Raw genomic sequence first — 144,179 nt, 5'->3', positions numbered from 1 at the left:
CAATTTCTCATTAAGAGCAGACCAATAATTAAGAAAATTTTGCAAAAAGAGAGAAAAACAAATTTTAATTTTCTACCAGCTTACTTTGGATATTAAAACTCAATCACTTTATTAAATTCATTCCAATCTTAGACCTGACTACACATAAAATTCCTTTCTAAAGATTCCTTTTTAACAAACCTCTTACAACTTTCTCTGCCCATTTTGATTTGTCCCTTGTTCTCTTTCCCATTTAGAAGTTACCAGCTTTAGGACAAAAATCACTTAACAAAGTTTTTACATGAACAAAAACATCTCCATAGATTACACTTTTTCTTACCCCCAAACATATTCTAATTTCCTTATAATTCCTAGTAGCTTTAACCACATATATTATTTACAATTCTTAATCCTTTGAAGCTTTAATTTTTTTGTAAAGATAAAGTTAAAAATTATTAACTGTGTAAGTATTTTGTGGCTTGGCAAACTTATAAATACATTTCATAATTTCTAGAAACATATTCTACTTCATAGTACAAGCTTTTACTGAAGCACAAGACATGTTTACTAATAGAACCAAACATATTTAGTGTGTAATAAGAGGTCAAAAGTAGGTAAACTTAGACTCGTTCAGCAATTAATATTTCAGTATTTTGTCTTAGTTGGAAATGATCTAGACATTCAATTCATTTAATTTAGCTTAGCAAAACTCTAAGGGTACAATTTATCAAAGACATTTAGAAAACTATTTAAGTTGACATAGCAAAAACAATTATTGCTAAAAAAAGTTTACCTAAAAGAATTCTTATCTTATGTCTATTTAATTAATTTGTTCTTAACAATCACTCAGATTACTCATGACAATTTCATAAGATGTTAAAGTAGTGTTAGCCATCATCTTAAATTATTATTATTATTACTGTTTTCTGAGAAATTTTGTAAAAGAGATAACATGAGCTTATTTGACTTTTAGTAAAACCACATAGCATAAAGCTATTATACTTAATGCTGATAACTCTTAAGATATGTCTGTATTAATTAATCCATTAAACCTGAACTAGATTTTACTTACCAAAAATTATCCAAGATCATGTGAATTTGAAAAATATTTGTACTCGTTTTTGTTATATTTTTGAGAATTTTTAGATTGCTTGTTGGAATAAATTAAGTTTACTCCAGATAGCTACAGTCTTTTATTAGTTATGGAGAAGACTTTTAAGTCTTCTTGCCCTTTAAGTGTACTTGCCCTTGATAAACAATTTTAAGGAGACTGTGATTTAGAGTTTGAGCAAGAGAGGGTTTTTTGGTGGTTTTTGTTTAAAAAAACACCTCTTTCCTTTTTTTTCTTTAAATTTAAGTTTCAGGTTCTAACAATTGAGATAATCTGGGCTCAGTCTCAGGCAATGTGGCTGTGTTTACATTTCAGAGGCATGGTAAGATTTATAACTTTAAGGGACAGAGAAAAAAATGTAAATTTTCTTCTGTGAGTTTTGGAGTGTATTTTTCTATTATCATAAGTCTCAGGGTAATTATTATTTTAAAAACTTTTTCTTCTTAAGTACAGGACAATTTTGCTCCAATTATCCTCAACTTTTATAATATCTACAAGAATTTGAGAGGAATAGGTTTCAGGGTTGGTGAAGATAAATGGGCCTTGACTTGTTCCTAAGTTGCATTTCTGGTTTGGTAGAGATTTGGAAGACAAAGATAATTGTTTCTATTAGCTCTTGAATATTGGCTTCTTCCAACTGATCTTTTCCTAATTATTTGTAGGAGGGCCTAAGGAATTGCTGAGGAGATGGGGCAATTTTTAAAATTTTTCTTAAAAAGGGGAATTCACGTTGGATCTTTATTTTAAGTCTAATTTCTGTTATTTCATCTTAATAACGATTCCCTAAGGCTAGCTGTTATACATTATTTTTCCTTTCAATTTGATCCTTCCACAAATACCAATATGACAGCTGTTTATGATGAGAGCTCTCAAAAAGGTAATCTTTTAAATACAGCAAATTTAAAGGATCCATCATCTGGCCATTGAGGAGTAAGACCTTTCATTAATTTCAAATAGTGACTCAAATCAGTAAGGCTTTTTATGGAACGACCCAGAGGTAACTTTTCAGGCTTAGAATAAATCCTTACCATGGATGAAATAAGCATACTTTCAGATGGAGAGGGCACGGATGGTATAGCCCCTATAATGTGAAAATTCATTTCCAAGGATAATCTAAGAAAGCAAAGGCCTTCATTGCACAGGCAGTAAGGGTGGTATAGTGCAAACTGTGTCCCTGGTCTCTCCTGGGAATTTGAGGCACCTCTGATCCCAAACCTACTAATCTGTGACATCAGGCATATGCTGCTGGAATGGGACTTTTCCAACACTTACAAGGTAATGAAGGTTGAAACAACAAAGGCCCCTTATGGACTGGGTGCCCTTAGGACAAACTCCTCTGACAGCTGGCACAACAAGACTAGAGTGTGCTGTTTATGACTTTGTGTCTCAGAACCCCAGTCAATTCAACTGGTTACCAGATGCACCCCAGTAAATACACCATCCAGATGGTGGAGACCAGAGAGAATATTCTCACTGGACAAAAAGCCAAACTCTCAGGACATAGAAAAATACAGAAGGAAAAATCTCATCCAGTTTTTATATAGAGGACTGACAGCAAAGTTTGTCTTAGTAGGCACTGGACTGGAGAGAACTGTTAACTCACCAGTCTGTGAGGCTGTCTCCAACAGCAAGCTTATAGGGCCTATGCCTGTACTCTGCCCTATGGTTCTTTCTTCTTATGAAACATGACTCAGGAGACAGAGACAAAGAAAAACAGTGACTATCTCTGGGAGGAAAGGATTAAGAAAAACTGAGACGAGATTACTCCTTTCCAAAAACCAGATTTTCTATGTCACAAGGATCTTGCTTGATAAGTATTTTCTTCTGCTAATCTAAATTTAGAGATAGAGAAAAGGAGACTCTTAAGCACTTTCCCGCCCACCAGACCTTACAGGCCTGGGAAGTTGAGGAGATAAGAAATTTTACCTTCTGCTGGCCTTTGTCATGTGTCCTAGGATCTCTCAGCTGCAGCAGTCTTGTGGTGGGAAGCAGGGTTTAGCCAGCCTCCTGGTTGTCTTGTCAGCTGTTGAGGAGGAAGAAATGTCCCTGCCAACCTTCTTGAGTTAAAGAAGTAACAAGGTTTATACAGCCTTCTTGACCCTGCATTCCCTATCTCTGGTGCTAATGATGTCTTTCTACCTCCTGGTACAGGGAGGGCACCATTCACATGAGATATTAATTTCCTGCTTTCATGGAGACAGATAGGAAGGTCAGTGTGTCTCTCTTGCATCAGTCATTTCTTCAGTAACATTAATTCAAAGTAATATTCCACTGAGGCATATTTTGGAGCATCCTGCCCTGGGCACCAACAAAGTCAAATGGTTTAGAGAGAAAGCAAGTCCCTTTGTCAGCAGTGACCTGTGCTCATGGTGATTTTTATTCCATCTCCACAATACCACTGGGCTGGGTGCTCAAGAAACAGAGCTGTGAAAACATGGCTCCTGTCTCTTATAATTTATAGTACCAATGTTTCAAAGAAAAACTTTTATTTAGTGCCTCCTTTGTGTTAGACAATAATGCTGGTATATTTTCAAGATATACAAATAATAGAAAGAGACATGTATGGTACTTGAATTGTAGTGAGACATTAATAATTTTCCGCCCCAAAAAATCTTTTTCTTTATACGTATAAGGAAAAAAAAATGTAGATTCATTTTGGATAAGATAAAGAAAATTTATGAAGTGATAAATCTAACCTGAGAAAGTAGAAAAGAACACAGTACACAGGCTCTGAGCATTCTACTCACAGAAAATATTGTCCTGTTCTTTTGCAATATGGACTTGTTCCCCTGTCCCTATGGCTGTCTCTTCCCCTCTCTGTTTCTGCCCCTCTTCTCTCTCTCCCTCACACATACAATTTTCCCCTACAGAAAAACCCATTGACTAAATGCTAATTGGCAGGCACTGTGCTCAAACTGAAGCTACAGTGGTGAGTTAAAAACAGAGATCATTTTTCCATCCTCATCAAACGTATATTCCAAGATGGAGAAAGTGAATACTAACCAAAGAGTCACACAACCATAATATTGCAACCACAACTAACAACCATAACCACGGAGTTAAGCTAAGCAAGCCACTATTGTCAGCTTTCTCTCAACCCTCAGTAGAGTGTGTTCCACTTAAAGGCCTTGAGTAAGTCAATATTCTGTTGAGAAAATCCAGGAAATTTCTCAGTCTTCCACATCTGAAATTGTGCAGTTTGGAATGTCAGGAACAAGAGTGAGGGGAAAGGTCATTCAGTACTGCAGCTAACCAGTTTCTCTCTTTCTGACTGCTGCAATAACCTCCTAGTCTATCCTGTGTTTACTCCCATTCCTCTGGCCTGTTCACAGAGCTGCAGTGGTCCCTTAAAATTTAAGCCTGATTGTGCCACTCTATACTCAAAATCATCCAGTGAATTCAATTTAATTACAATAAATCCAAAGTTCTCACCAAGGCCTCAAAGTCCTTTTTGATCTGTTCTCCCCTTCTCCCATGTCTCTCTTGGCCTCATTCCTACCACTCTCCCCCTTGTTTTCTGTAATCCAGCCAAACTTGCTTCTTCTCCAGCTTTTACTAAAACACTACTAAGTAGACAAACAATTTAATTTAAATTGGGCCAAAAATTTAATAAGACACTTAACCAAAGAAGACACATGAATGGTAAATAAGCAACATTTTAAAATGTTCAGCATTATTAGTCATCAAAGAAAAATTAAAACCACAATGCAAATAACTTCACATCTACTAGAATGACTAAAATTAAAAAGATTGATAGCATCAAATGTTAGTAAGGATGGAGAACAACCAGAAGTCTCATACATTCCTGAAGAAAATGTGAAATGATGTACTACTTTGGAAAACAATTCGGCATTAATACAACCCCCTAATTTCACCCCCTAGGAATTTAAATGAGAAAAATATGTCCACACAAAATTTGTACATGAACGTTCATAGAAACAACTTTATTCATGATTGTGAAACTGAGTAGGATCCTGTGGGGCCTTCCCAGTGACAGACTCCCAGTGTTCCCTGCTTCTTGTTTGTAGAACAAAGCTTTAGTCTCCTAGGCCCCCCTTGATGTCCAAAGAGCAGTTAATGATTATAGAACTGACCAAATTCAGAAACAAAGGAAAAGCAGTCAAGCAAGAAAAGTAACAATAGATTGAAAAACAGTGTTGTCTCTATCCCTTTCTCCTCAAGGGATATAGATAACAGTCTGACACATATCCTTGATGTGGTGCTCCAAGGACAATGGTGCTTCAAGGACAAAGGACAACCCTCTCTGAAAAAGTGTCAGTGTTACACCCCTTATCAGACCCTTAATTGCCCTCCCCACTATGTTGTGATGGTTATGAAATTCCTGAGCCCAGCTGGGCGATGAGACCTGTCCCAAATAAGAAAAGGCATCTTCCCTGTCCCACTGCGACTCTATAGAAGGAAAGTATATGTGCCTCGACCAATTAGTAAAAGAAATTTTCACCTTGAGCATTCCTTTGTTTTCTGGCTATAAAAACTGATCAATAGCACATGTTTGGGGTCCACTCCCCCAGACTACTAGGAAGTCAGCCTGCTGTTCTGGCAGAGACACTCTCCTCTAATAAATTCTATCTTCTTTACATTCTGCCTTGTGTCTGGAAATTCTTTTCCAACCCACGTATGGACCACGACACTTGAGCGTTTTCTGTAGACACTAAGGCTCTCCACCTGATGGAGGATTTGACTACATGCTGATCACAAGCATGTAGGTCCCAGACTGGTTGGAACAAGAAGGCTGATGATTAAGGTTCCCAAAACATCACCCTGTCACTTCTCCACCAACTAATCAAAAGAATGTCCATGAACTGATAATTCACCCTGAGACCCTCACTCCTAATGTTGTCTTTAGAAACACTTGCCCAAAAGTCTTCAGGGAGTTTGGGTCTTTTGAGCATTAGCTGCTTGTTATCCTTGCTTCACATCCTGCAAATAAACACTGTACATTCCTTCACCACAACTGGTATCAGTAGATTGGCTTTGCTCTGCATTGGGTCAGTGAATCTGTGTTTGGTTTGGCAATAATTTTGGCAACCATGAAGGGGCCACCAACCCTAGTGGGCATCTCAACCATAGCACACTGGCCCCTGACCAGTGGCAGCTCATGGATACGACTCAGCAGCTGCTTGAGCACCTTTGTCTCAGAGATGGCCCTGAACACTTGCCACTGAGCAGGCATCATTGGCCCATGGCACTTTTGATTTCTGTGGTAAAGGGAAAAAGATACATGCTTTGCTGGTTGAGATTTCTCTAGTAAGTAGTGGAACTTGTGTGTGATAATACCAGGGTATTCATTCTCTTAGCCATTTGGGTCTGTCCGTGGCTAAACATTTGTTGGGATTTTCCCTTTTGGGCTGAGGATTTTGAAGCCCTGAGAGACTGCATTTGTTTGTTTGTTTGAGATTTTAAGATTACCAGCCATAAACAACTGAGAATGGGTAATCAGAGCTCTGTTTCATCTTATATTCCCTACGGTGTATTTTGCAGAATTGGGAAATTCTTAGCTCTTAGTTTCATGGGCTCATGCCCATGAAAAGGAGAAGGTGATATCTTTCTAAAAATCATGTGGTCACAGTATTCTTTAGGCTCTGGAGAATAATGCCCCAGAAGGGGCACTTTTTGACATTCTAAATCTTGTTTTTGCATATGAAAAAGCTGGCTTGTTAAAAGTATCTCTTCACTCTTCTGACCAGAAGGAAACAAATCTTACTAGGAGGCACTTACATTTTTCTCCCTGTGCCTTTGAAATGTAAATGTTCTACCCTGGGCTCTAATGTACTCTCACTCACTCTTGTCTATACCATTGCCAATTCCTGAGACTGAGGGGGAAAAAGGGAGAAGAGTCCTTTTAAAACTCAGGCAGGAAAACTGTGAGATCTCTGTTTGTCTGGAATGTATGTATGTCCATGTGTACATTATAACTATATCTCTTTTCCTTTGGGTGGTATTATCAAAGTTAGTTTGTAAATGAGCTCTATTTAATTGACTTAAAGGAAATTAAGCACTTACAGAAATTCTCAGAAATATAAAAGAAACTAACTTGAATGAATTTCAGGTTCATGTGATCTGAAAAATATTCAATATTCAATTTGGGATAATGGCTGACTTGGTCTAATGTCTCATAAAGTTTTCTTGGGTAATCTAAACATAATTTTTGAGAACAAGTGAATAAAATAGAAGTAAATGAGACAAGAGTTTTTAGGTGAACTCTGGGAATAATTATGTTTTAGGAATGTCTACTTAAAAATAGATTTTCTGGAAGTTTTAGTAACTTGAAATTTTAGAGTTTAACTAAATTAAGCTAAATGATGAGAATTCATTGAATATCGAGGTCTTTTCCAAATAAAATGATATACTGAACTATTAATTACTAAACATTGGCTTCCTTTTACAGAGAAAGTAAAGATATTTAAGACTATTAATAAATATGTTTGGTGTCACACTGAGACATTTTCCATAAGAAAGTACATATTTTTAGAAATAATAAATAGCATTTATTTATAAATTTGCCAATCTACAGAATGCTAATGTAAAGAACAGCTCATAATTGCTTACTTCTTAATTTTCACTAGGAATTTAGGTTTTTAAGACTTGAGAATTCTAATTAAATATGTAATTAAAGCCACTAGAAATAATGAGAACATTTTCATATACAGGGTAATAGGATGTGTGTTTTCATTAAAAGAAGGTATGAAGAATAGGAATTTATTTTGTTAAAGAAAAAGGAAGTAATTTTGTCTTAAAGCTGGTTATTTCTAAAGAGGAAATAAAATAAAGGGCAAGTTAATATGAATATAGAAAGTTGTAGATTTCTGGGGAAAAAGTAATCTTTAGAAAGAAATTCTATGTGTTGTCAGGACTCACTAAGATTAGAATGAATTTAATTGAGTAAATGAATTTTAAGATTAAAAGTAAACTGGTACAAAAACTTAAAAATTTTTTCTCTCTCTGTTAAGAGAAAAAAGTTTTCTTGGAATATTGATTTGCTTTTGATTACAGATTGTAAATTTTCTTTACCTTTTAAATAATCTGTTATAACTTTCTCTATTTGCTTTTAAAATCTTTCATTGTAACTTTGGTTAAATGGATACACATTGTTTCACAGTGATCTGTAATCCTATTTGACCAAGTGTCTTGAAACTTTTTAACATTTTGGATAAACTTCTCAAGGATAGAATCCTAATGAAAGATATTTTGACCTCTTGATAGTTTTGGGATGTTTCAGAGGACCCCTAAGTCATCTCAAAGAGAGATATCAAACTAATTAGGATTATTTGGTATGTTATGGGAGGCACTGTCAATTGATTAGAGATAAATGTATCTCCAACATTTTAGGTTATACATTTAGATTATACTAAATATCATTAATATAGATATTCTTATGTTATATGAAATTAAATAAAATTTCTAAAATTTGAATATGTCAAATTTGTATGTTACAGAAGTAAACAAATTTTTTTGTGAATTGCATCTTAACCAGCTCTTTAACTGTGTCTTTTTAAGTCTTTTTATCATTCATAGATGCTTTTGCAAAAGTGCTTCATCTTCAGGAAGATTCATACTAAAGACTTTCTGACAAGTGCAGGTTTCTGATAACTTTCAAATCATACCATTGAATTGGGTAAGAAATTAAAGAATTCTAATGGAAATCCCGATGGTTTCATAAAGTTTAAGGCTGCAAACTGTAAACAGCTCAAATGTTCATCATCAAGTGAATGAGTAATTCACATCAGCAATAAAGGGGAATGAAATATTAATATACATAACATGGATGAATCTCAAAACATGCTGAGTGAAAGAAAACAGGAACCAAATACACACTGTTAGATTCTAGTTATGGAAATTTGAGAATGGGAAAACTATAGTCACTGAAAGCAAATCATCATATCACTTTTGTAGGAAGGTGAGGATTGACCACAAAGCAGCCTAAGGAAACTTTCTGGGTAATGGAAATTTTCTGTATCATGATTGTGGTAGTGATTACACAAATGTACATATTTGTCAAAATTTATCTAACTGTGCTATATACACTTAACATGAGTGCTATTAGTTGTATGTAAATTGTACCCCAATAGGGGTGATTAAAAGGAAATATATATTATGTATGACATATAAATATATGTTTACATATATTACATATATATCATGACAATAGAATAAAATATGTTCTTAGTGATTAAATTGCCATTTAGCCAACATCCAGAATGCCAAACATCCTTATTCTTTTCTTGTTTTTCCTTTCTCTAACCTCTCAAAAAGCATCATTTTTAAGTCACATCAACATTGCTGATTAGATTTGCAGTAATTTGAAAACACAGAAGACATTCCTTTTAAAAATATAAACAAAAGCTTCTTTCATCTGCTCTCTAGATCTTTTTATTCTTATGCCACATTCTTTACACCAGTTGACCAATTGAGTTAGGCACTCATTTCCTTTTTCACAAATCTTTGTTGTGTTTCTGCTAGTTCTGCATTAGGGACTATTAAGGAGGAAAACCACTGACACAAAATGGTTTCATTTGTGCTGAAGCCCACGATACCACGCATATATTTAATGCCTAACCTACTTGCAATTTCGACCTTCACCAGAAATGTTATCTTAATTCTGAAATCTGGAATTTTCTGGTCAGCACCAATGTGGTAATCTATCACAGGGTCCCTCTCCATCTCCCCCAAACCAAGAAGAAGAGGCAATCTGCATGATAAACTCAAGGCTTCCCTTCCCTACAAAGAGAAGATAGTACTGGTCCCAAATAACCTTTTTTTCTTTTGCTAATGACTTTCTTGCCCACCCTCCTTTCTATAAAAACCTTCCACTCTGTATAACTTCTCAAAGTGCCCTTCTATTTACTAGATGAGATGCTGCCCAATTCATAAAGCATCAAATAAGGCCAATCAGATTTTCAAATGTACTCAGTTGAACTTTGTTTTTTAACAAGACATGATCTTAAACAAGATAAACATTGCCCCTGTTTTCATCTCAGGTGGCCTCAGCCTGCAGCTGCTTGAAGCAGGATTTTGGTTCCTGGCCAGAGATTGAAGTCAGGCCAGGGCGGTGAAAGCACTAAATCCTAGCCACTAGACCACCAGGGACTAGTGGCCAGTGACAAGTTCCTGGCCTGTCTGCTGTGTAGAAATGAATTTCCACAGACATGGAAAGTAGTGAAACAAGTAAAGTGTTTATTAGGAGGACAAAGAATACATGTGGCTAGACACATGGGTGGGCTCAGAGAGAGAGTTGCGCTCACTTGGTAGTTTGAATCACTTTTATGGGGAATTTCTTCCAGGTTTCCTTTGACCAATCATCTTGCTTTGCCTGGTTCTGAGTCCATATTTGGTATACCTCAGGTTCCTCCCGTGTTCATGTGCATCTCTTAGCCAAGATGGATTCTAGCGAAGAGGCCTATGGGTAGTTGACATCACTTACAATGGGGTGGTGCCCTCTCCCTTTTTGACCTCCAAGGAAGCTTTCTGCACATGTGTAGCTGGGAAGGTCTCCTTGACTACGAGAATGAGGAACATCTAGTCTTTTATCTCTTACCTGTGCAGGGCACAGTCTCCTTTCTCGATTGCACTGTTATTGATATTTTGGAGTTTCTGTCCAGAGGGAATGAACTCCTGCTGCTTACCCTGGGGCCCATCTATCTCCTGCCTCACTTTCACAGAACTCACAATCTGCTATGAGAGACAGTCAGAATATGAGCACACACACACAAATAATTTTAAAGCCCGATAGATTTGAAGTCAATAGAAAAGACATTGAGGGCTTCCCTGGTGGCACAGTGGTTAAGAATCTGCCTGCCAGTGCAGGGGACACGGGTTCAAGCCCTGGTCCAGGAAGATCCCACATATCGTGGAGCAACTAAGTCCGCGAGCCACAACTACGGAGCCTGCATGTTACAACTACTGAAGCCCATGAGCCTAGAGCCCGTGCTGTGCAACAAGAGGAGCCACCACAATTTGAAGCCCTCACACCGCAGCAAAGAGAATCCCCCGCTTGCCACAACTAGAGAAAGCCCACGCGCAGCAACGAAAACCCAATGCAGCCATAAATAAATAAATTAATTTTAAAAAAATTTTAAAAAAGACATTGAAAAAGAAATGGGCCTCCTTTTGATAAGGAAGTCAGAGGTTTCTCTGTAACTTCTTTTGAGAACAATAAGCCATGTCTTTTCCTTCTTCTACATTTTCTCTCCCCACTGCTGACCCCAACAAAATGCTGAAGACAGAATTTGCACTCAATAGATTACTTTTTAAATTGATGTAAAAGTATAAAGTATATTTATGTGCCTTAAAGTATGGAAGGGCATATATTTGGAGCATAAAATCTCAGTACCTGCTGGAAATATCACATAATTGATGAATATAAAACTAATTATATAATAGGGAAATTAAAAAGAAATTTCAGGCTGTGTAGAGACTAAATTAAGAGAACAATAACATATATAATAGCTGAATATTTTGGCATTTGAAATTGGAATTTAAAAAATAGATAAGAGAGGAAGAAATAGGAGTCTTAATTAATAACTGAAGGACAGAGGGGGGATAGGTAGCTTATTTAGCTTATTTCTGCCTTTTTAGTTGCAGAAAATATCAGTTTTGAAACCAGATATGGTTGCAATGTATTAGTTCTGCACAAAGTGCTTGCTAGGATGAGTTTCCCCACACCCACAGTTTGGGGATAGTGCTTTACTCATAACTCATCTTTCATGCATTTGCCTAAATTCTCGTGGAATACAGCTGGACGTGCAGCTCATAAATATGACCTTTGGATGTGTTTTAAACACTACTGAACTCCATTTTAATTTTACATATTAAAGCCTCTGGGCTCTATTTACTCTTTCATTATATAACATTCATTTATCTTATGAAAAACGCTGTGATTCACTGTTGGTCTAGCATTTTTTTTTCACTTATTTGGAAGGTTTTTAGAATCCAAACTGTATTGTTATTTATCTTGGAAAACAGAAACACTTTCGGGAGTCAATTCTCTGAGTCCCAAACCCCTCACCTGACACCCTCTTGTGGTGCTGTGACCTGGGGGGAGGATACAGCAGGATCTGCGGTGGAGAGGCCTAGAGAGCTGAGAGTATTATGGGTCTGGTTTATCTCCAAGATTAGTCAAGCCCCAAATTATAGTGTTGAGGGAGAAACTTTTCACGTAATGAGGTATGGGGAAGTCATTTAGGCTTATACATGGTTCAGTCTAAACTTTGTGTGAACTGAAAGAGCCTGTCAAACACACACAGCACATCTGCTTTAACCATTAAGGAAAAGAAATGTCTGATTCACAAAGAAGGATAAATGACTCCCTTCTTACGATGCCCATGTTAACACCCTCTCGAAGATGAGGTTCCTTTCCCACGTGCCAGCACCCTACTGTCTCACTATATATGTCCTCAATCTGTCTCTTTTGAAATCTTTAAGGAATAGACCCCTGTCATGTTTGATGTATGTTCTTTGTTCTGATAAAGCATAAGACTACCATGCTTCAGTGGAGAAGTTCCTTAGAGCCTTTTGAGGGGCTGCCTCCCAGATTATAGCCCTCAGCTTGGCTCAAATAAAACTATTTTTCTGTTCCTATTATAAATTCTTTATTAGTTCCCTCCACAGTGTGTTATTCCTTATGAAGTCCAGCTGTTCTAGGCTGACACCAAGCCACCCTGAAGCAGCCATCGTGTCTTCATTGACTCTTTCTCACATCTGGGTCCTTGAAGGTTGCTGAGATCACACTTGCTTGTCTGTGTCCATGGAACCCAGGGCAGAGCCCAGGTCCTCCCACCAGGGCCCTGGATTCTGGTACCAAACCCAGGAGAAGGTGTGCTCTAGTGATATCAGCCTCACCTGGCACCAAGACCAAGATTGTCGTGTATTTTTTCCCAGACTTCTTCTGTGGGAAAGGGTTTTGTGACGTTTTGTTTTCCCTAGTTCACCCTAGAGAGATGCAAGGAGGAAGTCTGATGCAGACTTTCCAGCTTACAAACATCTGAGGGCTGTGTCTCAGGTCAGGATCAGTGTTCCCTTTTCCATGGGCATTCAAGTCAGTGAGGCAGCCTGACTTGAGGGCCAGGACTCTGCCTCTGTAGTCCTGGAGTTGATGGCTGAAAGCTGGGGACAAGGTTGCTGAAGTTCTTCCCAAAGGGAATTAAAGGCCAGAAAGCCCTGGTTTCTGCAGGAGTCTGATCATCGCCTGGAATGTATGCCAGTTAACATATAATTTCTTTATCCTATTTATTCATTATTGTTATTTCTCATTGTACTTTGGGACTCAATTTTTTATTGTTATAGAAATCCAATATTTTCAAAGATTCTCCCTCAAGGATTCTAATATTAACATTTTTCATTAAGAGAAATGCCTGTCTATTCCAATCTTTTTTTCCCTCCATTATTTACTGTGTCTTTTCTAGGTCTTGTCCTTGTCTCCTGGGCCACAGTCAGTAATGTCTCCACTTATGTATTCTGAGTGTGTGATCATTTGGTCCAAGGGATTCTGCTGAATGAAGTATAAATTCTGATATCTTTCTCTTGCAAACTTTCAAAACCTACAAATAAAATGAAGATATGGGCAATATAAAATGAAAATATGATTTTCCATTCTTATTAATATCTATCTCTATATTTCAATAGAATTCAATTATTGGCCCCTGGTGACTATATTTTTCAAAAGAATTCCCTAAATAATTACCAGTAATTCACTACTCCAATGTAATGTAGAAGATATTCTTAGTGTATTCTTCAAATTCATGTTGATGGAATGCTCAAGTTCCCTATATCAATTTGAGCTCCTATATTCACTCTGAATAATAAAACTAAGATATGTTTGCTAAAGGTTGTTGAAAAACAACATTTTAGCTTGACATGGATGGTACAAATATAGTATCACTAAGGGTGAAAATTTAGTATATGTCCTGTGGACTACCAGTTTCATGTTCCACAATCACAATCGAACCATTTAAATACAGAATTATTTCCTAATTCTGTTAAATAAATCTCATTATAAATAACAAGCATTTTGAAAGCTTTAAATTTTTAACTATAGCTAATTAATTTGTACCTTTTCTCCTCTATCAACAAAAATTGACTTTCATGGTTAACTCACTTAAAAAATAAAACAGCACAATAGGAAAGAAGTAAAATATCTCCATTGCCTACAATATATAATAATATATATAAATATGTTGATGAAAAAACGTGGGTCTGCTCTCCCATGTGCAGTAAAGCAAATCTACTGACACCAGGTTATGGCGAAGGAAAGTGCAGCATTTATTGCAGGTGCCAGGCAGGGAGTTCAGGTCAGGTAGTGCTCAAAACACCTGAACCCCCTTTCCTGATGGGTTTTATGAAAGCATTTTTAAATACCAGGTGAGAGAGGGGAATCACAGGGTATGTGATCAGCTCCTGCACAATTCTTTGGTTGATGTGAGGTAACAGAGCAGTGTCACAGTGGTTAACATTATCAATCCTCAGGCTCCAGTAAAAGATCTCCTACTTAAAACAGTTTTAAAAGTTAAAAAAAATAAACATTAACTGAGTAGAGGGAAGGTATCCTCAATTTCAGAACAGTGTAAAGTCAGCAAATATCACAACTGGTGCAACCCTTGAAGATACTGATCTTGACTGGTTGCAATTTTTAAGAAAACACATTTGGGTAAAATTAACTCTGCACTTAAAAAAATTGAGTCACAGGTTTTAGGTTTTCTAAATGCTCTAAAAGTACTTATTTTTCCTTTCCAAGAAGGGACTTTCAACCTCCCCCAAAGTAAAAGGGCAGTGCCTCTTGTATTGCTTCTCTCACTGAACACACCGAAGAAAAATGGCATCATGTTGGTGTCTATCTGAATAATGTGCTCAGGGCTCTCCCTGAGTCACTGCATGGTTCTCATTTGCACGTGGGAGCCAATGGGTCTAAGTGCTGGCCACCACAAGATGTGCCACTATGGCATGTGGATTATTTTGAGCTGAAAACAATCAAGGCCCAAAAGACTCAGGAAGAGCCTTTGAACTTCCCCCTTATTGCCTAAAATAATTTAAGACAGGAGGCCTGTCCCAGGAAGAAGCTATCACTAGAGATAAATGTAGTATAATACTAGGTGTGGTAGAACAGGAGGAACATTGAAAAGCCCATTTGATCAAAATCCTCTCTGTGGGGCTTCCCTGGTGGTGCAGTGGTTGAGAGTCCACCTGCCGATGCCGGGGACATGGGTTCGTGCCCCGGTCCGGGAAGATACCACGTGCCGCAGAGCGGCTGGGCCCATGAGCCATGGCTGCTGGGCCTGTGCGTCCGGAGCCTGTGCTCCACAAGGGGAGAGGCCACAAGAGTGAGAGGCACGTGTACTGCAAAAAAAAAAAAAATTCTCTCTCTGTCTCATTGTCTTTGGATGGATCAGCAAACATTTGTTTACCAAACAGTAACTCTTTTTAACTTCCTGTGAATTACCTTACTTCCCCTTGAAATTTCAGACCCAAACGTCCTTCTGATGCCGAAATTTGGCCTCTGTGCACTGGTATGGAATCGAATTCGGGGGCAGAGTTTGGGTGAAGTAGAAAAGAATAGGTTTATTGCATTGCCAGGCAAAGGGGGACACAGCAGGCTAATGCCCTCAAAACTGTGTGTCCCAACCTGGGGGGATTTGGTGAGGAGTTTTATAGCAATGGTTCAAAGTCAGGGTTGCTGATAAGGATTATGGTGTGTTCAGGGCCTGCAATCCTTTAATGTGGCCTCAGGTGGTCTCCTGATGAGCTTCTATGCTTCTCAAGGTTATCAAACTGTGACCTTCTCTCTAGAATGAAGGATGCTTCATCAAGTAGTTAACATCTTCCATTTGTTGGGGGTTTGAGTTCTGTAGAAGAGCTCAGTTATTGTTATATGTTTCCCTTGAGGCAGAACCAGGATCTTGTCCCAAAGCTGCACTATTGTTTCTTGACAGTTCCTCCCTTGTCTCTGCAGCCCCTCCCTTCCCTGATTAGCAACTATTTGACCCTACCCTTTGGAATTCAGGGAAAGTTGTGGAGGCTGAAGCCTAGTCCCTGCAAACAAGAAATGGGGGACACAGAAAGACTTTAGTGCCCAGGAGCGCCACAGGGTCCTGCTCAGTTTCACTTCTCTTTAGTCAAGAATATATATATGTCACCTTTTCTTGCTGTCTTTGGAATTCTTCATACTTACGTGAATTCCCCATGTGCACATAATAATTTAAATTTCTCTTGTTAATCTGCCTTATGTCATTTTCATTGCCCGCCAAGGAGCTAATGTTACCCAAAAACCTGGGTTTGCCTCTTGGTGGGCGTCAAGCTGAAAGGCACAACAAAAACAAAGATTGGGAGAAGAAAGGATTTGTTACTTGCAGCAAGTAAAGAGAACACCGGGGGTCTTTCCCAAAGCAGTGTCTTCCTGAACAGCAAAATGGGGGAATTTTTAAGCTAAGGGTATATGCATATTCATGAAGGGGTTTGGGTGGTCCACAGAGTCCAAGCTTTAGTGGACTGAAGTCATGAGGGTCAGAAAAGGTCAATATCATCATTCCTTATGTTCCCAGTTGATCAGGCTAATCTTTACCATTGAAAGAGAACTGGGAGTCTTTACAATTATCTTTGTTATTGTTACTTCTTTGACCTGAAAACAGTCCTTTGATTCTGCATTATTTTGTTCCCTTAAGATCATTAATTACTGAGACCCTTTCAACGGCAAGCATCCTGGGCAGGCTTAGAATGCAAAACGGCTTAGGCCAAAAATGACTCCTAGATATACATATTATTAAACTTTTGTTTTATTTTCTCCTGTTAATCAGTCTCACGTCAATTTAATTCTTAGACCAGCTCAAAGTGTTACCTGAAACACTTCTTTTGTTGAGCCAAAAGACACAACCAAGCCAAAGGGCAGGAGAAGGAAGGGTTTATTACTTGCAGCAAGTAAGGAGAACAGCAGGGATTTTCCCAAAACGGTGGCTCCTTGAACAGCCAAATTGGGAAAGTTTTAAACTGTCAACTGAAAAAAAAAAAAGCACAAACTGAGAGTTGTGAGTTAAGTTTTATTTGGGGCAAAATGAGGACTATAGCCAAGGAAACAGCCTCTCAGATAGCTCTGAGGAACTGCTCGAAAGAGGTAGGGGGAAGGTCAGCATGTATGTGATTTTGGTGAAGGGGGACACATGTAATCAGGGACACATTTTGGCAGAAATTTGCTGCTAGTCACGAAATGGTGGCTGCTAGTCACAAGGAGCAGATGTCTCCATTAATGATTTTAGTGCTTTTCTAGATATGAGAAGATAAAAGAAACTGGGCTCATAAAATCTTCTGAAAATATTGAACTATCTGAAGGCCTGTTCTGCCAGGTTTTCTCAGAGCATAGACCACCTCATTCCTGATCTCAGTCCTGAATTCCATTCGGGGTGTGTTGAAGGTTGTGAAACAAAATTTATATTTTATGGCAAGACAAGAGAAATGTAAACATAAATTCTTCTCTGCCCTTTGGTCTCCTCTCTCCCCACACTGTGCATTGTGCATCTGCATTATACATTGACCAAACCTCCCCCATAGGCAGGGACACTTGCTCAACCATAAAGAGCAACATTCTCCTAACATCAACAAGACAACTCCCTCCTTAAGAGATAACATTTCTTCTTGACCTTGTAAGGGGTTACATGACCAGCAGGATGGCACTTAGATCTGAATTATGTAAACGTTCAATAAAATGTCATTTGATGTACAGCCCTCTGTCTCAAAAAAAACTTATACACCTCCCTGGGTTTCTAATGGGCAGAACAGTTTTCAGAGTTTTCTGAGATGCTCTTCCCAGGTTATAATCCTCAAATTTGGCTCAAAGAAAAATTTCCAGTTCTCTTTTAGATCAAGTGATTACTTTTTTGTCAAGGTCAGAGACTACAGTGGCTAGTGACTTTATTCTTATAGAACCAGATGGTAAGGAACAATTTTATTTCACAAGATCATTAATTACTGAGATCTGTTCAAGAGCAAGCATCACGACCAGGCTGAGATCACAAATGATTTAGGCTTAAAATGGCTTCTCTTATGTCAAAAAGTTATGTTTGATTCTTTTTCTTTGGGGAACCCCTACTCCATTTGCCTGCAGAAGGGCAGAGGAAAAGTTCTTCCTCTCTGACAGTCTTCATGACTGCCTGGAGAAACAATGATGGACTCAGGAGTTCTTCTCAGCCTCGATGTGCACAGAAATCTTTATGCCTATGGTAAAGGGGCATGGAAAGGAGAGGGTTCTCAATGTGTAGAAGTTCAGATGCTTTCAAAGGCAGGCAATGTGCCCTGCACTATAATGCCTGTTGGGCAGGAAGAAAGTTTCCTGTACCCTTCTAGATTTTTCTGGTTAGTCTAGGAATTAATTGACATGAGACAGATTAAGATTAACAGGAGAAAATCAAACAAAATTTAATAATATGTATACATGGAAGAGACCCAGGAGAACTCAGTAAATCTCCCAAATGGCTGAAATCCTCACCTTAAATACCACTTTCAACTAAAGACAAAGATGTTGGGTGGAGTGGTTTGGGACTTCAAAGGGGAGGAAGGCAATTCTTCCTCGGACCTCATACGTGAAGTCACCCTACCTCAAGGGGAAATTCAGTTTGCAGTACAACTTCAACTAAGGAACAGTTCTTCATGTAACACTGCCGGATATTGGAAGATACACAGGCCCCTCGGCCAACCGAAGGCATTCCTTCATTGAGGCAGTTCGCTAGCCGCAGAACAGCCTGCTTTAAAAAGTTGATTCAGTTTAGGGCACAGTGGGTAGCTTGTGTCTCTTTTACTTGTTAGAAAACACACGTATTTAGGCTGCGTGTCAATCTAGACATGGCGTCTATAGCAAAAAGCCTGGTTTTCCCATTTTGAAAGCTCCATTCTTGCAGCCGGAAAAAACCTGAAAAACACTGTTGTTGCCGTGTTTCTAGTCCCTGCAGGCATGGCTCTGAGAAAAAAAAGAGTTTTCTCAAAAGAAAGAGGGTGCTTCCAGGTCCTGGGTGGGAGCTCTTCCTGCCCTGCTCTAGAGCTAAGGGGAATCTCAACGGGGGCCCTAGCCTCAACGTAAGGTCTTGATTTGGCATCCAGAAGGGTAGGCGTGAAGCAGGTTCCCTGAGGCCTTAGTCGCAGTTCTGCATTCGTTTAACGGCAGTAAGTGTCTAGAGACTCGTGGCCCCGTCGCATCAGCGCCAGTTTCAGGACAAGAACTCTGAGGACCCGCCGGCTCCCATGGGCTTGCTGGGCCACACTCAGACCCGTAGGCCCTTCAGGGTGCCCCAGGGTAGGCCGAGGGAAGGGTAACACACTGCAATCTACCTTGGGGGAGCTAGATGTTGATATTCCAACTACCGAGTTTTTTTTTTTTTTTACAAGAACCCCTAAATATCCTGTGCCCTCCCTTACCTCTTCAGAACAGTCCCTCAGAGCTATCTGAGAGGCTGTCTCCTGACTTAAGTCCTCAGTATGTCCTCCAAATAAAACATAATTTTCAACTTTTAGGTTGTGCATTTTTTTTCAGTCAACATTTAATTGTATGGCTCATGTAGGCACTATGCCTAAATGTAATGGGATGAGCTGTAAATTATTAAAACTAGATAAATTCTGTCAACTCTACCACTAGCTGAGATCAGGCTTTCTTCTCTGGATACTTCTGTCATAGACCTTGGCAGATATGGGGTCTGTGTTGGTCTTAACATTATTCTTAGAATTGTGGGGACTCATTCATTCTTTCAACAAATTTTACTGCTTATATTCTATGTGTCAGTTACAGTTCTGGGTTTTGAAATACAGAAGGCAACACACGAAAATACAAGGCTAAAACGCATTTTCTACCATATTAACTTTTTTCATTCATTAATTCATCCTTAAGTCATTCAACACGCATCTTCTTATTGAATACTGATGAGGGATCAAATGCTATGCTAAACACTGAGTATATAACTGCAAATGAGATGGATAGGCCCTGATTTTGATGTCACTACTATCTTTTGTCGTGCCATATATTGGGACAGCTTCATTATTCCCTTTACCGTAAGTTTTGAGTTTTTTTGCGGTACGCGGGCCTCTCACTGTTGTGGCCTCTCCCGTTGTGGAGCACAGGCTCTGGATGCACAGGATCAGTGGCCATGGCTCATGGGCCCAGCCGCTCCGCAGTATGTGGGATCTTCCCAGACGGGGGCACGAACCCGTGTCCTCTGCATCGGCAGGCAGACTCTCAACCACTGCGCCACCAGGGAAGCCCTACCCTAAGTTTTTATCACAAATTGCTAATGAAAATAAAACTGTTAGTGGAGTTTCAACATGCATAGGTAAATGAGAACAGAGAACTCCCCTTTCGCATGCCCCATTCTCCTCCTTCTAACTCCCTATGTGAACTCACTTTGTGCCAAGTCCAAGAAGATGTGCCCCAATAAGAACCAAGCTGATTTCCTCACACTGACAGGGGCTATTGCTCACTTAGAAGACTTGATGCTTAATTTTGATAAGCAACTAGAAGTCTATGGAGACAACCTATAAAAATGATTTGTCTTGGGAGAAAATACTAAAAAGGGTTAATGTGCTCTTTCACATGTCTAACCTCCTGGGATTAAACCACAGGCACCAAGGTCACCAAGTGTACTTGGCAACAATGAGCTAAAAATGAAAAAAAAAAGAGCATCATACTGTTATTGTATTCATCTTCCCCCAAGGCACTCTCTGATAAACACCACAACCACTAAGGGAATTGAGAACAGCTTCCTTGTGGGGCAGGTTATATATGCATCTTTTTCCAAGAAGTTAAATCATATCCAGCTATCAGCACACCTTACTTAAGGTCATTGTAATGTATGAGATTAAATGTTCCTACCTGATTGGAAAACTTGTTGTCCTCAATTCATTGGCTATACTGGATTATTTTTCTTGGGTCAGACCTTCAGACTTCTACCAGAAATCGTTCCTTTGGGGAAACCAGGCCTTCCCAGAAACTCAGGAAACTGAAATGGAGACAGCAAGAGAGAAGGAAATTATTTGGACATATAGACCTCAATTGTTTGGTTTTAAGTAAACGTCCCAGCAAACATCTTCTAAATGGTATAATAACTTTAGGGAAATTCACAGTTTATAAGTTTGTGTACTCATAAACTGAACATATTATGATAAGAGTACAGGTTGCATTTTGTGTCTTCAACACAAGCAAAGACTTCAAAAAAGTCCCAGTTATCCTTTGTTCATTAAGACACAAAGAGAGGGCAAAAAGGGCAAGTTTCTAAGTCTTTTTCTTTAAAATTTACTTCCTTTCTTCAGTCTTCATCAAGATCTTCAGGAAATTAACTTTACTAAAGTTAATTATTCATAAAATAAACATACGAACCTGCAGAAGACTATCTCACAGGGACCTGTAATGTACAATATCCATCACATACATGCACCATGAGCTTGTCTTTTCTAGCACTGGCATACACAAAACTCTGTGTGTGTGTGTGTGTGTGTGTGTGTGCGCACATGTGTGTCTTTTTTTTTTTGTTATGGAGCCATAGGGAGAAAATAAATCTATTGGCTGCAATTCAGTGATGTAGAAAGATTTAAGGGTAAAGGAAAAGGCTACATCAAGTGAAGCAATAAAGTCATGAGGTTGTGCTTCCATAATAATAACAATAGCAGTCTTCTGTAACCAAGGGAGCAGGCTCCTCAAATTATAGTCACACCTGTTAGACCATCTGCCCATAAATTTCACACTATCATTAATGGAAAACAAATGGCACTGTCTCTCCTTCCCTTTATCCATTGGCCATTCTCATATAAACAATTTTTCCCTTCAAGGTCATGCTCTTTCCTATCTGTTTAAAAATATTAGGATTTAGGAGGAGTGATACATAATGTACCATGCCTTGGTACTTGTACCAGTGATGGCTCTGTAAGGAGCACTGGATTGTTAGGAGGCTATAAATTGAATTCCCCTAGAAGCAGAACCTGAGGCAATAATTTGAATGCAAACTGTTCATCTGGGAGGTGTTTCCAGAAAACTCAGAAGTGGAGTGGGAATTGAGAATGGAGGCATGGAAGGAAGCCAACAGAGGTGCATTACTGAATCAATTACTCCTGCAGGGAACTGCTGCCAGTACTTCAGGGGAGTTCTGTGAAACTCTATAGAACATGTCTCAGAGTTATCCCAAGAATTGGTGAGAAACTTGAAGTACTTATCTTCCAGTCCCCTCTGTCCTTGGTTGAAAGCTACACCCAGATACATTAACTCCTGTACATTTCTGGCCTGCCCTAAGGTGGATAATTGCAGGTGGTAGCATGAGTCTATTAGCATATACTGGAATGATGAGTGCTGGGGAGATATGAGTGGAGCATTTAAACCATCTAATACAGTTGGGGCAGGAGATATTAATTATTGGCTTGCAAGTCCAAATGGTAACCTTAAATTCCTGGGTTAATGGTTTTACTTTGAGGTATTTAAGCATGATGTATGAGTAAAAATTTCCTCTATTAAATCAAGTTGAAGATCCTAAGTCCCTAATCTTCTGGAAAACTGTGGGGATCTTTTTAACAGATTTTTGAAAAGTAACATGATTAAGATTTCAAACTGACCATCCATTCATTCATTCATTCACTCATTCAACAAACATTTATTGAACACCTAAAGTATGCCATGGGTTAAACTAGGCACCAGTGTTACTGTTACTAAAATCATTATTGTGCCATCTAGAAGTCAATGTATTGTGACACTCAAATAAGAAAATCCATAGTTACCGTAAAAATTATTACAGAGTGATATAGGAAGACATGGTAAGACCTTAATTCATGCTGTAGACAATAGTATATGGGGGATATCAGTAGGGTTTCCTGTAGAAGGCAATTGAAATGGATACGTAACATGAAGGAAGGGTGAATTTTTGAGGAAAAGAGAAGATAAATTCATGTTTGCCAGAAAATGAATGGTTAAGGATCAGTCCAGAAATGAGTTCCATTCATAATCAGTATAAGAAATGTCACTGGGGCTTCCCTGGTGGCGCAGTGGTTGAGAGTCCGCCTGCCGATACTGGGGACACGGGTTCGTGCCCCGGTCCGGGAAGATCCCACATGCCGCAGAGCGGCTGAGCCCGTGAGCCATGGCCGCTGACCCTGCACGTCCGGAGCCTGAGCTCTGCAACGGGAGAGGACACAACAGGGAGAGGACAGCGTACCGCAAAAAAAAAAAAAAAAAAAAAAAAAAAGTGCTCACTGGAGTGTAAGAAAAGAAGACAATGGAGAGGGTGGTAGAAGCCAGACCATGAATGGTCCATGTATGTATAGTAAGTGCTATGGTCTAGTCTTTGTGTTCCCCTCCAAATTTATACGTTGAAATCTTAATTTCCGGAGGTGATAGTAGTAGTAGGTGGGGCTTTTGGGAAATGATAAAGGTATTAGTGCTCTTATAAAAGAGACCCCACAGAGCTCCCTAAGCTCTTCTGCCATGTGAGGTTACAATGAGAAGTCTGTGACTCAGAAGAGGGCCCTCATCTGACCATACTGTCACCCTATTCTTGCACTTGCAGCCCCCAGAACTGTGAGAAAAAAAATGCCTGTTGTTTATGAGCCACCCAACCTGCACCATAATCTTACAGCAGCCCAAAAAGAGAAAGAGAGTTTGCATGTGAGATTTTACTCCAAGAATGATGGGAATCCATTGAAGGATTTTAACTGGTAACTTAGAAGAGAGAAAAGTTTCATAACACAATCAGGTATTTTTATAAGAAAAATTTGTTTCATTTTCAGAAAGATCACTCTGGAAATAGTGTGACTAGATTTTTGGAGAAGGGTGATGGCAGTCCCAGATATAGAAAGATGAGTTAGTAGTCCATTAATGTAAGTCGAACAAGAAAGTGGATATAAAACGTGTGAATTTGTGGCTGAGCGTTCTTTTCTTTTAGCACTTGAAAAATGTTATGTCAATGCTTCTGACTCCAGAGTTTTAGACAAGAAATATTCTGTCATTGGAACTGGTGTTTCTGAATAAGTAATGCATCGTTTCTTCCTGTCCACTTTCGAGAATTTTTTTGTCTCTACTTTTCCGAAGTTTAGTTATGACGCATCTTGGCAAGGATATCTTTGCGTTTTTCCTCTTTGGGTTTGTTCAGATTCTTGAATTTGTGTTTATGTCTTCTAAAAAATTGGGAACTTTTTAGTCATGATTTCTTTGAATACTTTGTCAGTCCTACTTGCCCTCTGTTTTCATTCTGGAACTTTGATGATATGAATGTTAGTGCTTTTGTTACTGTTTATAGGTTCTTGAGATCCTGTTGTTTCTCCCATCTTTACCCCTCAGTCTATTTTTCTCTGTACATGCGGTACATTGTATTGATCTCTTCTAAGTTCATGATTCTATGCTTTGTAATCTCCACTCTACTCTTGAGCAAAGTTTTTTGATCGTTGTAGTTTTCAGTTCTACTGTTCTCATTTGTTTTTATTGTTATAGCTTCTAGTTCTTTGTTTCCATTTTCTATTTTTCCCATTTCTGTCAAGGAACACATAATTGCTAATTGAAGCACTTATGTGACAGCTTATTTAAAATCCTTGTCTGATCATTTCAATAAAAGTTTTATCTCAGTGTTGGTGTATGTTTATTGTCTTTTCTCATTTATTCAGTGATTTCCTGGTTCTTGGTGTCATAAGTATTTTTCCATTGTATTCTAAACATTGTGAGTTATTATATGACTCTGTATCCCATTTAATTTTATTATTACTTTTTGAAGGAAGTCATCCTATTTGAGGCATAGTATGAGGACTGGGAGGTTATGTACAGATTTCCATTGGGCCCTACTGACGATACCCCAGCAAAAGTGGGCACTTACATTGTCTCACTGAAGACAGATCAAGTAGAAGTTCAGCTATCCTATTGGCCCTTCTGACGCCTTCCCCCCAATAGTGGAACATTAATATCATTGTGTTGCCTTTTAGTAGGAGTGGAAGTTCATCTCCCCAGTAGATTTCTTGACACAGGGGAGGGGAGAAGTGAAGTGTTTGCTGTCCTTCCTCCCACTTCATTCCTTCTTGTTGATGCCGGGTGTTGGTAGAGGGTCAGCTACGTGCTGGCCCCACTAGCACCAGGGTAAGAGGAAGAGAACTGCCAACTAGCCCTGCTTGTGCCATCTCATTCTGTCTTACTGCCTCAGGATGGTTATGGGGAAACCGCACCCCATTGGGTCTCACTGACATCATGTGTTGGGGGTTAGTGGGGTGCCTACTCTCTCCAACCTGTAACATCCTATTCTTATTGATGTCAGGGAGAGATGGATGCTATGTCCCACCATTGGACCCCACGACTGTGTGAGGGCAGCCCAGTGTTAACAAGCCTGTCAGGCACCCCGTTTTTTGTTTTTTTTTTTTTTTAATAAGTAAATTTATTTATTTATTTGGCTGTGTTGGGTCTTCATTCCTGTGCAAGGGCTTTCTCTAGTTGTGGCGAGCGGGTGCCACTCTTCATCGCGGTGTGCAGGCCTCTCACTGTTGTGGCCTCTCTTGTTGCGGAGCGCAGGCTCAGTAGCTGTGGCTCATGGGCCCAGCTGCTCCGCGGCATGTGGCATCTTCCCAGACCAGGGCTCGAACCTGTGTCCTCTGCATTGGCAGGCAGATTCTCAACCACTGCACCACCAGGGAAGCCCAGGCACCACCTTTTAAAGTCTGTTTGCTAATGGAAAGGGGTGGAGGCTCAGCTCACCACTGGACCACACTGAAACAAACCTGATGGGGAATCAGAGCGCTGACTCTTCTGGAGGGCAGGAGTGGGGTGGTGTGGAAGATCAAATCTTAGCTTGGCCCAACTGAAACGACAGGACATAGGGGACGGTTGCAATATTCCACTGGCACTTGGCTCGAGTAGTGTGTATATTCCACTGGCACTTGGCTCGAGTAGTGTGTATATTATTGCCCAAATGGTCTTCTGTCTTTAGCAACCCCTTTCCTCATACTTTGGCTAGGGGGAACTGGGTTTTGTGTTTTTGTTCTGAAGCTTTTTTGTCTGTTGTTCTGTTGGTGGTTATTGATTGGGGGTTCCTGTAATACCCTCTCCAGGATGTATGGGAAGCAACAGGAAACACAGGGGACTCATCACCATGTTATTCCTCAAGTCCCAAAGTCCCTAGTTAAGTCTGCCGTCTCAATTCCACCTTTCAGCGTCTTCCTATGTTTGTTTGTTGTTATGTTCAGGGTTTTAGTTTTAAGTGGGAGAACCTGGGAGAAATGGGCTACTTCTTCTTCTTGGAAGCAGAGGTCTGGAGGCCTACTGATGTTAAAAAGTACTGCTGACTGTAAATTAATATTTGATGATATACATCTTGCCCTGTAAGAATTACTCTACTAGATGATGTGGCTTCCAAAGTTGCTACAATTTGATTTTCATACTTCTAAAAGCCAAGTGTTTTGCTGGAGTTGAAATTTAAAGATAAGCAAGAGATGAGGCTAAGATGATCTATGTGGTAACAGATTAAAGTTGGAAACATCAATATACATTCATGTTTAGCTTAATATTGCTTCATATTACCTTAATACACATGGTTATGGAGAGAGATACTTATAGATATGTGCGTATACATGGGTCATGTACACACATATTATCTCTTTGCTCTGTCAGCTGAGAAGATCTAGAAGCAATGACATCCGAGCAGGAATTAGCACACCCCACACCCAGATCCTGCTGTCTAATACCGTTCTCCACTAAAAAGACCTAGTTATCCTTGAAGAAATAGCTGATTCTAGGACTGGGGCAGTAAATATACAAGATTTATAGACAAGACCATCTTATAGTGTCAGAAAGTAAGGAAGTTCCAAAAATATATATAGGATGGGGATACCTCAGAGTGGCACAAGAGCCAACTGAAAAGAGTTCACAAGGGTCAGGACTAGAGCAATTTGAGGAACAAAGTAACTAAAGTAGAATTAGATTATAACCCAAAGTATAAAATAAAAATCCATGAGTTCTTCTGATATAAATAAATAATTGGATACATAAATAAATGCAGGAGAATAGATAAATCTCCAGTGCAAAGGAATTCCAAATAGTTTATGTAGTACTCCATCTTAAGCATAACTCCCTATTCTTTAGTTGTGGGCTGAGCATATTGACTTCCTTCCAAAAAAGTACAGTATGAAAAAGGGGAAACAGTAATCTTAGGATGGAGAAACCTGAAAAACACTACCTCAGCCTTGTGATCAAAGTCGACCTCAGCATTCATAATGCATATTCATACTTTGTACACTTGATGTGATCTGACAAAATAACCCTTCTACTCTGTGGTCTTCCTCCCCAAAACACATAATCCCAATATGATCATGAAAAATGCATCAAACAAATTCTAGTAGTGGGCATCCTACAAAACCCTAACTACTCAAAATTGTCAAGGTCATCCAAGGAAAACCCGAGAAGCTATCAAACCCAAGAGGAGCCTAAGGAAACATGGCAACTAAAGGTAATGTGATGTTTTGGATGAAATCCTGGAATAGAAAAGGACATTAGGTAAAGACTAAGGAACTGGACTAATGTATGGACTATAGTAAATTATAATGTATCAATATTTGTTAATTGATTGTAACAATGTAACATACTAATATAAGTGGATCATCATAGAGGGAAATGGGTATAGTGTATATGGAAACACTTTATACTATCTTCTCAATTTTTCTGTAAAATTAAAACACTTCTAAAAAATAAAGTCTATAAAAACGCTGTGTTTTCTTAAGATTATGTCCCTGTATTTCCTAATGAATATGTAAATTTTCTTTACCTTCCTTGATACTGATATTACAGAAAATACTAAGTAAATTTGAAAGAATTTGTAACTCCAATTCAACAAGCAAAAATTCTTGTGTTAACTTTGTGGAAGAACCCACTGAATAAATCAAAGCAAATTGTCTTTAAAGACTGAATTTCTTTTCAGTGTTTAATCTTTTATATTATTAATGCATACCACAAGCAAGATTCTGTTTCAAAGGGCAGAAAACATTGATTGTAGGCAATGTCTAAAGTACAGTGAAATATTAATGCATGATGCTATAACAACTTTAATGTGTTTTATATTTTCAAAATGATGAATTGTTATTTCAGTATTAAAGTATTCACTTTTATACATGTCCTACCCATCTTTTCCCAAGACACCCACAAGGAAATGATACTATCATCTGACATTAGATTCCTCAATTTAAATTGGAGTTTTTGGTAGCTGGGATTGCCAATGGTACTGGAATGTGTGATACTTTTACAAATCCTCTCCATGGCAAAATCTGATCCTCACAAGGTAAATCACAGTAGGTGCCTAAAGCCAAATGACATATTGCTTTGTAGCTAGATTACCAAGCATGTTACTTAGAGACACAATAGAATGTAGAAAAGGCTATTTCTCTTTCTGTCTTTTTCTGCTCAAAGGTCACTCACCATCTTACTTTTTATCAGCCATTTCAGAAGTTTTCCATAAATTTAGACTATATAATGTCACTTAATGTGAATGTAGCTCAACCTTCTGTTTTAGTACAGCTAATCTCACATTATTTTATTGGTGCTAAATATGTAAATCATCAGCAAATTTTTGGACTTAACTTTTTTTTTTTGATGTGGACCACTTTTTAAAGTCTTTATTGAATTTGTTACAATACTGCTTCTGTTTTATGTTTTGGTTTCTTGGCTGTGAGGCATGTGGGACCATACTTCCCCAACTAGGGATTGAACCCACACCCCCTGCATTGGAAGGTGAAGTCTTAACCACTGGACCACCAGGGAAGTCCCTGTACTTAATTTTTTTTTTTTTTTTTGCGGTACGTGGGCCTCTCACTGTTGTGGCTTCTTCCGTTGCGGAGCACAGGCTCCGGACACGCAGGCTCAGCGGCCATGGCTCACGGGCCCAGTCGCTCCGCGGCATGTGGGACCTTCCCGGACCAGGGCACGAACCCATTTCCCCGGCATCGGCAGGCTGACTCTCAATCACTGCGCCACCAGGGAAGCCCCCTGTACTTAACTTTTAAAAATAATTAAAATAAGCTATTCAACACTTTTTTCCTTAAAAAAAAAAAAAAAAAAAAAGCAATTCTCCTTAGGCTGGCCCTGGGCACATATGTGACTCTGCCATTTTTTCCATGGACTATTTTCTTATCTGTTTTACAGTGTCACATTTGTTCTACCTTCTCAAAAAGAAGCATTTAAAAATTCATCTACGCGTTCATGCATTCATACATTTATTAAATAAATCTATTGAACACCTACAGACGGCACAGAAAAAAAGGCAGAAAACTAATCTGGGTTGCACAGAAAGTAATGAACTCAGTTAAAATTTTTGGTGAAAATAGTTGTTAATCTACTGGAAATTACATTTCATTATGGGGACTCACAGACTCCAGGAAAACCAAGACCTAAATAATAATAAAGTAATAAAAGGACTAGCCATTTACTGAGTGCCTGCTTGTACCTGACTCTGAAACTCTAAAATCATTACGGATGTTCTGATGATTGTCTGATATAATTGTAATCTCCATTTTACAGATGAAAATAACAAGGTTCAGAGACATTAGGTTACTTGCCTAAAGTGAAGTGGCTCAGAAACTACAGAACTGGAAATTGAACCTTAGACTTCATAATGCCAAAGTCTGTGCTTTTAATCACAATGTGTGTGTGTGAGAGAGAGATAGATAGAGAGAGAGAGAGAGAGAGAGAGAGAGAGAGAGAGAGAGAGAAAGAGAGAGAATGTGTTTAATAGAGAACCTCTGAGAAATGGCAAGAAAACTGCCAGGTATCCATAAAACAATAATTTAGGAGCTTCTTACTATACAAGTAATTGTTAATGATATGGCTGAACTAAGGATCTCTCACTTTTGAACTAAGACATGAAAAGCTTCCAGAAGTTGAGTCTAAATTTTACACTTACATAAGATACTTCATACAGAATGCTAAAGTATAATAACTAAAGAGCTCTGAAAATACTGGAAGCATTCATATAAGTATGATTTCATAATGTGGATAATAGAGGATTTAAGAAATTGGCAGATGCAACTGCAGACTCATTTGTTATCATTTCTGTGAAGGGCAAGATAAATGAATAAAATGCAAAAAATGAAAAAAGAATGGCTAGCAATTTTAGGTAGTTTGCTTAATCTCCATACTAGGAAAGACTAAGCAAAAAAAAAAAATTCTCGAAATATTATTTTGAAAGCACCTACAAGTGTATATGGCCTTTTTATACCAAATAACTTGGAGTTATGAACTGTCAAATAAGTCTAGTCTTCTCTGATGATAAAATTGCTGACTTTACTTGAAACTATGGAATGAAAAATGAGGTAATAATCAGAAATTCTTAGAAAAGGAGTAGAAAAAACAAAATTATAAGAGTTATGTTAAGAAATATTTTGAAACAAACATAAAATCCCCATTACTGGTACAGAGCTTTTAAAACTTTATTTTGGTTTTAAGTTTTAATAAATATTTATATGTTTACATAATTACTGTCATAAGAAGACACAATTGTAGGTCAATTTTCTTCATTCTTTCTTTATTAAGCATTATTCTATTTTGCTCCATCATCTTGTAATTATAATATAGTAACTGTGTAACTTTCTACTAAGTGGATATTTCCTAAACTGTTTTCCTATTGTTAACAATTAAAGGTGTTTCCAATTTTTTGTTATTGCAAATGACATGACAATGAGCATCTTTATATAATAATTTTCTGGATTATAAATTATTTATTGGCATAAGCTTCCAGAATTAGGGTTAATGTGTAAAAAGCTATTAACATTTTTATCTTGCTAGACATTGCCAAATTACTTGTCAAAAGATGGAACCAAATTATATTGCAAAAATCTTTGCCAACGGAAGACATTATATATAATTTTTGATTTTGCTAAATTAATAAGTTGGAAACCTATGTTCCATTTCTTTGAATTCTTTGATAACAGAGTGCTGCTGGAGGCTGGGAGGGCAGCCATGTCTGTGAAGGCTCCCCAGAGTTGGAGCGGGGAAGTGGAAAAAGGTAAAAAAAAATACTAATTTTATTTAACCTCCATTGTTATCTCTCACTCTCTTCTGCCTCTGTGTAACTTATATCCAGGTAGCTGGAGAAAAATCATGTGGCAGGGCAAATTGATATTCCAATAAATTAATAATCACCAGCTTCAAGTGGATTTTCAAGACTGGAAATATTGCTCTGACTTACAGTAAGCTCTTTCTAATTCTCCTTAAGGACTATTTCCTTAGAAGCTTTACTTAACCTCCATCCTCTCTACTTCCTTCACTCTGAGCTGGTGAGGTGCTTCATAGCTCATTAAGAACACAGAAGTCAGTAAATACTCCACTGCCAAATCCATTAATTCATTAGCATTTGCGTTGATCTTTGTATTCCCTTTTACTACAGGAGTTAAAGTTAAAAGGCCATGTGCACTACAGATAGCATTTCATTTTCCCTCATCTTCTCAAGTACTTCACAGCACTGCATTTTCTACAACCCATCTACTCCTTATGAATGATTCTTGCCAAAATTCAGCCTCATTCTAGACTAGTAACTCCAACTGAAAATGTTAAAAACTATACGTGTAACATGAAAGCCTCCCTCCTCCCCTAATCCCTGCATATCTTCTTTAGCCAATTCATGTCTGAACTTTTCAAAATTGTTATCTTCATATATTGTTTCCATTTCCTCACGTCCCATTTACTCTATAATTTACATCCATCTGACTTCTCTCACTGTAGTCTCACTGCCCACTGTCCTGAAATTTTACTTATGAAGGTCACCAGTGATCCCCATATCAGTATAGCCAATGAATAGTTTTTGTCCTATTTCTAGGCTCTTTCCTTCTTTAAAAAAGAAAAAGAATAAGAAAAACAGAAACCATTTTTTTCTTCTATGCTTTTACACTCTTATCATCTTCTGTCTTGGTATATTTTACTGGCTTTCTGTGTTTAATCTGATTTCTAATATTCCATTAGTTTCCTTTATCTTCAGTGGAATAAACCAGTATATGAAGGATTATTCTCAACAGTTAGTTCTCATAATAACAGTACTAGTAGCAGCAGTCAACACTCTGTGATGCTTATCATGTGCCAGACACTATTCTAAGACACTGTTTAAATCCATATATATATACACACACACATATATATATATATATATATATGAGGTTTTCCTCATAGGCCTATGAAATAAGCCTATTATTATACCCCTGTTACAAATGAGAAAACTGAGGCAATGAGAGGTCAAGGTCACATGATCAGTACTTGGTGAAGCCCCGCCTGAGTTAATGCTGGAACTTTAGAGTAGACAAGTTAATAATGTCTCAGAGATTGGCCTTAAATGTGAGCAGCATTTAATTAATGACTTGTGAAGTATCAGAAAAAAATGGAACATTTTAAATTGATTGGGAACTACTAAGTCATGTATCAGTAACTAAGAATGACTCTTATTGAATGAAATTATTTTTCATTATTCTTTTGAAAGAAGAATATTCTTGTGTTAGTGTTTCACAGTTTTTTTTATTCACATATTTATTCATTTATTAGCCACACATTTCCTACACACCTTCTATGTGCCAGTGTCTGCTGCAAGCCTTGGAAGATTCAGCGGTGAGCAAAAAATTACAAAGTCCTTGCTCTTAAGCAAATGTCCAGTGGTGGAGGAAGACAGAGTAAACATGTAAATAAATTTTGTACAGCGACAGAAATACGACTGGACAATGGGATGGAGAGGCACTGAGGAGGCAGGTCTCTTTGGTCAAGATAGTAGTGGTGGCGTTTGAACCGAGACCTTAATGATCAGAGGGAAATTGGTCTGGGTAGAAGGATTAGCCAATCTAAAGATGGGAGAGCAAGAAGTAGAGCTTGTTGCATCTGAGGGACTGAAAAAGACAACTTTGCCTCGAACCCCATGAAGGTCAGGGAAAGATGTAGTAAGTGACCAGAGCACATGGTCCCTGTGAGCCTGGCTAAGTAGTTGAAAATTTAATCTCTCTACAATAGATAGCCTTTAGAGGTTAGAAGCAGTGCAATAATAGCATCTGATTTGTGCTTTTTGAAAGACTACTTTGACTATTGAGTGTCCTACAAAAGCAAAATACTTGTGTCTCTATGAAGTGCAGATAGTAAAATTTAAAAAGCCCAATGAGCTCATAAGCAGTTGGTTTACTAAGTGTAATCATTTATCTTAACTAGACTTCATTAATATAAGCTTGGTGACCTTGGGGCCCTGGGACATATTAGATTAGGGAAACCCAACTATTTTCAAATAGTGTGATTTGAAAAATTCTCGAAATTGTTGGGGTTCAGGAAGATTATTTTAGTGCTGGGCCTGGATGGGAAGTTTAGAATAAGAAACGAAAGTATGATGGCTGGCTTCCATCTATTCTCCCTTCCTGTGGGAGAAATGATGGTGGGGTGACTACTTTGCTGTTGACCCAATGCTTACATTTCAGAGCTAGTTCAATCCAGTAAATATTTGCTGAACAACTATTATATGTTAGGCACCTTGCTGAAACTGGGAATATAGAGAATAATTAATAATAAAAGCAGGTATTACTAACAAGAGACAGGCACTGTGCTAATGCTAAACATGCACCATCTCAAGTTACATTAATTTACACACTAACCATATAGGGTAGATGCATTTATGATACCATTTTCCGGGTGAGAAATCTAATCCCTTTAAGGGGCTTAAGTTACTTCTCCAAGGTTACACAGCTAGTTAGGGGCATAGGCAGTATTTGGACTCAGGTCTGGTATCAGCACCAATTCTCTTAGCCATTATGCTCTATAAGGACCTTACTTGAGAAGTTCAGGATTATACATATATGAGTACAACAAACCCTAAGACCATCTGGCAAAACTGGCTGCTTGAGAAGTCCTGGATTTATGTAAGATGCTCTTGGAATGGAGAAGATCGTGAAGGAGGGTCCCCAAAACACACTCTCTATACTAAGGGGTAAAAAGAGAGAAAGAAGTAGCCTACAGCAGTATGATATTGAGGACCAAGAAACAGTGTTTCTCTCTTTTGTGAATAGTTATTAAATTATTTCTACTTCAAAATATCAGAAATAAAGCACAGTACTATGGACAGTTTGTGGAGCCACCCTATCTTCGCGTGAATCCTGGCAGGTGTAGAGTTCATAGTATGACCCTGGCACCTAAGTGTAGTTAAGTAAGCTTTCATTTTTCTTTAGCCTTAAAGCAAAGTAGATTTCTGATAGGTATAGTTTAGGAAAGTCTTCAAAGAAAATATTTAAAGTCCACTATCTCAGAGAAAAGCAATTTTGCAAAAGATCTGTCAGCAAAAGCAAGGCCAAACACACCAATTATTTAGTGAGACTTGTATTGTTATATCATTGCTCATGTTGTTTCATTATGCATTTACCTGGAAGAAGGCTTTTAATGTTCAACAATTCTCAAAGAGATAAAGACCCACACTGACGTGTCAGAAAGAGCTGTGCCCCGGAATTAGATCAGTTTAGGTTTGACAACTTACTAGAATTAGGTAACGTTCTTAATCCTTCTGAGCCTGTTTCCTATCTGCAAATAGGGATAACACTATCTATTAGAGAGGGATGTGGTTAAATTAAATGACACATGTAAATGAAATATATCCTTCCAGACTGAGAACATACCTAGTAAATGTTAAGTGATCTGCAAATATTCTGCTTTCTTGAAATGGATGAAACCTGTTATCATGTTCTTAACCAATGGTCTAAATATCAAGACAATATTTAGTTAAAAGTTATATTTGTTCTTTCACTGTCCATCTGCATTTTAACATATTCTAACATATTCTCCTTGATCAACTGTGTCAATATTAGTAATGTTTGTCATTTAAGCTATTATTGTTCATATTTTTAAAATATTTCAATGTGATAAAAGTCATGACTCAAAGGGATGCCTAGCTGGCTTTGTCAAAGATTTATTTGAAGTAAAAATAAAAGACACATTTTTCATTTTCACCAAGTTTTATTGAACAGTGTATTCATTAACTGTATGAACTTTGTGGCCAACCCAATACAGTAGCCAAGACATGGAAACAACCTCAGTGATTTTTGTGGATGAATAGATGAAGAAAATGGGGTGCATACAACCTACTATTATTCAGCCATGATAAAGAAGGAAATCTGGCTATTTGTGACCACATGGGTGGGTTTGGGGGGCATTATGCTAAATGAAATGTCAGACAGAGAAAGATAAATACCTTAGGATCTCATATGTGAAATCTAAACTACTGAACTCATGATAGAAAGAATGGAATGATGGTTGCCAGAGCTGGGGGTTGGAGGTGAGGAAAATGAGTGAAGATGATCAAAAGATAAAAACTTCTAGTTATAAGATAAGTGAGTAATGGTGATGTCATGTACAGCTTGGTCGCTACAGTTAACAATACCGTATTTTCTGTTTGAAAGTTGCTAAGAGAGTAGATCTTGAAAGTTCTCATCACAAAAATAAAATTTGTAATTATGTGAATTAAGGTTAACTAAACTTATTGTTGTAGCATTTCACACTATATATATATATATATATATATATATATATATATATATATATATATATATATATATATATATATATCATCACATTGTACACCTTGGACAGATACAGTATTTTATATCAATTCAATCTCAATAAAACTGGAAAAATCTCATTTATATTTTAGCATAAATATATCAAATGGGTTTCTTGACAAGATGAATAATAACTATAGATAAAAGGAAATAAGATATTGTTGTTGCTGTTGTTTGCTTTTCCAGAGTGCAAAACACTAAAAAGGGGGGAGGTGAGTATGGGCTTGCAGATGCTGCTTCATGGGCCCTAATGCTATGATACAGACACTTAGTCCAGATCTGAAAGAGAACTTGAGTCATTTCAACAAATCTGCAAAACAGTCATGTTCAAACATGAAGAGATATCAGTAAATTCTTTTTCACACTGCAAGAAATCTGCCTTCAGCTTTCAGCAAAACCTCAGTTTTTGGGTTATGAGGGTAACAGTTCTTAAGCAAGCAGTACAATGCTTCCACCAGTGCTTCCTCCCTATGATGAATAAGTTTTCAGTCTCCCCACCAGTGCTCATCCCTTCTCCCCTTAATGTCTTGGCCAAAATTCAACCATCAGCCCAGAAAACTCCTTCCCAGTTTCATTGACTGTACGTGACCACGTTATTTCAATCACCTTGGCACATTTATATTACCTACTTCCTAAGGTAGGTATTATATATATGAGATTTTAAATAAAAGAATGCCTGTAAAGTACTTAATGCTCAACTCCTAGCACAATATGAATATTCTGTAACTGCTGACTAGCATTATTATTATATCATTTACATTAAAACTAATCTGTACTTTCTTTCACACACCCATGTTCTTTGTCCCCAACTGGGGTAAAGGAAATAAATGAACATTTATTGATTATCTACAGTGAGAGTATAGAATGCAGTGTAGGCTATAGAATTAGTGGTGTTCAAGACTGAAACTGACCTGGATTTGAATTCCAGACCTCTCACTTACTTAGACTTTACGACGCCTCAGTTCCCTTACTGATAATTAGAGATCATAGACATTTCAGGGACCACGGTAAGGATTAAAAATATTATAATGTTTGGATCCAGAAAGGGCATTCATTACCTCATTTAATGTAAACTCTTAGATAATCTGATTGAGTTTTGAGAATCTGATAACGGCTCTGCATCCTTTTGCTATTTGCTAACTATTCATAGCATTTTGCATAGAATTCCAGGGCTTTGCTAATATGAAAATCAATCAAAGGCTTTAGTTGGCACAAAGAACTCAGAGAAATTGTTATGGGGCAAGAATTAGAATTCTTCTTGAAATACAGACTATCATCCTGGAGAAGAAAGAACAACATTTTAATGTGGTCACATTTGGGTCAAAACTATGCACTTCCATAATGGTGTTTCTACCAGGTCTTGATCTGACTGGGATTGAAATTTCTGACATTACTGTCCCCATCACAGACTTGAAAACCTGGCAGACAATCAAGTGCAACCTACAGTTAAAGGTCGCTCATCTAAAAAAAAAAAATGGGTATGTTACTACCATTCTGACAAGAGCGTTATGAAGATTAAGAAAAAGCACAAATAAATTCTCCTAACACCTGACAGCCAAGTAATACATTTTTCAGCTCTTTCAATTCTTTTTCCTTCTTACCTGACTTATTTCCTTCCTTGCTCTGAGTTCTCACTGTGTTTCATGTCCCACAATGCTGAAGTCATTGTAATGCTTTTACTCAGAAATCTCATTTAACATTTAGCATAATAAATAAGAAAGCCTAAGAATTGATTGAGGTAAACTGCCATTATTACATCATTCTGATAACCTGATTTGTCCAGAAATGTAACTTTGCGATTCTCCTTTACTTCTAGTTGCTCACCATTCATGGGCACAAATTGAGTGTATATCAGATATATTAAATTCCTGCAAAATTCTCTGTGGTGTGATTTGGGGCTCTCTTTGTGTACTACAGCTTTCCTAAAACTAAACTATTATCATTTCTACTCCTCTTCTGTCTGAAAATCCTCAAAACATAATTTCTAATTAATAGTTATACTAATTGGCATTATAGTCATTCTTTTTGGCTTTTTCTCTGATTATAAGTATCTTCTGACGCTTAAGTCAATCAAATGGGTTCTCTACATATGAGGAAGTTCAAAGGGGAAAGTAGGAGGAGTAGGGTAAGAAGACATTCACACGTAGAATTAGTGGAAGCCTTAGCAGTAACAAAGCTAGTGAAATTAGAGCTCATTAATTAGCAGTCAGGAAAATTTCATCATGTGTTGTCATTAATTGGTCAACTAGGGTAATTAGGCTTACAAACAATAGAAAGCAAAGAATGGAAAATCTATTGCTTCTGCCAGCTTCTCCTGCTTGTTATAAGCGTAATTTTCTCCTAGTTTATGAAACAATAACAGTTTGGTATTAGAATTTAAATGCCATCAATATAAGATATGGAGATATGTGAAGCCTACTAAACTTTCTTCGTAAACTAGTACTATAGCATCATAAATTCCACAGTAGAATGATTTAGTTGAAAGATAAAATTCATGCAGAGTACACTATTTGTTTAAACTTCAAAAGAATCAAAAAGGATTGCTATATCTTGGCACACTCTTCTTTGTAGAATATGTTAGAGCCGGCCTTTTTTTGATTAAGAGCTACTGTTCTGTGGAGAACACTTTTTTCATATTGATAATCATCAGGCAAATCAAGGATCTGACTTCCTTAGAATCAGTAAGAGTTTTTTTCCTCACTTCTTAACAAAGAACAGAACAGCTGATAAGAAAAGTAAAATACCTCTTTTTATTGATGTATAGATGATTTACGATATTATATTAGTTTCAGGTGTACAACATAGTGATTCAATATTTTTATAGATTATACTACATTTAATTATTATAAAATGATGGCTATATTTCCCTGTGCTGAACAATAAAATCCCTCTTTTGTTAAAAAAAATAGCAAATGATGGATGTTAGAAAATTAATTTATTTCCCATGAATAATGATCAATAACTATGGGACACTGGCCCATGTAAATTAAGAGGCTTCTTTTTCCATGTGATTCTGAATACAAAATGTATCCATATTCAGGAATCGTTTTCAAAGTGAATTTTTTTTGGTACCTTAGTAATCATAATGGGTAGTAAGATCAATTTGTTTTAACACTTATGTAGATCAGTGTTGTATATAAAATGATAAAACGTAGGGTCTTTTCACTTTTTAATTTTAAATCTGTATATGAGACAAAGAAAATGAACTGCTTTCTATCATACTGTAGTTTTTGCTCAACTCCTACGACCAAAATCCTTGAAAGAGAGAATTACCTGTTTGTGTCCTTTCAGAACAACCCCTTTGTATACCAGGGCCATAAAAAAACAATAGCCTTGAGAGACCATTCAAGGAAATCATTGTTATTGATTCATCCCTCAAATAGGACCCAATTGAGCAACAAAATGATGCTGAAGTTTATCGTTTCTTCTCAGTGAATTTATAACTCTGGAAGATTTAAATGTCTTTTCCTAGATGACAGAGGTGGCTTCTATACACATACACAATGGACACATACACACAAATAACATCCTGATATCCATTTTACATCTGTAATTCCACTCTGAATTCTCCCTGCCATTAACCAACTCAAATGCCACATTATTCAACTCCTTTCCCTTGCTGGTTGGATTGGGTTCAGGAAACAGGGAGCAATTTTAATGTCCTCTTTAGTAAACCTACACCCTATTTATGAACTAAGAAGAAATAGTTTTGGTTTCTATTTTCTGATATCTTGAGCCTTTCATATGATTGCATCTCTCCAACTATATAGCTTGCAGAATTAGTATTATGACTAGAGAGGCAGAAAACTTTTGCTGCCTAAAAATGTCTTCTCATCTACTAACTGATGGTTGGCACTCAACTCTCATCCCTTTATCTCGGAATCTCATCCCTTTAGCTTAAATCTTTTTTTCCCATTAAAATTCAAATACTGGTTGTGCTTTAAGATCATAGTCATTTTTTCCACAGCCTGAATGATCCAAAAGCAAGTTTTGATGATGTGCAAGAGGGAAGAGAACACATAAGTGTTCTGCAGAGGGTATTAGGGAATAGAGAAGACAGAGCAATAAATAGACTCACAGGGGAAACTCAGAAAGTGGAGCTTGATGAAACAAGCAAACATCACAGTTTTGCTAAGGTCTATTCTAATTAGTTGTTATTTGTGTGTAAAAGTTTGCCTAAAAAGTATAACCTATGAGTGATTTGTGCCCCTGCATATTACGGATGTATAATATAATTCAAACAGTGCAAGGAACACACAGATTACCACATGGTCTCAGCCATGCTCCATTTTGTAGTCTGCCCACTTTGAGCATCAGAAAATGGATTGTAGAAATCTGGTTCATCTTATTTTAAACTTCTCATTCCCCAAATTTGAAATAGTATTTATTTTAAAACTAGGCTCTTTATAAAGGTCGCAAAAACACTATAAAGTATTCATTGAAAAGAACCTAACATTTACTACTGTAGTACATTATGTACAATTTATTGACTATTTCTACTGAATATACATTTATGTATTACATAATCTAACATTTATATTAAGTATAACTATAATATGATTCTTGTGTCAACCTTGACAAAGCTGGTGAAATCCTTTGCTACAAAAATATGTCTCTGCCTTATCTTTTTGTTTCAGTATTAGTTTCCACATTTGCCAGCATGATACTTTTCATTCTACTAAACTAATAGGCCACTTAGTTGAATACTGGATAAAATACAAATTGCAGAGAATTCTTCATTTTTGTTTATAATTTAAAAAATTTCAACTAAAAGTGCAAAGCTTTTATCAATTTCTGTAGCTTGCTCTCTTCCTAAACCTACTTGCTTCTTCCATCAATATTTAAGTTTCTGGTTTTAAATAACTGTGACTCTCCTTTAATGTGTTCTCTGTTAAAGGCTTTCTCTCCCTTTAGAATTGTTAGTAGGAGAAGTGGTATTTTTGTGGGAAGAAAACTGCAACTTCTCTACTACTCAGCTGTCAGGACTATAGAGCTACATCCTCAGTTGTATAATCAAAAACCTGGCCTGGCATCAACTAGTGGGATTAAAAAGACTATGCAAAAAAGCCAGTTGTTTTAAAACATTATGGCTGGTGATATAAATGGCTGCAGCATATTATATCTACACCTGCATGTTTTTAACTTCCAGAAACTAAAAATCAGCTCTGCATCATGCAATCAGCCATGAAGAAAGAAAGAAACAAACAAAAACCCAGTATTGAAAATTTTCTGCCTGATACGTGAATGTATTGGCGAACAAGCCTGCTACTTCTAGTATTTACATAAAGACAGTAGTCAAATAACCAATGAACTAAAACAAACAATTCTTCTGTGAGAAAAAAGAATGATGCTACTTAGAGTTGATGGACATGAACTTTAGGAATTTTAGAGCTGAAAATAATCTTGGAGGCCTCCTTTTAGAGATGAGGAATATGAGGTCTATGGTGGTTAAGTGAATTGTCCATTCCAGAGATGGGACTAGGTTCAAAGTTGAGGTCTTCTGCCAGGATGTTGAGCTTACTCTTTGAACTTGCTGGGTGTTTACATATTGCATCAACAGAGCTTATATGTACTGGATTTTCTTCCATTTACTAATAGAAGCAAGTTAGTGCCTTTACAGGTATTGTAGTATAAAATCAGCCCATTCAGCCAAAAATTAGTCAATCTAGGAGTCCCAAAGAGACAATGCTTTGCAGGCTTTTTCTTTTCTTTTCTTTTCTTTTCCACTGGAAATGGGAATTACATAGATAATGCATGTTTGTGTGTATGTATGTATACATATATATATATATATATATATATATATATACACTTATATCTTGTTCAAATTTAAAAGAATACGATTTTTATAGTCTAATTACGTATGACATAAAAATAAAACATCATTAATCAAATACATTTGCAGTATTTAATTTTGTAAGTAACTTCCTTTCTTTATATATCTATACAGCTTTAAAGATAATGGGATGACACAGAAATATTATTCATTTTCAAGCTAACACTGATAAATAATGTTTTGTAAGTGCCCTAAATTATGTAAAGACTAAAAGTTCCATTGTTCTATCTATTCTATGGAAAGTGGTTAATGTTTAGCTATGAAATAATGTATCAATCTCAGGAAACAATTCTTAGGTTAAAAAACTCATTTTCCCTATGATGTCTTTTCACAAAGATTTAATTCAAAGAATTTGCCTTTGTAAGATCTCCATCACTTTTCACCATTGTTCCCATGCATGTTCCTGTTAAGAGTGCCTGATTCTGTTGCTAAGCAACCTTGCAGTCTTGTTGGTTCATGATGGTGAACTAATGATTATTTAAAATGTGTCTGTTTGGATAGGGTCTTTTAAAGAATATCATGATACTTTTGTGTAAGAGTCTGGGTAAGAGGGTTCTTCATTTCAACTTACAGTTCTACAGGAATATAAGTGATAGAATGATGTTTTCCAGAAGTGTTGGAAGAATGCCAAGAGTACACTAAAAAGCACTAGGTCTTACTTCCTCCCGGTATGCTTTTTTTCTAGAAAAGGGTAAAAGTCAGTCAGATGACAAGTCAAGAAATTTACCAAAGGATTTCAAAGAAATAAGAGGAACATCAATATTCCTTTTATTGACTAGATTAAATTATTATGTTTTTCCTTCTCATCCCAAATTCTTAAGAAAAATTGTCAAGCCATATTATGTTGAAAACCAAGTCCCATGTAAGCGAGACATGGGTATTTGAATTTTATCAGGCTTCCAGATAAAACTAAATTGTTGATTAAATCCTCTCCATCCTGCTTGCTCTTGTCCCAGACATCCCTCTCCAGTTCAGGAATATCCTCCTTTAAACAGCTTATTTAACCATATGGGACTGATGCCAGTAGCCTTAATATTTTCTGTACGGTATACTGGGATATATAAGGGGACTACCATCATATCTCTAGCATGTAGTGAGAGTTGGTAAATAGCATTCCCAGTGTGTATCTGGAAAAACAAAAAGGTTGTTCCTTTAAACAATCTTTTTTGGTGATAAAGCAAAGAATCAAAGGTATTTCATTACTAAAGAATCAGAGAATGTCCTAACTCTAAGAGAAGAGCACTTCTAACGTCATCTCAATATCCATCCAATCCAGAAGCAGAGCTGATGGTGCTACCAAGAGACAGAGTCTCCTTGTGGGGACACCACCTTCAAAAGTTTTGGAAGGTACCCCCAAACATCACCAGTTTTCTTTACACCCTTGCTTGTCTCTAGTATTTAAAGATACATCTGATACTTATTGATTCTATTTATATTTTGAGGGTGATCCCTTCTTAGGGATATCATCTCATATGCAAAGTTAAAAGTATTGATCATTTTTCTCTCCTAAACTTAAACTATTATAATTTATGTTTAAGGCAGCCAAGTTTAATAGCTTTATGACTTGGGGCCATAAAGGTGAGTGTTTAAATCTTGGTTCACTGTTCTGTAGGTGGGGTATGGCCACTCCAGGTATCAGTTTTCTTACTTATAAAATAGGGTTTGCAGTGCTTTCTTCACAGAGAAACGATTAAATTTGATATGCTAACATAGTGTCTACCATATAGTGTACATTAAATGTGAGCCCTGTTTCCTATCTCCACTGGGTGTGGCCAACTTCTAGTTTTCTAGGATTTACTAGAAAATTTCATACCTTCTAGGAATATATGGCTTCTGATCATATTCCCTTACCATCTTCATTTTACTAAACTAAAGGCTCTTAATTTTTTTGTAATTCCCACATTCTTATTTCCTATCTCAGCTACTTTTCTGTTAATTATTTAGAATTCAGTTTATTCTAGCAGGCATTAATTGAGGTAAGGGGAATTACAGTAGGTCCTATGGTTACAAATGTAAACAGGATCCCTGTTTTCAGGTACCTTACAGTCCAATGTCAAGAGTAGTAAACAGACAAAAAATTGCAATTTGACCTGATAAATTCTGTGATATTGGTAAGCCTGTGACAACACAAGTGAAATATCTAAATCAGATTAGGGAGGATGGGAGATTAAAGATAAAGGAGCTTGCCATACTTGTAGGCATTTCTCTAGAGTTGGCAAACATCTGTACCTGTGTTCAAGGTTTAGATTGACCAAGACAGCCTTAACATTCCTTTCAGCTTAATAAAACTTTAGACAGGTTTCTTCCTGACTTATAGGCCCTTGACCTCCCCTTATTTAGAACATTTACTCTAAAAAAACATGCAAATTCTTTTTTCACCCCTTTGACTCGTAAATCTTCTTCTAGTCATCTTGCCAGATTTACAACCCAGGAATGTCTTTCTCACGGACATGGGAGCCATTTTTCGAAATGTAATCATCAAGAAAGATAGCACCACATTCTCTGTGGGAGGGAAAGAGTCTAACTTCAATAAGTGCTGATTAGCAAACACAGATGGCCTAATCACATTAACCAGTCTCCTCCTAATGTCCTCCAGTACCAGTCCACTAGCTCACTCCAGAATTGATAAACTGTCCCACCTTTTGTTTCAGCAGAGTTTAGTCCAATCTCTCTCTCCAACTGCAATAGTTTTCAATAAACTTTCCCTTGCCTGTTTAAGTCTGTCCTTGAACAGGATGCATCCATGTTTTGTACAAGGGGAAAAAACGGATTTTTGCCCAATAATCTACTCACTGATGCCTGGCACTTGGTCAACTTTTGTAATTGCTGATGTAAATAAGTCCATCATGTCAATGTCTAGGGGGAAATGTTTTCAATGGCTCTAAACACTTTGAGCAGTGATAAATGAAATCTCTGAGTTCACCATCTTCTAACTGGAACTAGAATTATTTTTCCAAAAATATATTTCTTTACACTTATGCACAAAATGAGCCTCTGCCTCAAAGAGACTGTGAGTAGGCTCAAGTATCCACTTGTTCTAATAGCTTTATACTCATTCTTTTGGTATTTCAATTATCTCAAGTGTTCAGAATCATGAATAAAGTTGGGAGCAATTCATGATGATGTTAATCAATTATAAATTACTCAACAAGGGCTCCACTTATTATACTCTCCATGAAGCTCTCTAGAGGATCAGCTCAGGTACTGGCCTCAGGCACAGTCTAGATTGAGAGAGGCTTTCAAATAATTGATGGTTTTAGCCAAAATTTTGAATTCTAAAAATGGATGGAAATTTGGAAATTCTAAATCAATCATAGCAAATTACAAATTATCATCAAGAAAGACTGCATAATAAAAATTTCTAAAGGTTACTGTAGAAATTAAGCTTAAATTCAAATTTAATTCTAAGGTAAATAAAACTATGTATTCCGTTTTCTTTCTTCATTATAAAATTTATAAAACCAGAATTTTCCTTCTAATGTGCGCATTTGGTGTACTTGCTTTTTATTTCCAAAAAAAGTTTCCCTAACTTAAGGACATATACAACATAAGGTACCTTAGAATTAAGGAAATATGGGAGAATGATTTTGATTACCTCCTCATGCTACATGAAAATTCATTACTTCAAACTTTCTTGAACAGTTTTTTTAAAAGATGCCAGTTACCTAACTCATACAAACAGCCATATACATATGTACATCTTTCTTGTTGGGGAACAGACTTATATTAGTGTCAATAAGTGGTCATTAAAGTTAATGTGTTCATTTTATATAGTCATAATTTAAGATATAGTAGAAATTCGTTTGAACATGATATATACCTTTTTAAAATATATTAGAGACTTATAGAACCACCTCATAGTGACTATATTTGTCCATTATGAGGTTTAGAATATACTTTACTACTTAAATGAGTTGAGTATGATATTTTATCATTATACCTTTGCTTTTATCATATATCGTGGATGTAGAGTCTTTGGTCAGAAACATACCCTCTATATTATAAAAACATCATTATAGAAAAATGTAGTATTCTTTTAATATATAATTTAACATGAAACTAGGACAGATTTTCAGCAAAAGAAGGGAGCTGCATATAGTTGGCTTTTACTGGCAGGCCTGTTTCTGCCCAGTAATTACCCAGTCTTTACATACATGTTACAGTTCAGTGCTTTGAAGGAAATCCAGCTTTCTTTGCTCTCTGATCTTTTCTTCTCACAAAATACTTAGCAAACACATAGCTATTAGCTCCATAGGAAGTGGTTGTATACATCAGGTATTTTTCACAAGCCCACTTAACCAAGGTACCAAGTAATTTGACTAGAATCCAAACCAAATCAGTTGAAGAGCTAAGTGTGCAAAAAATCCTGTAACACACTAGATTCCAATGAGCCACAGTTTTATTAACACTGCATCACTTAGCAAACTCAGATGGGGTCTTTGGGTCTTTAGGTTGAGTTTCTTTAATTGGCAAATGCTTAAGAGCACACTTTATTGATTGATTGATTGATTGATTAAAGAATCATCTTTTTTAAAATTTATTTATTTTTGGCTGTGTTGGGTCTTCGTTGCTGCACGCGGACTTTCTCTAGTTGCGGGGAGTGGGGGCTACTCTTCGTTGCGGTGCGTGGGCTTCTCATTGCGGTGCCTTCTCTTGTTGCAGAGCACGGGCTCTAGGCACGTGGGCATCACTAGTTGTGGCACACGGGCTCAGTAGTTGTGGTGCATGGGCTTAGTTGCTCCACGGCATGTGGGATCCTCCCGGACCTGGGCTTGAACCTGTGTCCCCCGCATTGACAGGCGGATTCTTAACCACTGCGCCACCAGGGAAGTCCCTAAGAGCCCACTTTAAATGCAGTTACACAATGACATCATGATAAGAAATGCTATAGGAATATAGGCATAGAAAAAGAAAGTAACATCACTCACATATGCCCTGAGCATTTTCTGCTGGAGAAGCTGAACTTCATAATGAGGGTACTAATATATTACATGCTTCTGATAGTAAGTTCTTATCACTTGAGAAATATCATTAAACGTTATATCTCTGCAGCTTAATCCTTCTTAACCTGAAATATACCTTTAGAAATAATATTTTAACAGTTTGAGAAAATTCAGCTATTACATAGCTATTTACCTAAATATTTATGTGAGATAATTATGAAAGCATTCTATTAATAATTTTTTGAAGACATTGTAATAACAATTTAGTCTTAGAATTTTAGAAAAAAATAAACCAATAAAGGTACTTCTTCTGGTTCAAACTGTACAAATGAAAATTCTGAAGCTAAGTAAATTGGGCAAAGTATGTTGCTGTTTCATAAGTTAATGAAAGTAAATTTATTTATTAAATGTTTATTTATTTATATTTTCATGGGTTAATAACACATAAGGTTCATGTGTATAATATTATATTTTGACATTTATATAAACTACAGTGTGCTCACCACCAAAAGATTAGTTGTCAACTGTCATCATATTGTTGACCCCGGCATTGGGTGTCCAGCACTGTAGCTTGCTGGTCGTTGAATGGAGCTGGGTCTTGGTGTTGAGATGGAGATCTCTGGGAGATTTTCGCCATTTGATATTACATGGAGCTGGGAGGTCTCTTGTGGAACAGTGTCCTGAATTTGGCTCTCCTACCTTAGAGGCACAGCACTTACGCCTGGCTGGAGCACCAAGAGCCTTTCATCCACACGGCTCAGAATAAAAGGGAGAAAAAGTGAATGAAAAAAGAAAGAAAGAAAGAAAGAAAGAAAGAGAGAGGAAGGAAGGAAGGAAGAGGATAAAATAAAATAAAATAAAGTAATATAAAATGAAATAAAGTTATTACAATAAAAAATAATTATCAAGGAATCAATTTTCTTTTTAAAGTAAAGAACAAAAATGGACGGACAGAACCCTAGGACAAATGGTGAAAGCAAAGCTTAACAGACAAAATCTCACACAGAAGCATACATACACACTCAGAAAAAGAGGAAAAGGGGAAAAAATAATATATCTTGCTCCCAAAGTCAACTGCCTCAATTTTGGGATGATTTGTTGTCTATTCAGGTATTCCACAGTTGCAGGGTACATCAAGTTGATTGTGGAGATTTAATCCACTGCTCCTGAGGCTGCTGGGAGAGATTTCCCTTTGTCTTCTTTGTTCGCACAGTTCCCGGGGTTCAGCTTTGGATTTGGCCCCGCCTCTGCGTGTAGGTCACCTGAGGGCATCTGTTCCTCGCTCAGACAGGACGGGGTTAAAGGAGCAGATGCTTCGGGGACTCTGGCTCACTCAGGCCGGTGGGAGGGAGCGCTACGGAGTGCAGGGCGAGCCTGCAGCGGCAGAGGCCGGCGTGACGTTGCACCAGCCTGCGGCGTGCCGTGTGTTCTCCCGGGGAAGTTGTTCCTGGATCACGGGACCCTGGCAGTGGCAGGCTGCACAGGCTCCCGGGAGGGGAGGTGTGGATAGTGAGCTGTGCTTTCAAACAGGCTTCTTGGTGGCTGCAGCAGCAGCCTTAGTGTCTCATGCCCGTCTCTGTGGTCCACGCTCTTAGCCGCGGCTCGCGCCCGTCTCTGGAGCTCCTTTAAGGAGCGCTCTTAATCCCCTCTCCTCACGCACCAGGAAACAAAGAGGGAAGAAAAAGTCTCTTGCCTCTTCCACAGGTCCAGACTTTTTCCCAGACTCCCTCCTGGCTAGCCGTGGTGCACTAACCCCTTCAGGCTGTGTTCAGACCGCCAACCCTTGTCATCTCCCTGGGATCCGACTGAAGCCCGAGCCTCAGCTCCCAGCCCCCGCCTGCCCCGGCGGGTGAGCAGACAAGCCTCTCGGGCTGGTGAGTGCTGGTCGGCACCGGTCCTCTGTGCGGGAATCTCTCCGCTTTGCCCTCCACACCCCTGTTGCTGCGCTCTCCTCCGTGGCTCCGAAGCTTTCCCCCTCCGCCAGCCGGAGTCTCTGCCCACGAAGGGGCTTCCTAGTGTGCGGAAACCTTTCCTCCTTCGTGGCTCCCTCCCAGTGGTGCAGGTCTCGTCCCTATTCTTTTGTCTCTGTTTTTTCTTTTGCCCTACCCAGGTACGTGGGGAGTTTCTTGCCTTTTGGGAGGTCTGAAGTCTTCTGCCAGCGATCAGTGGGTGTTCTATAGGAGCAGTTCTAGTAAACTCAGGTAGAATAAAATTTGTTTACATTCATTATTGTAATTAAACCAACACACATTTTAATTAAAATAACAAACTTAAACTAGGTTTTATTTACTGAAGATTATCCCAGATTAACACTTTTGGGTTAGTTTCTATATTTCTGAGAGTTTTAGAAGACCCAATTTTTTCAAGTACTTGACCTTCAACCCAACTAAATAGAGCTCTTTTACAAATTAATTTTGGCAATACCATCCTAAGGTAGAAAAATACCACACATATACAATGTACATATATAGACACACGTACATATATAGACACACATAAACATACAGACAGATGCAAACAGGCCTTATAACTATAGTTTTAAAATTTTAGCTATGATTAAGGTACAGTAATATAAAACTCACGAGTTTATAAATGAACAGGTGGATCCAAATTTTGTTTTGGCAGTTGGAATAAGTGACGTTCACCTGCTCAGATGGCTAAAGCTTTTTATTAATGTTTGTGGAGAGGACATTTAAGATTTTTTTATTTGCCCAATTTCCAATTACCATCCCTCCCCATTTTTCGGATGAGGAACATCTCCCTAAGATTTGCATTTTAGGGAATGGCTGTTGAGTCAATAGAGGAGATGGAGGTAGAAAATCTACATCACAGAGAAAGTATCCAAGTTTTCTCCAAGATGGAGTTTTTCAGGCATATTTGCCTGTTTTCAGAGGTCCAGGGTAATTACTATTTAATTTTTTCTTTTTCTTAAGTGCAAGACAGTTCAGTCTCCAATGTCCTGGTTTTTAACAATATCTACAAGCATTTTGAGATGAATAGGGGAGGTTTGGAGATTGGTAAAATAGGTGGAATTTGATTTGCTTCTAGAGCCACATTTCTGGTTTTTTAGAGGTTTGTAAGACAAAGATTGTTGTTTCCAATTCCCCAAAGACCTGGTTAACAGCCTATCAAGGGACTGATGTGCCCATCCAACTAAACCTGCTTCTTTATATCAGGGAGATTTCCAACTAAGATGAAAATTAAAAGATTTCTAGAGCTTGAGGGTTTAATGCAGTATGCCTTCAAAAAGTCTGTCTAAAGCATTTAAGAAAGACCTTTCTGAGTACCAAATTCAACCTCAGACCAATTCACCTTAGGGAGAAACCTGTACTATTGCTTCTACTAGCCCCTAAACATTGGCCTCCAGGTGACCCATTTCCCGATCATTTGTAGGAGGGCCTGGGAGAACTTCTGGCCATCTGTTTCCTCTGCAGCGGGGAGGTGTTCCTCAGGGGACTGCCTGGCTTGTCTGATAGCTGTAGTATAATCAAGGGTGGGAAGAACATCCCTTAACAGCCAATCTAGGTTGCTGTGAGTGTGGTTGTGAATGGCCACTAAGCTTTCCATTCCTCTCTAAATTTGGTAAGAGGTTCTGAAAGTTGAGGTAAAAGGCTTTATAACTTAGAAGATCTGCTGCTGTTTGGGGGACATGAATTTTTTTGTTGTGGGTCCTGGAAACAACCATAGAGGCATTGCATAGGAAGGCCTAAAGCTGGCAGAGCCTGTTTACAGAGTCCTGGAAAGTGGCAAGGGTCATAAGGGATGGAAAAATGATCCCTACCATCTGTCTCTGGTACTTGTTCTGAATTCAGTTCCTTGCTTTTAGTATTTTAATGCCTAATCTGTATACCCCAGGCCTAGAGGTTAGGCCAGAGTGCTCTCTGTAAATCTTGTAAAGAAAGGGAAGTCAGAACAGGCAACTTGATGTTTAATGGATTTTGGGGGAAGTTGGAGGAATCTGGGGACCTAAGGGAGTTCACTGAGGTGATGGAGTTCGATTTTGAGACGTAGGGTTTAGACCAGAGGCCCAGAGAGCCAAAAGATCTGGAGGGTCAGGGACAGGGAGTTGGGGGTAAAGGAATGTATAAGAGGATGAAAAAGGGGAATTTATGTCAGGTGTAGATGTTATTTTTGTTCTGAGTCTAATTTCTGTTCTCTCGTCTTATTAAGGGAGTCCCTAACAATAGCCATTACACTTAAATATAGCCAATTCGAAGCTCCCATTGTCTGGCAATTGACAGGTAGGATCTTATCTTAATCTCAATATCAAATCAAACCAATAAGACTTTTTATGGCTTAACCATGGATGCAAGAAATGTCCCAAAGGAGACTGCAAACATGCAGCCCTAACAATATCTAGAATGAGACAATGAAGGTTGAGATGACAAAGGCCCCTTGTGACAGACTCCCCTGAGAGCTGGCATAGTCAGACAAAGAGATGCCAGTTGCAAGCCCAGATTGTTACCAGTGATTCTGATCAACTGGCTACCACAGTTGGAATCCCAGTCTTTTCAACTGGAAATGCACATAAGCATAGGTACCTTCCAGGTGGTGGAGACTAGACGTGATATTCTCACTGGTCATAAAGCTAAGCTCTTAAGCATAGAACAACACAAAAGAAAAATTTCCTGCACCTCTTTTTTTTTTTTTCATGTACACATGAATGGCTTCAGCTAAGCCTTGGGTCTCTTGGAGCCAAACTGATAGCTAAGAGGCATGTGCCACTGGATTGGGGATTGTGGTATTTTACCATGTACCTCATAACATGGAAATTTTCTTGAGGTTGGTGGTGACCTAGTCAATTTAACCCATTCATGGCCAACTTATCCTAACCTGGGGGTCTTGGAGTTAGGTTGCAAGTGCTCTAACAGCTTTTAAGTGCTCGACTGTGCCCACCAATTTTGTGGCTTGCTTCTGAAATTCCATTCATCATAGCCTTTACCTCATGTGCACATTAACTCACAGTGCCTGTCTGGTGAGAACTGGGAACTCACCAGTCTGTGAGGCAGGCTCAAATGACAAGCTTATAGGACTTTTGCCTCTGTTATACACTGTGGTTTTCATCCTTATGGCAAATGACACAAAAGACATAAACAAAGAAAAGAAACAGTAGGAAAAGAATCAATAGAAAACAAGAGTACTCATATCAAATTTTTACCAGAGTAGGTGTTCCTAAGGAACAAATTCACCCAAATATTTTCTCCTGCTAATCTAAATTTAGAAAAAGCAAAGGACTCTCACCACCTTCACTTCCATCAGACCCTGCAGGCAGAGATCTGGGAGACTGACATGAGATTTCTTCTTTTGGCTTTTGTCAGAGGTCCCAGGTTCTCTCAGCTGCAGCAGCCAAAGTGAGCAGTGTCCAGCCAGTGAAGGTCGCTTCATGGTTGCCAACTCGAGTGGAAACATTTTCCTACTACCCTTCTAGGTTCTTTGGCTGGTCTAATAATCAAATTGACCTAAGACATTAACAGGAGAAAAACAAATTTAATTTTATATGTATGGGAGTCCCATAAAAATAAGAGCCCCAAAAGGCAGCCAGGGAATTGAAGCTTATATAACATTCTGAGCTAAGGAAAGGGGTAGGGGTCTGGGGGTACAAAGGGAAAGAAGGCCATTCACAGGAAGGAAGAGATGTTTAGAAAACAAAGTTTGCCCTGTTACGCAAGTAAGTCTCTTAGGTAAAAAGTTCTCTCTGGTAATAGCTTTTTTCCTGGTACAGGCTCCCTTTCCAATGTAAATTTAAGCTGTTTAGGGGGAGCTAAAGGGCTTTTCCTGAATCTGATGTATTTTGATTATCTTTCACTCAAAATAGTCCTTATGCCAAAGAGACATCTTTTGGGGTAGAAAAATGTGTTCCCCTTTAATCCTCCTATAATAAAATACAGAGTAACAGGAATAAAAAGAGAATTTTTAAAATAAATTTATTTATTTTATTTTATTTATTTTTGGCCACATTGGGTCTTTGTTGCTGCATGCGGGCTTTCTCTAGTTGTGGTGAGTTGGGGATACTCTTCGTTGCAGTGCGTGGGTTCTCATTGTGGTGGCTTCTCTTGTGGCAGAGCACGGGCTCTAGGCATGCGGTCTTCAGTAGTTGTGGCTCGCAGGCTCTAGAGCGCAGGTTCAGTAGTTGTGGTGCACGGGCTTTGTTGCCCCGCAGCATGTGGCATCTTCCCGGACCAGGGCTCGAACCCATGTGCCCTGCATTGGCAGGTGGATTCTTAACCACTGTGCCACCAGAGAAGTCCCCAAACAGAATTTTAATAGCAGGTATACCTCCTATATACATGGGAGGTACCCAGGAAAACTGAGTATCTCCCCAAAATGGCCCAAGCCACCACCTGAGATACCATCTCCAGCTAAAGACAAAGAAGATGTTTAGTGTGGGGGGGCAGTTATGGGAGGTTACTGGGCAAAGCAGAGTAAATAAAGATATGTTTGTTATGCAGATTTAAGTCATTTTCCTCACTACTGATAAGAGTTTCTAGAGATTTAGAGTCATCCTTCCTGTTCTGATATAGAGGGGGAGACACCCTTACAAATGGAGATTTCCCCTTGTAAATGTCCTTTACAAAAGGGTAACTTCTACTTGGTTTTCTGAGTTTCTCCTGAGTCTGCTCTTTTTTAAAAATAACCAGTCTAAAATAATTCTTATGCCAAAGAGGCATACTTTGGGGTCCCAAATTTTCCTCCACTTTTGTATAATGGATGATAGAATTGAATTAATGTTAATTTTCATAAGTGTGGTAGTGGTGATATGGGTTTGTATCCTCATTACAGGCATAATGAAGTATTTAGAGGTGAAGTATAATATCCTCAGGCTAATATCAGATTGTTTGATAAAAGAGACATAGGTGTGTGTGAGTGTGTGTGTGTGTGTGTGTGTGTCTGTGTTTGGAGAGTGAGAGAGAGAGAGAAAACTGGCATTGTGGTACATTAATAGTTGGTATATTTATTCATTGTACTGGTCTTTCAACATTTCTTTGAGTTTGATACTTTTCTCACAAAAATGCAAAAAATAAAATATGAATTAAAAATTTGGTTTAACTGCTTATAGACATTATCAACTGTATGTGTATTTATGCGATGTTATAGATTTTAATATTTCATCCTTTTTTCCATCAATAATTGTATACCAAAAATCTATGGAACATCAATTTAAAGGAAACACTATAAGTACGAATACCAAAAGTGTTGCGTGTAGTGAGTATCAGCTCATGTTTTTTTGTTATGTATATAGATGATTGTCAATGAATCTATCTGTGGACTCAAGGGACATTCTGATATCAGCATTCAGTTCTCTCCTTGAGTCCATAGAATAAATGTACAAAAATCATAGTTGACTATGACAGAGAGTTTGACTTAGAATAGATTTTCAAGAAAGGCTCACAGTATTTTTAAAGAACAGTAGTAAAATTAATGCTAGAGTAGATTAATGTCTGTGAATTTGGATTTTTTTTCAAGTCTTGAGATATTTCTCTCCAATTCATTTCACGGAATTATTGTATAATGTGTCACCCAAGTAGAACTAACTATAACATATGGATGTTCATACATTATTTCAATTCTGTTTTGTTCTTTTTATACTATGCAATCTCATTATGAGGACACTGCATAATGATAGGTTTTACTCAATCTCACGGTAAGCTTAATATTCTCTTTTCATATTGTGTGCAATATTGCGGTGTGGGGGGGGATACATATTACTTTTAGAAATCATAACCAAATCGGGTATATAGAATGGATTGAAATGGGAATTAAATGATCTGGTTAAAAGTATTCTAGCAAGACCTAGTAACTGGAAAGAAAATATTTTTAATAAAAACGATTATTTTGTAGTTTCATTTTCATTGCTAAAGCATATATTTCACATTTTTATGTTCAAAAAGCTAAAATTTCCATTATTCTTTCTTTCACCTTCCACACTTGAGAAACCTATTTTTCTGTACCTGCGAGTGTCCTACTTTATAATAGTAACGCAAGTGCAATTCTGATAGCATTTATGCTATCATAAAAATTGGCCTTCTACTCTCACCTCTCTTAAAAATTATACTCTTAGATTAATAGATTACCTTCGCATGCTAGATATTTAATAGTCTCCCACCAAAGTTATATATAATTGTGCACCAGTAAGTACTTTAGTCATAAAAGCTTTGGTTCCACCAGTGTTATATGATGTCACTTTCTCTACAGAAACCTTTATTTGCAAAAATAGGTCTACAGGATTCACGTCAGAATCATATTTAGAAAATTCCTCAGTCTACAATTTTCTGTAGTCTAGCACTTTTCTGGAAAGACATCTAACAAAGCAATTTTTACCTAATATACTGATGCTGGTTAATTGTTTCTTTTGTTTCTAATGCTCTTTAAGATAGCTTTCTATTATGGTACATATTTTCACATTTACTAATGTTGAGGTACTCTGTAGCACATAACAGAGTTTATTATAGTGGTTCACTTCTTGGAAGACAATTGTGCTATTTTGTGAGGAGTTTATGTTTAGGATAATGGCTTTAGTTTGCAAAGCTCATTCATGTGAATTATTCATGTCAACACATGTTTAATGTGTACTTACTATGTTCCATATACAAGGTTATGTACTAGAGATAAAAGGAAAAGGAGGAAGTGAGAAGGACTGGCCCAAGGAGGAGGAGAAAGCATGATCTAAGACTCAGGACTTAGTAAAGGACATTGATCCATTACAGTTTTTTTTTAACTTTTACTGTTTACAACTATTCAAACTTAATAAAACAGCACAGAATCACTAGTATATCCAAAACTCAGATTCAAGATGTGATATTTCCCTATTTGATTGGTACCTTGTTTTAGAATAAAATATTAGTGATACACATGAGAGCTCTCAAAGTCCATGGCATTTTCCTTGCTGCTTAGTTACACACTGTCTAAAGTTTGACTATACTCTAGCATCCATATTTTTGTAAATCAAGAATTTGTTTATAGTTAGAAATCCTATTCTACTCTTTTATATTTTGAACTTGCATAAATAATATATTTCCTTTTGTAACTTGCATTTTTCATTCAATGTTATGTTTTTCCCCTCAACAGATTTGGAGTTTATCTATTCTAATTCTAGATTTTTAGTAATTAAAGGTCTAACATTCCTACTTGAGTGATCACAGTCTTATATTTAATAACTCTAACCCTTACAGAAAACAAAATTGATGAGTTTCAAAGCATTGGTTCTGATTGTATTTTATATCATCTCCATGTAATTATCGTCTCTATTTTAATTGTACTTATTTATTATTATTATTATTTTTAGTTTCTAATTTCTTTTATTTTAATATCTATATTGGAGTATAATTGCTTTACAATGGTGTGTTAATTTCTGCTTTATAACAAAGTGAATCAGTTATACATATATATATGTTCCCATATCTCTTCCCTCTTGCATCTCCCTCCCTCCCACCCTCCCTATCCCACCCCTCTAGATGGTCACAAACCACATAGCTGATCTCCCTGTGCTATGCGGCTACTTCCCACTAGCAATCTATGTTACATTTGGTAGTGTATATATGTCCATGCCACTCTCTCACTTTGTCACAGCTTACCCTTCCCCCTCCCCATATCCTCAAGTCCATGCTCTAGTAGGTCTGTGTCTTTATTCCCGTCTTACCACTAGGTTCTTCATGACCTTTCTTTTTTTCTTAGATTCCATATATATGTGTTAGCATACGGTATTTGTTTTTCTCTTTCTGACTTACTTCACTCTGTATGACAGACTCTAGGTCCATCCACCTCACTACAAATAACTCAATTTCGTTTCTTTTTATGGCTGAGTAATATTCCATTGAATTGCACTTTATTTTTGACTTGGCCCCCAAATTAGTCACACAATTACACAGTGCTTAACAGTTAAACTTCTTGGATTTATCTACATGTATATCACTTTCTTTGCTCAGTTTTTTCTTTAATCCCACTTCTTCACGGTGAGTTTAATTCCCTTCAGTAAGAAACCTATTCCTTGGAAGTTTTAGTATTGAAGATCTATAGGTAGAAATTTCTGTCTTTGTCTGAAAATGTCATCTCTTTCATTTTTTAATATGGTTAGTTAAATGTTCTATTCTAGGCTAAGAGTGATTTTTCCATTAGTACTTTAAGGATAGTGCTTTCAGTTATCTTCTGGCATCTATTGTTACTGATGAGAAGATTGCTACAAGTCTCATTGCTCTTTTTATTTGATATTCTTTCTTTCTTCCAAGTTGCTTTGTAGACTTTCCCTTTGCCATTATGTGATGTGGTTTACCAGCTGTTTTTTAGCCTTGGTTCCCCAGAAAGCAGAGCCTCAGGCCAAGAGTTTATGTGCTATTATTTAATTAGAGAGTACAATGCAAGTGAACCGGATTGCAGGGCAAAAGTAGTGAAGCAGGGAAGGATGGCGATTCAATATGAAAATGCATGATCAAGCTGGGATTTGACCTCTGGAAGTTCTGTAAACTGGATCTCAAAATTATGGGGAGGGAATGTGAAGAAAGGAGAAAGAATTCATCCATGGGTTTAGCCTGTGGGAGAACTGAAAGGGTTGCTTTAGGAATATTCTCACCTGCTGGAGTAAGGAGAGGGGTGGAGGATAGATTTGTTGGAATCATGAACACAGTGAGACACTGTCAGATTGTATATATAAGTAGTCTGCCAGTGTTGCACATTCTTTTAATGTGGAACAAAGGAAGGATCAGGCTGAGGTGAGGTATATGATACAGGATATAGTCATATATTTGTTTTCATTTCTTTTACTGGTGACTCCATGCACTTCTTTTATCTGAGGATTTATTTCTAACTTAATCTCTGAGAAGTACTACTTCTTCAAATACTTGTTAAATTCACTCTAATCTCACCTTCTAAAAATATTATTAGATGAATGTGGGTCTTCCGTTTTATCCTTTATTCCTTTATCATTCACATTTTCATTTAACCTCATCATTTCTTCTGGCTTATTTTCAACTTATAAAATTCAAATTCAGTTTTATCAAATATGTTATTTAAACTTTCTATGGGGTTTTGAACTCCAATGAACATACTTTTTCTGCCTTTTTCTGCATCAATTGAGATGATCATGTGGTTTTTCTGTCCTTCATTCTGTTAATGTGGTGTATCACATTGATTGATTTTTGTCTGTTGAACCATTTTACACATAAACCCCACTTGGCCATGATGTATAATCCTTTTAATATGGTGTTCAGTTCATTTTTCTAGTTGGATTATAGCTTATCTTTGAAGGTTCCAGCTTATCCTTGATCTTCTAGCTTCCGATCGTCTCTCATTCCTGTCTGCCAGCCCTACTGACTTCAGGACTGGCACCAAGAGGCAGGGGCAGTGGATTTACATAGACTGCTTAACAAAGCCCCACTATCATGTAAGGTTTAATCACTATAATAAAGTCCTTCTAGTGGTTCTACTTGTCCAACCAAACCTTAATATAGAGTTTATCGAATGTCATTTGATATTCTGATCAAGGAAAAAGGGAGAAAGCCAAGGTATAAAGTATAGGAACAGAAAGAAAAATAACACAAAGGGAAATATATTAAATTTAGGATGATGCACTGAACATAAATATGCTGTAAAAATCTAAAACCTGGATGAAATTGATTATTTCCTAGTAAAATATATACCACCAGAATTGATTCCAGAAGAGTGTGAAAAATAAAAGAGAACCCTTAGAAGACCTTCATTGCTACTTTTGGTGAATTTGTTCACATTTCCATCTGGTTTGGCTTGGAGATCCCACCTCCATATTCTCGTGCTGGGCATGTGACCAAGACCTGGCCAGTTAGAATTCCCTGAACTTGAGGATTTAACAGAAATCCCAAGCTGAGTCAGTCTTTTGTATAAAGGCTGTCTCTTTGCCTGGGTTCAGTAAATTGGTAATATACAAAAATAGAGTTGCGTTTGGTCATTTTTCTTGCCACCCCTTGGAGAAAGGTTTCCCCAAAATAATACAAAACAAAACAAAACAAAACAAACAAAACAAACTGCAGAGGGAAGAATATCCAAGTCAGAGAAACATTTTCTATTTATATCCTTTGGGCCCCCACACTTACCTGTGTCTGAAAGTATCAGCACTTTCAAACTTTGTTGTATTGTGAGTCAATAAATTCCTTTCTAGCCTTTAAACTAATTTGTAAGTGTTCTCTAGAATTACAACTTAAAATTAATACAATGACCATGGCAGCAATTGCATAAGATTTCAAGAAGCTAATTTTCTTGCAAAAATGAAGTTATGGGTATATACTCTTTCAAGTTCACATACTCTGAAACCCTTTCCCTCTTGCTGAATTTTTAAATTGCTTTATATTGGATTTCAAAATACAAAAGAAAATGGGTTCTGCTTCAAGATGTTTGTGAATGTAAGCATACGTAGCCATTACCTTTGCCTCTCAAAAACCTATCATAATAACGGTGAAATCTGAAAGAAAGGGAAGCCCACTACTATAATATGCAAGGAGGGGGCTTCAGCTTCTGAGATATATATGTGCCCAGCAGAACTCCTGAGTAACTCAGGATGGCAAGAGGGAGACATAGACTGAAAGTCTATGTGGGGCAGAGTTACTTCACCTACACCTTTTTCTCCAAACAAAAAGCCTGACAGAAAGGCATTTAACCACCCTCTTACCAATTCTTTCTTTTAAAAAGGAGCCTTTTAAAAAAGATATGTAAAGACTGTTTCCAGGTGATCTATAATGGCCAGTGTGTTTGTTACAGTTCCTGCCAAAGACTTATTCTGTCAACATTTGTATGTGTTTAGAATAGTGGCAGGTCTCCATCTGCTCATGGTAAAACTAAGCCTTTCAGGTTCTTTCCTAGTCCATGAATTATTCCTATTTCTCCCAGGACTCATTTTGCTATTTTTAATATTTATCTTATTCTCTCTTACTTGTCTAGGACTCATTATAATCATTTTCTAGGTACAGGATGGATCCTAGATGAGAAGTTGTATTAGTTGTCTGTTGCTGCATAAAAATTAGTACAAATGTAATGGCTTAAAACAGCTTCCCTTTATTAGCTCACAGTTCTATAGGTTGGGATACTGGCATGGAGTGACTAGGTTCTGTGTTCAAGGTCTTAAATGTCTGAAATCAGCATTTTTAAACCCTTGTCAGATAATTCTAACATCTAATTCATCTCTGTTGGCATCATCTGTCACATCTTATTCAAGCTGTCATGTATCTGGTTCTTGGTATAAGTAGTGATATTTTATTGTCTTTTGGACATTTTGGCTATTATGTTAGGATACTTTGGTCCCTATTTAAAGTGTTTTGTTTTTTTTAATTTTTAGCAGGCATTCACTCTTTATAGGTTTGGCACACATTTCCTGTACTTTTATGGATGGTGGTTCCATGATCACCTAATTTTCTGACCCTTTGTGGTACTCTTATGGTCTGTTTCTCTTGTGCAGGTGGGGTTACCTCTGGTCCCTTCTCATGCTGCTTATGGGGTCTGAAGTAGCTTCCCCAGGATACGGCACTTGGTGCTTCTGGTGAGGGAAGGGAATCTCTGGAACACGTGATGAAGAGTCCTTCCTGGGCCAGGCACTTGTGACAGGGTCTCCCTGGACTGTAAGGAGTGGAGGGTGCTTACCAGGTTGAGAGCTTTCTGTGGAGGGATCTCCATTGCCGGTACCAGCAAGTTGCCTGATGTTTCTGGGGAGGGGAGAGGAGTCTCAGGCCCATCTGAGGAGAGCATTGTCCAGGTGGGAGCTTTTTGTGGTAGGAGCACTTTTGCTGGGACCCTTAGCCACTGATGTGTCTGGGTGGTGAAGGGGGATCTCAGGCCCAGTGGGGAAGGAAAGCACTTTCCCTTGTCACTTAGTGTCATCAGGGCTTCCAATTGTTCGTCCTTGCAGGTTCTGCAAGGCTCGCCTGGTGTTTGGGGGATTCCCATTTGATGTGATGGAGGAAGAGCCTCTTTGAGCCACTTCCTGTTACTAAGTTGGGAGTTAGGAAATGCTGGGCCTGGATCACATTTTTTTGTTGGTAGAGGGTCATAAGGTGCCCTGCCATGAGGCTGTTCATCCATTCTGAGGGTCCCTAGGCAATTCACCTTCTCTAGACCTTTCAGAGATCTCCTTTGGTTGTCTCATATTATTTCCAGGATATATAGTTGTGCATATAAAGGGGGAGCAGGGAGAGGGGAGTATAAAACATCTTATCTGGATTAGAAGTCCTCTCTGTGCCTTTTAAGTGCCCACCTGATTAAGTCAGGCTCACTCTGTATAATCTCCCAATCAACTGTGCTATATATCATAATCTAATAATGGGAATGATATTCCATCACATTCACAGGTCTCATACTCAAGGGGAGGGGCTCCTACAAAGATCATTGGGCATCATCTTAGAATTCTGTCGACCACAGAAGGTGCATGTGAATGTACTGAAGCATTAATTAAGCAATTATCATCCTTTGGAAGGTTTTAATCTGTTAGGATAGTATGAAAGCCAAGTACTGTTATAATTATTCTACTCACTTTAAATGAAGTATATCTGATATCAAAAATACTTCCTAAAAATCAGACTATTCAAACAACTTTCAGAAGTTAATGTAAATTTCAGAGGTTTGATCCAAGCCTTCATTTCTGGCCATGCAGATATCCTCTGTGTGAAAAATATGCTACCTCAAAGATGTTTTCAAAAACTTCACCACCACTCCCCATTTATACGTTGTAGTTATGTGCAAATACTGTGGCTGCCAGCAATTCACAGAGAAAAGAAAGGTCAGTGATGTTGCTGACTTTAACTTTTTAGAGAAGGTGTATACTTAACACTGCCTACATTTGTATAGGTTGCACATTGCACAAAATTTCTGATTATTGCTTTAGGTTATAATACAATGTACTCTCACCTATACCAGGATTGAAAAATTTAAGCAAAATTTTCTGGACTGGCCAATACAACCCCCCAAAAATAGTCTTCAGGCTGAATTAGGAGAAAAGTCCTTCACTATGTTTAGGTTGGAAGGAAGCATGACCTAAATTTTGATTTCAAATACTCGGGGTTTTGGGTGATGGTTTTACTGGGGACAATTAGAATTGAACTATGTAGACATGTTTCCTGAAGCCAAGTTTTACCTTTAAGGCTTTCATATTGCAGCTTGTGAGGCTCCAAGCAGCAATTGGCTACTTTGGGTCATTCACACAAGGATTCAGAGTCATATATAAACCATAAAACCCTTTATAAGAAATCAGAATCTGTTTTAAAAATTAAGTATATGAACTAAACATATATAGAAAGAAATTGAAGCTTGAATATATTGAAGAAGCAAAAATTAAAGACATACCTATAACTGCCCTTTATCCTTAGTTGTTTACAATCACAGCAAATCAAAGTGTGACATGTTTAAGAAAAAGGTAATTAAGTTCTAAGGCTTTGTCATCTTATCACTTTTAAAAATACAAGATCTGAGTAAATGAAAGGAAAATAGAGAGGGTTGTTAAAGAGCTGAGTCATAGAGTGGAATAGAGAACAAGCGGAAGCGGAAGAGGCAAGAAAGCATACACAGGCTGGGTTTGAAGAGAGTTGGGAATGCTGGTTGTGGTAGATGGTCTCTGATTTGCTTACCGGATCTACTCGCTATCCTTCTTAACCCTGCTTCGTGATTCCAGGAGGCTGATCTTTATCAGCTTCATGGACCAGTCTCTCTGTGTCTTCAGGTTGGGTTTGGTTAATATGAACTACTGATAAGTGATTAGAAGTCAGGAGGAAAGAAGGCAAGGGTATTTATTTCCATGATCTGCCCCCTTCCAAACTTTAGGTTGGCAGTGGATGCCATTTTCTAAGGTTACATCTCTTGTTGGGTGGGCTTCTCCTATAACTCGAAGACATTCTGGGTTGCAGGAACTGCTATCTCTCTATGCCCCTTCAAACCTAGTGGTTATAATACTGGTTTCTCACAGCTGCTAGCCGCAGGGTACTTCATCATCTCCTGGTTTCCCTTCATTCTTTACACACTTTAGTCTCTTCATTAAATGCTATTCCATCACTCTTTTAAAGTGTGCCATCAGTTTTTAGCTAGAACTGACTGATACATTGGTAGTGGGGAATAGGAGAAACGTTAAGGTAGTGTTAGGGAGGTGGGATAAACTGCTGTGGATAGAGATAGGAAGAGAAGGGTTTCAAAGCTTTTTATGGCATTCTAGGAATGTAACATGACTTCTTTATGTGAATGACTCTAATGTAGTCTTAAATGGCTTCTTAATTATTGATATTTGGTTGGGTTTCTGTTTCTTTGCATGCACAACCAGGATTGAACAGGGCTAAGAGATGTCTGGGATTTACATGACGAGATAATACTACTAGGATCTATCTAGATTCATTATATCATATTAAGGCATTTCTCCCATGGAATCAGGAACATCCCAACCCAGTGCACATGCTAAGCTTTTATTGAAATTCAGTGAACTGCTATGGTGTGAAATTAATTTTTATTGTCAGTCCCCTGCATCGGCAGGCCGACTCTCAAGCCCTGCGCCACCAGGGAAGCCCTATAACACTTTATATAGCTGAGAATTCAGATCTCAATCAGGATTTTCACTCTCATTGGAATCCACTACTTCCCCACGACAAATCGGACAGGTAGAGTTCTCAGACAGCCAGCGATCAATGCAGTGAATGTGATATTCATGGGAGCAAGGTAGTATGCAAAGCTTGCTGTTTTCTGTGTAGTCTGTAAGGCAAATGCTACAGGCTTTTAGTGCATCATTTTCACCAAAAGATCTTACAGCCAAATTGTCAATCTGTGCTTTGGTGAGTCCTGTAGTTTGGTATATATCATCTTCATTTAAGAGGAAAAACTGTTGCAGATTATGGGGGGACCCAGAGTCACTTTCATCAGACATTATTAGGATAATTTGTCTACCCCCTTGGCTGGTCTCTGATGATAAGTCTGATGATAAGTTTGTTTCTTCACTGCCTTCAAACATCAGTGAGCTAATTCCTGAATTTTCATCACTTGAGCTGGAACCGGAAATAGGACTAGAACTGGAACTAGACATACAATTGGGGCATGAATGACAACTCAGTGTGGAACTTGAATGAGTATCATAGCTAGCATTTGAATCAGAACCAAATATACCACTACTACTACCATTAGATGACTCTAGCCATTCCATGTTTTGACTTGGAGGTGAGACACTATGCTCTAAATTACTGTCAAGGATAATTTGTCTACCCCCTTGGCTGGTCTCTGATGATAAGTATGATGATAAGTTTGTCTCTTCACTGCCTTCAAACATCAGTGAGCTAATTCCTGAATTTTCATCACTTGAGCTGGAACCGGAAATAGGACTAGAACTGGAACTAGACATACAATTGGGGCATGAATGACAAATCAGTGTGGAACTTGAATGGGTATCATAGCTAGCATTTGAATCAGAACCAAATATACCACTACTACTACCATTAGATGACTCTAACCATTCCATGTTTTGACTTGGAGGTGAGACACTATGCTCTAAATTACAGTCAAGGATAATTTGTCGACCCCATTGGTTGGTCTCTGATGATAAGTCTGATGATAAGTTTGTTTCTTCACTGCCTTCAAACATCAGTGAGCTAATTCCTGAATTTTCATCACTTGAGCTGGAACCGGAAATAGGACTAGAACTGGAACTAGACATACAATTGTGGCTTGAATGGCAAATCATTGTGGAACTTGAATGGGTATCATAGCTAGCATTTGAATCAGAACCAAATGTACCACTACTACTACCATTAGGTGACTCTAGCCATTCCATGTTTTGACTTGGAGGTGAGACACTATGCTCTAAATTACTGTCACTGTCCATAAGGTTACTTGAGTTACTAAATTCTGCCATTGTCTGCCTTAACGTGCTCTGAATTGGAACAGATGTTGTATCATTTAATCTAGTATTTAAAGTTCTGCAAACGGGATTTCTAATGGTATTGACATAAGCTCTCACACCTGCCTGCTCAGAATGTGAATACATATGCCTCAGTCCTCGTTCACTTTCAGAAGTGACAGTGTTGTTTGGTGTCTCAGATGTTAACTGAGTTCTACTAGCTCTGCTGTCTCTCTGAGAATATGCTCCAGAATAAACTTGTCCTACTTCAAGATTGAAGGGTATGGTTGGATATATTTCCCACATTCCCCAAGATTCACCACTGCTGGTTGTATCTGGAGAATTTTCTCCATGAACAGCATTCCTTGTTTTGAAGTTTCAATAAGACCGCTATTTTGCAACTCAAATCCAGTCATTTGCTGTGTCAATATTTCTTGGTGCTCAGTTCTAGAAAATCTCGCATTCTCACTTAGCAGAGGCTGCTCAAAATTCTGAGAGGGTATACTATGATTAAGTCTTTGTACAATTTCCCTAAGTGAACGTGGAGGCGACCAACTTTCAATTCTTGCTCTGGTTCTCCGATACTCTGGGCTCCTACTTCTTGCTCTTCGCTGACTTGTGGTAGGTGGGAATTCCATTAATGTTTCAGTTGTATCTTGTTCAGACATAGATGGTCTTGTAAATATTGATTCAGATTGTGGACTTTCCACTTGCCTTTGGCTGTCTTCCATATTTTCTCTTCTGGAAAGTCTTGCAGATGCTACATATTCATTCTCTGCATTTGGACTCCCATTATCAAGGTTAACATTTATTTCTAAACTGAATATGAACTGATCACTTTTAGGATTAATTAGGCTCTCTTCCCTCCAAGATTGGTTTTCTCTTTGTCCACTTGTCATATTTTCAGTTTGTCCAGAACAGTTAAGCCAGTCTATTAGAGAGTCACCACTAGACATGTCATCTGAAGAGTCTCCTCTGTCTGTTAACAAAAAAAATGGGGAGGGTGCATAAAAGAACCACCAAAATTAGAACCATCATAAAATAGCACTCTGAAACTTTGTTTCAAAAACAAACAAAAAATGAGAACTTAAATACTCAGATGTTTTAAACTGATTTCACATTTATAGAGTTAATATTTTATAAACTGCACTGTGTAGATTTATACGTAAAGGTAGAAAAGTTTGGATTCCATCCAAAAAGAGTGAGCTAATCCTAGATAAACTTAGAGAATTTTTTAAAAAGGGAATCCGGAGGAAGTCTATGTTTCAGTATTTCATCATATACACAGCCCTGTGTACCACTGTCGGAGGAATGTCAAGAGACTTTTTTTTCAGTCCACTGTCAAAACACTAATGCAATTAAACAAGGTAAACACCAGTTAAGGTACAATGCTAGTAGTTTAGTTCAGTTTACATTATTGTCTAATTTTCATTAGTCTCCAACATGACTAATTCTAGGCTCTTCACTTATGTGCTTTTGATAATAGATAAGCTGTTTTAAAATATAAGGTTATTGCCCAAACATAAACAAGTTTTATAGGTTTAAAAGTGTTTGCAGTTTGAATACTTCTTAATGTTACCAAGATTTTCAATTGACATTAAATTGAAGGTCAGATCAAATGAATAGACTGAACCTAGCATGGTACATATAAGACCATATTCAAGAGCCAAAGTATTATAGTATCCTCTTCATTAGACAGCAAAATCCTCTACTTCACACTGGGAGGGAGTACACCAGACCTGAGTTTCGAGCAGGGTTTCTCAGCCTTAGCACTATTGACATTTTGGTGCTGGACAATTCTTTGTTTTGGGGAGCTATCCTGTGCATTGTGGGATCTTTGGCAGCATCCCTGGCCTCTGCCCACTAGATGCTAGTAACACCCATGCCTCCCCTGTGACAACCAAAAATATCTCTAGCCATTGCCAAATGTCCCCAGGTGTTGAAGAGAGCACAATTGTCCCCAGTGGAGAATATTTCTGTTTGCTTTTTTTACATGTCTATGTAGAAAAAATAATTCAGGAAGTAGGAGGGACTTTCAGTTGAGGTAGAAAACCAAGAAAAATACAAATAGGTTACTTTGCACTGTTTCCCAATTAAAACAACCCAAATGTGAATCAGGAAGACAAACAAACATACCTTGACATGCTCACCAAAAATCAAGTAAATGCCAGTTCTTTTTATGAGAAGTTACTTACCAAATTAATGTAAGTCACTTCTGTATAATTTACTCTTTACTATTATGAAGTTACTATTTCCTATTATGAAGTTCCTTATTCATCCCATCCGATTCCCTCCAAAAGCAAAATATACCTGTATTTTCATCTGAGTCTTGTGGGGCGTTTTCTTTAATTAGCTGAAGTCTTCTCAGCAACTCTTCTTCCGTACTTTCACCTGGAATGCCTAGAAGATTGTTGTCTCTCATAAGTTCGTAATCTTCTTCACTCAGATTATTTACGAACCTGGAGTAATCTTCTTCCCGAACCAATCGGTCCGTTTGACTTATGTGTTGGGCCGAAACTCCATCTCCTTCATCGTTGGAATCCGAGTTTTCCACCTTAATAAACAAGTGGAAAATTATCTGAAATTCACGACGTGGTGTTGAAATTCACCAGTGGTCGTTTCGTTTTCTTCGCTTTCTACTTCCTGCCAGAGTGTCCGGTTCTGACTCAGTCGGATGACCCTCCGCACAGATTCCTCCCTTCTCCCCGACTCAGTTCTGTGGCCCCTGGTGACGCAAGAGTTGGGAGCCGCCTCTAGCCCAGAACTTGCTAGACGTTGCCTAGGCACCCATTATCTTCCCCGCTGTTACCGAGTAGGGACTGGATTCAGGTTAGGTTTCATTTCATTCAAAACCAGCCAATGTTACTGAGGGTTTATAGTGTACCAAGCACCGTGCTTCACCTCGTTTCACCCACAGGAGCCTATTCTCAGGTTTTCAGGAGGCGTTTTCAGGCTCTGATATGCTCTATTTATTCGTTACATTCCATATGACTGCCTTCTTCAAAATGCCATGCCAAAGTCAGCCTAGTTCAATGCAGCAATTCTCATTTTCAGGTGCCCAGGGACCTCCGCCTTTCCTCCTCATGAATTTCTCAAATCCTAGACTCTCACTAAGAAAGCCCACAATTTTTGATAATTTACCAGGGCCCTGGCTGAGTCTCTTTAGTGTGTCCTCTCTCTTTTAACTGTTAATGGCTTCATCTTGCATTATATGGTCCTTCAGTCTTGTTTCAAACAAACAAGAAACACCAAAACTTTGGCAGGCTTTTCTGCTCAACCAGGGAATTCCTTCTCCACAAAAGCATCAGGTTCATTTTTGTCCTCCTTTCTCATAAATATTATAAATAGTACTTAAGCAAAACTAGCCAGAACATCACAGGAACTTTTAGGACAGATACATAATAGTTACTTTGTCTGCCACAGTGAGTACTGACTTTGCTGATTTTGTCGCATGTATCACCTGAAAGGCTTGGTGAAAATAAAATAACGCTCATTTGCAATGCTATCTGGAGGAGACCTCTAATTCACTCTCAGTACACAGCTTAGAAGTTGAAGGAGCTGTGTAAATTCACAGTTGTTGTTTTGTTCACGGTCCACAGCAGGCTTTCTTGTTTGTTCTCAAGGAGATGGAAGGATGGTAAATTTACTGGTGTGACAGTGAAGAATATAAGTCTATGTCCTGCTTTTGACATTTGTTCCATGCCTCGTTTAACTTAAGCTAGAAAAATCAATCTTTCCCCTCTGAATCAAATCTCAGCAAGTCTTTGGATGAGAACAGAATCCCCTAGACTACCCTGCCTCCTTTATGGACTTCTGAGTGTATTTGTTATCTTTTACTGAAGTTATTCTTTTCACAGGGGAACTCTGTTGTAAACTTGTTTGCTGTGCCTCAATCAAAACTAGCAGTATTATGAAAATTCAGCGTGATTTGTACTCTTGATGCAGGAAACCCTCACAATCGTTAGTGTTCTTGAGAGTGATTGATTCAGTTTAATTCAATTCAATCAATTCAAGTGTCAAGTATGTTTAGCGTTTGTTAAATATCAGTCATATTATCGGATATTAAGATACAAAGATGAGTATATTTAAGAATCTGTTGTCATTAGAGTATAACAAACAATTGAGCTACACAGAGGTAAAATTACAGTTTTGAGGAGAAAGTGATTTGAGTGAGAGAGAAAATCGGTTTCACTGCATTTGGGTTTTAAAGGATGAATAGGAGTTTTCTAAGTGAATGAAAGGGGGAAATATTTTCAAAAGTGAGAACAGCCACTGCTAACACTCGTAAAACAACAAGGATAGTAGATTTTAATTACTAAAAAAAGACATTAGTTAAATTGGCAGAGCAAAGCCAAAAAATGGAGACCTTTATGACATGTTTAGAAGTTGGACTTTATCATTAGTGCAATGGAAAGATGTTGAAGTCTTTAGACAGTTGATGGTCAAATTTGCAATTTAGAAATAATATTGATAGTAGTGTTGAGGATGAATATGAAGGGCAACAGTTCAGATGGGAGGGTCAGAAATAGATAGAGGGCAGCCTAGGCTAGTGATGACAAGGATCTGAATCAGGGCAAAGGAATATGATTAAAATGAAGGACTTTAACAGATCTCTAGGCAGCAGAACTGACTAAACCTAGTAATATGTGGGAAAGAGGGAAAAGTGAGGAGGGGGAATATATGAGGGAAAGGCAGGGATCAGGATTACTTCTGTATTTCTGTCTTTGCTTAGTGGACAGTGGTACCAATAAAAAGTTACACCTGATTCTGAAGTTGTATGGTTTAGCTTAAGAGGGAGCATGATTGCTTATGATTAGAATAGTATGCAAGTTACCTGAAGGTTCAGAAAGTCTTACAGTCTTTCCAAATTTAGGTACAGAAGCACATGAACTAATAGCCCCGGATGTTTGGTGTTCCCTGTAGTTGGCTCTCAGTGTCAATGACTCTAGCTTCCTGAACTATTTGTTCCTGGTTATGTCCCAATTCTGGTGCAAGTAACAGAGTATAAGGATCATCATCCCAGAGACCTACTTATTGACCTTGATTATTTAAATAGAAGCCACCAATATAGCTGTGCTTTACACTTAGTTCTCTCATGTCTTGACTTTCCTTCTGAGTATTGCAGTGTAGGTTCAGTAGTTTTTCCTCTGGATGGCAATATTGCTGCTTTGGCCTTTGTTCTATCCCTTGTCTTGATATCAGAAGTCTTCTGAAGATGTTTTTTCTTCACTTCTCATTTCAGAGATGGGAGGTGCATCAGGAAGTCCGGAGGTTGACTAGAGCATCACTCTAAGTTGAGTTGGAGGGGAAGAGGTTGAAGATGGAAAGTGCTTACTTTCAAACAGAGTCAAGCACTTAAAAATTTGGCCAATCCATTGTTTATGATGTGGTGAAAAAATGGGGTGTGTGTGAGCAGATTTGGCTGTTCTTTTATCCTGGTTGTAATAATGGAGTTTTGTAATCAAGAGTTTTCTTTTACTGACTCTGTCCAAAGAAGCTTCTGAACAGATTCTATGACTCAAAGGGAGACTGAAAATAAACAAGAGATAGCATTCTCCCTGAATATGGGTAAAAGGAGTTCCGTGGCTTTAGAACTGTAAGAAATGATCAAGACATATATTCCAGATACCTATTGCAGTATAACAGACCATTCCAAAACGCAGTGGTAGATACAATAGAAACCATGCTGTTATAGTCAGGACTTTGTGAGCTAAGAATAAAGATAAAGAATACTGGGGATGGCTCATCTCTGCTCCATCATGACTGGGCCTCAGCTGTGGTGGCTTGAATGATTGGAGATAGATTAGACAACTTGACTGGTGCCATATGTCTGGGGCCTTGGTTCTGGCTAAGTTTTCTTTGAGTCACATCTTTTGGTGCTGAAATGTCCAACCAAGATGGCATCTTCATTCACAAATCTGGGGCTTGAGTTGGGCTGCACAGGCTGAAAAATCTGGGGCTGGTTTTCTCTCTGTCTCTGTCTTTCTCCATGAAATTTCTCGGTGTAGTTTTGGAGTCTTAGCAACCTGGATATCTCAAAGTAGTTGAACTCTTACGTAGTGAGTGGCTTCACCCAAAGTAAACATCTCATGAGACTTGGCTGGAATCTGTAAGGCTTCCTATGACTTAACCTCACAAGTGCAAGAACACCTTTGCTCTTGCATTCTGTTGATTGAATAAGCCACTGTATCAGCCCATATTCAAGAAGTGGGACACCACATTCTACCTTTCAATAGAGAGGTAACAAAGATTTTATGGTTATATTTAATGTACTATAGCACATGATGAAAAAAATCTTATAATGATGACTTTTCAGTTGAAGTGGAAATTAATCTCTCCCTCTGTTTTCTGAATTGCATTATTCTCTGGGTAAAAATAAAAAAAGGGAGGACATAAAATCTGAAGTTCTTTGCATTCAGCCTGATTTTAAGGATACCAGATTAAGGATCTTTTTATTATGTAATAGTTTTCCCACATCAGAGACCATTGGTAATATTAAGAGCTATTTACTGAGCAACTGTAATTGCTAGACACTCTGCTTGTGTTTTAACTTATTTGGCCTCAAGCCCCATGCAAGATAGGTATTACTATTCTCAGAGATAAAGGCATGGAGGCTGATGCAAATTAAGTGATTTTCTGAAAGTTACAGTAATAGATAATATGTTTAGATTCAAACAAGGTCTATAGGATGACTCTCCCTGTTTCACTCTACTCTGCTATGTTTAAAGAAAACACAATTTTAGACATCATTACACAAACGTAGTAAAATCTCAGTTAAATGAGATGCTTGAATCATGCTTGATCATTTTCGTGTGCCATTTCAATTCTGCTTTGGAGTTAGTCTAGAATATCTTCGTTTTAACTTAATAAAGAGTAATTTTAAATCAAGAAGGAAACATAATTAAAGCTTGATAAGATATTTCATATTTTTATGTTTTTTTCTTTCCCACCAGAAGGATGGGTTAAAAGCTTGAAAGCATTGATGCAGAAAAATGAATATAAATATGCATGTCTCATGGAATCTACTGGAATTGGTTCTTTGACACAAATACTTGTTTTGAATCTAAACACGAAATTCTTGTTAATTGAAATCACACCCTTTCCACTTACATAGGCTGGACACTAGGAATTAGTTTCATCTCTTCCTTATGCTTACCTCTAATTATGGAAATAAAAATGTATTTATTTAGCAACGTCTCATCCCTCTTATGATTTCCTTTCTTCCCGGTTCTGCTCAGATTTAGACTTTTGATAGCTTTTCTATTAGTGCCGTGTCAGTGGATAGTTTGCTTCTATGCTCTCTAGTTTTGAGCCATTTTACACACTTTCTCTGAGGCATGCTCCAGGTCTGTTATTCACAAGCAAGTTAGTTCATATTTCTGCACATTTGTTTATTTGTAAAGTCTTACATTCTAGATTATTGTAATAAATAAATAAACTTACATATACATAAATAATATTCTGTTTGTTACCTATATAGGTATATTTAAAGATGAATTTTACGGTTCCAAGGATGAAACAGATATCAGGTTTGTTTCTCAAAACAAATGAACACAGAGAACACAAAATGAATAAGCAACACAAAAGCTCACAATATATGAGCAAAACCAAATTAAGCAGGTCTGCCGTATACAGATTCACAGGTTGTGCCCTCTAAAATTCCCAGGGGGCCCCATTCATGTAAAGAAGAAAGTGAATGACACTCCTATAAATATGCAGTGCACCACCTGTACAACTGAACATGCAGACCCTGAAAATGAGCTTTAATGCTATCTTCTGCCTTCCTTCGACCCAGTAGGGAGAAGAGAAGAGGATAATGAACTCAGGGAGAGTAAATAGTTACTTTATTACTTGTTCTTCTCCAGGCCTAGAATTTTATATGCTCCTATTGAAGGGAGGTTGGTGATTTTGTTCAGTAGCCTGCAGTCACAGGGAGGTGCACCGCCTCTTTCACCAAGTATTTACACCAGTAGGTGTAACCACAATGGCAGCGTGTGGTGTGGGTAAAAATGGTCACCTCACATCTCTGTCATGTCGACTCTCCCTTTTATGGTGCTAGTTGGGTGTTGTAGTCGCTCTTATGGAGAGTTATTGAATGGTCAGTCTGGGTTGCCTATTCAAAGAAACTCACCACATTTTCAAATTACATTACAAAAAGGCCCCTACATTTCAGGCATACCATTTTGCTTAAATTCAAACTACTGTACTATAATCAAGTTGCCTCTCTTGCTTAAGTCTCAATATCCACAAACCTCAACAAATTCAATGGACAGTAGGTTGACCAAAGGGTGAAAGTTCTTTAAAAAGTAGCATTTGTATTGGGAGCAGAGTTCGGGTTTCCTTATGGTCGGATTTCCTGGGGCCTCTTTAATATTCAGGCTAAATGCAAGCTCTTATCCACACTATTAGAATGCATCCTCTATCTTCAAACACATTTGACAACTTATTGCATATAGAATAAAGTAAAATGTGTAGTAAGTCCTTACAAAAATCACTCTAGATTTGCCAACATTACTACATTTTCATCTTTCAAACTTCAGTTTAAATGTCACATCCATGGAAAGGTCTTCCTGACCAGTTTATCTAAAATAAAATTGTGCATGTCATGCTCTGTCACAGACGCTTATCTCTTCCTCCAATAAACTGTATACTATAAGAGTAGTGATCTTTATAGCTCAACCTGTGTTTTCCATCTATTCAGTTCCTTAAAGTAGATACTAAATGAATATGTGTTGGAGAGTGAAATAAGTAAAGTAAGGAAGAAAGGCCAGAGGGAGGAAGGGAGGAAGGAAGGGCCTCTGGCAAAGATTCTCTCTCCATCTTTTTTCATTCTGGCTGCTGTAACAAAATGCCACAGACTGGGTAGCTTATAAAAAACAGAACTTTATTTTGTAATGTTATGGAGGCCTGAAGTCCAAATCAAGATAGCAGCATGGTCTCATTCTGGTGAAAGCCCTCTTCCTGATTCATAGCCAGAACCTTCTTGCTGTGTCCTCACATGGTGGAAGGGGGCTACTGAGCTCTCTGGAGCCTCTTTTAAAAGACATTGATCCCATTCATGAAGGAATTTGTGGAATCTAAAAAATACAACCAACAAGTGAATATAACGAGAAAGAAACAGACTTACAGATGTGGTGAACAAACTGGTGGTTACCTGTGTGGAGAGGGAAGGGGAGAGGATAGGGGATTAAGAGGTACAAACTATTATGTATAAAATAAGCTACAAGGATATACTGTACAGCCTAGGGACTATAGCTAATATTTTATGATAACTATAAATGGAGTATAACCTTTAAAAATCGCAAATGACTATATTGTACAGCTGTAGCTTATATTGTATACCAACTATATTTCAATGAAAATAATAATAATAGTCACAAAAAATCTGAAATAAAAGGCATTAATCCCATTCATGAGGGTGCCACCCTCATGACCTAATCACCTTCCAAGGTGATTCCTAGTCACTAGGGTGATTCATTCCCTAGTTCTTATCGAACCTCTCTGCAATATCTATAACCTTCTAGTCCTGTATTAAATACACTGCCCTTCAAGATGGCCTGTAAAACTCCTGTTTGCATAAATATTTGCCATTTTTCACCTTCCTTCTTCCTCTTAGACTCTTAAATAGAACAATGTGTGCACTTGCCTTCTACTAGATTGTAAACTGTAGTGATGCAAGAAGTAGGCATCATTATGTGCCCCTCTAATGCCTAACACCAAATGTTATGCACAGTTAGAAACTCAATAAATACCGGATTAGTTGAACTATGGTCCTACTATATAGTGAAAAATTCAAAGGCTATTGAATTGGATTCTGATCTCCCCCACTCATGAGCTGTGTGACATTGGGTAAGTTATTTAATCTCTCAGTTTTAGTTTCATTATTTGTAAAAGTCAATGATAACTAAATGGGTTGTAGTAAACTTTAGTGACATTCTATGTAAAATAAAGTAAATGTGATACTATATGTAAAGGTGTCTCCTGCTTAAGGTCAGGAATCCATTTGAAAAAATCAAGCCATTTTTGTTAAAATGTAACGAGGAAAAAATTTCCTATTATTTTAATGGAAACCTTTAATATGTTTTATATGTTTGCCCAACAACCCCAACAAATTTCCTGATACACAATGAAACAAAAGAAACAAAAAATTGTTATGATATAGATATTTAAAATCATCATATCCTAATCACCTAATAATTAATATGGTTTTAACAAACATTGCTTTGCAGTAACATGGCCTCTCTTAACCCCAGTAACATCAGAGTTGCACATCCTCTTCTGTGACACTTTGCAGGCTTTTCAAAATGTCTACAGAGGAATCTGAAGTTTTACCCAATGTATTTGGAATGTAACTCAAGATTTTCTCCAACCACTGTGTTCTTATAAAAGTTACCTTGAGTTTGCAGATGCAGATATGTTTTATTGCTGTATAATCACTGGCTGAAGAATATTTGATTGAGAACTAATTAAATTCTCTGTAGTGTAAGTATTAAAGCAAAGAGCTCTTCTAACAGGGAAGTAATACGAGATATTTTGTGTGTTATATCTTCATATAGGATTGCTAAACAGTGTTGTTCTTAATAAATGTTATTTTCTAACTTCCTTCCATTATGAATCAAATTAATTCTAAACCCAAGATTTAAGTTAGTCTTCATTTCTCAAATTCAGTTAAAACATTCATTTTTGGGGTTTTAAGAATTTAATTCAGTTATGCAAAAATATATCTAGGGGTTTATTTTATTTTTTAGTTTTAATTTAATTTAATTTCTTTCTTGAAGTATAGTTCATTTACAATATTGTATAAGTTTCTGGTATACAGCAAAGTGATTCAGTTATATATATATATATATATATATATATATATATATATATATATATATATATATATATATATATATATACACATGTATATTCTTTTTCAGATTCTTTTCCATTATAGGTTATTACAAAATATTGAATATAGTTCCCTATGCTATACAGGAAGTCCTTGTTGGTTATCGATTTTATTTTATTTTATTTTATTTTTATTTTTTATTTTTTTGCAGTATGTGGGCCTCTCACTGTTGTGGCCTCTCCTGTTGTGGATGTGCAGGCTCAGTGGCCACGGCTCACGGGCCCAACCACTCTGCAGCATGTGGGATCCTCCTGGACTGGGGCACGAACCCGTGTCCCCTGCATTGGCAGGCGGACTCCCAACCACTGCGCCACCAGGGAAGCCCTCGATTTTATATGTAGTTGTGTTTATATGTTAATCCCAAACTCCTAATTTATCCCTCACCCCCTTTCCCTTTGCTAACCATAAGTTTGTTTTCTATGTCTGTGGGTCTATTTCTGTTTCATATATAAGTTCATTTGTATAATTTTTTTTAGATTCCACATATAAGTGATATCATATTATATTTGTCTTTCTTTCTTTTTTTTTTTTTTTGTGGTACGCGGGCCTCTCACTGCTCTGTCCTCTCCTGCCGTGGAGCACAGGCTCTGGACGCTCAGGCTCAGCGGTCATGGCTCACGGGCCCAGCCGCTCCACGGCATGTGGGATCCTCCCGGACCAGGGCACGAACCCGTGTCCCCTGCATCGGCAGACGGACTCTCAACCACTGCGCCACCAGGGAAGCCCCTATATTTGTCTTTCTGTGTCTGGCTTACTTCACTTAGTATGATAGGTCCATACATCTTGCTGCAAATGACATTATTTCATTCTTTCTTATGGCTGAGTAATATTCCATTGTGTGTGTATGTGTGTGTGTGTGTGTGTGTGTGTGTGTGTGTGTATATATATATGACACGTTTTCTTTATCCATTCATCTGTTGGTGGGCATTTAGGTTGCTTCCATGTCTTGGCTATTGTAAATAGTTCTACAGTGAACATTGGGGTGCATGTATCTTTTCAAATTATGATTTTCTCCTAGGGCTTTATTGATAATGACATACACTCTAGCCCACCTACCTCACTTGTATTTCCATATATCCTGAGTGAGTCAGTCTCTTTCTTTTGGCTTTTTAAGAAATCTGGATGCTTTCTAGATAATAGTTATCTCCATATGCACATCTGAACCATTTGCATGGCTTCTTTGTAAGTTTATTATTAGGGAAGCTTAGAATAATTTCATAACAACATAGAAAGTGATTGTATACAAACTTTATTTTAACTGTGGACTACCCCCACTCCTACCCCAAATACTCATAGACTGAAAGGTCATCAGAGATGAGCTTGTCTTTGGGAATTGGAGCGTGGAAATCAGAGAAAGGAAGGAAATCACGGAACTACTTCAGTTGGAGATGAAGGAGTGGGTAAATGCCCTATTCTTGGAAAAAAGATGAATTTCCTACTAGAGGAGAAATCTCTTAAAATATTCAGCTGCACCAGTGATTAACTCTGTTGCAAATTTAGTTGCATTTGGCAGGTACTGCAGGGAACAACTAGTGTGTATGCCTTGGCATAGTAAAAAAAAAATTATGTAGACAGAAAGTATATTTCATTTATCTAGTTATTGAATAGCCTGAAATATAGAGCAGTCGAATACTATTTGTAATTTGCGTGAGTGTGTGTGTGTGAGAGAGTGAGCAAAGCTGTGTTTGACACTAACATCCATTTTTCCTGACTTAAGAACAATAGTTTAATAGATAATTGTTGTTTAAAGAACTGATTGATGCCAGACAGGAAGTTCCCCTCATATTGATTATGTGTAAAAATGCCTAGGAGGGCTTGGGACTGACAGAAACCATCAGTAAACTTCAAAACTCAAACGAGAATTTAGTTGACAGCAGGGTGTTCAGTACAGAAAATAGTTTCAGCACTGACACTGTCTTCTAAGGATCAGTATCTATCCATCTGTATAATAGATACCTGTGCGAAAGACAGTGTGGTATGGTGGAATGAAAACTGAACTTGTAATTGGAATATGGGGATTAGGTTCCAGCTGAGTTCTTTCTACTGGTGCTATCTCGGAGAGTTACACCTCTAAGAATAACATTCTTTGTTTTTAAACTATGTCTAAGGATCTTTTGGGCTCTATATTTCTATGAAACTCTGATCCTATTTTATCATTGTAGGGGTACTGTGTGTTGGAAGATAGCTAGATAGATCAATGGATGCATGTATGGGTGGGTGGAAAGATAAGTGAGTACATACACACACATATACATATACATACATATGTATGCACAATATATACATATACAAATATATACTTATATATATAGGACTATATATGTGTGTGTGTAACACCTACAGTTTATTTCCATGCATATGTGTCTACATAGAGTGACATCACAAATTCTGGCCATGGTTTTCCTTTTCATTGGCAAATATGACAATAAATCATCTATCATCTATTATTAAAGAGGTAAGACCTCTTAACAGCAAATGGGTCTTGAAAGAGATTTTAACATTGTGAAAGATACGTTAAAATAATCCACAAATATTCATATGCATGTATTGTGAAAATGCTTCTTAGTGGATACAAATGTAAAAGGTGAATAATAAAAGTATCATGAATTCTTTATTCTTCATCGATAAAGAATTCTAATATTGAAAATTTACTGGGCAGTACTAAATAAGTGAGTATCAGGAGTCTGATCTTGCCAAAATCATAACTTTAACTTTTGATGTATAGTATAAATACTATTAGCAGAAACATATTTTTCTAGCAATGACCTTAATAAAAATAAAGCTCCTGTAAATAACACACAGTGAAATCTACATTTTACTCCATTAATCAACATGTTTAGGTTCATGGGACACTAAAGACCACAGTCATCAATATTACAGAGCATTTTATTAAGTATATATTATGACACCATGAGTGGGTAGACATTTAGATCTGTAGTCTACACAGACTGAGTGCATTTCTGCGGCATAGTTGTCTTTAGTTGAGTGGAACAGGCCCATTGGTGAGAGGTCACAAGTAATCAGCTATCTATATATACTTGGAAGTTTAGAAATAGTTGAGAGTTTATTTATTTATTTTACTTTAAATGTGTACAGTTTATTATATATCAATTATACCTCACTAAAGCTAAATAATTGAGTTTTCTTGGGATTAGAGACAATGTTTTGAGATGGAGAGAGAATTATCTTAGAGAGTAAATGAAGAGTTGGGATAAATGATCATTTTCTCTGGAAGGAAAAGGGTTTATAATAGGAACCCCTAAGAAGGCATATTGAACTGGCCTTATTTAACTTTTTTTTCAAGGGATCAAGATAAGAAGTACCATGGGAGAATTTCCAAATTTGTGCACAGAACTAAGTTCTTCCAGGTAATAAAAATATCATGAAAGTAGGATGAACAGGAGTTGAAATGAGCAGAGGAGCTCTAATGAGAGCAGGGAGAAACAGTTCAGGTAAAATCATTGAAAAACTTCTATGAGATGGAAGCCTCTGAGAACTGATTATCCTGCGGAAGAAAGCCTAAGGACGCCGTTGCCTGAAGGTTCAGTCTAAGATTACGACCAGGAAACCAACACTGACCAAATTTGTTGGACATTATCACAAAGGTTATTGGAAACAAAGTGAAAGGTATTGTCTTACCCTTGGACAAAATAGAAATTTGCTTGAACCTAGAAGTTCTTAGGAAGTTTTGATAAGTACACCTTAAAATACAGAGGGAAGCAAAAACCATCGAGGGAGAGGAGGAACTTCCGTTTGAGAATAGGCAGTTGGAAGAACTCCTCAGTCTGGAAGACACGATGTGGGAGGGAATCTGAATAGCACATGTAACGTGTGTATAGATTATTCACTAAATCTTGAGTTAGCTCTTAAGATTGAGGAGAAGCAGCATTAGGGAAAAATAATGCAAGCTGTCCTCCACATCCTAAGACACGGTACCAACTGAGACTATAAATCTGCAGGTCCAGATTCATTCACAGATGGTAGGCTGATGGGAAGCTGTTAGCCAGAGTTAGGGGCGTAGGGAGCAAATCCCCAACTTCAGATGCTGTAGAGGGTAACGATCTGCCTCTCTCATGCAGGGGGGAGATGGAATTCTCAGCTCAATGCCTCAGGACTCCGGTCCATTATCATGGCTGTTCTAATCTGTTTCTGAAGTGGTCTTTTCTACAGCATTTAAAAAAGTGACTGCATTATCCTGAACATGTTTATCAAGTAACAAATCAGCTGATATAAATGGATAAAGTTGGCTGAAAGCAGGCCAGGATTTCAAAGCCCCTTCGGCATGTCTAGGTTGGGCACACGTCATGGAGCCTAAGAGTTTATTTAGATGGGGAGTCTTAAAAAGCTGCAAATAAAAGTGACGATAAAATCATCAAACTTTAAAGTTGGAAAAAGCCTCATTCTTTTTCAAATGTAAAAAAGCATTAACTGAGTCATTAAATGAGCTTTTAAAAAAGCCTCCTGGCAAGAGAGTGACAGATATAGAACTTTAAACCCATGCCTCTGGGGCCAATGCTCTTTCTATCATAAAATGTTTCTCCCTAACATTTGATGAATCAGAACATACACACACAAACACACACACACATAACGTTAAGACCCAGTGTTCACTCTTCAACTTGCTTTCAACCATATGGAAACTTTATGAATTGAGTCTTTCACATATTATTTCAGAGCAGATAAGCCAAATGCTATTTCTCTCACCTGGCTCCAAGCACTGTTTAGTCTTCTCCAACTGGGTATAATTGTTCACTAGGGATCTCACCTATTGTTCAACACTCAAACTTGTGATGGCCATGCTGTGGACTCCATTGTCTTGAGAGGAAAGCTTACACACCAAAACATTTGGGTGGGTGAAAGGAACACGGGAGAGGAGACTAGAGGAAAGGTATCAGTGAATATGTAGTGAGTTGTTGCTTTTCTACCTTGATTATGCCTGAATGGCTATTTTTATTAACATGAGCTTGCGCTACATGCTTGATGCATGACACACGCAGACTCCCTTAACTTAGAACATAATTGTGGCACATGTATCTCCAGCTACAAATATAGATACCAAAGAGCCTAAGGAGCTCTGAGAGTCATATACCTTCATTTATTTTTTGAGTTTTTCTTTTTGTGTGAGAATTGAATAGAAATAAAAGCTAAAAAAATATCCCTTATTCACCTGGCAATTTCTTTTCATCTTCCTTTTCTCAGGTAACATCTCCTCTAGGAATCCTCCCATACCCAGGAAAAGATAGTTTCTCCTGCTCTTTACAATCAAAACCCCCTGGGCTACCCTTTCTCATATCTTTTATAGCAGAGTGTTGAATTGTGGATTTACTTGTCTGAATCTTCTTTAACCTGTGAGAAAATTGAGTGCAGGGGCTGAATCTTCCAACAGTGTATCTTCCAGTGCCAAGCACAAAAGAGTCAACTAACATGTAGCTTTAAAAAAAAAAGTATCTTGTACATATTGTAAGTGTTCAATACATTTGTACATCAAATACATGAAATAATCAAGGCTAAGAAATATGATAGGAAAAAATTAATGTTAAGGAGGATTTATAAATGAGTAGAAAGGGGATTTTAGGGAAGAAATCATGATTTAAGATTATTAGTTTTTTTAACCTGGTATAGGTTGAGGATTGCTATAGAAGAAAAGGCAGTTCAGTACTTTGAAAATGTGTGAAGTCTATATTCATTAGTTCATCAGCTAAAATAAGGTGGTATGCCCATAGCTGCTCATCTTTCAAATTTTTTCATAAATGTCAACTTGTTGAAACTATTTTTGAAACTAATTTTTCTTTACCTTTTAAATTCTCTTGGAATTAAACGTGGTGATTTACCACTAAGACCTTCAAGATGTATTAATTTATTTAGGCCACCGTAATAAATTTCAGAGAGAGTCTTTGTACAGAGATGCATTTTAAAAACCACAGTTAATCACCCAAAAGTAATTTATAAAGGAATTCAAATTGTAACCATTACTCATAAAAAAAGGTGAAAGGAATTAAATTCATAAAAAGTTGAACATTCTTAAATCTTCATCCCCCTACTCAATTTTCTTGTACTTCAGTGCTGCAGAATCTCTAATACAGAAATCCTCAATTATATCCAGCACTTTTTGGCTTTTCCCTTTTCTTTACAAAACCTCCATTCTTTTCTTTTTCTTTTTTTGAAACATCTTTATTGGAGTATAATTGCTTTACAATGGTGTGTTAGTTTCTGCTGTATAACAAAGTGAATCAGGTATATGTATACATATATCCACATATCCCCTCCCTCTTGCATCTCCCTCCCACCCTCCCTATTCCACCCCTCTAGGTGGTCACAAAGCACCCAGCTGATCTCCCTGTGCTATGCGGCTGCTTCCCACTAGCTCTCTATTTTTTTATATTTGGTAGTGTATATATGTCCATGCTACTCTCTCACATCGTCCCAGCCTAACCTTCCCCCTTCCTTGTGTCTTCAAGTCCATTCTCTATGTCTTTGTGTTTATTCCTGTCCTGCTCCTAGGTTCATCAGAACCTTTTTTTTTTTTAGATTCCATGTATATTTGTTAGCATACAGTATTTGTTTTTCTCTTTCTGACTTACTTCACTCTGTATGACAGACTCTAGGTCCATCCACCTCACTACAAATAACTCAATTTCGTTTCTTTTTATGGCTGAGTAATATTTCATTGTATATATGTGCCACACCTTCTTTATCCATTCATCTGTTGATGGACATTTAGGTTGCTTGCATGTCCTGGCTATTGTAAATAGAGCTGCAATGAACATTGTGGTCCATGACTCTTTTTGAATTATGGCTTTCTCAGGGTATATGCCCAGTAGTGAGATTGCTGGGTCGTATGGTAGTTCTCTTTTTTAGTTTTTTAAGGAACCTCCATACTGTTCTCCATAGTGGCTATACCAATTTACAGTCCCACCAACAGTGTAGGAGGGTTCCCTTTTCTCCACACCCTCTCCAGCATTTATTGTCTGTAGATTTTTTGATGATGGCCATTCTGACCGGTGTGAGGTGATACCTCACTGTAGTTTAGATTTGCATTTCTCTAATGATTAGTGATGCTGAGCATCCTTTCATGTGTTTGTTGGCAATCTGTATGTCTTCTTTGGAGAAATGTCTATTTAGGTCTTCTGCCCATTTTTGGATTGGGTTGTTTGTTTTTTTTTGATATTGAGCTGCGTGAGCTACTTGCAAATTTTGGAGATGAATCCTTTGTCAGTTGCTTCACTCGCAAATATTTTCTCCCATTCTGAGGGTTGTCTTTTCGTCTTGTTTATGGTTTCCATTGCTGTGCAAAAGCCCCATAGCAGTACTGTGAGTGTCACTGAACCAAACTTGGGTCCACTTATCCACATGCAGTAAACCCAATCTACTGACACTGGGTTGTGGTGAAAGAAAGTGCTGTTTTTATTGTAAGGCACCATACAAAGAGTCCGGAACAGCTAGTACTCAAAAAGCCTCATTTTCCTGATGGGTTTCAGCAAAGTGTTTTTAAAGGCAAGGTGAGGGAGGGGAGTCCCAGTGTATGTGATCAGCTTGTGCACAGCTCTCTGTTTGGTTGATGGGGAGGTTACAGGACAGTGTCCCAGGGGTTAAGGTCATCAATTCTTTGGCTCCAGTAGGCCTGTGGGCTATGTGCATATGGTCATTAAGTAGTTAACCTTCCATTTGGTGGGGGTTTTAGCATCTGTAAAGCAGGAAATATGCATCAAATACTGTTATCTATGCACTTCAGAGAGGAGCTAAATTAGAGGATATGGGGGAGGGGTCTATCCTAGGAAGGCCCCATAGGGTCCTCCTCTGTTACATGAGCCCTGATGTTCTTTCCAAAATCCTCTTAAAGTTGAGGACAGACAGATTCGGTTTCCATTTTTTGCTACCAAAAGCATCCTAACTTATACACTTGGCATAAAAATACTCTACTAATTTGGTACCTGCTCAGAGGTCTTGCTTAGGGCTGTACACAACTCCAGCATGTGTCATTCACATTGACATTGTTATAAATGGTACCCCCTGGAGTTGTGGAGTCCCCAGCTTTCATAGTTGTAAAAGGCTGTGCTGCTTTGTATCTGCTCATCTTTCCAGCTCCCCTTCAGTTGTCTTACTTATGTGAGCTACAGTTGAGTCAGTTCCAACTACTTTTGCTCTCCAGAGGAACCATGGTATTACTTGGGTTTTTTGTGATCACTTTGTTCCCAATGCCAAACACAGATTCTTCACAGTTTGTTCATCTGACAAAGTCGTGCTTATTCTTTGATGGTCTTCTCAGATATCACCTTTACTATAAAACTTTTCTTGTCACATTATTTTCCTGCCATAGACCTTAGGCACTCATAGTAAATGACTTTATCAAATGTAAACATAGCACTCTGTGTACATTTCTATCAATGCATCTCATGATGGTTTTATGTTAGTCTTCTGTACTGACCTATGTGCTTTTTGAGCAAACAGATTTTTCTAATTGTGGCCTAGTAGAGGAAACCCTAACACACAGCAGATGCTTAAAGAACTCTCTCTTTGTGGACTGTTTAATGTATTCATTAACACTCACAATTCACTGAATGAACCAAATCATTTAATATTTACAGTTTTCCACAGCAAGATCTTTTTCGACCCACCACCTAGAGTAATGAAAATAAAAACAAAAATAAATAAATGGGACCTAATGAAACTTAAAAGCTTTTGCACAGCAAAGGAAACCATAAACAAAATGAAAAGACACCCTCAGAATGGGAGAAAATAGTTGCAAACAAAGTAACAGACAAGGGATTAATCTCCAAAAGATACAAATAGCTCATTCAGCTCAATATCAAAAAGACAAACAACCCAATCAAAAAATGGGTGGGAGACATAAATAGACATTTCTCCAAAGAAGACATACAGGTGGCCAACAAACACATGAAAAGATGCTCAACATCACTAAGCATTAGAGAAATGCAAATCAAAATGACAGTGAGGTATCACCTCATACCAGTCAGAATGGCCATCATCAAAAAATCTACAGACAATAAATGCTGGAGAGGGTGTGGAGAAAAGGGTACCCTCCAACACTGTTGGTGGAACTGTAAATTGGTACAGCCACTATGGAGGACAGTATGGAGGTTTCTTAAAAAACTAAAGATAGAGCTACCATATGACCTAGCAATCCCACTCCTGGACATATATCCAGAGAAAACCATAATTCGAAAGGATGAATGCACCCCAGTGTTCACTGCAGCACTATTTATAATAGCCAGCACGTGGAAGGAACCTAAATGTCCATCAACAGAAGAATGGATAAAGAAGACGTGGTACATAAATACAATGGAATATTACTCAGCCATAAAAAGGAATGAAATAATGCCATTTGCAGAGATATGGTTGGAGCTAGAGATTGTCATACAGAGTGAAGTAAGTCAGACAGAGAAAAACAAATATTGTATAGTACCATTTATGTGCGGAATCTAGAAAAATGGTAGAGATGAACTTATTTGCAAAGCAGAAATAGAGTCACAGATGTAGAGAACAACCTTACGGTTACCATGGGGGGAAGCAGTGGGTGGGATGAATTGGGAGATTGGGACTGACATATATAACTACTATGTATAAAATAGGTAACTAATGAGAACCTACTATATATCACAGGGAACTCTACTCAGTGCTCTGTGGTGACCTAAATGGGAAGGAAATCTAAAAAAGAGCAGATATATGTATATGTATGACTGATTCACTTTGCTGTACAGCAAGAAACTAACACAACATTGTAAAAGAACTATACTCCAATAAAAATTAATTAAAATTTTTAGAGTTTTCAATCCCCCATTATCACATATATCCAGATGCAGCAATATTTACTTCTTCTATCAGTTGCCAATGTCAACTAAAAAAAACCCAAACAATACCAGCATAGTAAGGAGAAACTTTACTGAAAAGTTTAAGTGCGAGGAGGGGTCAATTGCAATTGGGGGAGGAGAACTATTGCATTAGGGAGAATGCTGTGACCCTACGATCTGCAAGCCTCTCAGTGGTTAATCAAAAGGGGTTTTTCTTCTCTTGAGAGGAAGTAACAAGGGTATTAAGTGTAGGCTGTGGGAAAATGGGATAAAAGAGTAGCTTGAGTGGATGGTAGATCAGAGAATATTTTACCCTGAGCTCAGCCTGTTCTTAGGAGAGATTATATGTTGACTCAGTCTGACAGTGAGTCAGAGTTCTGGAGCCTGGAGGAAGGAGTGAAACTTTACAGTTTGATTAATTAGCAGTTTGTTCCAATTGATTAGTAGGAATAAACACTTCAGATGATAATTTATGAGACCAAAAAAATGGCAATTTGGAATATCTTTGTCTGGCATTGCCATCGGTAAACACGAGGAGGCATCTGTGGTGGTTCTTAGGATTAAGCTGTTTTCCACAACACAAAGGGCAGAGAGATATCTTAACTTTTGCTGTTTTCCAGGATTCGAGGGCTCAGGTAAAATTCCACATTGTCACTAATAATAGTTTTCAGTATTGAAGGACACAATTAGACTATATAAAACTTTATTTTCTTTTCCAGTGGTCATCACACCGCCAAGCAAATGTATCCACTTGTTAAATTTAATTACCTTTTATCTTAGAGAGTTTCCCCAAATTAAATAGGTCGGAAATTTTATAAAGAATCAAATATTGCTTTCCTGTCTGAAAAGTGTGGACTGAGTATCAGAGACTTATCAGATTCCCTTCAAGCTAAAGTCACCTTCATTCACTTGATAAGACTGTAGAGGGCACAATTGGACTGAAACAAAGCTTGAGTGAAAGAGTGTGAGAACTTTATTACACCTAGCTAATACCCAAATGTGTGCTGTCAGTGATTCATATCTGCCTTTCAGAGCAAAGGTTTTTAAAAAAATCTTTTTAAAAGAGGGTTTTCTTATTTGTCACTTTACTTTTTTTTTACTTAATCCTAACAACATTTCATGTGGGAAAATGTGTTTGAAGAGATGGAATTATAAATGAGTCCAGCATTATTGTTATAGTCCCTGTATTAAAGTGTTACTGTAAGCTAAGGCAAGGAAGTCAAAGATAGTAGATTAAGAGAAAACTGCTGGGGAAATGAGCAAGCATTATTAAAAACAAGTGACAGGTTTGTATTACTCTACTGGAAGCAGCATATAGTAGTGGAAAGACTAAGGAATTAGTTGGGCTATCCGTAAGCTATTTGAAGCACAGCTTTTCCAAAGCTAAGTAAAGTTTTCTCTAATCCTCAGCTAATTTGTGGTTTCAAAATCCTGTAGTGTTCTTGATGCAGTTACCACCAAAATGAAGCATGACCTTCTTCCTAATGGTCTACTCCTCTCCTTCCTTGTATTATATGTGCAAAACAAATGACATATACAAACTCTTTATGTTCTCTTTTCACCCTGCTTTCATTCCACATTGCACCAAGATTTTATTTTCCACATCAGTAATGGCTTTATAATTTCCAAATTCAAAGGTTCTTCTTCTATCTCATTTACCTTAAAATCTCAATTGCTTTTGATTTTTTTGCTCCTCACAGATGACTCTTATCTTTTTGCTGTAATTGTGTTGACTATGTACTACCTGTTGCACTTTTCACATATTTAGCAAATCAGTTTGTTACTTTGAGTGCTTCTTTTTGATTTTTCCCATTCCATTATTTTGGGAATTCACCATACTTCTGTATTTTGTGTGCTGGTTCTCCTCTATCAGACTATTGATTCAATTTTATGTTTCCAGCTAAAACTTGTCATTGGATTGGCTATTACCTCAGTGGGAAATGGCTATGGTATCCATGTAATGTACTCTCACTAAAGCCCCAAATTTGTATTGCTAATTGCCTTCTAAATATTCATAAATGGATGTCTTGCTATTCCTTGAAAGATAGCTATTCAAAATCATTTTTCTCTCCAAACCTAGTCCCGCTTTCTGATTTTCTCATTCTTCTATCTTGCCATAGCCTTTAGATAGAAAAAAAATTGAATGTTTTTTCAACTAACACTCTGTAGGCTCCTTGCTATCCTCCTAGGCCAGGTCTTTGGGCCAAGGTAACTAGTCTCTGGATCCATTAGAAAGTCCAAGGGGGCAGAATTTTCTTTATGCTTTATTCATTAATGTAGCCTAATCACAAAAGATGATAACTAGCTCAATTAATATTCATTAATAAATGAATGAGCCCAAATACCCAAAGTTGTTAGGTTCTCCTATTATTTATTTTACTTTAATTACCAGATGAATATTTTTAATACCACTTTTGTATTACTGCTTTTCTGATCAGAAACTTCATTTAGTCTATTTTGTCTCTTTTTTTCTGACTTTTAAGATTGTCCATTTTTCTACTCTAAGGAGGTCCTAAGAAAGTGAATTAGTGTTGTGGGTAAGAGTGAACGTACCGGAGTTAAACAGCCTGAGTTTGATTATTGTTCTTTCATTTACTAACTGGGACAGATATTTAATTTTTCTGTGCCTTGATTTCTACATCTGTAAAATTGAGATAATGATCATTGGATTGATGTTAGGATGAAATAACAGTGTCTCTTAAGCACTCAAACAGTGCCTGGTATTTAATGAATGCTCAATATGCATTATTACTATTATTATTAACATCTACATTTGAAAAGTGTCTGTACAGTCAGTGACATCCAAATGTTTAATACAACATATCCCATCTTTCAAACAAAATTTTACGTGTAATCCCAATAACTTTATGAAATACACAATAAGTGTGGCTTTGATTATTTGTATCCTCCGCTCTTTCATAAACTCATAAGTGTCCTTGACAAAATCCCCAAACTCCAAGAACTACAATTTAAAAACCACTGGTCTCAGTAACTTTTTTTAAAATATTTATTTATTTGGCTGCACTGGGTCTTAGTTGTGTCATGCAAACTACTTAGTTGTGGCATGTGGAATCTTAGTTGCAGCATGTGGACTCTTAGTTGCAGCATGCATGCGGGATCTAGTTCCCTGACCAGGTATTGAACCCGGGCCCCATGCATTGGGAGCACAGAGTCTTACCCACTGGACCACCAGGGAAGTCCCTGGTCTCAGTAACTTTTGATATAAGTATTTATTGATTGACTAAGTCATTTTGAAAACCATTAGATTGTAGAAAGAGCAGGCATTTTAATAATGCATCTATTATATTCCTGTCTCAAATGAGGTTATTGTAAGACAAGGAAGTTATATATGAAAATATTATCTAACACAGACAATTTATATCTATTTTAGTAAATTAATTTAGATCAAAAGAATGAACTTTTTTATAATAAATGAGGGGTAAGTTTGAATTAGAAATCATATTTAAGGAAGCAAAGCATTGTGTTTATATGGTTGTCATATATAGAATAGATTATTTGCCCTTTGAGCATTTGGGGATGACTTAAAACATTATTTGTTTCTGAACTAAGCCTATAAGATGTAAAAACCATTTTCTAAATGATAATATTGATATTAACAATACTTATCCTTTTACTTTCAACTCTGTAAGCTTAGTAAAACTTCAGACTTTATTGATATCCCCATATCTAAAAGATATTTATCTCTACTGCTTAACTGGAAATTTTTGAGAAAAAATTAATTGATGTTATTAAAAGAAAGGTGTCATCTAAAATTACACTGTCTTATTCTTAGAAAGAATTTCCGGAGTAATCCAATGAACATGTGACTAAGAGTCATGTACCCTTAAAGGGGTTGAGAACATGTTGTTCATGAGATATTTTAGTCCCTTCATTTTACAAATGAGAAAACTATGAGCCTGCTTAGCTAAGCAATTTACCAAAGATAGATGATTGCATATTAAATATTAAGAAGTATTAAAATCTCTGTTCTCAATCCAATACTCTTTCCACCATTTGGAAAATTAATCATACAGTCTCAAACATCAAAATATTTTTTCCTGTATCCAAAAGAGAACAGAATGTCATGTTTTAGAATCCAGATGTCATATCAACTTAAAAAGCAACATAAAAAACAATTTTAAAATAAAACTTTGGATTAAGCAGATGATGACTGCTTGATTGTTAGTGGCTTATAGTGGAATATAAAGTAAATCAATAAGCAGAAATACTGCAGTCATCTGTTTTTCTGAATGTCAATAAACAGAGCTGTTCTAAGAAGGATTGAGAAATAGCAAAAGGCTGGTCTTTCTCCAATCTGTGGTTGTCTTTATTGAACTCATTTTCTTTTCTCTTTGCCCTTTTAGGTGCCTCTTATCTCTGTTCTCTCCTTCTCCTACCAAAACTTCTTCTAGGAAACTTATATCAAACTTGTACTGAAATGTAAATGGCTTACAAGCTTTAAGGTGCTGCCTCTCCCAGGGAAGTGTGGGGAGTGAGATTTAAGAGGTTCAAAGAAAGGTAAAGTTATAGAATGTATATCTAAATATGAAATTTTAAGCATCAATGAGGAAGAGAGTAGCAGTTTTAAATTGTAGGAGGACACACTTCCCAGTGATTTTAAAACCATTGTTAATCACCACAAAGAAACAAAAACCAAACAAACAAATATGCAACAAATATAACAGCCAAACACAAAAACAAAAATAAAAAAACCCCAAATTAATGGGACTTGACTATATTGAAACTGAGATTAATATGTGAAGTATTGATTTCTCTAATAAGTTGATTCCCTCAGTCCATGAACATGCTATATCCCTTTATTTAGGTATCCTTTAATTTTTCTCAGTAGTGTTTCATAATTTTGCATATAGAAATCTCCATATCTCTCATTAGATTTATTTTTATGTGTTTCACTTTTTAGATATTACCATCAAGAGCATCGTTTTCTGAATATCCTATTTGTTGTTGGTCTGTACAAATACAATTGATTTTTAAAAATACTGACCTTGGATTCAGCAACCTTGTTAAATTATCTTATTCAAATGGCTTACCTGTAGAATTTGTTTCAAATACCATAATGAATAAAAGATCAATTCTCTAAAACAATGTAATAAATCTAAGATTTCAAACAAACAATAATGTTTTTAAAAATTCATACAGCAAAACTTGACAGGAAAAGAAGAATAAATATGTAAATCCACAATCATCGTGGGAGATTTTTTTTTTTTTTTTTTTTTTTTTTTTTTTTTTTGCGGTACGCGGGCCTCTCACTGTTGTGGCCTCTCCCATTGTGGAGCACAGGCTCCGGACACGCAGGCTCAGCGGCCATGGCTCACGGGCCCAGCCGCTCCATGGCATGTGGGATCTACCCGGAACAGGGCACGAACCCACGTCCCCTGCATCGGCAGGCGGACTCTCAACCACTGCGCCACCAGGGAAGCCCTTTGTGAGAGATTTTAACACAACTCTCTCAGTAGTAGGTAGAACAACCAGCCAAAAGTCCATGGAAGATTTTTAACACAAATACCAAACTTGATCAATTTGAAATATATAAAACGCTCTACGCAACAATGATGGAAATCACACTTTTAACAAGCATATATAGACTGTATTACAAAATTAATTATATGGTTGTACATAAAGCAAGTCTCAACATATTTCAAAGACTGAAATACAATAAAATATGCTTTCTGACCATTGAGATGTTGAATTAGAAATCAGTAACCAAAATTATTTAAAAATAGATCCAAATGTTCAGGAATTAAGCATTTTACTTTAATAATCCACAAAGTAGAAATCACAATTAGCATAAGAAAAGCAAAATTTTAGGTATACTCCCATGGTTTACTATATATGTGTGTACTCTAACACCATCACAGTTTCCCCCACAAGCATATGCACTAACAGAGTTTGTACCCTATTTGTCTAGTTTCCTTTAGGGTCTGATAAGGCCAGTTGAAGATGCTTACTAAATGCTAATTGGTGTATCAGCAGAACTCTTGGTTTTAAGCAACATGATATAACTTAGATAACTTTAAGAAAATGAATTTATTACAATGATATAGAGTAGCTCACAGAATGGTTTGGAGAGTCAGAGAACCGTGGGTGTAAACTATCAGCCAGGAGAAATGTCTAAACTTATTTCATGGTCTGATGTGGTGAAGATGAGATTGCCACTACTGCTGGATTACTGGATTACTCTGCAGATTGTAATGCTGAGCTCACAAACACAGAACGTTAGGTGCTGCTGGAAAGAGGATATTGCTTCCACTAGGGTTCTTTTGTGTGACCAGAATAGATTCTACAATTGCTGTTTTCCACTCTCTCACTGGCAGCTTTTAATTGCAAATCTGGGGCATATGCATCCAACTGATAGAATTCCGTTTTTGTGCTAATGCCCTAGTTTCAGAGGAGGCTGAGAAAATAAGTACTTGAGATCTTTAGCTTCTATGGTGAAAGGTGGATTTGCCTCATAAAGAGGGAGATTCCTAAAACATAGGGAATGGACAAGGTTCATGCAATTTATCTATGACTTTCATGCCAACATGGGTCTTGCCAAGACACTTTGGATAGTCTATTTACTGATCTGTAGGTTCTCTGAGCATGATGTCATTAAAATAGAGGATAAGTGTGATGCCAGAAGGTCAAGGTCCCTATGAGCTAAGCTGTGATATAGAATGAAAAAGTTGAGACAATACAGTGAAATTAATACTGCTGCCTTGTGATTTGCAAGCAAATTGTTCTGATGTTCTCAGCTTTTTAGAGTAAAGGAATAAAAGCATGTGCCTAATCAATAGCTATCAATTACTTAGAAAGCAAAGCAGGTTCCTTAGAACCTTATTGATTTGTTCTAGTGAAGAGACCACATATAGAACAACGGTCTCAATTTGCTGTCTCTAGCTGATCAAATTTATAACAGTCTTCTGTTTTACTCGTGAATACTCTGACTTCTACACTAGACAAATTGAAATTTTAAAAGGGAATATGATAGAAATCACCAACCCTGAATTTGTAAAATCTTCAGTAGTGAAACTAATCACTGTGATTCTCTTAGGGATTTAATCATGCTTTTGACATATTATTATAATAAATAGAGGAAGCTCTTGGGGCTTTTAGTGGGCTCTTCCTAAAAAAATATTATTCCCTGAGACATGCAGCCAAGATGGTGATTCTGCTTGTGGCTGAGTGTACTACTTTAATGATATACTAAGAAACTAATGAAATATTTATGGACATTTGGGGCATCCTACTAGTCCTACTGGGAGGCAGACTTAAGTCGAACTGCCATTTATCATTTAATCTTCATGTCTCCACCCTGACTAGTGGAGAATAGTGGTATTGCAAGTACCAAGAATCAATACATGGAAGGCTAAAGAGGTTGGGATGGGAAAAATTGACTTCCATTTTCTAGGTAACTCTTCTTGGCTAAGTCATTACATGTCTCCAATCATGGCGAAAAAAAGTTACTATATATTGTAAACTTGACTTCTCCTTAGAAAGATGGCAAGTGAGGGTTGGAGTGTCCTTTCTTTATTGGAATCTACCATTATATCCTCATCCCACTACAAAGAAGTCCAGTTGTTTTTCAGTCAATGCCCCACACCAAAATGCCAATTAAACTCTCATAATAAAGCAGTCATCAGAATTAAATGTTTAGAGTTATTCTATCTCAACCTGTGGATGCAAGAAGTAAGACTTTTACCACATTCACAGAAAGTTAATGATATTTGGCATTACCTTGAGCTGGGAATTTAAGACTGGAATATTACATTCTTATTACATTGGTGTATCCTGTTGTCTTTATTTTTAATTTATTTTATTAGTTTATGAAAAGAAATTTTATTGTGGTAAGAAAACAATATGCGATCTACTCTCAGGTGGTATAATACAGCCTCTGGCAACTATCATTCTATTCTTTGTTTCTACGAGTTTGACTAGTTTAGATATCTCATGTAAGTGGAATCATGCAGTATTTGTTCTTCTGTGACTGGCACATTTCACTTAGCATAACGTCTTCAGGTATATCTATGTTACTGCACATGGCAGATTTTCCTTCTTTTTTAAGGCTGGACAATATTCTATTGTATGTATATATTACATTTTAAACAAGTATTCATCCATCAATGGAAATTTAGGTTTTGTCCATATCTTGGCTATCATAAATAATGCTGCAGTGAGCATGGTAGGGCAGAAATATCTTCTAGATTTTGGTTTCAAATCTTTAGACTGTCTACACAGAAGTGGCATTGCTGGGTCATGTGATAATTCTATTTTTAAGGTTTTGAAGACCCTCCATATTATTTTCCGTAGCAACTGTACCATTTTACATTCTTACCAACAGTACACTGTAGTTCCAATTTCTCCACATCCGTACCAATACTTTTTTTTTTTATTTTTATAATATCCATCCTAACAGGTTCGGGATGATATCTCATTGTGTGGTTTTTGTTTGTTTGTTTTTTGGTGGATTTTTTGGTCTGCACTGTGTGGCATGTGGGATCTTAGTTCCCTGTCCAGGGATTGAACCTGAATCCTCAGCAGTGAAAGCACAGAGTCTTAACCACTGGACCACCAGGGAATTCCCTCATTGTGGTTTTGATTTACATTTTCCTGATGATTAGTGATGTCGAGCACCTTTTCATATATCTGTTGACCATTTATATTTCTTCTTTGGAAAAGTGTCTGTTCAAGCCCACTGACCATTTTTAAATTGGGTTATTTGGTTATTGTTTTTTTTTTTTTTGCTATTAAGTCATAGGAGTTTCTTATACATTTTGAATATGAACCCCTTATCTGATACAGGGTTTGCAAATATTTTCTTCTATTCCATAGGCTGCCTTTTCATATTGTTGATTGTTTCCTTTGCTGTTCAGAAGGTTTTTAGTTTGATGTAGTTCTACTTGCCTATTTTTGCTTTGTTGCCTGTGCTTTTGGTGTCATATAGATAGGACATCATTGCCAAAATTAGTGTCAAGGATATTTTCTGCTACGTTTTCTTCTAGGAGTTTTACAGTTTCAGATCTGATGTTTAAGTCTTTAATCCATTTAGAGTTGATTTTTGTGTATGATACAAGAGTCCAGTTTCATTCTTTTGCATGTGGATATCCAATTTCACCAACACCGTTTGTCAGTTCTGAGAAAGAGCAAAGTTGGAGGCATAAGAGTTTCTGATTTCAAAAAATATATTACAAACCTACAGTAGTCAAAACAGCATGGTACTGGCAAAAAGACAGACTAATGGAACAGAATAAAGAGACTAGAAATAAACATATGCATATACAGCCAACTGATCATTGACAAGGGAGCTAAGCATACAATTGGGAAAGGATGCTCTCCCAGTGCCCTTAGAAGTAACCATGACACCCTACAGATTTGGAATACCCAGGGCCTTCGTACTTTTTTAAAAGATAATTTTATTTATTTATTTTTGGCTCCATTGGGTCTTCATTGCTGTGCACGGGCTTTCTCTAGTTGTGGCGAGTGAGGGCTACTCTTCATTGCAGTGTGTGGGCTTCTCATTGCCGTGGCTTCTCTTGTTGTGGAGCACAGGCTCTAGGCTCATAGGCTTCAGTAGTTGTGGCACACAGGCTCAGAAGTTGTGGCTCGTGGGCTTAGTTGCTTCCCAGACCAGGGCTCGAACCCATGTCCCTTGCACTGTCAGGTGGATTCCTAACCACTGCACCACCAGGGAAGTCCCAGGACCTTCATACTTTTGCATGTAAGTTACTACTTGATTTTCCCTAGTCAGGTCACTAGTAGGCTTTAAGTTCCAGGACATTCTAAGGATAATTTTTTCTCAATTTGTTTCTTATTGCCAACTAGAGATTTACTGTCTCCAGTGCCAACCAAGCTAGATAACTGATGGCAATTTCCCCTATATCCTCAATGAGCTGTTGTCTCTGATCTCTCCTGGTATCAATTTTTATGTTAGAGCAATCGGTGACTTACTCTGGTTTAGTTAAGTAGAAAATAAACTATTAAAAAGATATTGGACAGTTTATGGAATCTCTAAATAAAAGATTCAACAACCAGGATTGGTGTTTGGAAGTTTAAACTTATGTCTAGGAATCATGCTGTAGATTTGGTCCAGGGAACAACCTAGTGCAAGAGTCACTGGGCAGAGACACTTCAGCTAGAACTACAAATATCAATGATAGGGGATGCTAAATACAGTAATATGAATCACTGATACATTTGTTCTGGATACTGAAAACAGTGTGTGCTTTCCACTTCCAGAATATATTCTAAGCAGTCTTTTCTTCTTGTCAGTAGCTTCTAGTCCAGTCTCCAGAATGGACATAACTGATTGTCAGAGCTAAGGTCATATGCTAGCCTATGGCTTTAAAGGATACTCAGAGATTAAGTAGGTGGCATTTTCAGTCTGTATAACGAGAGACAGATTCTTCCTCATAAGATGGGGATTTCCATAACTTATATATGGGTTCACACACTGGACAAAAACGAGGAGTAGAACTCTCCATTAGAGTTTATTCATGAATAAATACCACAGAAGTCATAATTTTCTGTACAATAATATTTTGGAAACAAAAATAAGGAAGTTATATACACACACACACATACACACACACATCCATATATGTATATATGGCTGTGTGTGTCTCTATAAATTCTGACTTTATATAAAGTAGGCCTCTGTTTTTTACTGTTACTGTTCTGAATGCAGAATGGGGATCCTTTTAGTTACAAAGAGGAAAATGAAAACTTTTTTCTGAACTAAACTACATGAAATGTGAACATGAAGATTAACACCATCTCTGAGGCAGGAACCTCAAAATTATACTCCTTCTCAATCAATGCTATTGTCAGTTCTTAGTTTTATTAATTATTAAAGGAAAATATATATCCAAGACATTCCTGCAAATAAATATTTTAGAATATGTCTGGCTTTTCCTGTACAGTGAAAACATTTTTATAATATGAAATGTAAGAACAGATATTTTTCCAACATAAGTTCTCGTTGCATGTTCTCACATATTATAACCATATATAATTACTGTTAAGTGAAAAGCCTGAATTAGATGAGTAAATTGTTACAGCCAGTGGTAAGAAAATTATTATATTGTTTTTTTAGCACAGTATTTAAATTTGATATTTAAGAAACTTTTGAGGGACTTTTCATCTAGCTAATAAGTGAGTTAACTTAAAACAGAGGAACGTTGTGAAGAGTGGCACCATGGTGTTTTTAGAATCAGAGGGATATGAATTCAAATTATTCAATGATAATTTTTGAGATCCTACCACAGCCAGGTACATGGCTTTTACATTTTCTCTAGGAATTTCATTTTCATCATCTAAACAATAGATATAAAACATTGAACTAATGAAGTTTTTGAGAGCAGAACAAATCTTAAAGGCAAGACACAAAAAGGTGAAAACCTTTCCAAGTAACGTGACTATGTTCCAGAGCAAAACTCAATAATATTTATAGAAATACAAAAATATTCATCACTACTACAAGGCAAAATTAATAAGTATGGCATCCAACCAAAGATTACCAGACATACAAAGGGACAGGAAAAGATGAACTATAATAAGAATAATCACTTGAAAGTGACCCAAAACTGGCACAGATGTTAGAATGAGAAGATAAGGAAGTCAAAATAGCTTTTATAATTGTACCACACATGTTAAACATAGTTATGTCGAAATATAGAAGATATATAAAAGAACCAAATTTAACTTCTAGAGATGAAAGCTACAGTTATTGAGATTAAAACAAAGCAAGAAACAAATCATTTGATAGGTTTTGTGTGTTTGAAACTTTGTTGTTTGAAAATTTGTTTCATTTGTTCTACCAGTCAGACCTGGTAGAAGAAACAGTGTTTCTGGGTAAGAGATGATGAAAATACCAGTCCTCCGGTTAGTTCACTGTCACTATCAGAGAGCTTAAAAGAGAACTCAGTGTGGTCAAACAGTAGCCCAGAGAATAAGTTGGAGGGGGTTATTGCTGGAAGTGACAAAAGTAAGACATGACTTCCACTTTGGTGGAGTTCTTCCGTTGTAAAAGAGGCAAGAATGAGGATGAACCCTAAACTCTTCCCATGCTGAAGCCACAGAGTGAACCCATCCCATGTTATTAGAGGCCACTGATATTAGAGGCAGAAGACCAGGATCATAACTGCTAATGGGCAGCTAATTGTGCTTGTAGTCAGAGGAGGGTCTCCCTCTTTTCCCCTTTTTCTTTTTAATTCTAAACTCAGGGTTATAATTAAACAAAACAGGAATTTAGAGAAGAGCATGTGGGAAGCTTTTTGGCTATTTGGAGTTGTTGCTTTGAACAAATATCCCCCCAATAAAAATAATAACATAATAATAGTGGTACATGAAATGTCCATATGTTTACTTAAATGAATTCTTTAAAATTAGATGTAATTTTTGGTCTAGACTGCAAAAGCATTAAATTTCCCTTGTAGCAGTTACTGAAAAAAATTAAACATTTAAATTTTTTTACTTCATCAAGATTGAATTTCTCAATCAAACCACATATGATTAACCTGGTTTTCCAATGTATCTTTTATAACAGACACATAATCTGATAATAAACATGGCATTGTTTTCTAAATTATTTTTAATGACATACATGATAGAACATGAGAGGATCTTGGCCCATTTAGCAACCCCCATACTTTTATTTTAATGGAACATATAGTTTAGTTAGAAAATATAGCCTAGTGGATTTAAAAAGAATTATCTTTGGAAATGAAAAATAATGGAACTGAAAGATTATGTATAAATTAGAGACTATAAGGATTTGATTTATTGGAAGTACAGAGTCCTTAAATTGTGCTTCTGGTTAATAAACTGGCTTTAGACATTGGACAAAGGTCTGTAATTTCTTCTACTACAGTCTGGTATTTCAAGAGCTACCAAGAAAACACTGCTGAATGGCTTTAGGTCTCAGAAGTTAAGACACAAGAGAAGTCAGATATCACCACTATGGTGGTAAATTCCCTCTATGCAAAACAATTTTAAAAAATTCCACTTCTCTCATTAGAATACCACAGTGCAGAACTTCTGTGGTGGCGAAGTGGCTAAGAATCCGCCTGCCAAGGCAGGGGACATGGGTTCGAGCCCTGGTCCAGGAAGATCCCACATGCCCAGAGCAACTAAGCCCGTGTGCCATAACTACTGAGACTGCATGGCACAACTACTGAAGCCCACGTGCCTAGAGCCCGTGCTCCACAGCAAGCGAAGATACCGCAGTGAGAAACCCACACACCGCAATGAAGAGTAACCCCCACTTGCTGCAACTAGAGAAAGCCCACGTGCAGCAATGAAGACCCAACGCAGCCAAAAATAAATAAAAATTAATTAATTAAAGAAGAAAAAAGAATACCACAGTGCAACGTCATCATCTCCTCAAGAAAAAGTGCCATATAATTCTGTTCTCTGTCTTCAGTGTTACGCAGTAAGACAAGATCTGTTTTCTCCAAGTCCCCGCTCCCTTTTTTTGGTCATTTCCCCCTCCTAGAAGAGAGCCTTAGCTTAGATGAGAAAAGAAAGTTTCTATTGTCATAACACCAAATAAAGGCTATCAACATTTGAAAGAGAAATTTTGATTGTAGATGTTTAACTGAAAGATTAAAACATACTTCCATAGGACCTTCAAGGTACCTGACCTCTCCCACAGCCTATCTTGCTGAGAAGATGAAAGGAGCCTACTGACTGCTAATCAAGCCTTGCAGAGTAAGAAGAAAGCTAAAAAAAAAACCAAGGTCATGGTGAAGAGGAGAAAAGTTAGGGAGAACCTACAGAGATGCAGCTTTAAGCTGAAACCTGTATAGACTTTAAATGGAAAAGAGGACAACACTATCCATGCTCTCCACTGTTCTCTATGTATTTTGTATTGTAAAGTAGGCTTTTCTTCTAGTAACAGACCCACTTTCATGCTCTTCCAGATATTCAAGTCTACATAAATAAGAATTTATATACTTGTGGTCTTGTCTGAGATTACTGTACTGTGACATAACATATGGCTGTGCCTCCATCTAAGACTACCATAGAAATTAGCCAAGAAATACTCCACCGTTTATCTCAACTACCAGATTGTTGCTGAGGAAGGGGAGTGCTGACAGCTTTTGTATATTGATGTAATGAATACTCTTTCAGCAGGGGAGTAACTTGAGAAAAGTAGTAATCTTGGCCTGGAAGCACTGGCCGAGTGTCAAGTTTGAGAATGCATGGTTTAACATGAATGCCTAGGTTAATACTTTCTAGTGAGTTTATTGGTTTCCCATAGGAAAAATTCACAAGCTGTTATCAGGCTATGAAGAGAGGGAAGAAATCTGGGGAAGGTCATTTGTGTATCTGCATCATCCAAAATGGATGATAGAAGGGAAATTAGATTGTTTATGAAGACGGAGGAAAAGTCCCTGAAATGATATGGCAATATTGATGGGGGCAATGCAGTTGATACAGTATTTGGCTCCAGCTACATTTGAAACAGGGCTTGAAACTAGTGAGAAGACAGCCAGTAAGTACGTGAGAAGAAGAATGCATTGTTTAGGAATTCATGATTCTCTGCCATTCTCAAATAATTCATTGAATAATTAATTGAGAGGATGGGTAAGGGAAATTGATTAAATAAGCTTTAGAGGAACTGATATAAATTATTTAGTGGACAGTGTATATTATGATTGATTTAAGAGATTTTCAAGGGTAATTTTGACTTTAGTCCCTTAAACAATATTTTCCACTGATTTTAGCACCTAATCAAATATCAGAGTAATGTTTGACTCCAATTTATGGACAGATTTGAATATACAAAATCTTAATTAACCTAAGAATGGAAGGCAAGTTTAAAGAGAAGTTATAAGGTATGAATACAAATTTTTCCTCTCAATAAGCAGTGCAAAAGGAGAACTACAGCTGTAGAACCCTAGAGTTTGTAGAGCTTTTCAGTGTGATTGAGCCATCAGAGATCAATGTTTTATGGTACCATAGTAGGAAATCCTATATTATGATATCATAGTACCGAAGTTAGTAATCTTATTCAATTGTGATGGTATTTTAAAAGACTAAGAAATTTAGGTTGTGTGTGTGTTTGTACTAAAGGAAGTTGAAGAAGAAACTATTAATCATTAATTTACTATATCCCAAATTCAGAATTCAGAAGTTGGCATGGTATAGATTCAGGAATTTTTTTTGTCTGTGTTAGATTTAAGGAAGGAGTGAATATTATTTGATACCCATAGGAAGACTAAACCTAAAGAGAATATAAATACTTTTTTCTAGGGAGTTTTTTTTTCCTTTGAAAAAATGCTTCAGGGCAACACTAGAGTCTAAACTCTTTGGGGACAGTGGCTATTGGTGAGAGTATTTGGAAGTGTAGGTATAGTTAAATAATAAACTTGATTCTTGGAGTTAAGGACTCTGAAAAAGCAAGAAAAGTTACTTCTCTAAGGGCAAGATCACCTTAAGGAAGTTAATTTGAAAATGTCATTTAACAGGTGTGAGTTTTGACACACTTCAGTGAATATGTGCACCATGTTGTTTATTGACAAGGGGAAAAAGAATTACTTATCTCATTAACAAGACCACTTCTTACCAATCTGAAAGAACTAAAGATATTTGGAGAGTTCAGATGGTATTATAATCGATTCATCCAAGATTACTCCTAGAGTGAAATAAGTGGATTGGCATTCAGCATCTATTTGATCTATAGACATTTCCCTTTATTCGAGGTTTCATTTTCTGCTGTTTCAGTTACCCACGGTCAATCGAAGTCCAAAAGTATTAAATAGAAACTCCCAGAAATAAACAATTCATAAATTTCTGAGTAGTGTGATGAAATCTTGTATCATCCATCAACCCACCGGGGTATGGACCATCCCTTTGTCTGGCGTATCTCACCCTTTAGTCACTTAGTAGCCCTCTTCCTTATAGAACTGACTGTCTCAGTATGACAGTGCTTGTGTCCAAGTCACCCTTATCTTACTTAATAATGGCCCCAAAGCAAAAGAGGAGTGATGCTGGCAATTTGGATATGCCAAAGAGCAGCTGTAAAGTACTTTCTTTAGGTGAAAAGGTGAAAGTTCTTGGTTTAATAAGGAAGGAAAAAATCATTTGCTGAGGTTGCTAAGATCTATGGTAAGAATGAATCTTCTGTATGTGAAATTGTGAAGAAGGAAAAATAAATTCATGCTAGTTTTGCGGTCACACCTCAAATTGCAAACGTTATGGCCACAGTGCATGATAAGTGCTTAGTTAAGATGGAAAAGGCATTAAATTTGTACAATAAGATATTTTGAGAGAGGAAGGGACCACATTCACATAACTTTTATTGTAGCATATTGCTATAATTTTTACATTTTATTATTAGTTATTGTTAACCTCTTACTGTGCCTATCTTATAAATTTTATCATAGGTATGTAAGTAGAGGAAAAAAACACAGTATATATAGGATTCGGTGCTATCTGCTGTTTCATGCAACCACTGGGGTCTTGGAATGTATACCCTGAGGATAAGGGGGCTACTGCATTTTCTAGTATACCTTCCTAAGGCAGAGGATAGAAGTTAAGCAAAAAAAAATCCCAAACCCTCTTTCAGCTTGGGATCTTTATATAAAAGAAATTCCACAAACTCAGTGCATTTATGTGAGACTTGGAATTTGAAAATAAGGAAAGGCAGTTATCCTGGTGCTTTAGCTTTTGTGACCAGCAAGCATCGCTGTGGAGACATAAGTATTCATCTGTAGCATCAGTCCTGTGTACTTAACTCCCTAGGTAGTAAGCACAATAGCTGTTTTTCTTTGTGAGTTTAGATGGAAAATCTATAGACTCTATGTACATTTAATGAAAATTATGAAGCAGTAACAATTGTTACAATCACACGGGTCAAGAAATGGAACATTGGCAACAACCAAGAATCCCCTCCATGCCTTGCATAATCACAAAACCCTCCTCCCATAGCACAAACAATAACCACTTACCTAACTTTTATGTTAACCCATTCATTGTTTTTCTTTGTAGATTTATTACTTATGTGCACACTCCTGTAATACTGTTGATAGATATTTGTGTTGTTTTCTATTTATGGCTGTCATGAACAATGCTGAACAAGATACATGTTTATATATGTATCCTAGTACACAGGAGAACACATTTCTCTAGGGAGTGAACTACTGGGTTATAGGGAAGTTTCAGGAATGAGATGCTGAGTCACAGAGAATATATGTCCTTAAACCACAACATAATGACAAGTGGTCAAATCAACTTACACTTCCAACAGTGGTGGTGACTGATATTTAAATTCCTTGACATTAGTTGTTATCATTTATTTTAATATTTCCTATCTAATCTGTGTGTAGTGGTACCTCATTATGGTGTGAATTTTAGTTTTCATGATTACTAGTGAAAATATAAATATTTTACAATTTTAAATATAGTTATTGGCTTTTGGGATTTGCTGTTTTTTGAAGGGTCTATTGAATTTTTGGCCTACTTTTCTATTGGGTTATTTGCCTTTTTATTCTTGCTTTTAAGAGTTTATTTCATTTTTTAATTGAAGTATAGTTGATTTACAATATTATATTACATTCAGATGTAGAACATAGTGATTCAATATTTTTATAGATTATACTCTATTTAAAGTTATTATAAAATATTGGCCATATTTCCTGAACTGTAAATATATCTTTGTAGCTGATTTATTTTACACATTTTATACCTCTTTATCCCCTACCCCTATCTTGCTCCTTCCTCCTTCTCTTTCCCCACTGGTAACCACTAGTCTGTTCTCTATAACTGTGAGTCTATTTCAGTTTTGTTATATTCATTCATTTTATTTTTTAGATTCCACATATAAATGATAACATACAGTACTTGTCTTTCTCTGTCTGACTTATTTCACTAATCATAATACCCTCCATGTCCATCCATGTTGTTGCAAATGGCAGGATTTCTTTCTTTTTCATGGCTGAGTAATATTTCTCTCTGTGTGTGTGTGTGTGTGCGTGTGTGTATATCATACCACATGTTATTTATTCATTTGGCTGTTAGCAGTCACTTAGGTTTCTTCCATATCTTGGCTATTGTAAATAATGTACATAATGCTGCTGTGAACATTGGGTGCATTCATCTTTTTGGATTAGTATTTTCGTTTTCTTTGGATATATACCCAGGAGTGGAATTGCTGGATCTTATGGTAGTTCTAACTTTAGTTTTTGAGAAACCTTCATACTGTTTTCAATAGTGGCTGCACCAATTCATATTCCTACCAGCAGTGTACTAGGGTTCCCTTTTCTCCACATCCTTGCCAACATTTGTTATTTGTAGTCTTTTTGATGATAGCCATTCTGACAGGTATGAAGTGATATCTCATGGTGGTTTTGATTTGTATTTCTTTGTTGATTAGTGATGTGCATCTTTTCATGTGCCTATTGGCCACCTGTATGTATTCTTTGGAAACATGTCTATTCAGGTCTTCTGCCCATTTTTAATTGTTTTTTAAAATTGAGTTTTATGAGATGTTCATATATTTTAGATATTAACCCCTTATAGGTCATATCATTTGCAAATATTTTCTGCCATTTAGTAGGTTGTCTTTTCATTTTGTCAGTGGTTTCCTTTTCAGTGCAAAAGCTTTTAAGTTTATTTAGGTCCCATTTGTTTATTTTTGCTTTGGTTTCCTTTGTCTTAGGAGACAGATCCAAAATAATATTGCTATTATTTATGTCAGAGTGTTTTGCCTATGTTTTCTTCAAGGAGTTTTATGGTTTCTGATCTTGTATTTAGGTCTTTAATCCATTTTGAATTTATTTTTGTATATGATGTGAGAAAGTGTTCTAATTTAATTGTTTCAGAAGTAGCTGTCCAGTTTTCCCAGCACCACTTATTGAAGAGACCTTTTTCCTATTGAACATTCTTGCCTCCTTTGTCTTAGATTAATTGACCATAAGTGTATATAAGTTTATTTCTGGTCTCTGTATTCTGTTCCATATGTCTGTTTTGGTGTCAGTACCATACTGTTTTGTTTACTGTAGGTCTGTACTATAGTCTAAAGTCAGGGCGTGAGATACCTCCAGCTTTATTCTTTTTAAGTTCTTTTCATATTTTGAATAGTAGTCTCTCTATTGGTTTTATATGTTGCAATGATTTTTTCAAACTCTGTGGCATGACCTCTCTTTTAACTATCTTTGTGTTTTCTTTTGTTGGAAAATATTTCTTGATTTAATGTGGGTAAATACATCAATCTTTTCCTTTAAAGCTTATACTTTTTTCCATCTTTCTACTTTGTGGCTTAAAGATAGCCTCCTATATTGTCTTTTAAAATATATTTGGTACCATTTCACATATAGGTCATTAATCCATCTGGAAATAATTTTGTTTACAATATGATACAATTTTAATTATTTTTTCTTTATGGATACCTTAGTGCTCAGCATTTTTTAATTGAAAAGTTCGTTATGTCTTTGTTGAGGTGCTGTGATACCTCTGTTATACAGAGGTGCCATATGTATGTGTGTGTGTGTGTGTGTACATATATATACATATGGTTTTGTTTTAATAATATATGTTTTGGTTTGTTTTTCTGTGTCTCTATTAAGTCTTCTTTTGGTTCATTTGTTTGTCTCTGTATCAAAACTGCACCCTCTTTGTTACTATAGCTTTATAAGAGCACTAAATATTCAGTAGAACAAGTTTTCCCACATTTATATTATTCTTCAAGTGTGTGGTGGGCTTTTGTAATCTGTATAAATTTTTAAAGAAGTTTTTCAGGTCCAAAACAAAATCTTTGGCATTTTCACTTAGATTTTGCTTACTCTATAACTTAATCTTCAGAGACTTAACATCTTTTCACTATTAAGATATCCAACTTATAAACACAAAATATATCTCTATTCATTTCTGATTTCTTCAAGGCCTTTGAAAAACTATTATAATGTTGTCTGTAAAGGCTTTGTATATCTTATTGGATTTATTGCTACTTCAGCTTTTTGGTGCTATCTAAAAGGATTTCTTTCTTTTTACTATCACTTTCTGTTTGATGCTATTATATAAAAACACAATTTATTTTTATTGATTTTTATCTAGAAATCTTAAGAAGCTCTCTTACAAATCCTAGCAATTTCCTGTACATTATTTTGTATTTTCTCTGTACACAACCATATCATATATAAATAGAACAAGTTGTGTGTTTTCTTTTCTAATCCTTAGACATTTTAGTTCTTTTTCTTGACTTTCTCCACTGGCTAAACTCTCAAGTACAATACTGAATAGAGTGGTGACAGGGGGCATCCTTGTCTTCTTCCTGATCTTTAAATCTTTCATCATCTCACCTGTATCTATAATGTTACTCTATGGTAGATTGTTAATTTTCATTTAAGAAAGTTTGTTTCTACTTTGATAAGATTAGCTGCAGGTTTTTGTAAAATCATACATGACTGCTGAAATTATAAGAAACTTTTGATTTAATTTTTTTGTATGTTTAATTTTATTAATTTTGTTGTGTAAAATAATTTTGGTTGTCTTTCACGAAATTAGCTTTTTATATTGGACTCAGTTTGCTTATATTATATTTATCATCTGTTTTCCTGGGTAAGGTCACCTCTAATTATGCTTTCTTATACTACCCTTTCCTGTCTTGAAATGAAGAAAATATTCAAAAGTAGTTGAATAGTGTTCCCTCTTTCTATTCTCAAAGAGTTTGTGTACTACTGGAATTCTTCCTTTCTTTAGAACACACTAGTGAAAAATCTTGGATTTCAGCTTTCTTCATGGTGAGAGTAGTGAGTGCTGATTCAATGTCTGTAATGTATAAATGTATGTATAAATTTCTATTTCTGTTTGAATCTATTTTGATGTTATATATTTCTAGGGGACTGTGACTTTTATAAAATTTAAAATTTATTTGAAAACACTTTGTTCATTTTTTCCTTTGTAAAGTCTGTAACATGTATGTGATATATGACCCTTTTACCTTTCTGATATTGCTTTCTTGTGCTTTCTATCTTTTTTTATTCTTTTTTGGTCTTGAGAAGCCTCTCAAGTAGATAGCCATTTTTATTAGTATTTTCAAAGAGCCAAGTGTTAGCTTTTGAATTTGTGTTGTTTATTTTCTATGTCATTAATTTCTGCTCTTGCATTTATTATTTACTTCTTCCACTTTCTTTGGGTATGTCTCTTGAAGATAGCACATAGTTACATGTTATTTTATACAATCTGACAATTATTTTCTTTTCATTTGGAGCAGCCAATCCATTTGCATTAAATGTAGTTACTAATTTGGTTTAAATCTTCCTTTTTTTCCTACTTGTCTAAATCCTTTCATATTTTTCTTTTTCTTCTGGAATCATGAAATATTTATAACAGTCTACTTTTACTCTATTAAGTTTGAAACTGTAAGCTCTATTTTATTATTTAATGACAATTTCTGTCAGAATTTACTAAATATTTAGAGCTGAAAAAAAAAAAACTTGCTGGGAACCTGTAAATCAATACTTGTAATCTGTGTCACACACACACACACACACACACACACACATTTGAAAGGAAACTTATTAGAAATTAATTAGCTAAGTTTGCAACATAAGAATTAAATAGATTGTGCCATAGAAGAAGAGATAATTAATAAAACAAGTAGGACAAACAGAAAACAAACTTTAGAGGGTATCAATAATCTCCAACTTGTAGGAGGACTCACACTTCACACTATTTAAAAAAATAGTGGTAGGACAGTAAAATGGTGTCACTCAATTGAAAACCATCTAAGCAGTTCCTCCAACAATTAAACATGAAATTACCATATGACCCAGCAATTCTACTCCTAGATGTATACCCAAGAGAAATGAAAACCTATGTTCACACCAATTGAAGAAGAATGTTTATAGCAACCTTTTTCATAGTAGCAAACAAGTGGAAACAGCCAAAATGTCCATCAGCTGATAAATGGATGAACAGAATTGGTATGTCCATACAATGAAATATTACTTGGTTATAAAAAGGAATGAAATACTGATGCATGCTATCACCTAGATGAACCTTCAAAATATTATGCTAAGTAAAAAAGTCAGTCACAAAAGACCTTATATTGTATGATTCTCTTTCTATGAAATGTCCAGAATAGTGAAATCTACAGAGACAGAAGATAGATTAGTGGTTGCTTAGAGCTTGTGGCAAGTAGGGTGGGAATATAGGGAGGTGATGCCTAAAGAATATTAGATTTGTTTTTTGAAGTGATAAAAATGTTCAAAATTGACTGTAATGATGGTTGCACTTATATGAGAATATACTCAAAATCACTGAAATATATAAATAGGTGAATTCTATGGTATGTGAATTATATGTCAGTAAAAAATGGGATCTAAATAGACAATAGAGAGGATCAGTAAACTTCAATTTTGTTTCTTTGAAAATATAAAGAATGGTATTTTTTTATGTTCATAGAAGAGGAAGGCACAAACAAAACTATGAAAGAAAAGGGGTTTTATTTACATATATTTGGAGTTTTACTAATTATAGGAATAAAGTAAAGAGTATTATGCCATTAATATGAAAATTTATAAAAAATTGAATTAAAAAATAAAATTAACACAATTGTCTTAAGAGGAAATAGAGAAACATGGTATACTAACAACTTTTACATGAATAGGATAGTCTGGTCAAATGTCTACAAATCAGCAAACAAAAACACCAGGACCAGACATTTTAAAAGTGACTTTGCAAATCCTTCAGGGCTCAAATTAACCTTTATCTTATATAAAATTTTTCAGAGAGTGAAACAAGAGGGTATACTCACTTTTTCAATATACAATAGCCAAACCAAAACAAATAAATAAATAAAATATACAACACATCCATTTATAGAAATCAATAAAACTATTCCAAATAAAATATTAACACAAGATTAATTTATATGTACCGAAGCAAAAGCCAGTGGAAAATATATGTGAAAACAAAAAAAGAGGTGGAAAATGTCTGCATACAAAATACAAGAAAATCTAATCTCTAAACTTGCTGGATGACTGACGTACAAAAACCAATAAGAATTTAAAATATTAGCAACAACCAGTAAGAAAATGTACTACTATTAGTTAATACTATTCCATTAATACTTTTACTATTAAGTAAAAATATCATTCACAATAAAACAATACATATCAGGTATTTGAGAATAAATATAATGTGAGTCAAATATTCATAGAGAAAATGAAGCTTTCTTAAAGGATGTAAAAAATTAAATGGAACACTTTGTAACATTCTTTGAAAACATGAATCAATATCTTATAATTGACCATGGCAATAACTTGGTATTGCATTACTATTACAATGAAAATTGCAATAGATATTTTCATAAGCCATGACAAGCTAAATCTAAAGTTTATATGGGAGAGAAGTGTATTAAGCAGAGTTCTCCAGAGAAACAGATGCAGAGCCAATAGGAGATGTGTATGTGAAAAAATCTGCAGGGCAGGGCAACAGGCTGGAGACCCAGGGAAGAGCTGATATTGCGGTGTGAGTCCAAAGGCAGTCTGCTGGCAGAATTCCCTCTTTTTGAGGGGCCGTCAGTCTTTTTTCTATTAAGACTTTCAACTGATTGGGTTAAAAGTTAATCTCATCTAAAAAAATTCTTCACACAAATATCATAAATAATGTTTGACCAAATGTCTGGTTACCGTGTCTTAGCCAAGGTGACCATTAGGTATAAGTAGGGAGTTGAAAGTAGCCAAAAATTTTTGAAGAAGATATGAAAACATTAAGAAACATGAAGAAAGGGCAACCTATGCTACCTGATATAAACACTTAAAGTCATATTAATTAAAACAGTGTGGTACTGGCACAGCAAAGGTATAGACAAACAAAATTGAACAGAATATAGGGCCCAGGAACATAGATAGATTAAAAAAAAGACTAATGTGGTAACATTACAGATGTGTGGAGAAAGGATGAACCTTTTAATAAATGGTGTTGAGATTATTGGAAATTCATATGGACAAAGGGTTAGACCCCTATCTTAAAGAAATGAGAAAATAAATTCCAGTTCAAATCAAAAATTAAATATGAAAGAAAAAACATTAATACTTTAAAAGCAAAATATGGATATAGCTTTATGAAATCAGATTAGGGAAAGGTTTCTTAAAGACAGCATTTAAACAATCACATATGAAGAAAGGCTGAACAGATTATATGACATTAATATTGAAACATTTCCACAGCAGTATAGACAAATGGACAAATAAAAACACAAAAGAATACATCTGGGTGGCCACGAAAATTATAATAGAAAGGTCAGCCTCTCTATCATTAAGGAAGTTCTTATTTATCTACATTAGAAGCTAGGTGCATTGGAATCTTAATGTAGTGCCTTTTATAATAAGGTGGATGTTGCCTAAATTCCCTTCTTAAAGGTAATTGGTAAATAAATTATGGTTTGTTTTCAAAAGTAATATTATACAATAGGTAAATTGAATGAAAAGTTTTTGTGTGTATTAACATGGGTGGATCATAATAACATAATGTGGATTTAAAAAATAAATTGCAGTTACAAAAAGAGTATGTAGGTTTACAAATATATGAACTGAAGGGATGGGTGTGTGTGTCTTTGTGTATGTATGTGAGAGAGCGAGAGACAGTGTGTGCATGAGTTTTTGTGTGTGTTAAATAAGAATATATATGGGGCTTCCCTGGTGGCGCAGTGGTTTGGAATCTGCCTGCCGATGCAGGGGACACGGGTTCGAGCCCTGGTCTGGGAGGATCCCACATGCCGCCGAGCAACTGAGCCCGTGAGCCACAACTACTGAGCCTGCGCGTCTGGAGCTTGTGCTCCACAACAAGAGAGGCTGCGACAGTGAAAGGCCCGCGCACCGCGATGAAGAATGGCCCCCACTCGCCGCAACTAGAGAAAAGCCCTTGCACAGAAATGAAGACCCAACACAGCCATTAATAAATAAATAAATTTATAAAAAAAAAAAAAGAATATATATGTAGTCAGATATGGCAACATGAACATAGAAGATTTACATACCTTTTGGTTAGAGATCTCTCTAATGATTGGGGATGATCTGAAGCGAAATGCAGGAATCAGATCTTTGGAAACACGGTCAGGCTCCACGTGAAGTTTTGAAAAATTTACCACTTTAAATAAACATTTTCTTCTCTGAATCTGTTAAGATTTATTGCAAGTTCGATCTAATGAGCTGTATAGTAGAATGAACTTTTCAAAGTATGCTTGGTGAGGGATAGGTTTCAGATCATTGATTGTTCCCTTAAAGACTAAGGCTATTTGGTGAGGATTTTGTCGATATATAAATCTGTTTTCTTGAAGAGCTAATTATTTGTAGTTATGGCAGTATAATTTACTGAAGCTTTAATTTGTGTTTATTTTCCCCAATAAATCTATTACCACCACTTCAAGATGGTAGTTAACATTTGCTGTTACTTACTTCAGGGGAGATTTGTGTTAGGGTGAAAAGCTGGTGTTTCCTGGAATTCACCGATTTTCCTTTGTTCTTTGAAAAGCACAAATACTTTGAAAGAATAATGTTAGGTGAGAGAGAGAGAGAGAGAGAGGAAAAAGAGGAGAGCCATTGAGACTCCAAAGGAAGAGGGATAGATGTCCCTGAGGCTAGAGAGAGGGACATATCTTCATGTAGCAGAAAACTTAAACATTCACTATGACAATGTGAAAATAGGGCATGTCTCCAGAGATACAGAAAGATCTCAGAAACAGTGGTTATGCACTTCATGCAAGTAATATGGGTTCAGGCACCAAGTTTCCTGTTATTCCAGTTTATCAGTGAAGCAGTAGAGTCAGCAGATTTAAAGCCACCATGAAAGTTCAACAAGATATATCTTTTGTTTAAGGCCCAAATACAGAGCCTCTACCACACTTTCTAGGGTTATTTTAAGCCTCTAGAATGTTCATGTGACCTAATGAAAGAAATGGATTCTTGAATGATGACAAACTGGTAGAGTTTCTTCTTTGCCTGATGGGATGAGGGCTTACATTATTATTAAATTTGAAATAAAAGAAGTAAATAAATGAGCCTCTTCTTGACCAAACACTTGAAATTCACTTTAATGAGAATACCAATATGGTGTTGTAGAATAACAAAATCTCATGCAAGAAGGGAGCCTAGAGATCACTCCATCCAGCCTACCATTTTGTAAATAAGGAATCTGAAATTGATCAAATGTGGACAACTTGCCCGAACTTAATATTCTGATAATTAATCAAGCTGTGATTCAAACTCAGGTCTTTTGATTCCAGGTCTAGTTTATTTTTCCCATTATATTAGGCTTTGTTTAAATAAATATAAGTTTAAAAGTACATGATACCTTTACTCACTGTGGGACAGTATTCCAACATGAAGGTTTTATTTCTATTTGCCTTTCCTTGAACCTAGGACAGTTGAGGATGACAAACACACACACACACACACACACACAGACACACACACACCACTCAGTAAATCTTCATTGCTTGGACTATCAATCCATTGGTATTTTAGCATTTCCTTCAGAGATATGATGCATCCTAAGAAGGTATATTTTCAAATAGCGTATTTCAGATGAATTATCTAAATGTGTGGGGGTTAGTTCCTGAAAATCTATTTCTCAGTTAATTGCTAGTTAATGTTTTTCTATTTTTACCACCTTAATCTGCTATCCTTTACCTGGACTCTTATAAAGGGCCTTCTAAAGTTTCTTCTTGAATCCTTGTTTACTTGTCTATAGGAAACTCCCCATAGATAATCTTTGTGTGTGTGTGTGTGTGTATGTGTGTGGTATGCAGGCCTCTCACTGCTGTGGCCTCTCCTGTTGCGGAGCACAGGCTCCGGATGCACAGGATCAGTGTCCATGGCTCACGGGCCAGGCCGCTCCGCGGCATGTGAGATCTTCCCGGACCGGGGGACGAACCCGTGTCCCCTGCATCGGCAGGCAGACTCTCAACCACTGCGCCACCAGGGAAGCACCCCCCAATAGATAATCTTAAAAAAATAAATTAGATCATTTTTCTCCCATGTTTAAGCCTCCAAACCCAACTCTGCATTGCACTATCCTATTGTAATTGAATAAAATCAATATTTCTCACCATTGACTAAAAAGCTTACATGATATGGCATCTCCCAAATACTCCTTTGTTTGGTCTGCTATGACAAAAATACCATAGACTGTCTTTTTCTGTCTTATATCACTTATATATGGAATCTAAAAAAGCCAAAGTCATAAAAGCAAAGAGTAGAATGGTGGTCCAGGGGCTGGGAGTGGGGAAATTGGAAAAATGTTGGTCAAATGATATAAACTTGCAACTGGTAGTGATAGATAAATAAGCCCTGGAGATTTAATGCACAACATAGCGATTACACTCAGCAATACTTTACTATAAACTTCAAAGTTGCTAAGAGACTAGATCATAATTATTCTCACCACAAAAAAAGAAATGATAATTGCGTGACATGATAGAGGTGTTAGCTAATGCTACTGGTGGTAATCAGACTGCAATATACAAATGTATCAAACCAACAAGTGTACACCTTGCACTTACATAATGTTATATTTCAACTATATCTCAATAAAAAATACTATAGGCTGGGTGGCTTAAACACAAATATTTGTTTCTTATAATTCTGAAGTAGTATTTCCCCCGAATACTACTTCACTATTGAGTTGTAAGATCATCTTACATATCCTGGATGCCAGTCTATGTTATGTATATATCTATATCTATATCTATATCTCATGAATATTTTCTCTAATCTGTTGCTTGCCTTTCATTTTCTAATGGTGTCTTTAAAAGTGCAGAAATTTAAAATTTTAATGTAGTTATAATTTTTTTTATAATTATCAAAATGCTATTTTTAAAATTCTGAGGTAACGTGGTTTTAATTATAAATTGAAAAGCAGATAGTATGGGTATGTGATTTTGTATCTCACGCAGAATTTGGCAGTCTGGTAGCTTGTGAATATTTTCTGTTTGTACTATTATTGCATGTATGAATTTATTTACGATAAATATACTTATGTGATACATAGAGAATATTTAAATTGTCAGGATTTGCTATTTCCCCATAACCTTTCTCCTCTCAATACTCTGAAGACTTGAAATGTTTACTTTCTTAATTGGTACAAGGCCTTTGTTGAGGTGGGGGGTGGACGGGAGAGAGATACAAAGAATGTAAGAATACAAATAATAGCCCAGGCTATTCTCTATGAGGAAGAATGAAAGAGGGCAGAGGGGTAAGAAGGATAGGGAACAATAAAGGAAGGGTGAGGACAGGAGAGAAGAGGTAAAAGGAAAGAGCAGTCACTATCAGGAATGGGATTTAGGAAAGGGAGTGTGTAAAAAATCGTTCGGAATCCTAGCTGTGTGCTGCCTCCATCTTTAAAACAAATCAACATGATCTTCACTGCTTTCTGGAGGTTGGTTTCTGTTTGTGTGCATTATCATACCTAGGCTGTGATATATTTGACATCCTAAATTTTCATGCAGTTTATTTCCCACTCTTTGACATCTGTGTATCTTACTGACACAACTTGAGTACTTCCTACTTTTTCTCATGTCCAATCACCATAAACTCATCAATACAAGGGACTATCATAATGCTTTTGTGATATCCAGATGACTAATCTCCCTTTGGGCTATAATATTATAGACATCGGGAGACTTGGCATAGCACTCTGGTAAGACAGAGTTTGAGTGTACTTCTGTCTCTCTCAGGTAGAAGTGAACTGCTCCATTACCTTTGCTGTTTGATGTGGAGACAACTATTCGCCAGATCAATAGCTGTATATCAGGAGTTAGAGATGTTTTGATTTGTTCCAGGAAAAAAAGGCCCATAAAATCCAGCAGCTCTGATTAGAAATAGTACCTCATTATCTTATGATAATGAACAATCATTGTCCATGACTTATTTGCCTTTTTTACAGGCCAAACAGATTATTTAAATGGGGCAGGTGATGGAGATTACCATCTGCATGGTTATTTTAGTCTCTGCCAATTCCCCAGATATGTGCTATTGCTAATTTTTGGTATTGTTTTCATGTAGGGACAGTTCCAGGAGCTTCCACTTGGCCCTTCCTATGTATTTTTTTCCAGTTGTGGCAAAATATGCATGACATAAAAGTTACCATCTTAACCATGTGTAGGTGTACCATTTAGTGGCATTAAGTACATTCACATTGTTGTGCAACCATCATTACCATTCATCCCCAGGACTTTGTTCATCTTCCCAAACTGAAACTCTGTACCCATTAAACAACACTTCTCCATTCATCACTGCACCCAGACCCTGGCAATCACCATTCTATTATCTGTCTATATAAATTTGACTACTCTAGTACCTCATATGACTGGAATCACAGTATTTGTGTTTTCGGTTCTGGCTTATTTCATTTAGCATAATGTCTTGAAAGTTCATCTGTATCGTAGTGTGTTTCCGAATTTTTTATCTTTTACGGGTCATTAATATTCCATTGTATGTATATACTACATTTTGTTTATCCATTCCTCTGTTGATGGACATTTAGGTTGTTTCCATCGTTTGGCTATTGTGAATAGTGCTGCTAAGAACATGAAATTACAAACATCTGTTCAAGTCCCTGCTTTTAATTCCTTTGGATATATACTCTGAAGTAGAATAGCTAGATCGTATGGTAATTCTGTTTAATTTTTTGAGGAACTGCAATGGAGAAGGGTTCAGATTTCTACACATCCATGCCAATACTTGTTATTTATTATTGTTTTTAATAATAACTATCCTAATGGATGTCAGGCAGTAGCCGTTCTTAATAGCACTTACGTTGTTGGAGAGTTCTGTCATTTTCCAAGTATGTGTACTCCAAATGTACATTCAGATATGGGGAAATATAGAGTAGGTCACTGCACAGGATTTCTAGTGAGGTGAACTTGTGTCAAAGTTTCAATTATCACATGGCTTCCTTAAGCCCTATTATGACCTGAAGACCACAGTGATGTTTTGGAACCTCAGGTGTGTAAATTTATCTTAATAATCTCTGAAAAATTCTGAGTTTTCCACTTTTCTTTCTAAACATTCCCCCTGGAAAATTGTAAACCCCTTTGAGGTAGACCTGGAGAAAAAAAATCACACTCTATACTTCTGACAGTGTTGCAGCAAAGTTTCTGAAGCTGTTGTAGCCACCTGATCTCTGGTTTAGGTCTGGGCGAGGCTGTAATTTTCATTCCTGGAAAATCAATGCAGGTTTCTGCTCATTGTGCTTGAATTTTATTTTCATTGATACAGTTCAAGCCTGCTCATCAATGTAATTCCCAGTGTAAATGTGATTAATCTGTTACTGCTGGAAGTCACTTTGGGTCAAAATAGTGCCACTCTGCCCTGCTGACCTTTATGATAATTGCACTCACCTTGTTTCTCATATTAAATGCTACCACTTAACCTCTGCTACTCTGTAACCCCATATTCCTGTTAAAAGCACGGGGGGCATTTCATTGGTGCTATCCCGCATTGTCATCTTTAGCCCACAGAAGACAGATGCCACAGAGGTTTTCAAGGATGCTTGTATTTCTCTCATCAAAGAATGTCTTAATGTCTTGAAGAAGAATGTTATCGATGACCTCTGTGGGGGCATAACTGTGGGATAGTTGAGTGGGTTTTACATAATTAATCCACTCCAACATTCTCATTTTAAGTACATGGATTCCTTTGTCTACATTCTGTCAGATAAATTATGGCATCTTGCCCTCTTTGAATGTTGATGACTATTGAATCTATGTTTCAGTCAGCCAAACAAGCCAACGATTAGAGCCAATTCCATCAGCTAGAGCTAATACTTTGAATCTCAGGTAAGTTCTTTATAATAAATTCAACCCCTTCCAACGTTATATTCCATCTTTCTCAGTCTAGCACTTATAAAACATATGCCAGGGTTTCCCTGGTGGCGCAGTGGTTGAGAGTCCACCTGCCGATACAGGGGACACGGGTTGGTGCCCTGGTCCAGGAGGATCCCACATGCCGCAGAGCGGCTGGGCCCGTGAGCCATGGCCATTGAGCCTGCATGTCCGGAGCCTGTCCTCCGCAACGGGAGAGGCCACAACAGTGAGAGCCCCGCGTACTGCAAAACAACAAACAAAAAAACCAAAAAAACCATATGCCACACACACATTCTACAGGTTTCTGCTGATACACATTAGCAGGATATAGCATTTCTTTTGATGTATATGCTAACTCCTACCAGGGTGGACATTATACTTGCCTCCTGGGGCCTGGTGGAATCTGACTGTAGTTTTTAGGATGCAGTAAGTGCTGATGTGGGTGGGTCTTGAGAAAAGTAGAAATTTCCTTGAAAACTAACCTATTTAGATGAGGTCTTTAGACATATGTTAAGTAAGGGAAGGTTAGTTTCCTCAAATGGGGAGGAAGAAGGGTGGCTTCCTTTGGCGAGGAAACCACAGGAAGATTTGGGTTAAAAATTTTCATATTAATCTGAGTCTGCCTACCTGCACTTATCCTAAATACTCAATATATCCTTATCTTAATACCCAGCTCTTCCTGATCAATGTCCTGATATTAATCTGTGAGACTTAGCACAGATGTACCTTGAACTTGCATTTTAATTCTGCAACTCACACTTTTAGATTTGAAACTTGATCCTCAGCCATGTCTGCTGTGTGGCTATAAGACATGAGAAAATTTTAAGGCCCTCAGTGTGGCTCTCTGTGTCTTCCCATGCCTCGATCTGAGAGTTTAAACACCTAACACCTTTTAACATTAAGTGTAAACATTTTCATTTTGTAAGCTCTCTGGTGCTATAAGAAGCAGCTAATGGTCCCCGTGGTGCTTGTAGTTATTACTGCTGTAATAGACAAAATCAGCTGCCGCTTGACATGTAAAAGTATTGTCTTCAACTGGCAATATGTTCAAAGCAAATATTGCTGGTAATTTATTTATGGCTTCCACTACTCGGAAGAAGCACTTGTCTTTGCATTGGCAATGGAGTCACTACTACATTCAAGCTCAAAACCTTATTCCAGAGTCCCATCTTGAGCATCTTTTTCCTGGGATTACTCATGCAGGACAGGAAATCTGCTTCAGGAAGTTTAGAAAGTAGATTTTAATAAAAGGAGCTTGTTTCAAAAGTTATAAAATCTGGAGTCAAATGAAATAGGAAGGCAACCTAGAGTTTGGAAAGACTGAATCCCCTAAGCAGAACTGGAATGAATGTAGAGACTGCTGGTGGGTGCTGGGGACATGGAGGGAGAAGCCCTTGAGCAGGAATTGGACGCATGAGGGAGACGAAGCCTCAGTTGTATGTACAACTCAAAGAAAGAGGGCATTCTGGGTTCTCCCCTATCCCCTTCTTCCAAACTCTCACCAGTCCTTCCTTTACTCAAAATTAATTGGAAGCTAGTTGCCAGTGAATCCTGGGAAACCGAGTTTTCAGGAGTCAGTCCTCTAAAATAAAAATCAGAGCTGGAAAAAGAGAAATAGTCTTTAAAAATTATTCACACAAATATGCCATCCCTTTACAATAACTTCTCACATTCCAGTTCACTTGTTCACATACCCCACCACTATGATAGTACTTTGACGCAAGTCTGTTTACTCCCTTGCTTTCTCCTGATACTGCCTTTGTATCTCTCCTTACTCTCTTACATTCCAATGTCCATTATCTAATAGTGTGTTTGTCCCTAGCCCTGTTCCAGTGTCTTTTAATTATGCTGGATCAACCCAAACCATTGCTTTCTCTTTTCTTGATCTCCAGCTTTCAAAGTCTTCCCAAGTAAAGTGTATAATAGTTTAGATGGTTTCCTTTATAAATTCATGATCACTAACCTAAAAGGTCCTTTAATATTGCCCTTTAATTCTGCTACATTAATCTGGACCCATCATTTCCCACTCTTTACACTTTGTTCTCTCTTTCTGCACTATTCTTTGTTTTTTTAAAAAAATCTTTATTGGAGTATAATTGCTTTACAATGTTGTGTTAGTTTCTGCTGTATAACAAAGTGATTCAGCTATTGCACTATTCTTAAATGGCATGTCCCCACCATTTGCTATAATATCAGGAGATAATCTCTTTTAATTCAAAGAAAGGAAAAAAACATTAGGAGAACTTTCCTGTTAATTAACATAATAGAGTTACTACATCTGCTGCCATCTTTATCTCCTTTGGTAATTTAACAGAACAGAAGCTCTATTCCTACTAAACCCAATTCCCTTACTCCTGATTTAGATTGCATCACCTTGCACTCTCTAAGGATCCTTATTTTGTTCAATACCTTCTCTAATCTGGATCTTCTCCACTATCTTTTTTAAACATTCTAAAATCTTCCAAATTGGGAAAAATAATAAAGAAGAGTAAAGCAAAAAAGAAAAGCAAAACCAAACTCACCTTTCTCCACCTGACCTCTATTACTAATTACCACACTATCTCTTCTTCAAAGGCACAGTTTTTAAAATAATTCTTGAAAATGTTTTTCTATATCTTGGCAATTGTGAATAATGCTTCAATGAACATGAGAGTGCAATCTTTTTGAGATCCTGATTTCAGTTCTCTTATACATATATATACACACACACAGACACACATATATCTAAATATATATATCTACATATATCCATTCAGAAGTGGGATTGCTAAATCATATGATAGTTCTATTTTTAATTTTTCGAGAAGCCTCCATACTGTTTTCCATAGTGACTATATACCATTTTGTATTCCCACCAACAGTGTACAAGAGATCCAATTTCTCCATATTCTCCCCAGTACTTGTTACCTCTGTATTTTTGAAAGTAAGCATGCTAAAAGGGGTGAGGTGATATCTCTTTGTGATTTTGATTTGCATTGCCCTGATGATTAGCGATGCTGAGTACCTTTTCATATACATTTTGGCTATTCATATGTGTTCTTTGGAAAATGTATATTCAAGTTCTTTGCCCATTTCTTAATCGAGTTATTTGGTTTATTTGCTACTTAGTTGTGGGAATTCCTTATAAATTTTGGATATTTACCCCTTACCAGATATATGATTTTCAAATATTTTCTCCCATTCCATTGGTTACCTTTCCATTCTGTTGGTTGTTTCCTTTGTTGTGCAGGAGCTTTTTATTTTGATGTAGTTCTACTTGTCTATTTTTGCTTCTGTGGTCTGTGCTTTTGGTGTCATAGCCAATAAATCATTGCCAAGATCAATGTCAAGAAGTTTTTCCCAATATGTCCATCGACAGATGAATGGTTCAAAACATGTAGTATATATTTACAATGGAATATTTTCAACTTTAAAAGAAGAAGGAGGTTCTACCATTGTGGCAACAGGGATGAACCTGGAGGACAATATGCTAAGTAAATAAGCCAGTCACAGAAGGGCACATACTGCATAATTCCATGTATATGAGGTATCTAAAATAATCAGACTTCATGGAAGCAGAGAATAGAATGTTGGTTGCCAGGGGCTGGGGAAAGGGAGAAATGGGGAGCTGTTGTTCAACAGGTATGAATTTTCAGTTATACAAGATGAGTAAATTCAAGAAATCTGCTGTACAAATAGTGTCTGTAGTTAACAATAGTGTTAAGCACTTAAAATTAGTTAAGAGGGTCAATTTCATGTTAAGTGTTCTTACCACACACAGAAAAAATGGGACACAAGGAAGCTTTTGGAGGGGACAGATATTTCTATTACCTTGATTGTGTTAATTGTCTCATGGGTTTATGCATATGTCCAAACTCATCAAATAGTATACATTAAACATGTGCCATTTTTTTGCATCAGTTGTACCTCCATAAAGCTGTTTAAAAATGTTTATCTATATTTGATATCTTCACTTTATTACTTCCTTCTCATGCTTCAACCCACTCCCAATAGAATCCATCTTTTATTACTCCAATAAAAAGGTACTTCATAAGTTATTTCCAAATCCATGGATGCGATGTGAAAATTTTATCTCCTACTTACTTGACCTGTAAGTAGGATTTGCTTCTGTCTTTGAGACTTGATTTTCCTTGACCCAAAAACTCTTCTGGTTTTCCTTTAATCTCTGCGGCAGTTCATTCTCTATCTCCTTTGCAGGCACGTATCCTTCTCCTCAGACATTAAATGTTGAAATTCTTCAAAATTCAGTTCTAGGCCATTATGTCCTCTCACTCTAGAACTCATAATATGATTTCACAGAAACACACAGCTTCAGTTACCAACTCCATAAAGTTTGCACATTTGTGTACCTGAGACCTCTAATCTGAATTCTGTAAATCCAGTTGCTTATTTAACATCTAAATCTGTTCATTTAAAATATACATAAAGCTAAATACTCATGGTCTCCCTAAACTGCCGAATCTCTCCTCCTTCATTTTCGTTTGTCTTAGTGTGTAGTGATATCATTCACCCAGTTGTATAAACCAGGCACCTAACAATAATCCTTGAGTTCAACCTCTCGCATCAGCCACTATATCCTATCCATTATCAATCTTATCCATTTTATCTCCTAGATACTTCCTTAATCTATCTAATGTCCTCTATCTACTCATCGTTGTAGGTGGTAAATTAATGCATGAATATAAATTTCCCTGATTGCTTTGCTTGGTACCTATAGTTTTTATGGCAGAAAAATTTATATAAAACAAAATCCGGGGTTCCCTGGTGGCGCAGTGGTTGAGAATCTGCCTGCCAATGCAGGGGACACGGGTTCGAGCCCTGGTCTGGGAAGATCCCACATGCCGCGGAGCAACTAGGTCCGTGAGCCACAATTACTGAGCCTGCGCATCTGGAGCCTGTGCTCCGCAACAACAGCGGCTGCAACAGTGAGAGGCCTGCGCACCATGATGAAGAGTGGGCCCCACCTGCCGCAACTAGAGAAAGCCCTCGCACGGAAACGAAGACCCAACACAGCCATAAATAAATAAATTAATAAATTAAAAAATATATATATTAAAAAAATCCGTTCATCTTCCCTATATCTTCCCTTCTGTTCCTCCATCCTCCTGTCCCCATTTCAAGCAAGTATCCAGGACTCCCTAGAAACCTCTTCCTCAGGAAATATGCCATTTCTAAGCATCAAGGTGTGAAGGAGGAGATTACAAGGCAGTTGGAGGATTAAAAGCCAGTGAGTACAACAAGCACTGCCTGACACTACCTTTTTACTGGATAGAGCCTTGGAGCTGCACCAACTCATTAGAGGGATGTAGTTGAGAGAAATATAGGGAAGGCATGTAATAGGCATGAGGTATCTATCTCATCAAATATTTCAACATCCCAAACATTATACAGGAACATTTATAAATGGGACATAAAGGTCCAGGTGTCCCGGTCTCAGAAGACCAGAAGGACCTCCACAACACTTTCATGTTACAGGGTTTTTATACCACTTTGGCTGTGTAAGGTACCTCTAATAATGGCTGAGTCTAAATTCTCTACCTGCTCAGTTATTTAAAGAATTAAATTCATTTAAATCAAGTAAAGAAACAGTAGGTTTATAGCAGCTCATAACTGCTTACTTTTTAAATGTTTTTTTATTTATTTATTATTTTTGGCTCTGTGTTGGGTCTTCGTTGCTGCACGCAAGCTTTCTCTAGTTGCGGAGAGTGGGGGCTACTCTTTGTTGCAGTGCGTGGGCTTCTCATCACGGTGGCTTCTCGTTGCGGAGCATGGGCTCTAGGTGCATGGGCTTCAGTAGTTGTGGTGCATGGGCTCTAGAGCGCAGGCTCAATAGTTGTGGCACACGGACTCTAGAGCGCAGGCTCAGTAGTTGCAGAACATGGGCTTAGTTGCTCCACAGCATGTGGGATCTTCGGGAACCAGGGCTGGAACCCGTGTCCCCTGCATCGGCAGGTGGATTCTTAACCACTGCACCACCAGGGAAGCCCCTTAAATGCTTACTTTATGTAGAAATGCTGTCACCAATATATGGCAAGAACTTTGCTTGTATAATTTACACTAACTGGTATAATACACCTTCTACAAGAAAACTGAACAAGAATGAACTAGGGAGCAAAACATTTTTATCCTTTGAGCCATTCTGTTTTTAAGGGTTCTTGTAAGCTCCGATGTTTTATCTCTGAGAGAAAGAAAAAAAAAATTAATTGGAAATTTAGAGATTTTTAAAAAAAACTTAAAATGAAAGATCTTGGTAGTAATTGAGTGTATAGTATTGTGTCATATGCCTTATCATTCAATTTATAGAACTAATTGCCCATGTGTTCCTATAATAGGGGAGGAAAAATAACCGGTTTTAGTCCCAGTATAGATATTGCATGATAAAAGGAGAATGATGACCATCTCCATTTCCAAAGGGAGAACAGGAATTCAAAACATGCTATGCCATAAAACGTTTAATTCAGCATTTTAAAATATTTTGAGCATTTTGAACTCAATGTTTTGTAACTTCTAAAAAAGTATAATGTATATACATAATTTCCACACATTTAAAATGAGTTGTTAAATTGTTGAGCCCTGACTTCTTTCTCAAAATTAAGGTATGCTAGTCGGACCTGAGAATAGCCTCCAGAGGGCGACCAAGTTTCATCCCTGCAAACAACTGCATCAAAATTTAACATTGCTTCCAACAAAAGCAAGGACTTTCTAAAGTTAAAATTTGAAAAGCCAGTGATCATAGTTAATCCTTGAAAAAAATACCATGACCCAAAGTCTGAATAGCTCTGCAAATATTGGTTGTTTAAGAAGGAGACCACCTCTAATTTGATGGTATAGTAGAGCAAGGGCCTTTGAATCTAGACAAATCTCACAAAGCTACTAGATCAGCAAAACTTGTCATCAGTTCACGCATGCTCTAATTTTCCTGCTCCCTGAAGTCTACCTATTCTAAGCACCTTGTATTAGCAGGGTTTGGCTCTTGCATTTCCACAGATGCAAGGCCTTAAATTCAAGGGTCAGCTCTACAATTGGTTGATATATTACTTTGTAAACAGAGTTTCACCTACGGAATGGGATAAATATCTTCCTTATGTCTCATTGTTTTGTGAGTATTAAATTAGATAAATATATGAAAACACTTGACACAATGACTGGTAGGCAAACTTACTTTCTGCCCATTTCTTTTGCCCTCCCTTTTTTTCTCCTTAAATTGAGAAAGATAGGGTCTTATTATGTCATTCACTTCAATGTTTTAGTGCTATATCACTCTTCCATTACTTTTCCCCAAAGTATATTTTTAAAAATCTCACAGAAATAAAGTAGTGATTAAGTTTAAATAATTGATATTTCTCAATCCCTAGACAGAAGTATATCTAATAAAAGTAGGTTTGTTAATCCTTGACTGATAATGACTAGAAAATAAAGAAGTATTTCTAATTGGGCAATCCATCCAATTGGCTCTCACCGTGTACCAATGGATTATTTTTTTCTACTTATTTCATCTTTATTAAAGCTACAACACATAGAACATTAGTTGAGTTAACTTTGTAACTGCCCTTTATCATTATTCCTGACCTGTATCTAACTAGCAGACAGTTACTTTTGATTCTTCTGAGAAAGTTTCTAAAGCATTGCTTTTCTTTATAAAATAACCTTCCTGAAGGTAATGCTAATTTTAACTACTGATCAAGATGGCCTTAATGTGTCCCTCAGTTTGGCTAAACTTCAGACAGGTTTTTTCTTTACCATAGGCCCTTAACCTCCCTTTTCTGAAAACATTTACCTTAAGAAACTTGAAATTGTAAATTCTTTCTCTGCCCCTTTGAGATGTAAATTTTCTCCTAGTCACTTGATACTTTTCCAACCCAGAAATGTCTCTCTCAAGGACCTGGGAGTCAGCTCTTTGAAATATAACCTTCAAGAAAGGTATTGCCCCTACTTCCCAGTCTCTGTGGGGAGTATAGGAGCCTAACTTTGATAAGAGCCAAAGCAAACAGAGATGGTCTAATTATATTGACCAACCTCTTCTCCAGCATCCTCTACTATTTTTCCTACAGCTCATCCTGGCATCTAAAAACTTCCATGCCTTTTGTTTCAGCAGAATGGAGTGCAGTCTCTCTCCTCTATTACAGAATCATCTTGAGTAAAGTACTCCTTGCCTGTGTAACCATCTGGTGCAATTTTTCTTTGACATCACTCCATCACATACTTCAAACTGCCTACCACTTTCAGATTAATCTTATAAAACTTTGTATATGTGCTGCTGAAGTGAGCACAATCTTTATAGAACTTTGAATCACTCCCTATTTCCGGTGGCATGAAGCCCACCATTCAAACTTCTCCACAGTCTTATACCTTCCAAACTCATTAGTGTTATCTTCCAATTCCTGAATTCTCTCCTCCAATAATATTAGTACATTTTCTTCCTAAACGTGGCTAACATTTCCCCATTTTGAGATTTCATGTCTCTTCTAATTTTTTTTAATATTTGGAAATTTTATTATACTGTATTTGCCCATAACAAATAAAATGGGAATTGTTTCAAGTCTTTGCAAATAAATTTAATACAGGGTATTAAGAACACCAGTGATGAAACTTCTGAGAAGTAAAGAAGGGCCACCTAGATAATGGAGTGATTAGTAGGAACAGGAATTTACTTTTACCCCTATGCTGGAAAGGCAGAGTTAAGCAGAGGGTTGTAAAGGAGTCCAGGGCCAGGTTAAATGATCATCAATGTCAGACCATACCAGTTCTGTCTCATTGGAGTTGGAGCCATGGAAGTTACAAAGTTGCTGCTGGAGAATCTTCACAAAGTAGAGGAAGAAAGGGAGAAATCTCGTAGCTTATCCCTAAACTCCCATATACCATCAGTTGCTTCTTTTTGGCTGCGCCTGATCAGAAGTAGGCTGCCTGTATGAGTCTGCTATCATGTGATACAAAACAGATTCAAGACGGAACAATGACTAAATTCAAGAAAAAGCAGCCCAAAACTAGTATTTTTGCTTGAATGTTGTGCAACAGTCTGTTTTCTGTATTTTTCTAACTTCATTGAGATGTAATTGACATATAGCATTGTGTAAGTTTAAGGTGTACAATCTGTTGGTATGTTACATGTTGTGAAATGATTACCACAGCGGAGCTAGTTAACACAACTCCGTTACCTCGCATAAATAACATTTTTTTTTCGGTAAGAACATTTAAGATCTACTCTCTTAGCAACTTTAAAGTATATAATACAGTTCTGTTAACCTCAGTCACCATGCTGTAGATTAGATTCCCAGAAATTCATGTGCTAACTGGATATTTTACCCTTTGGTCAACATCTCCCCATTTCCCCCAACCCCAACCCCTGGCAACAACCATTCTATTCTCTGTTTCTCTGGGTTTGGCTGTTTTAGAGTCTACAATATACTTATATCATACAGTATTTATTTTTCTCTCTCTGACTTATTTCACTCATCATAATGCCCCAAGGATCCATAAATGTTGTTGCAAGTGGCAGGATTTTCTTTTTCATGGCTGAATAATATTCCATCTATGTATGTACCACATCTTCTATATCCATTTATCCATGCATGGACACTTTGGTTGTTTCCATTTCTCGGCAATTGTGAATAATGCTGCAATGAATGTGCGAGTGCAGATATCTCTTTGAAATAGTGATTTCATTTTCTTTGGATATATATACACCCAAAGCAGGATTGCTAATGTATGGTAGTTTTCTTTTTAATTTTTTTGAGGAGACTCCGTATTGTTTACCATAGTGGCTGTACCAATTTACATTCCCACCAACAGTGCACAAGGGTTTCCTTTTCTGCATCCTTGTCAACATTTGTTACCTCTTAGTCTCTTTGAGGTGATATCTCATTGTAGTTTTGATTTGCATTTCCCTGGTGATTAGTGATGTAGAGCATCTTTTCATGAACCTGTTGGTGATTTGGATGCCTTCATTGGAAAAATTTTTATTCAGTTCTTCTGCCCAAGTTTTAATTGAATTTTTTGAGAATCTATATCTATCTATATATAGATAGATATATATATATAGCCATTTTATGAGTTCCTCATATATTTTGGATATTAACACCTTATCACATACATGATGTGCAAATATTTTCTCCCATTCTGTAGCTCACCCTTTCGTTTTGTTGATTGTTTATTGTTCTGTGTAGAAGCTTTTTAGGTTGATGTAGTTATATAACAAGTTGTATATAACAAGTTATATAACAAGTTGTATTTCTCTTGGTGATTTTAAGATTCCCTTGTTATCTTTAACGTTGACATTTTAATTTTCATATTTCTTGGTATGGATCTCTTTAGGTTGACCTGCTTTGGAGCTCTCTGGGCTTCCAGTATCTGGATGTCTGTTTCTTTCCCCAGGTTAGGAAAAGTTTTCAGATATTATTTCTACAAATGTTTTCTGCCCCCTTTTCTCTTCTCCTTCTGGAGTTCCTATAAGGTGAATGTTATTCCATTTGATGTGCCATAAATCCCTTAAGCTATGTTCATTATTTTCATTCTTTTTTCTTCCTTATTCTCTGATTGGATGAGTTCCTCTGACCTGTCTTTGAGTTCACCTATTCTTTCTTGTGCTTCATCTACTGTATTTCTAAGTTCAATTATTGCATTCTCCAGTTCTGTGACTTCTATTTGGAACTTTCTTATATCTTCTGATTCTTCGTTGAAGTTCTCACTGTTTTCATCCATTTTCCTTCTGAGTTCAGTGAGCATTTTTATGACCATAACTTTGAACTCTTTATCAAGTAAATTACTTATGTTCATTTCATTAAGATTTTTCCCTGAGGTTTTATTTTGTTCTTTTTTTGGAGTATAGTCCTCTCTTTCTTCATTTTGCTTGACTCTCTGTGTTGGTTTCTATGCATTAAGTGAAATAGCCACATCTCCCAGTCTTGAAGAGCTGTGTGACAGATGAACCTTGTCATTTAACCCTGTCTACTCTTGGTTGCCTCTCAAATCTTTGTGATTGTCTAAGCAGTTTATTTTTAATAGACCTGGCACACCATCCCAGCAGTTGAGGGTGTGCCAAGACAAATGAGCAACCCAAAGTGGAGGATCTCAGGCAGTACCTAGATTCAGGTTGATAGGAAGCCAGAAAATTTGGTAACAGCTTTTAAAGAATGCAAATATATTTAGCCTTGTGAGATTGCAAGTGTAAGCCCAGCTGCGCCCCAGAAGCAAGCAATCTGAAGGTGTTCCCCGGGGAGCAGTCACAAGAAAACAGTGCTTCAGATAAGTGTACAAGCTCCATTCTGGGAGATACCAGTGAACTGTAGTAAGGCAGAGTGAGGGTGGAGAGATGGCACCCCCAGCCTACCTTCCCCGAGAGCACATCCGTAGCCTCTAGATGTGTGCTGAACCTGAAGTCTGCTCTTAAGTCTTGTCCCTACTAGCAAATAGGCTTTTCTCATGTAAAGGCTGGGGCTGTGTCTCAGTCTGATGTGTAGTGGTACATCCTGGGGGTGGTATCCTGCCAAGAACTGTCTCTCCAATTGTTACAGTCCCATGGGATCCAGAAAAGAAATCCCTCCTGGCCTCCAGAGCCAGGTGATCAAGGAGCATCCCCTGAGTGGAGGCCACAAAAATGGGATCTCCTGTCTTGGAGATTCTGGCTCTCTGGAGCACATCAGAAGGAAAGTGTGAAGATGATGCTTACTGGCTGAGTGAGGCGGTGGGAAGAGTGCAAAGATACACCATTTGAATAAAGGGAAAGAGGGGAAAGAAAAAAAGAAAAAGAAGAAGAAAACTATATATATATAGCAAGACAGAGGAAGAGCAGGGAAGAAGGAGCCAGCTGGCTGGAGCACAAAGTTGTCACCTGCAGGAAAGGAAAAAGGGGAAAAAAGATGGCACCTTTCAGTTTTATCAAGGCAGAGAGAGAGCAGGAAGATGGCACCTGCCAGCCACTGTCCCTGGGGAGTATTCCAGCAGGCCCCTGTTCCTCAGATTAATGCTGTAAAATTGGGAAGTGAGTCTCTTTCACAAAAAGTCAGAGTGCTTTTCAAACAAACAGAATATTATTTATGTATATGTAAGTTTACTTATTTATTACAATAATCTAGGAGGTAAGAATTTACAAATAAACAAATGTGCGGAAATATGAACTAACTTGCTTGTGAATAACAGACCTGGAGCATGCCTCAGAGAAAGTGTGTAAAATGTCTCAAAACTAGAGAAAGCATAGAAACAAACTAACCACTGACACGGCACTAATAGAAAAGCTATCAAAAGTCTAGATCTGGGCTTCCCTGGTGGCGCAGTGGTTGAGAGTCCGCCTGCCGATGCAGGGGACATGGGTTCGTACCCCGGTCTGGGAAGATCCCACATGCCGCGGAGCGGCTGGGCCTGTGAGCCATGGCCGCTGAGCCTGCACTTCTGGAGCCTGCGCTCCGCAGTGGGAGAGGCCACAACAGTGAGAGGTCCACGTACCGAAAAAAAAAAAAAAAAAAAAAACAGTCTAAATCTGAGCAGAACCAGGAAGAAAGGAAATGATAAGAGGGATGAGACCTTGCTAAATAAATACATTTTTATTTCCATAATTAGACGTAAGAATAAGGAAGAGATGAAACTAATTCCTAGTGTCAAGCCTATGTAAGTGGAAAGGGTGTGATTTCAATTAACAAGAATTTCGTGTTTAGATTCAAAACAAGTATTTGTGTCAAAGAACCAATTCCAGTAGATTCCATGAGACATGCATATTTATATTCATTTTTCTGCATCAATGCTTTCAAGCTTTTAACCCATCCTTCTGGTGGGAAAGAAAAAGACATAAAAATATGAAATATCTTATCAAGCTTTAATTATATTTACTTCTTGATTTAAAATTACTCTTTATTAAGTTAAAACGAAGATATTCTAGACTAACCCCAAAGCAGAATTGAAATGGCACACGAAAATGATCAAACATGATTCAAGCATCTCATTTAACTGAGATTTTACTACGTTTGTGTAATGATGTCTAAAATTGTGTTTTCATTAAACATAATAGAGTAGAGTGAAACAGGGAGAGTCATCCTATAGACCTTGTTTGAATCTAAACATATTATCTATTACTGTAACTTTGAGAAAATCACTTAATTTGCATCAGCCTCAATGCCTTTATCTCTGAGAATAGTAATACCTATCTTGCATGGGGCTTGAGATCAAATAAGTTAAAACACAAGCAGAGTGTCTAGCAATTACAGTTGCTCAGTAAATAGCTCTTAATATTACCAATGGTCTCTGATGTGGGAAAACTATTACATAATAAAAAGATCCTTAATCGGGTATCCTTAAAATCAGGCTGAATGCAAAGAACTTCAGATTTTATGTCCTCCCTTTTTTTATTTTTACCCAGAGAATAATGCAATTCAGAAAACAGAGGGAGAGATTAATTTCCACTTCAACTGAAAAGTCATCATTATAAGATTTTTTTCATCATGTGCTATAGTACATTAAATACAACCATAAAATCTTTGTTACCTCTCTATTGAAAGGTAGAATGTGGTGTCCCACTTCTTGAATATGGGCTGATACAGTGGCTTATTCAATCAACAGAATGCAAGAGAAAAGGTGTTCTTGCACTTGTGAGGTTAAGTCATAGGAAGCCTTACAGATTCCAGCCAAGTCTCATGAGATGTTTCTTTTGGGTGAAGCCACTCACTATGTAAGAGTTCAACTACTTTGAGATATCCAGGTTGCTAAGACTCCAAAACTACACCGAGAAATTTCATGGAGAAAGACAGAGACAGAGAGAAAACCAGCCCCAGATTTTCCAGCCTGTGCATCCCAACTCAAGCCCCAGATTTGTGAATGAAGATGCCATCTTGGTTGGACATTTCAGCACCAAAAGATGTGACTCAAAGAAAACTTAGCCAGAACCAAGGCCCCAGACATATGACACCAGTCAAGTTGTCTAATCTATCTCCAATCATTCAAGCCACCACAGCTGAGGCCCAGTCATGATGGAGCAGAGATGAGCCATCCCCAGTATTCTTTATCTTTATTCTTAGCTCACAAAGTCCTGACTATAACAGCATGGTTTCTATTGTATCTACCACTGCGTTTTGGACTGGTTTGTTATACTGCAATAGGTATCTGGAATATATGTCTTGATCATTTCTTACAGTTCTAAAGCCACGGAACTCCTTTTACCCATATTCAGGGAGAATGCTATCTCTTGCTTATTTTCAGTCTCCCTTTGAGTCATAGAATCTGTTCAGAAGCTTCCTTGGACAGAGTCAGTAAAAGAAAACTCTTGATTACAAAACTCCATTATTACAACCAGGATAAAAGAACAGCCAAATCTGCTCACACACACCCCATTTTTTCACCACATCATAAACAATGGATTGGCCAAATTTTTAAGTGTTTGACTCTGATTGAAAGTAAGCAGCTTTCCATCTTCAACCTCTTCCCCTCCAACTCAACTTAGAGTGATGCTCTAGTCAACCTCCGGACTTCTTGATGCACCTCCCATCTCTGAAATAAGAAGTGAAGAAAAAACATCTTCAGAAGACTTCTGATATCAAGACAAGGGATAGAACAAAGGCCAAAGCAGCAATATTGCCATCCAGAGGAAAAACTACTGAACCTACACTGCAATACTCAGAAGGAAAGTCAAGACATGAGAGAACTAAGTGTAAAGCACAGCTATATTGGTGGCTTCTATTTAAATAATCAAGGTCAATAAGTAGGTCTCTGGGATGATGATCCCTATACCCTGTTACTTGCACCAGAATTGGGACATAACCAGGAACAAATAGTTCAGGAAGCTAGAGTCATTGACACTGAGAGCCAACTACAGGGAACACCAAACATCCGGGGCTATTAGTTCATGTGCTTCTGTACCTAAATTTGGAAAGACTGTAAGACTTCCTGAATCTTCAGGTAACTTGCATACTATTCTAATCATAAGCAATCATGCTCCCTCTTAAGATAAACCATACAACTTCAGAATCAGGTGTTACTTCTTATTGGTACCACTGTCCACTAAGCAAAGACAGAAATACAGAAGTAATCCTGACCCCTGCCTTTCACTCATATATTCCCCCTCCCCACTTTTCCCTCATTCCCACATATTGCTAGGTTTAATCAGTTCTGCTGCCTAGAGATCTGTTAAAGTCCTTCATTTTAATCATATGCCTTTGCCCTGATTCAGATCCTTGTCATCACTAGCCTAGGCTGCCCTCTATCTATTTCTGACCCTCCCATCTGAACTGTTGCCCTTCATATTCATCCTCAACACTACTATCAATATTATTTCTAAATTGCAAATTTGACCATCAACTGTCTAAAGACTTCAACATCTTTCCATTGCACTAATGATAAAGTCCAACTTCTAAATATGTCATAAAGGTCTCCAGTTTTTGGCCTTGCTCTGCCAATTTAACTAATGTCTTTTTTTAGTAATTAAAATCTACTATCCTTGTTGTTTTATGAGTGTTAGCAGTGGCTGTTCTCACTTTTGAAAATATTTCACCCTTTTATTCACTTAGAAAACTCCTATTCATCCTTTAAAACCCAAATGCAGTGAAACCGATTTTCTCTCTCACTCAAATCACTTTCTCCTCAAAACTGTAATTTTACCTCTGTGTAGCTCAATTGTTTGTTATACTCTAATGGCAACAGATTCTTAAATATACTCATCTTTGTATCTTAATATCCGATAATATGACTGACATTTAACAAACGCTAAACATACTTGACACTTGAATTGATTGAATTGAATTAAACTGAATCAATCACTCTCAAGAACACTAACGATTGTGAGGGTTTCCTGCATCAAGAGTACAAATCACGCTGAATTTTCATAATACTGCTAGTTTTGATTGAGGCACAGCAAACAAGTTTACAACAGAGTTCCCCTGTGAAAAGAATAACTTCAGTAAAAGATAACAAATACACTCAGAAGTCCATAAAGGAGGCAGGGTAGTCTAGGGGATTCTGTTCTCATCCAAAATCTTGCTGAGATTTGATTCAGAGGGGAAAGATTGATTTTTCTAGCTTAAGTTAAACAAGGCATGGAACAAATGTCAAAAGCAGGACATAGACTTAGATTCTTCACTGTCACACCAGTAAAGTTACCATCCTTCCATCTCCTTGAGAACAAACAAGAAAGCCTGCTGTGGACCGTGAACAAAACAACAACTGTGAATTTACACAGCTCCTTCAACTTCTAAGCTGTGTACTGAGAGTGAATTAGAGGTCTCCTCCAGATAGCATTGCAAATGAGTGTTATTTTATTTTCACCAAGCCTTTCAGGTGATACATGCGACAAAATCAGCAAAGTCAGTACTCACTGTGGCAGACAAAGTAACTATTATGTATCTGTCCTAAAAGTTCCTGTGATGTTCTGGCTAGTTTTGCTTAAGTACTATTTATAATATTTATGAGAAAGGAGGACAAAAATGAACCTGATGCTTTTGTGGAGAAGGAATTCCCTGGCTGAGCAGAAAAGCCTGCCAAAGTTTTGGTGTTTCTTGTTTGTTTGAAACAAGACTGAAGGACCATATAATGCAAGATGAAGCCATTAACAGTTAAAAGGGAGAAGACACACTGAAGAGACTCAGCCAGGGCCCTGGTAAATTATCAAAAATTGTGGGCTTTCTTAGTGAGAGTCTAGGATTTGAGAAATTCATGAGGAGGAAAGGCGGAGGTCCCTGGGCACCTGAAAATGAGAATTGCTGCATTGAACTAGGCTGACTTTGGCATGGCATTTTGAAGAAGGCAGTCATATGGAATGTAACGAATAAATAGAGCATATCAGAGCCTGAAAACCTGAGAATAGGCTCCTGTGGGTGAAACGAGGTGAAGCACGGTGCTTGGTACACTATAAACCCTCAGTAACATTGGCTGGTTTTGAATGAAATGAAACCTAACCTGAATCCAGTCCCTACTCGGTAACAGCGGGGAAGATAATGGGTGCCTAGGCAACGTCTAGCAAGTTCTGGGCTAGAGGCGGCTCCCAACTGTTGCGTCACCAGGGGCCACAGAACTGAGTCGGGAAGGGAGAAGGGAGGAATCTGTGCGGAGGGTCATCCGACTGAGTCGGAACCGGACACTCTGGCAGGAAGTAGAAAGCGAAACGACCATTGGTGAATTTCAATATCACGTCGTGAATTTCAGATAATTTTCCACTTGTTTATTAAGGTGGAAAACTCGGATTCCAACGATGAAGGAGATGGAGTTTCGGCCCAACACATAAGTCAAACGGACCGATTGGTTCGGGAAGATTTCTCCAGGTTCGTAAATAATCTGAGTGAAGAAGATTACGAACTTATGAGAGACAACAATCTTCTAGGCATTCCAGGTGAAAGTACGGAAGAAGAGTTGCTGAGAAGACTTCAGCTAATCAAAGAAAACGCACCACAAGACTCAGATGAAAATACAGGTATATTTTGCTTTTGGAGGGAATAGGATGGGATGAATAAGGAACTTCATAATAGGAAATAGTAACTTCATAATAGTAAATAGTAAATTATACAGAAGTGACTTACATTAATTTGGTAAGTAACTTCTCATAAAAAGAACTGGCATTTACTTGATTTTTGGTGAGCATGTCAAGGTCTGTTTGTTTGTTTTCCTCATTCACACTTGGGTTGTTTTAATTGGGAAACAGTGCAAAGTAGCCTATTTGTATTTTTCTTGGTTTTCTACCTCAACTGAAAGTCCCTCCTACTTCTTGAATTATTTTTTCTACATAGACATGTAAAAAAAGCAAACAAATATTCTCCACTGGGGACAATTGTGCTCTCTTCAACACCTGGGGACATTTGACAATGGCTAGAGATATTTTTGGTTGTCACAGGGGAGGCATGGGTGTTACTAGCATCTAGTGGGCAGAGGCCAGGGATGCTGCCAAAGATCCCACAATGCACAGGATAGCTCCCCAAAACAAAGAATTGTCCAGCACCAAAATGTCAATAGTGCTAAGGCTGAGAAACTCTGCTCGGACCTCAGGTCTGGTGCCCTCCCTTCCAGTGTGAAGTAGAGGATTTTGCTGTCTAATGAAGAGGATACTATAATACTTTGGCTCTTGAATATGGTCTTATATGTACCATGCTAGGTTCAGTCTATTCATTTGATCTGACCTTCAATTTAATGTCAATTAAAAATCTTGGTAACATTAAGAAGTATTCAAAATGCAAACACTTTTAAACCTATAAAACTTGTTTATGTTTGGGCAATAACCTTATATTTTAAAACAGCTTATCTATTATCAAAAGCACATAAGTGAAGAGCCTACAAGTAGTCATGTTGGAGACTAATGAAAATTAGACAATAATGTAAACTGAACTAAACTACTAGCATTGTACCTTAACTGGTGTTTACCTTGTTTAATTGCATTAGTGTTTTGACAGTGGACTGAAAAAAAAGTCTCTTGACATTCCTCCGACAGTGGTACACAGGGCTGTGTATATGATGAAATACTGAAACACAGACTTCCTCCGGATTCCCTTTTTAAAAAATTCTCTAAGTTTATCTAGGATTAGCTCACTCTTTTTGGATGGAATCGAAACTTTTCTACCTTTACTTATAAATCTACACAGTGCAGTTTATAAAATATTAACTCTATAAATGTGAAATCAGTTGAAAACATCTGAGTATTTAAGTTCTCATTTTTTGTTTGTTTTTGAAACAAAGTTTCAGAGTGCTATTTTATGATGGTTCTAATTTTGTTGGTTTTTTATGCACCCTCCCCATTTTTTTTGTTAACAGACAGAGGAGACTCTTCAGATGTCGTGTCTAGTGGTGACTCTCTAATAGACTGGCTTAACTGTTCTGGACAAACTGAAAATATGACAAGTGGACAAAGAGAAAACCAATCTTGGAGAGAAGAGCCAAATTAATCCTAAAAGTGATCAGTTCATATTCAGTTTAGAAATAAATGCTAACCTTGATAATGGGAGTCCAAATCCAGAGAATGAATATGTAGCGTCTGCAAGACTTCCCAGAAGAGAAAATATGGAAGACAGCCAAAGGCAAGTGGAAAGTCCACAATCTGAATCAATATTTACAAGACCATCTATGTCTGAACAAGATACAACTGAAACATTAATGGAATTCCCACATACCACAAGTCAGAGAAGAGCAAGAAGTAGGAGCCCAGAGTATCGGAGAACCAGAGCAAGAATTGAAAGTTGGTCGCCTCCACGTTCACTTAGGGAAATTGTACAAAGACTTAATCATAGTATACCCTCTCAGAATTTTGAGCAGCCTCTGCTAAGTGAGAATGCGAGATTTTCTAGAACTGAGCACCAAGAAATATTGACACAGCAAATGACTGGATTTGAGTTGCAAAATAGCGGTCTTATTGAAACTTCTAGAACAAGGAATGCCGTTCATGGAGAAAATTCTCCAGATACAACCAGCAGTGGTGAATCTTGGGGAATGAGGGAAATATATCCAACCATACCCTTCAATCTTGAAGTAGGACAAGTTCATTCTGGAGCATATTCTCAGAGAGACAGCAGAGCTAGTAGAACTCAGTTAACATCTGAGACACCAAACAACACTGTCACTTCTGAAAGTGAACGAGGACTGAGGCATATGTATTCACATTCTGAGCAGGCAGGTGTGAGAGCTTATGTCAATACCATTAGAAATCCCGTTTGCAGAACGTTAAATACTAGCTTAAATGATTCAACATCTGTTCCAACTCAGAGCACGTTAAGGCAGACAATGACAGAATTTAGTAACTCAAATAACCTTATGGACAGTGACAGTAATTTAGAGCATAGTGTCTCACCTCCAAGTCAAAACATGGAATGGCTAGAGTCACCTAATGGTAGTAGTAGTGGTACATTTGGTTCTGATTCAAATGCTAGCTATGATACCCATTCAAGTTCCACACTGAGTTGGCATTCAAGCCCCAATTGTACGTCTAGTTCCAGTTCTAGTCCTATTTCTGGTTCCAGCTCAAGTGATGAAAATTCAGGAATTAGATCACTGATGTTTGAAGGCATTGAAGAAACAAACTTATCATCAGAGACCAGCCAAGGGGTTAGACAAATTAGCCTAATAATATATGATGAAAGTGACTCTGGGTCCTCCCATAATCTGCAAACTACAGGACTCACCAAAGCACAGATTGACAGCTTGGCTGTAAGATCTTTTGGTGAAAATGATGCACTAAAAGCCTGTAGCATTTGCCTTACAGAGTACACAGAAAACAGCAAGCTTCGCATACTACCTTGCTCCCATGAATATCACATTCACTGCATTGATCGCTGGCTGTCTGAGAACTCTACGTGTCCGATTTGTCGTAGGCAAGTAGTGGATTCCAATGAGAGTGAAAATCCTGATCGATGAATTCTCAGCTATATAAAGTGTTATAGGGCTTCCCTGGTGGCGCAGGGCTTGAGAGTCGGCCTGCCGACGCAGGGGACTGACAATAAAAATTAATTTCACACCATAGCAGTTCACTGAATTTCAATAAAAACTTAGCATGTGCACTGGGTTGGGATGTTCCTGATTCAATGGGAGAAATGTCTTAATATGATAAAATGAATCTAGATAGATCCTAGTAGTATTATCTCGTCATGTAAATCCCAGACATCTCTTAGCCCTGTTCAATCCTGGTTGTGCATGCAAAGAAACAGAAACCCAACCAAATATCAATATTTAAGAAGCCATTTAAGACTACATTAGAGTCATTCACATAAAGAAGTCATGTTACATTCCTAGAATGCCATAAAAAGCTTTGAAACCCTTCTCTTCCTATCTCTCTCCACAGCAGTTTATCCCACCTCCCTAACACTACCTTAACGTTTTGCCTATTCCCCACTACCAATGTATCAGTCAGTTCTAGCTAAAAACTGATGGCACACTTTAAAAGAGTGATGGAATAGCATTTAATGAAGAGACTAAAGTGTGTAAAGAATGAAGGGAAACCAAGAGATGATGAAGTACCCTGAGGCTAGCAGCTGTGAGAAACCAGTATTATAACCACTAGGTTTGAAGGGGCATAGAGAGATAGCAGTTCCTGCAACCCAGAATGTCTTCGAGTTATAGGAGAAGCCCACCCAACAAGAGATGTAACCTTAGAAAATGGCATCCACTGCCAACCTAAAGTTTGGAAGGGGGCAGATCATGGAAATAAATACCCTTGCCTTCTTTCCTCCTGACTTCTAATCACTTATCAGTAGTTCATATTAACCAAACCCAACCTGAAGACACAGACTGGTCCATGAAGCTGATAAAGATCAGCCTCCTGGAATCACGAAGCAGGGTTAAGAAGGATGGCGAGTAGATCCGGTAAGCAAATCAGAGACCATCTACCACAACCAGCATTCCCAACTCTCTTCAAACCCAGCCTGTGTATGCTTTCTTGCCTCTTCCACTTCCGCTTGTTCTCTATTCCACTCTATGACTCAGCTCTTTAACAACCCTCTCTATTTTCCTTTCATTTACTCATATCTTGTATTTTTAAAAGTGATAAGATGACAAAGCCTTAGAACTTAATTACCTTTCTCTTAAACATGTCACACTTTGATTTGCTGTGATTGTAAACAACTAAGGATAAAGGGCAGTTATAGGTATGTCTTTAATTTTTGCTTCTTCAATATATTCAAGCTTCAATTTCTTTCTATATATGTTTAGTTCATATAATTAATTTTTAAAACAGATTCTGATTTCTTATAAAGGGTTTTATGGTTTATATATGACTCTGAATCCTTGTGTGAATGACCCAAAGTAGCCAATTGCTGCTTGGAGCCTCACAAGCTGCAATATGAAAGCCTTAAAGGTAAAACTTGGCTTCAGGAAACATGTCTACATAGTTCAATTCTAATTGTCCCCAGTAAAACCATTACCCAAAACCCCGAGTATTTGAAATCAAAATTTAGGTCATGCTTCCTTCCAACCTAAACATAGTGAAGGATTTTTCTCCTAATTCAGCCTGAAGACTATTTTTGGGGGGTTGTATTGGCCAGTCCAGAAAATTTTGCTTAAAGTTTTCAATCCTGGTATAGGTGAGAGTACATTGTATTATAACCTAAAGCAATAATCAGAAATTTTGTGCAATGTGCAGCCTATACAAATGTAGGCAGTGTTAAGTATACACCTTCTCTAAAAAGTTAAAGTCAGCAACATCACTGAACTTTCTTTTTTCTGTGAATTGCTGGCAGCCACAGTATTTGCACATAACTACAAAATATAAATGGGGAGTGGTGGTGAAGTTTTTGAAAACATCTTTGAGGTAGCATATTTTTCACACAGAAGATATCTGCATGGCCAGAAATGAAGGCTTGGATCAAAACTCTGAAATTTACATTAACTTCTGAAAGTTGTTTGAATAGTCTGATTTTTAGGAAGTATTTTTGATATCAGATATACTTCACTTAAAGTGAGTAGAATACTTATAACAGTACTTGGCTTTCATACTATCCTAACAGATTAAAACCTTCCAAAGGATGATAATTGCTTAATTAATGCTTCAGTACATTCACATGCACCTTCTGTGGTCGACAGAATTCTAAGATGATGCCTAGTGATCTTTGTAGGAGCCCCTCCCCTTGAGTATGAGACCTGTGAATGTGATGGAATATCATTCCCATTATTAGATCATGATATATAGCACAGTTGATTGGGAGCTTATCCAGAGTGAGCCTGACCTAATCAGGTGAGCACTTAAAAGGCACAGAGAGGACTTCTAATCCAGATAAGATGGTTTATACTTCCCTCTCCCTGCTCCCCCTTTATACGCACAACTATATATCCTGGAAATAATATGAGACAACCAAAGGAGATCTCTGAAAGGTCTAGAGAAGGTGAATTGCCTAGGGACCCTCAGAATGGATGAACAGCCTCATGGCAGGGCACCTTATGACCCTCTACCAACAAAAAAATGTGATCCAGGCCCAGCATTTCCTAACTCCCAACTTAGTAACAGGAAGTGGCTCAAAGAGGCTCTTCCTCCATCACATCAAATGGGAACCCCCCAAACACCAGGCGAGCCTTGCAGAACCTGCAACGACGAACAATTGGAAGCCCTGATGACACTAAGTGACCAGGGAAAGTGCTTTCCTTCCCCACTGGGCCTGAGATCCCCCTTCACCACCCAGACACATCAGTGGCTAAGGGTCCCAGCAAAAGTGCTCCTACCACAAAAAGCTCCCACCTGGACAATGCTCTCCTCAGATGGGCCTGAGGCTCCTCTCCCCTCCCCAGAAACATCAGGCAACTTGCTGGTACCAGCAACGGAGATCCCTCCACAGAAAGCTCTCAACCTGGTAAGCACCCTCCACTCCTTACAGTCCAGGGAGACCCTGTCACATGTGCCTGGCCCAGGAAGGACTCTTCATCACGTGTTCCAGAGATTCCCTTCCCTCACCAGAAGCACCAAGTGCCGTATCCTGGGGAAGCTACTTCAGACCCCATAAGCAGCATGAGAAGGGACCAGAGGTAACCCCACCTGCACAAGAGAAACAGACCATAAGAGTACCACAAAGGGTCAGAAAATTAGGTGATCATGGAACCACCATCCATAAAAGTACAGGAAATGTGTGCCAAACCTATAAAGAGTGAATGCCTGATAAAAATTAAAAAAAACAAAACACTTTAAATAGGGACCAAAGTATCCTAACATAATAGCCAAAATGTCCAAAAGACAATAAAATATCACTACTTATACCAAGAACCAGATACATGACAGCTTGAATAAGATGTGACAGATGATGCCAACAGAGATGAATTAGATGTTAGAATTATCTGACAAGGGTTTAAAAATGCTGATTTCAGACCTTTAAGACCTTGAACACAGAACCTAGTCACTCCATGCCAGTATCCCAACCTGTAGAACTGTGAGCTAATAAAGGGATGCTGTTTTAAGCCATTACATTTGTACTAATTTCTTATGCAGCAACAGACAACTAATACAACTTCTCATCTAGGATCCATCCTGTACCTAGAAAATGATTATAATGAGTCCTAGACAAGTAAATGGCTTAATGTCTTGGTTCTAGGCCCACTATAACATTATATTCTACCATTTTTCCCAAAATTGGAATCCCTAATTCCTGCTACTGAAGCTGCTAGAAGACAGTATCCTTCCTGTTTGAACAACCACCAATATTTTATCGCTCTAACTTTACTTCACATCACCCTATCTCATTCTACCAGTGTATGCTGCTTATATCATAAACCCAATTTAACACTCTGACTTTGAAACTATAGATCCATTTATTTTGCTCTCAAAGCGATTGCTGAGTATTATATTGCTCTTCCAAATCATATTCCTCTCTGTCTGCCCTGACAAATCAGAAATGGAGAAGATTTGTACCTGAATCTTCTGAGCTCAACCTGATACGTTTTTTACATTACAGAATATCAGTTTAAATACACAGCATCACTGTGGTTGTGAGCATAAATATTTCCATCTTAAGAATTTTCTCTGTATTTTCTTGGTAGTTTTTAAAACATTTGTTTATTTTGGCCTAATTCCAAAAAAAAAAAAAAACCTTGTCTGAATAACAAATTCTTTTTGAAAGTAGTTATAGCCTGTGGATAAGTTTTTGATAGCAATATAAAGTCTATCTTTTTTGGCTAACCATGAAAATAAGTTGTGCTCTCAATATTCCATGAAGAATTAAGTATAAAGATTCTTTTGTAAATGCAAACAAGCCTGAGCATCGAACAACATGAACATCAAAACACTGCATGTACTGGAAAGTTCACAAAGAAATGTGACGTTTCTGTTAAGTAATATTACTTGTTATCCATATGCAATACTTTGAGATCTTCAGTATCTTCTTTACTACAATTAACCAAACATTTCATGTCTTTTCATTATTTGAGAGGTGAATGTATACTCCCTTCAATGAGAAGTTCCTGGTATGAGAATTTCGAATGGAAACTGAACTGCATTTCTTTTCTGTCACTTCATTTAAGATTTGAAAATTCTTTACCATCCTAACTCAGGCTTTCTCCCTATGAAATAAGAGGCTCTCCTTTGTGTGATATTCAAAACTCTCCATTTTTAATCATCAAGCCAGCATCTTTAACATCACTGCAAAAATGTGAGGATTTGGAAAAGCATGTTGGGGAAAATCCTTTTTCTCTCATCCACCATTCCTAGAGGACAGACACTAATTATAAGCCAACTCTGGGCTCTGGGTTCTCCATTCTCACATCACTAGTCACAACACAGTTATCTACCACCCCTGGCCTTGTCATCTTCTATTCTGGAAGTGTATTTTTTTTTTTCTTTAGTAGCACTTGTGACTATCTAAAACATTTTTTATTTATCTTGTGCTTGTTTTCTTCCCCATTCCTATCCCAAAATAGAAGCTCCAAAAGACCTTTCTTTTTTTTTAAATTACTACTACATTTCTAAAAACTAGAACAGTTACTGGCATACACACACACACACACACACAAACACACACACACACTGCTTCAGAATTTTTGGCCACTGTGAGCATCCCAGACTTATTTTTCACCCTTTATTCTCCAAAGAAAACCTATTTTAATACTGTTACCTACCATCCTGGATTTGATGTATTTCAACCTAGATCTCTCTCACTTACTTAACATATTTGTATAGGGTTTCTTGCCTATTAAGTTATAATATCTGCCAACCCTTTTCTAAATCACTATTTCAGGCATTCAACGCTGACCAAGAATGTTCCATGCGCGATGATGGGTGCTAGGGTTATAGTTACGAAGTACAGCACTTATCATGACGAAAAGTATTACATTTTAAAGAAGGCAGATGAATAAACATACAGTAACACTCTAGGTCAGGGATGCCCTGACACAGATTCAGATACAGGATAAAATGGAATGATCTAGGAGGAGAAATCTACACTAATAATTCAAACCTCCTTAAAGTTGGGTTATATCTTACAGGACTAGTAGCAATTAGCCAATGAAATGAAGTCATTAATTTTATTCTAAGCAAAATAAACACTGCATGCAACAGTAAAGATGCACTGAAAATTTAGGGCTCAGTAAACAGTAAGTATGAATCATCATGCTCTGGGGTAGAAGAGGAAGAGATGTAAGTACATTAGCAAAAAATGAAGAGATGAGGCCAAAGAGGTAACAAGTGGTATTGTGTATCAGGCTGAAGAGTTGAACTAGATCTTCTAAGCAATGCTCAGTCAACATGATTTTTCTAATAGGAATAAAATTTTTCAATTTTTAGAATGGTCATACTAGCAGGGATATGAACAGATTGTCAAAATTTAGATTGTCCCACTTACGGATTTACGGCATTAACTGGAAGAAACAAGTATAAAGTCCTGATATAATGGTGAGACAGTGGAGATATGGATGCATATAGATTCAAGTAGTATTAAAGAAGCACAATAAAATTTGGTGGCTGCTTGGATAATTTAAAGATGACCTTAAGTTTCTGGTTTAGGTGACTGAGTAGATGGTGAGAAGTTCCACTGATATAAGAAATGCAATATAACTAGTTTGTCATAGTAGAGGAATAGATGACAATTCAGCTGGAATCTCTGAGATTTGAGATGTCAGAGTGATATTTTAGTGGCAATGTTCATCTAGCTATCACGGAATATCAAGTATGCTTCTAAAATTAGGATAAAGATGCCAGACTGAAGTCAAAGAAGTATGAGGTATTGCCTGTGAAACTATGTTCCATGGTAGTAGTGGAGGGAGATGGATGGAATCCTTTGGAACAGGAGCAATTATAAAGTAGACAGGCATAAAGAAGCTAGCAAAGATAATCAAGACAGAAAAATGAGAGGTGTAAAGATAATCATAAACACAGAACTCATGGTCTTCATTCGTAAATATGAAGAGAAAACAAAATATCTCTAGATGTTAAGAAGAATGCAAACTCCTAGGAAAGCAAGGGTTTTGTAATTTTCACTACAATAGTCATAGCACCCAAAAAATACTGCCTTGCCCAAAGTCGATGTTCCATAAATATTTGTTGAGATATTTGAGATAGGCATGACATAAGAGAGAATAAGATAAATATTAAAAATAGCAAAATAAATCCTGGGAGAAATAGGAATAATTCATGGATTAGGAAAGAACCTGAAAGGCTTAGTTTTACCATGAACAGATGGAGGCCTGCCACTATTCTAAACACATACAAATGTTGAAAGAATAAGTCTTTGGCAGGAACTGTAACAAACACACTGGCCATTATAGATCACCTGGAAACAGTCTTTACATATCTTTTTTAAAAGGCTCCTTTTTAAAAGAAAGAATTGGTAAGAGGGTGGTTAAATGCCTTTCTGTCAGGCTTTTTGTTTGGAGAAAAAGGTGTAGGTGAAGTAACTCTGCCCCACATAGACTTTCAGTCTACGTCTCCCTCTTGCCATCCTGAGTTACTCAGGAGTTCTGCTGGGCACATATATATCTCAGAAGCTGAAGCCCCCTCCTTGCATATTATAGTAGTGGGCTTCCCTTTCTTTCAGATTTCACCGTTATTATGATAGGTTTTTGAGAGGCAAAGGTAATGGCTACGTATGCTTACATTCACAAACATCTTGAAGCAGAACCCATTTTCTTTTGTATTTTGAAATCCAATATAAAGCAATTTAAAAATTCAGCAAGAGGGAAAGGGTTTCAGAGTATGTGAACTTGAAAGAGTATATACCCATAACTTCATTTTTGCAAGAAAATTAGCTTCTTGAAATCTTATGCAATTGCTGCCATGGTCATTGTATTAATTTTAAGTTGTAATTCTAGAGAACACTTACAAATTAGTTTAAAGGCTAGAAAGGAATTTATTGACTCACAATACAACAAAGTTTGAAAGTGCTGATACTTTCAGACACAGGTAAGTGTGGGGGCCCAAAGGATATAAATAGAAAATGTTTCTCTGACTTGGATATTCTTCCCTCTGCAGTTTGTTTTGTTTGTTTTGTTTTGTTTTGTTTTGTATTATTTTGGGGAAACCTTTCTCCAAGGGGTGGCAAGAAAAATGACCAAACGCAACTCTATTTTTGTATATTACCAATTTACTGAACCCAGGCAAAGAGACAGCCTTTATACAAAAGACTGACTCGGCTTGGGATTTCTGTTAAATCCTCAAGTTCAGGGAATTCTAACTGGCCAGGTCTTGGTCACATGCCCAGCACGAGAATATGGAGGTGGGATCTCCAAGCCAAACCAGATGGAAATGTGGACAAATTCACCAAAAGTAGCAATGAATGTCTTCTAAGGGTTCTCTTGTTTTTCACACTCTTCTGGAATCAATTCTGGTGGTATATATTTTACTAGGAAATAATCAATTTCATCCAGTTTTTAGATTTTTACAGCATATTTATGTTCCGTGCATCATCCTAAATTTAATATATTTCCCTTTGTGTTATTTTTCTTTCTGTTCCTATACTTTATACCTTGGCTTTCTCCATTTTTCCTTGATCAGAATATCAAATGACATTCGATAAACTCTATATTAAGGTTTGGTTGGACAAGTAGAACCACTAGAAGGACTTTATTATAGAGATTAAACCTTACATGATAGTGGGGCTTTG

The 144,179-nt window shown here is 37.2% G+C and overlaps 2 protein-coding genes across 2 annotated transcripts; one reads left to right on the top strand and one right to left on the bottom strand.

The window, feature by feature from the left end:
* Positions 1–62,930: 62,930 nt before the first annotated feature.
* Positions 62,931–115,364, bottom strand: LOC309801856 (E3 ubiquitin-protein ligase RLIM-like; the record flags this gene model as incomplete). Its single annotated transcript, XM_082616916.1, is given in 5 exon segments — positions 62,931–62,965; positions 64,034–64,583; positions 64,589–65,193; positions 66,525–66,768; positions 115,296–115,364. Coding segments are annotated over 5 exon segments (1,503 nt in total).
* A 9,081-nt stretch (positions 115,365–124,445) lies between these two features.
* On the top strand, positions 124,446–136,029 carry LOC309807036 (E3 ubiquitin-protein ligase RLIM-like; the record flags this gene model as incomplete). The annotated part of the gene is given in 4 exon segments (XM_082626224.1): positions 124,446–124,535; positions 132,868–133,108; positions 134,437–134,554; positions 134,556–136,029. Coding segments are annotated over 4 exon segments (1,923 nt in total).
* Between the last annotated feature and the right edge of the window lie 8,150 nt (positions 136,030–144,179).

Source organism: Mesoplodon mirus (genome assembly GCF_964341445.2).
Source record: "Mesoplodon mirus genome assembly, chromosome: 1".
Taxonomy (NCBI): Eukaryota; Metazoa; Chordata; class Mammalia; order Artiodactyla; family Ziphiidae; genus Mesoplodon; species Mesoplodon mirus.
This window is presented reverse-complemented; position numbering and strand designations above follow the sequence as displayed.